Source organism: Hyperolius riggenbachi, chromosome 1, assembly GCF_040937935.1.
Source record: "Hyperolius riggenbachi isolate aHypRig1 chromosome 1, aHypRig1.pri, whole genome shotgun sequence".
Lineage (NCBI taxonomy): Eukaryota > Metazoa > Chordata > Amphibia > Anura > Hyperoliidae > Hyperolius > Hyperolius riggenbachi.
Genome location: NC_090646.1, coordinates 224,421,250 through 224,565,428, shown reverse-complemented (window position 1 = coordinate 224,565,428; position 144,179 = coordinate 224,421,250). Strand labels below are relative to the sequence as shown.

The 144,179-nt window shown below is 44.6% G+C and overlaps 2 protein-coding genes across 4 annotated transcripts in view; one reads left to right on the top strand and one right to left on the bottom strand.

The window, feature by feature from the left end:
* Positions 1-14,256, bottom strand: part of GAR1 (GAR1 ribonucleoprotein) — a 32,449-nt gene extending 18,193 nt beyond the window's left edge. Inside the window, exons 1-2 of one of the 2 annotated variants that reach the window (XM_068270465.1) lie at positions 14,020-14,256; positions 1,688-1,905 (exon numbers count right to left, since the gene is read on the bottom strand). In XM_068270465.1, coding sequence (XP_068126566.1) covers positions 1,688-1,904 — 217 coding nt within the window. In that variant the 5' untranslated portion in view covers position 1,905; positions 14,020-14,256. Of the gene's footprint in view, positions 1-1,687; positions 1,906-3,486; positions 3,578-14,019 lie in introns of those variants that run through there. The other variant, XM_068270457.1, reaches the window with a different exon arrangement.
* A 13,358-nt stretch (positions 14,257-27,614) lies between these two features.
* Positions 27,615-142,365, top strand: CFI (complement factor I). Of its 2 annotated transcripts, XM_068281427.1 has the most exons (16): positions 27,615-27,724; positions 72,825-72,938; positions 81,613-81,868; positions 84,075-84,237; positions 84,915-85,090; positions 86,774-86,884; positions 93,063-93,170; positions 98,396-98,503; positions 109,197-109,226; positions 115,389-115,418; positions 122,112-122,141; positions 123,154-123,263; positions 125,136-125,239; positions 133,666-133,949; positions 140,082-140,186; positions 142,013-142,365. In XM_068281427.1, exons 1-16 carry the CDS (start codon positions 27,665-27,667, stop codon positions 142,228-142,230), a joined length of 2,007 nt encoding a protein of 668 aa, XP_068137528.1. In that variant the 5' UTR covers positions 27,615-27,664; the 3' UTR covers positions 142,231-142,365. The 2 variants fall into 2 exon arrangements, 1 of the variants encoding a protein (XP_068137528.1); XR_011031438.1 differs by lacking the exons at positions 27,615-27,724; positions 72,825-72,938; positions 81,613-81,868; ... (9 more) ...; positions 140,082-140,186; positions 142,013-142,365 and adding an exon at positions 110,420-112,900.
* Positions 142,366-144,179: the final 1,814 nt, after the last annotated feature.

Here is a 144,179-nt window from a genome sequence, read left to right as displayed (position 1 = left end):
CAAGGAAAAAATACACTATATCTCCAATTTCGTCCCCTATAGTTTTAATATAAACACTGCTACTGTGCATAAAACCCACACATTTTATCTGCCTATTTGTTCTGGTTATCACAAGATTTTAATTTTGGCCCTTAGTACAAAGTATGGTGACAATATAGTATTTGGAATTAAAGGTGTTTTCTTTGATTTTTTTCCCCACTATTTTCACGTGCACGGGAATGCACCTGCACGCGTGAGAGCCCGCACAGTGGCAGCATCACTGTCTGACTTTTAAAAACGTCCTGAGGCCATTAAGAGGCTCTAGCAGGACATTTTTATATGTCTGCATGTCATTAAGTGGTTAAAGAACAACTGAAGTGAGAGGGATATGAAAGCTGTCATATTTATTACCTTTTAAACAATACCAGTTGCCTGGCAATCCTGCTAATGTATTTGGTTGCAGTAGTGTCTGAATAACACCAGAAACAAGCCTGCAGCTAATCTAGTCAGATCTGACTATAATGTCAGAATCACCTGATCTGCATGCATGTTCAAGGTCTATGGCTGAATGTATCAGAGGCAGAGGATCAGCAGGATAGCCAGGCAAATCATTTTGCTTAAAGAGAATCTGTATTGTTAAAATCGCACAAAAGTAAACATACCAGTGCGTTAGGGGACATCTCCTATTACCCTCTGTCACAATTTCGCCGCTCCCCGCCGCATTAAAAGTGGTTAAAAACAGTTTTCAAAAGTTTGTTTATAAACAAACAAAATGGCCACCAAAACAGGAAGTAGGTTGATGTACAGTATGTCCACACATACAAAATACATCCATACACAAGCAGGCTGTATACACCGTTCCTTTTGAATCTCAAGAGATTATTTGTGTGTTTCTTTCCCCCTCGAGTTCTCATGCACTGAAGTTTCAGGCTGCTCTTTTCTTCCTGCAAACAGCTTTGCCCTTGTCTGAATTTTCTCAGTATGTGAAAGCCCAGCCAGCTCAGAGGACGATTTATCCAGCTTATAAAAGATAAGAGAGCAGAGAGAAGCTGCACTAATCTAAATATCACACAGGCAGTGTGCAAAGAGGGGCCTGAAAGGGGGAATGCATAGCAGAACCACAACACTGAAGAACTCGGCAGCCTTCCAGACACAGGCCGACAAGTCTGACAGGGGAAAGATACATTGATTTATTACAGAGACTGTGATAGCAGAAAGTGCTGCAGTAAGCCAGAACACATTAGAATAGCTTTTGGAACTTGTAGGATGATAAAAAAACAGGATGCAATTTTTGTTACGGAGTCTCTTTAAAATGAAATAAATGTGGTAGCCTCCATATCCCTCTTGCTTCAGTTGTCCTTTAACAGGACTGGCCGCTGCTTTGCTGTTACTAATCCTGTGCAAAATTCCTTGTAACCTATAGATTTGAATAGAAGTTTTTTTTTTTTTTTAATCAACAAAAATGATACATCGCTTTGTGTATTTCCGCCATGTCCCCGAATTGCAATGGACAGGATGGGTTAGAAAGTCAGGATTACCAAATGAGGAGGCTTTCCTCACTCCATTACAATTGTCACAATTTCCTCCAGGAGGATCTAAGTTAGAAATAACCTTACAGAGCATCCTGAAACAAGTCTAGCTGGACTTTTACTGTAATACTTAAAACATGCAAAAATGTCAATAGTTGGAATTATCAGGAATAACTTACCAATAACACTCTCTGGTGGTCCTTGGTCATAACCCCCTCTGTTAAAGCCTCCACGTCCTCCACCTCTTCCAAAGCCGCCACCGCCTCCTCTTCCTCCAAAACCACCTCTTCCAAAGCCACCACCACCACCACGTCCTCCTCCTCTTCCGCCCCAACTGCCACCTCCTCCGCCACCCCAATTGCCACCTCCACCGCGGTTAAAGCCACCTCGGGACATCCTGAACAGAAAAAAAATGGTGGATTCAGCGAGAGGAAGGTATGCAAAAATTGAAAAGGGAATAATGTACATGATTTACAAGTTAAAATGAAGCCAGTTATAAACAAAACAAAAACAAAAAAAAAAACATTCCAGCACATACCAAATCCAAAGTGCTAAAAATCTGACCTTTTAAAGGCAACTGAGCAAGTTACTTTTGTAAATGAACCTTCCTAGGAGGTTCATAATGAAGTGTGTGCCTTTGAGGGGGTGGAAGTTGAGGTGAGCTTCACTACTTACCTGTGCCATCTTCTCCATCTGACCGGCCACATATGCTGAATTTGTCATAAATTGCATCCACAGACTACATCTCCTGGCATGCATTGCGGTGTGCACAAGACACTGCGGGGAACTACAAAATATGTCAGATGCAGCGGGTCAGATGGAGAAGATGGCACAGCCTATACGGGTCTGGGGCCAAAGGAGCAGCACTCCATTGGAAAATAGTCATGCCCCAGTCCCTTTCCTCCAACCGTACACTCCATTACAAACCTTTGTTATGGGGAAATTCATTTAAAAAAGATGTTTTTATTGGTGCTCAGTAACCTTTTATTGCTGTGTATCCAGTGTTCAAAAGTATTTACACAGTGTTTATTAATTTCATACAGTAGTACTTCATTCAGGTGAGTATCTTATTTTGATCCCAAGCTTCGACTCAGAATCACTTTAATAAATAGGATCTGTTCAGACTTGTCAGTCTGCAATGGATCAGTTGCGGAAAGCAGACTGCACCTTTGTGTGGTCTGCAATTTTTCCCAGAGAGAGGAGATGCATTTCCCAATTCCCATGTGGCCTATGGCAGAAACAGGCACCAAGCAAACCATCAGAGCGGACGCTATACTGTCCGCTTTTGCTGGCCCTTCAAGGTCAGGTGCAAGTGGGAACCTAGCCTAACAGCCTTAGTGCATTGACATTTCACAAACTGTTAGGTGTAACAGAAAAGGTTTGATTTTACCAAATGCGGTAAGGCTGTGTAGACTAAAGCCATAATCTTGAGTTGTTTTCATCCAGCTACCACCAACTGGGCCCAATTTTCAGAGGTTTTAGGCAGAGCTGAAAAGGGCTCTCCATTTCACACACTGTCTTATATTGCAAATGGCAGAAATTCAATCAGTTCAATCTAACCGAGTATTTCCGGATTGGAGGAAGAGGAGTGATCCACAAATATATTCAAACAGAGATTGCTGGGATTCTAAACAGTAATATTGTATGATGTGCTACACAACCTCCTTATATACGGATAAACTGCACCATACATACACAGCTAATTAGTACGAACTACATCAAAACGAAAATAAAGTCCAGCAAAAGACAACGACACAATACTAACGCATGTATGCACACGGAAAATAACAGTGCAAAGGATGAGATGGAGTTTGAACACTTTTGAAGACAGCGATGGCCGCATAAGTCTGCTAGACTTCATGTCAGTCTACTTTCTGAATTGAAAAACACAATTATCTGAACATTACTACATGATAACGACGGAACTGTAGCTGATCTACACGGAAGATGCTATTAATGAACAGCCGAATCAACATACCCGTCTAGCGTGCTGCTTCTTGCTCGATTTCCTTCGCTGCAGAGACACGTGGGGACTCTCGTCCGGCGACGGTCACACTCTGATTACGTCATCAAATCGCGCAACAACAAAACTTTATTGAAACAGTTTTACTACTAGTTGGTTGCTGTTTTCTTTGGAGTCGACTCCGTATAGTACTGTATTGATAAATCTTCATAAGCAACAACCAGTGCTGTCTATTGCTATTGTTGGAATGAGGTGGAATCCGCTCTAGTTTTTTGCTCTTCATATAATCACCTCATTTTTATTTGTTGCCACATAATTTAGTTTATGATCAGTGATCACGGTTTTTAATTTACGTTCCGTGGTTTTTTTTTTTTTTTTTTTAATGGAGAAAGGAATACATATTGGGTGGTTGGAGGTAATGGTGACATTTTTATTGAATATACCATGTATAGTGCCCCTGTTGTAATGTTCTCATTACAGTGACTCAGATGACCAATATTATCTTAACAGTAGTCTCAATTCACTAAGGACAGTTCAGTAAAATAATTTAGGTTGGTAAAATACTGCATCTGGTATTTTACACCTTTTTTTTCCAAATTCACTAACATTTTCTGCATAAGGTAGAAGATTGGTAATTTACAGAACAAATTTGATTTTTTTTTTAAACTAGTCATACTGAGGCTGGGTTCGCATTAGCAAAAAAAAAAAAAAAACACAAAGAAAACATTACGCTTATAGAAATGGGTAAGCAGAGATGCCAAGACATGCCAAGACAACAAAAAACGGTACTATTCTGTTAGCCGGGTGCAACCACCAAGTGGCGTTAATTACTATTCCCCCTCCAGGCCTCCATGGATAGTAGGGAAAGATGTAACTCTGGTGGAGTTTTATCGCCACGTAGTGGATGCGCCCGGCTAATGGAAAAGAACCCAAAAAACATTTATATCACACTTTTCTCCTGGTAGACTCAAAGCATCAGAGTTGCAGCCACAAGGGTGCGCTCTATAGGCAGTAGCAGTGTTAGGGAGTCTTGCCCAAGATCTCCTACTGAATAGGTTCTGGGTTACTGAACTGGAAGAGCCAAGATTTGAACCCTGGTCCCCTATATCAGAGGCAGAGCCCTTAATTGGTACACTATCCAGCCATGCAAACAGATACTATGCAGACCTGTTTGGAACAGATCCATGCTGACAAATTGACCGCAAGGAAGTGCAGTATATGATAATTGCAGATGTGGATTGCTGATGCCGATAGAATTAATGTAAGCTACGCAAGGTTCATCATTGCATATGTTTGCTAATTTTACTAACCTGCAACCTACTCAGTCAGTTCCACTGCCGCTTGGTCCACTGCAGGGGAGAAGTGGTGGTATACATATCAGAGCCCCAGCAGAAGCATGGGGCTCCTCATTGGATTTCAACCGACCAATGGGAATCCTCTCCCCCTAGGGTCGATTCTAACTAGTTCACTGAGTGGTTGAAGGGAGGAATCTCATTGGTCTGTTGCAATCCAATGAGGCTCACCATATGCTTCTGCCGGCGCTTCAATCTGTATACAGTAGATCCGAGTGGCAGTGTCAGCAGTAGAGGTGGAAGGTGACGGTGCCATTTGACCGGACCAAATGCAGAACAGAAGGTAAAGTGAACGACACGCGGAGATGCAATGAAACAGTGCAAGTGTTGTGTATCAGTGTGAACCCAGCTTAAAGGTGCCCACTAATTAAACAATCTTTTTTTGTACAACCTTACCAAATCTATGTAGTAGAAGGGTAAACTGAATTGAGCATGCTTTGAATGGATATTTTATGTAGTCCCTCATATTACATAGAAATGGTAAGCTTGGACAAACCAGATTGAGTCATTAGTGGGCACCTTTAGGTTGGTATTCTCAGCTGATCTACAAATGATTGATTACTCCAGGATTGGAAATTGATTGGGTTGTTGTGCTCCATGTAGTATCTTTTCCCACATGAACTAGCAAAAATCCAGCTGAGAAATTATCACATCGCTCTTCCCTCTATCGTACTATTGCTCCGTGTAGTACATAGCTTTGCATTCAACCCTCTCTAACCTTCCCCACCTGCTCAAGGAAAATACAGGTAGTCCCCAGTTAATGAATGATAGAGGGATTATAGGTTCACCAGTCCACTCGTGCAAGCTCCCTGCCACGTTCCCGCAGCTGGGAGCGTTCTACGCCTGCACAGTGGTACTGTGCAGGCACAGATCGCTCTCGGCAACGGGGACTCGTGCATGCGCAGTATGCCCCAAATGGTGAAGCTCCTACCCGACAATTTTACGGGGCTCCTATCCGACAATTCAGGAGGGGAAGGAGGACAGCGAGGGAGCGATCGGCGTGGAGGGGGCTGGAGGAAGCCCGAGGTACGTATAAAACTTTTATAACCTTTCATCTCAGCTTTACTTATAGGGCTGGTTCACACTACAAGTGCTTTTCTAAGTGATTGAGATTTTAAAAGCTCTTGCTTATGTAATTCTATATGTGTGTTTTAAATCACTAGCGCTTAAAGAGAACCCGAGGTGGGTTTGAAGAATATTATCTGCATACAGAGGCTGGATCTGCCTATACTGCCCAGCCTCTGTTGCTATCCCAAACCCCCCTAAGGTCCCCCTGCACTGTGCAATCCCTCATAAATCACAGCCACACTGCTGACAAACAGCTTGTCAGAGCTGGCTGTTTTTATCTCTATAGTGTCAGTCTGCTGCTCTCCCCGCCTCCTGCAGAACTCCAGTCCACGCCTGCATCCCTTCCCTCCCTGCTGATTGGAGGGAAGGGACGGGGGCAGGGACCGGAGCTATGCAGGAGGCGGGGGAGCAGCTGAGAATGACACTACAGATGTAAACACAGCCTCACAGCATGGCTGTGATTTATGAGGGATTGCAGAGTTCAGGGGGACCTTAGTGGGGTTTGGGATAGCAACAGAGGCTGGGCTGTATAGGCAGATCCAGCCTCTGTATGCAGATAACATTCTTCAAACACACCTCGGGTTCTCTTTAAAAAAAAAGCTCTTGCAGTGTGAACCAGCACAAAAGGGTTGCTTTAGGGCTAGTGACAAGACAATATACTCTGTACAGCGCTGCATAATATGTCGGCGCTATATAAAGACTTAAATAAATAAATAGTTCACAGTGCATCAGTTGCATTGCAGAATAATTCTGCATATCAACTCACTGCCCATAAAATTCTATGGGCCTGTTCGTTTGTCTGTGTTGTAATGGACCACATTATTCTAACTTGCTGCATTCAGGCTTTGAATTAACATCTACAGTATGTCCAGTCTCCATTGCAGTGAACTGCAAAAAAAAGTTGTATACTTACCTCAGTACAGTCCTGGATTCTCCGTCCTTACCGGCCTTCTTCCCTCTCTGCTGTCTCTGCGCTCAAAGTACGTAGCTCCCAACTGTCCCTCTTTCGGAAGGACAATCCCTCTTTAGGAACCACTGTACCTCTTTCTTCCTCATTGGTCCGTTTCAGGACTGTTGTTCTGATCTATGTAAATATATGTATTTTTCTACTGAAAAATGTGTTTAACTAAATTCCTGCCATCATTTAAATGTATATATTTCTCATTTTAAAATGTTAAAATAAAGGAAATCTACTGATGATAGAAAGGACCAGCATAGTCTGAATGATAAAAAAATCACCTTTTACTTCTGAATTCTTTGTGATATGCATGACAAGGGGTGTGACAGTGTCCCTCTTCCTTATCTCAAAAAGTTGGAGGTATGAAACTATGTGCAGAGCAACTCATTAATTAATCTATAATTTGTGCTTCCATTGGGATAAAGAACTGGACATGGTTGGGGAACAAGATGCTGTGGTGTGGCCGACAAATAAGCCGACTAGTTTCACTCTGCTCCTCTAAGCTTTCTCAGGGCTCATGTTTTTATTTAAAAGCAGAAAGTTTTAAATCTGGAATGATACCATCGTGATTCGACTTTCTGCTCTTAGGCCTGGTGCACACCAAAAACCGCTAGCAGATCCGCAAAATGCTAGCAGATTTTGAAACGCTTTTTCTTATTTTTCTGTAGCGTTTCAGCTAGCATTTTGCGGTTTTGTGAAGCGTTTTTGGTGTAGTAGATTTCATGTATTGTTACAGTAAAGCTGTTACTGAACAGCTACTGTAACAAAAACCGCCTGGCAAAACGCTCTGAAGTGCCGTTTTTCAGAGCGGTTTGCGTTTTTCCTATACTTAACATTGAGGCAGAAACGCATCTGCAATCCAAAATCTGCAGCAGCCCGGGAGTATGCGTTTCTGCAAAACGCCTCCCGCTCTGGTGTGCACCAGCCCATTGAAATACATTACCCTAGCGGATCCGCACCTGCAAGCGGATCGCAAACCGCAGCAGAACCGCTCTGGTGTGCACTAGGCCTTTGTGTAGGCTAACATGGTACAATACTCTACCGTTGCAATAGCAAAGGTATGGCCAGCAGATGGAGTCTGTGCTCTTGGTTTGTGAAGTATGGCAGGTGAAGTGAAAGCATACAGACAATGCTCTACTTACAAATTACTTGAGTTACAATGTTTCAGAGATACTGAGTTGTGTTCATGTACCAAATATTCAATACTGTTTTTTGACATATTTTAGTTGTTAAATGTATAAACTGTTATAAGTAGATTAAAACACTTAAAAGCACATTGAAAACAACCAAAAACATAGTTTATTGTACTATACTGTATGTCCAAATCCAGAGTTATCTGAAAGTAAATAATTTATCCACATTTCACCATGCTCAGCACAGGACTCAACTTACAAACAAATTCAGCTTACAATTTCCCAGGCTGGAAAGTAGGGGACCGCCTATACGGATAAAGAGAGACACAAATGGCAAAGTGGTAGGGAAGAGAGCAAAGTGGCAGGGGAAGGGAATACAAGGTGGCAGACAGAGAAACTTGCAGTGCGGGGTGGCAATAACTGTGCTACGCGGAGGAGAGAAAAAACTTGTGCAAAGCTGTGTCTGGATAGTGTAATGGTTAAGGGCTCTACCTCTGGCACAGGAGACCAAGGTTTGAATCTCAGCTCTTTCTGTTCAGTAAGCCAGCACCTATTCAGTAGGAGACCTTAGGCAAGTTTCTCTAACACTGCTGCTGCCTATAGAGTGTGTCCTAGTGGCTGCAGCTCTGGTGCTTTGAGTCTGCCAGGAGAAAAGCGTGATATAAATGTTATTTGTCTGGTGAGTAGTGAGAAAGCAAGAGCGCAAAGTGGCAGACAGAAAAAGAGAGAGTCGAGGCTGAGTTCACACTGGCAAAAAAATGTTCCTCTTCAGGGCAGATGGCTGCTGCATATGTTTTGCTAACTTTACTCTCCTGCCACCATCGCATTCAGTTCCAATGACACTGCTGGTCACTGCCGCTTGATCCACTGCAGAGGGGGAAGCGCTGGTATACAGATCAAAGGCCCAACTGAAGTATGGATTGCAACAGACAAGGGAGGATTGTGCTCCCAGGACTGTCCAGAAAAAAAACACTAGGATTTCTATAAGTGGTAACAAAGGCTAGGTTCACAGTGCTCAGTTGCATGGCAGAAAAATTCTGCATGGCAACTTACTGCCCATACAATTCTATGGGCCTGTTCACAGTAACCGATCGCGTTATTCTAACTTGCTGCATGCTGGCTTTGCATTAAAGGGATACTGTAGGGGGAAAATGAGTTAGAGTTACCCGGGGCTTCTAATGGTCCCCTGCAGACATCCTGTGCCCGTGCAGCCACTCCCCAATGCTCCGGCCCCGCCTCCGGTTCACTTCTGGAATTTCAGACTTTAAAGTCTGAAAACCACTGCGCCTGCGTTGCCATGTCCTCGCTCCCCCTGATGTCACCAGGAGCGCACAGCGCAGGCACAGACCATACTGGGCCTGCGCAGTACGCTCCTGTTGCCATCAGCGGGAGTGAGGACACGGCAACACAGGCGCAGTGGTTTTCAGACTTTTAAAGTCTGAAATACCAGAAGTGAACCAGAGGCAGGGCCGGAGCATCGGGGAGTGGCTGCGCAGGCACAGGATGTCTGCGGGGGACCATTAGAAGCCCCGGGTAACTTCAACTCATTTTTTCCTGACCCCCCTACAGTGTCCCTTTAAAGTCTATGGTCAGTCTCCATTGCAGTTCACACACATTTAACATGTGCGTTATGCAACTGACCACTGTGAATCCAGCCTAAAGGTTATTATGCTGTTGTTTATCTTTTAGAGCAGAGAGGAAGTTCTGAGTTCAGGACGACTTTAATAACTGCAATTAGCTGCTATTTCAGGTAATTTGAGTGCCTGCTATTTGTACTCTGGTGCTCTGTATTTTATTTATTGGCGTATATGGGTGGGCGTGAGTGGTGTGTGTGTGGAAAGTTTCCTTAGAGTTAGGCAGGGGGGAGGGGGGTTCCTTAGGGTTAGGCATTGCCGGGGAGGGAGGTCCTTAGGGTTAAGCTTTGGCAGGGGGATCAGTTAGGGTTAGGCATCAAGAGCTGGAAGGATGTTGTGAGAGTAATGTTGGGCCATGGGAAAAAAATCAATAAAGGTAACCAATAAATTATCGGAATTACTAATTCATAGTAGAATATCGGTAATTTACCAATATTCTACAGGTTAATATCTCCAGCGGCAAATTATAAATGTTTGCGCATGAAGTACAAGGCAGCCGCCAAAGACAGCGAGGTCCCCTCTGAAGTGAGGCCCCAAGCAGGGGCTTGCCTTGCTTGTACCCTGGTAGTGCCCCTGTAAGTAAGGCACTCTCAAAAAGTGGCCAATAAGATGTATAGCAGAGGTAACAGACAGAAAGAATCCAGTCAGGAGTAACAGCAGGAAATGATTTACAACATTTAACTGCCAGGGAGCAAAGCTTGCGCTCTAGAGTGATAAGGCGACATCCACCGCTCTCACATCAAAGCAAAATAGCATGCTGAGCTCACAATGCAATGTATATTCACTAGAAAAAGTTTAAACAGACAAATTACCCGAAGCACTGGAATGTACAGTGAAGCTCTGTGTGTACCAATGTTTCCAAGGACTGAGCCTTTCCAGAAATCCAGCCCTGTTTACAAAGGGGGTATTTTTAATGTGCGTGAATCTATACTGTATATTCACCTTGTCCACTGCTCTTCAGCTGGTGCCTGTTGCACTCACTTGTATCCTCATCAAGACTTGCTGCAATTTATTTGCCAAAGAAACAAGTTTATTACTATCAAACGAGATAAACAGAGAAACACCAAGAGCCCCAATAGTGTAGTATATATTGACAAAGGGGGTAATGACAAAGAGTAATAGTTGTTATACTCACAAACATGGGTCACCAATAGGCAACCACTGTAAAGGCAGGTGGGGAGATTATCCTGACCCCACTCAGGAATAAGAAGTCGCTCTCTGTAGATAGTAGAAAGGGTCGCAACCCTCCACCAAGGGTGGATACAATATTATATAAGAGAGAACAGAGGCGCCAAAAAGATAAAAGGGGTTTTAAAGGAGCTTAAAAGCCAAAACTTGGTAATTAGAGGAGGCAGTGGTGGACTTACCCCCTCCAAGCAGACACAACAGGACTGTACATTTAGTCTATTTATTAACGAACTCCAGATAAAACAAAGCAACGCGTTTCACGGGTCAGCGCCCGCTTCCTCAGGCAATAGAAAAAGGAGTTACAGCATCTAGCGAGGCGCTGAGTGTCGTTTGTTTTGCTAGATGCTGTAACTCCTTTTTCTATTGCCTGAGGAAGCGGGCACTGACCCGTGAAACGCGTTGCTTTGTTTTATCTGGAGTTCGTTAATAAATAGACTGAATGTACAGTCCTGTTGTGTCTGCTTGGAGGGGGTAAGTCCACCACTTACACATTTCCAGTTCTATACTTTCAGTATGCTTTCTTCTTCAGGAACACATCCATAAGTGATCTGTTATCCATTAATTTAAGGTTTAACATCTACAGTACCTGTCTGTTTTTTTCATAAACTGCAATAAATCTTATCTTCTTTACCATTAGTATTGTAGTGCTGCCATGGGACAGTTTTTCCTGGGATGCTGCTTGACACCAACTGCTTCCCAATACTATTAGGGCTGGTTCACACTTGGGCAATTTTGGTGATCGCTAGCGAATCAGCGATCAGCAAAACACTCGGACTAATGTAACCCTATGGAATAATTTGCACTGCAGCGTTTGTGATTTGCATCAATCATAAACTTGCTGCATGCAGCATTTTGCCAGGGATCGCAATGTGATTCTCGTTCTCTTGAACGGGAATTGTAAATCCCAGCTAAATCGTGAAATTTTGTGGTGCAATTGCAATCTCTGGGTATTTGCAATTTACGTTTTGTGAACTAGCCCTTAAAGAGACACTGAAGCAAAAAAAAAAATGATCTAATGATTTGTATGTGTAGTACAGCTAAGAAATAAAACATTACGAGCTGAGACATAAGTCTAATATTGTTTCCAGTACAGGAAAAGTTAAGAAACTTTAATTGTTATCTATGCAAAAGAGCCATTGAGCACCACGACTTTCAAAGTCGCAGAGAGCTCTGTCTTCTGAAACTTGTTATCTCAACTGTCTGTCAATGTATTTTCTTTTTCTCTACAGAAGACAGGTCAATAGTTCACTGGCCTGCACTGTAAAAACATTTAGGATGCTGAATAGTGTATTGATTTTATATATATATAAATAAGAGAATATTGTCTTTGTTACTAATCTTATAGTAATTGTCTGTACTACACAACCAATTCATTATATCATCATTGTTGTTCACTAACCCTTAAAGGGACTCGGAGCTCCCGAAAAAAAAAAGATTTATACATACCTGAGCCTTCCTCCAGCCTCATCAGCTTGGATCGCTCCCATGCTGCCATCCTCCGATGTCTGCAGCGCCGGTACCGGGTCCCCGCACTTCCGTCAGTACTTCTGTCAGTTGGAGCCAGTCTGACGTAAGGGAAGTGCGCCCTCTGTGTATGTCTCCAGCAGTACCAGCGCTGCAGATATTGGAGGATGGCGGCGTGGGAGCGATCCAAGCTGATGGGGCTGGAGGAAGCCCCAGCTATGTATACATTTTTTTTGTTGGGGGGGAGCTCCAGTATACTTTAAGATCTTAATTAAAGTCGGCAGAGGCAGCTGATAATGACTGCCTCAGCCAATAATTCGGTGTGTGTACAGTAGCCCCAGACCTGCAAGCGGTCCTCCAGGTGGAACAGCTTTGCCAAACGATGGATGATTCCTTCATGCTGCTGACTGTCCCACCCGCCACGTGACGTCTGTCCTCCCAGGAGCAAACCCAGGATTTTCAAGGGGGGGGTTCCTGAAAGATCTCTTTTGGCAAGCCGCGCACTACCGCACATGCGCTTGCCCACAAAATACACATGATGCACAGCATTTCCCCACAAAATACACACAATGGGCAGGGTTTCCCTTCAAAATACACATGCTGCAGTAGTGTTTCGCCAAAATATATATAATGTGGCGGTGATTAGGTAGCCAGATAACCCCCCCTTTATTACGGATAACGAAATTACCCTATAGTACAGGTGACCAGATGACCCCCCATTTATCGCACAGGTAGCCAGAGGAGGCCCCCATTTACAGTATAGGTAGCTAGATGACCCCCCCAAGTAAGGATAGGTAACCACATGATCCCCATTTATCGTATATAGCCAGATGACTCCCCGTTCAGTACATATATCCAAATTCCCCCTTGTATTTCGCCAAATCCCCCTTATATATAGCCAGTGTATATAGCCAGATACCCCTTGTATATAGCCAGGGTATATAGTCAGATCCCCCTTGTATATAACCAGGGTATATAGCCAGACCCCCCCTTGTATATAGTAAGGGTATATAGTCAGATTCCCTTGTATAGAGCCAGGGTATATAGTCAGATCCCCCTTGTATATAGCCAGATCCCCCTGGTATATAGCCAGACCCCCCCCCTGTATATAGCTAGATCCCCCCTGTATATAACCAGGGTATATAGCCAGACCCCCCCTTGTATATAGTAAGGGTATATAGTCAGATCCCCCTTGTATAGAGCCAGGGTATATAGTCAGATCCCCCTTGTATATAGCCAGATCCCCCTGGTATATAGTCAACCCCCCCCCCCCCCCCCCCACTGTATATAGCCAGATCCCCCCCTGGTATATAGCTACTGTACATAAGATACCCCCTGTATATAGCTACTGTACATAAGATACCCCCTGTATATAGCAAGTGTATATAGTTATATTCCCCCTATATATAGCCAAATCCTCCCTGTATATAGCCAGTGTATATAGCCAGATTTCCCACTGTACATAGCCAGACCCCCCTGCATAGAGCCAGTGTATATAGTCAGATCCCCCTGTGCATATATAGCCAGATCCCCCCAGTGCTATTGAGGTATTCAATATATCAGTGTGCAGCTCCAAATAGAAGACTATTGTTTAATCTACGCATGACAATGACAAATACAAAGTGCTGCTTCTGCAAAAAGTTAAATCAGCAAACACCAGCAGTGAAAGGGTTACAGGAGACAGTGAGATGCTGGCTGTGTGATAAGTGCTGGCCTGTTCAAAGCACAGGAGAAAAGAGGAGAGGTGTCACCTTACAAAGAAGTGTCTGTAGCTGATGTCTGCTGCAGTCAGTGTCCCGGCCTGTCCCTTCGGGTTTTAAATCCCAGGAGGCTGGTATTGAGGGAGAAACTTTCCTGCCGAGTGCAGACATCCGGCAGGACTGGAATCCTCTGGCTGCCTCTGCCCTTTCAAATGACGAGCTGGAAGCCCGGCTGCTCACTCCTCACTGGCTGGCTATCTCTGCAGGCAAGGGGCAGGACTTCTGTTACCTAGCAGCCAGTCACTCAGTTACAGCAGCAGCCGCGATAGGTACCAGGAGAGACAGACATCGACATGCCCCATGGCTGAATACACGGCAGCCCCACTTCCGGTCTCCGTGCAAGGGGGTGGTTCCAGACACCCGGAACACCCCCTTCCGTTCGCCAGTGAGTCCCCCTCAAAGCAACAGAATGCATCATCAGCTATACAGCTGACTTTGCGTCTGTACAGTGTAGGTCCAGCAATGTCACCCAAGGACTCAGATCCTGATCCCTGACGGGCAAAATCAATCAGGTGTGTACGGACCTTTACATTCCGGACTCACCCCCTTCTCTCCATGTTACCTTGGACCTGCCCTCTCCAGGGGGACAGAAGTGTCCAATATATATACTGTGGCTTGCAAAAGTATTCGGCCCCCTTAAAGTTTTCCACATTTTGTCACATTACTGCCACAAACATGAATCAATTTTATTGGAATTCCACGTGAAAGACCAATACAAAGTGGTGTACACGTGAGAAGTGGAACGAAAATCATACATTTTTCCAAACATTTTTTACAAATCAATAACTGCAAAGTGGGGTGTGCGTAATTATTCAGCCCCCCTGAGTCAATACTTTGTAGAACCACCTTTTGCTGCAATTACTGCTGCTAGTCTTTTAGGGTATGTCTCTACCAGCTTTGCACATCTAGAGACTGAAAACCTTGCCCATTATTCTTTGCAGAACAGCTCCAGCTCAGTCAGATTAGATGGACAGCGTTTGTAAACAGCAGTTTTCAGATCTTGCCAACTCTTGAAACTTCTTATGCTTTTCTGTTAACAATGGCTTTCTTCTTGTCACTCACTCTTCCATAAGAGCCAACTTTGTGCAGTGCACGACTAATAGTTGTCCTATGGACAGATTCTCCCATCTGAGCTGTAGATCTCTGTAGATCTCTACAGCTCGTACAGATTCTCCCATCTGAGCTGTAGATCTCTACAGCTCGTACAGAGTCACCATGGGCCTCTTGACTGCATTTCTGATTAGCGCTCTCCTTGTTCGGCCTGTGAGTTTAGGTGGACGGCCCTGTGTTGGTAGGTTTACAGTTGTGCCATACTCCTTCCATTTCTGAATGATCGCTTGAACAGTGCTCCGTGGGATGTTCAAGGCTGTGGAAATCTTTTTGTAGCCTAAGCCTGCTTTAAATTTCGCAATAACTTTATCCCTGACCTGTCTGGTGTGTTGTTTGGACTTCATGGTGTTGTTGCTCCCAATATTCTCTGAGACCATCACAGAGCATCTGTATTTGTACTGACATTAGATTACACACAGGTGCACTTTATTTAGTCATTAGCACTCATCAGGCAATGTCTATGGGCAACTGACTGCACTCAGACCAAAGGGGGCCGAATAATTACGCACACTCCACTTTGCAGTTATTGATTTGTAAAAAATGCTTGGAGTCATGTATGATTTTCGTTCCACTTCTCACGTGTACACCACTTTGTATTGGTCTTTCACGTGGAATTCCAATAAAATTGATTCATGTTTGTGGCAGTAATGTGACAAAATGTGGAAAACTTCAAGGGGGCCGAATACTTTTGCAAACCACTGTAGTTGCTAATATGCTGAATATCCGTGTTGAATTGTTGTCTATAAAGTTTACCTGTCCCTCTTATAAACCTGTAGGTATCTCAATAATCTAGAACCTCGCACATATTTATATATACAGGTTGTTTTTTTATGCAGAATGAATATTGAGAAGTGAATGGGCCTCCGTATAATTAACTATCGGTATGCACTTTTTTGATTTTGCAAACATAATGTTCGTGGAGAACCGCAGTAAAATGAAAGGCAAAACATAAGCTGAATAGACCTTTGGTGTTTATGCTTGTGCTTACACTACTACCTGCATCACCCAACTGATGTTGGTGGCATACATGTAGTGTTTTGACCATTAAAGTGGACCCAAACCAAACTTTTTTAATTCAAAATATTTAGTTGCACCACTCTGACACATACAAAGATAAATAAACACTCCTTCAAGCCTATGAGCATTTCAGTGCATACTTTTCACCCTTCTCTTTTCATAACTAGGTTTATACAGATGGCAGCCATTAGCAATTCCTCCTTTGCCGGACACCACCTAATCCACCAGTTTGCCGGATTCTGTCCTGGCAATGTGAAAGAAAGGGAGGGGTTCCTCCAATAAATGTAAAATATTTTATATTTGTCATCATGAAGCTGAAAAAGGCTGCTATTTATTATCATAATTTAGAAAATAGATTATATTTCTGAAATCTTGTATTTTTAATTTGGGTCCGGTTTAAGTTGCATAAATACATAATAATGACTAATTAAAAAGAATACGATTGTTAAAGGGAAATACCTAAGAGGGAAGCCTCCCCGGAACCCTTCTGCATACCGCGACCACACTCCTCTTCATTAGCGAGCATGGATGCAAGCGTGGAATCTGGCAAGCTTGTCTGATTCCTTTGGGGGGTCCACGCTCTGCAACAGTGAACCAGAGGACAGTGTGGGGAGCCTCTACAGGATATTGCACACCTTTATTGTTGCTGTTTGTTGCTTTTTGCAAGTGCGTTGTTGTTGTTTGTTGCCAATGTGTGCCTGTTCTGTTTTGCCAATGCCATGTGTACAGCAACCAATTCGGGTACGACAACCATTGTACTCGGCAAACTGATTCCTCCTAATTCCTAATCCATAGGCCTTCCTCTCCTTAGGTAAGAATTTAACTTTTGACCCAAGGTTCACCTCTGTCAATGCAAAGTAAAAAAACAGAATCTAATGACTTTCAGTTTATCTAAACTGTGTATCTGTTTAAAAAAGGCCAAAGTAAACGTGGCAAATTTGATACTGACAAATAGTATTGTTTTTTTTAAATAAAAATAAAGTATAGTCTCATTCAGTCAGCAGCTCATGTAAAAAAATTGGGCCTAGGACATGTAAAAAGGAAACCTGAAGTGAGAGGGATATGGAGGCTGAGATGTTTATGTCAGCCTCCATACCATTTCTCCGCTACTTATAAAAAAGCTAAAACTGACACTTACCTGGGGCTTCTATCTGCCCCCTGCAGCTGTAATGTCCCGCGCCGTCCTCCTCCCATGCTCCATTCCCCGCCGCCGGTAATCTGCTAATTATTCGGCTAACTAGACAAATAGAACTGTGGCTGCCGTGAGCGTGCTTGCTCCTGTGCGCCTCAGCGGGAGCTTACTGCGCAGGCACAGTACGAAGTTTTCTTGTACTGCGCCTGCGCAGTAAGCTCCCAATGACGGCACAAGGCATTACAGCTGCAGGGGGGCAATAGAAGCCTCAGGTAAGTGTCAGTTTTCGATTTTTTTTAAGTTCCCGGAGAAAACCTTTAAGCAACACCAGTTGCCTGGTTGTTTTCCTGATCCTCTGTCTTTAATACTTTTAGCCATAGACCCTGAACAGGCATGCAGATCAGGTGCTCTGACTGAAATCTGATGAGATCAGCCACATGCTTATTTCAAGTGTGTATCCAGCCACTACTGCAGCCAATAAGATCCGGAGGACTGCCAGGCAACTAGTATTGTTTAAAAGGAAATAAATACTGTATGGTGATCTCCATGTCCTTCTCAGCTCAGGTGTCCTTTAACCACTGCTTGGCAACACTTTTTTTTTATTTTTTTATAATCATTGTAAATGTTTGCAAACTGAAGAGACCAAAAACTAATAGTTTAGAATATAAAATGTGGCCTCATTCTTATCTAATACAAGATTTCAGCCCAGAGAGCCCAATGGTCACAGCCACCTATTAACAGCTTTCAGCCTTGTCCCTTGCATAGAAAGCTGTCAGTAGAGTCTCTGAATGCTCTATTGATTCTGTACTCTAGATGCTTTTGTTTCCTTATATTGAGTACTTGTATGTTTATTATTATTATTGTTGTTAATATCCTTTGTACAACATTGAAGTGATTTGTTGTGATGTGTTACCATGGTTACCTGATATCGCACTTGTGTTTGGACCAGGCAGGGAGCCAACTTGGCAGTTTTTAGATGTTTCCTCTTGGCAATTTTTCAATGCTTAGCTCATACCTTCTTTGAGTACCATATATCTTGCATGAATAAGTACTGTAGAGGACTTGCCAAGTCCCTCTGTTTTTGCAGCTTTATGCCTTGCTATTCCAGTATTGTGGAACAGATTGTCAAAGGCACAGCAATGAAGTTGGAGCAAAACCAACAAAATAGTAGAGCAGATGTCTGAAGCAGATTGTGATTGGTCATTCTGAGCAACTGCTCCACTTTTGCATTAGTTTCGCTTCTATTTTCCCAGCACCACATTCATTAAATCTTGCGCTTGCACAGAACATTCCCGGCCATGGAAGTGTGATCAGTGCATGCACAGTAGGCGACAACCCAGCTGGATCAGAGCAGCACAGTAAATGGACCGGGGAGGTCATTGAGGAGGCTGACAGACTACACGAGACAGGTTGAAGCCCAAAGCAAGTAAAAATCCTTTTGTCCCATTCATCTCAGCAGTGACTGTAAAAGTACGTACACACGTCTGATATTTCTGAACGACTTGTCGTTCAAACCGGTCATGTGAACGACAGTTTGGCGTGTGTAAAAATGATCGTTAGACTGATAGCACCAGTTTTGACTGATCCGCTTGGCAGATCCGTGGACTAACTGTCGTTCAAACGTCTTTATATAAAAGGGGACTGAATTATGAAGACAAGTGCTATTAAGCTGGAGAGAATAAAAGCAGGGAAGTAGGTTCCAGTTTTCTTTGCACCTCGATTGATGATCAGAATCATTTTATTTGGCCAAATAAGTTTGCATTTAAAGGAATTTGACTTAGCATTTGCTTAACCAATTAACCTTCCTGGACGTAAAAGTTACATCCAGGAGGCCAATGGCCATGTGCGCTCCCGCGGCTGATCGTGCACGAGCGCTCCCAGCCTGCGGTTCGTTAGCCAGGGAATCAGTGAATCGGGCCATGGTGCCCGATCACGGATTCCTCTCCCCCGCAGAAAAAGGGACAGCTTCTCTCAGAAGCTTAGCTTTTTCTGCTTCCTACGTCCCTCTAAGCGTACATGTTACGCTTAGTGACGTCACGTAAACAAACTCATGTTTGTCATCATTTTGGCTGCCATCTAGTGGACAAAAAGTAAAACTACACCTAAATGTAAAAAAAATATAAAAATACACATAAATTTACATTTAAAAATTACAATTTACATCCCACCCTCCCAAAAATACCCACATAAAATGTTTAATAAAAAACACAAAAAACATTAAATAAAAAAAATAAAAAACACGTAAATATTTACCTAAGGGTCTAAACTTTTTAAATATCAATGTAAAGATGAAATATTTCTATTTTTTTTTTAGTTATAAGCTTGTAAATAGTGATGGATGCAAAACGGAAAAAATGCACTTTTATTTCCAAATAAAATATTGTCGCCATACATTGTGATAGGGACATAATTTAAACGGTGAAATAACCGGGACAAATGGGCAAATACAATACATCGGTTTTAATTATGGAGGCATGTATTATTTTAAAACTATAATGGCCGAAAACGGAGAAATAATGAATTTTTTCCATTTTTTTCTTATTCTTCCTGTTAAAATGCATTTACAGTATAGTGGCTCTTAGCAAAATGTACCCCCCCAAAGAAAGCCTAATTGGTGGTGGAAAAAACAAGAAATAGATCAGTTCATTGTGATAAGTAGTGATAAAGTTATAGGCTTAGGAATGGGAGGTGAACATTGCTCGGGTGCATAAAGTGAAAATGACTGAATGCGAAGTGGTTAAGGACACACGAGGTAAAGTAAAAAAAAATAATTTTACTTACCTGGGGCTTCTTCCAGCTCCTACATGTCACGTCTGTCCCTCACCACAGCTCCAGTCTTCTCCCGTCTCCCACTCGCGGTCTCTGAAGATCGCTGACCCTGATCGCGGGGCCCACACTGCATACACTCTCGCCCACGTCACCAGGAGTGTACTGCACCTGCGTAGTATGTTCCCGATGACACAGGCGTGTTTGAGCCCAAGCCATGTGCCAAAGATGCTGACCTATTTGGGGGTCGGCGATCTTCAGAGGCTGCCGACAGGAGATGGAGAAGACTGGAGCTGCGGCGAGGGACAGATGTGACTTGAAGGGGCTGGAAGAAGCCCCAGGTAAGTAAAAATAGGGGGTTTTTTTACTCATCTTGTGAGTCCTTTAAAGCAAATCTGTTAAAAGAAAAAGAGCCCCTGGGGGTTACTTACCTCAGGAGGGGGAAGCCTCTGGATCCTAATGAGGTTTCCCTCAACCTCTTCACCCTCTAGGATCCAGCGCTGGCAGCTCCTGAACAGCGCCAATGTAAATATTTAACCTTCCACGCTCCTGCGCAGGTGCAGTAGCGGCTTTCCGATGGGCTCCAATGGAAATACTGGGCAGGGGACTCGTGCCTGAGCAGTAAAGTGGACCCAATTGGGTTTGGCTATTTCCACCGGAGCCCATCGGAAAGCCGCTACAGCTTCTTAAGGGGCCCATACACTGGTCGGTTTCAGCCATTAATCGATCAATTGATTCTATAGAATCATTCGATCAGAAATCGATACTTTCAAATCGATTTTTGGCCGATTTCAATCCATTTCGATGGATTTGATCTATCTGACAGGATGGAAGATCTAGGTCGATCTGCTGCTGATAGCAGATCCATGGCCCATAAGGTGGCCATACACTTGTTAGATTAGCAGCAGATAGATCATCAGGTAGATTTCTGATCTATCTGATGTGTTTAGGAACATTTTTTTAGTAGGAACAGATTTCCAATAGATTTCAGTATGAAATCTATTGAAAATCGATCTGATGGCATATTTTTTCCATCAGATTTACATTAGGTCCAATGCAAAATGATAAGCAATCTCAACAGATCGACCTAGATTTTCTAGCATGTCAGATTGATTGAAATCGATCGAAATCGGCCGCAAATTGATCTATTGCGATTGATCAATCGGCCGCTAATCGACTCAGTTTATGGGACCCTATAGAGTTGCATTGGATCTAATGGTCCAATAATGCATTTAGATCGATTTCCAATAGATTTCATTCTGAAATCAGATTTGACTAGACAGGCATCTGACAGAAATCTATCTAATGGTCGAATCTGCTGCAAATCTGTGTATGGCCACCTTTAAAGTGGAAGTACTTTTAGCATTTACTGCCATTGCTTGCCTATTGATATTTTTAAGTATGGGTATATTTGAGTTCTTTTTAATATGTTTTGAATAATAAGGCATCTTTTACTTTATTTATGAATGTAGCCACTCCCCCTGTGATTGCTGAGGCAAGGCACCAGTGCTAGTCATGCTTGGGAGCTGATAAGACTCTTTCTTCCTCTCTGTAGGAGCTCGCTGAATAGAAAGGAAAGACGGGGAGGTTCCAGGGCTAGACACACATGTCTCCTGTAGCAGTGCACTGGACAGCTCACATTGGAATTCACATACAACCCTAGAGCCCCATTCTACACTGTAATTAAAGGTGGCCATACACATTTTGGGCTCACTAAACCCTGATAACTCATTGCACGGCCATGCTAGCGGTTTTGCATGCTTTTTTGCAAGCAATTGCGGATTTATGAAAATTCACGAAAACGCTAGCTCAGCCGTGCTATGAGTTATCACAATTTAGTGAATCAAGCCCTTAAATTGCAATCCAATGCAAACAGATCAATCCTCTGGTCTGAATCTGATCAGAGGGGGATAAATTGCCCCCCATACACTGCACACAGATTTTAAATAGCGTTCACCATGAAATCTACTAAAAATCTATCAAAATTAAACATTGCACTTTAATACATGCAACAATATTGCCTGCCGATCCACCACCGCTCCCCCGCCATGTCTGATTGATTGAAATTTACTGTCCGATCATAATTTCAATCAATTTTTTGCCACAAATCAATTGAAATTTCGATTAATGCGGCTTGTTGCATCATGTATAAAGCGATGGGTGCATGGCTAGCTTAACAGATAAAGCACAAGTAGTCTGTGAAAAACAAGCTGCTCGTTTGTATATCCACCAATAAAACACATTATTGGGCTCCATGCACCTTTTAGGTGGCCATACACTGGTCGATTTGCCATCAGATCGACCAACAGATAGATCCCTTTCTGTTCGAATCTGATCAGAGAGGGATCGTATGGCTGCCTTTACTGCAAACAGATTGTATATCGATTTCAGCATGAAACCGATCACAATCTGTGGAGCTGCCGCCGCCAGCTATACATTACCTGCTCCGGACGGCGCGAGTCCCCCTCTGTCCCCGCTGCTCCTTCTCCTGCTGGGCTCCGGGTTTCTTTCTGTCCGGGGAAGTTTAAACAGTAGAGGGCGCTCCACTGTTTAAACTTCCTGTCGGGACAGGAAGTAAGTGAAGCCTGCCGGTCCGGAACCCAGCAGGAGAAGGAGCAGCGGGGACTAAGGGGGACTCGCGCCGGCCGGAGCAGGTAATGTATTGCCGCTAGCGTCGGTCGTCGGGCATTCAAACGCTGCTATCGATGCACTCCCGACCCCCTGGTGATCAAGCAAAATCTTCCGCACAGACCGATTGACGGGAAAGATTGATTTTGGACGGAAATCGATCGTTCTGTCAGCATTTGCGCAACGATTTCACAGCAGATTCGATCACAGTGAGGCCCCTTTAGATTTCTACCCAATTTGTCAGGTGAATCTTTCTCTGAACTAAATCTGATCAGAGAGGGATCGAATTCCCCCATACACTGCACATTGATTTTCAGTAGATTTCACCATGGAGTCTATTAAATCCCTATCGAACTTCAGCGTTGCATTATCCGAAACAGTGCAACGCTATGGGCCATCAATCTACCACTCCTCCCCTGTTGCGTCAGATTAAAATTTACCAGTCTGAAATTTTGATTGATTCTTGTCATTTTATCAGTGTAGAAAGCATGCTGCTATGCAGGGATGTACAGTGGTGTGAAAAACTATTTTCCCCCTTCCTGATTTCTTATTCTTTTGCATGTTTGTCACACTTAAATGTTTCTGCTCATCAAAAACCGTTAACTATTAGTCCAAGATAACATAATTGAACACAAAATGCAGTTTTAAATGATGGTTTTTATTATTTAGTGAGAAAAAAAGCTCCAAATCTACATGGCCCTGTGTGAAAAAGTGATTGCCCCCCCCCCCCCCCCTTGTTAAAAAATAATTTAACTGTGGTTTATCACACCTGAGTTCAATTTCTGTAGTCACCCCCAGGCCTGATTACTGCCACACCTGTTTCAATCAAGAAATCGCTTAAATAGGAGCTATCTGACACAGAGAAGTAGACCAAAAGATCCTCAAAAGCTAGATATCATGCCAAGATCCAAAGAAATTCAGGAACAAATGAGAACAAAATTACTGTAATTGAGATCTATCAGTCTGGTAAAGGTTATAAACCCATTTCTAAAGCTTTTGGACTCCAGCGAACCACAGTGAGAGCCATTATCCACAAATGGCAAAAGCATGGAGCAGTGATGAACCTTACCAGGAGTGGCCGGCCGACCAAAATTACCCCGAGAGCGCGGAGAAAACTCATCCGAGAGGCCACAAAAGACCCCAGGACAACATCTAAAGAACTGCAGGCCTCACTTGCCTCAATTAAGGTCAGTGTTCACGACTCCACCATAAGAAAGAGACTGGGCAAAAACGGCCTGCATGGCAGATATCCAAGGCGCAAACCACTTTTAAGCAAAAAGAACATTAAAGTGACTCTGTAACAAAAATTACAACGTTTTTTCTACCATCCTACAAGATCCTAAACCTATTCTAATCTGTTCTGGCACTTTGTACTATCACGGTCTCTGTAATAAATCAATGTATCTTTCCCCTGTCAGACTTGTCGGCCTGTGTCTGGAAGGCTGCCAACTCTTCTGTGCTGGTCTGTTCCTCTATGCACACTCCAGTGTGTGTTTTATTTACATAAGCCAGCAGCTTCTCTGCTATTTTATCAGTGATAGAAGAGAGCTGGATAAAAATCCTCCTCTGTTAGGCTGTAAAAGTAGCTGGCTGACACATACTGAGGAATTACAAACACAGGCACAGGCAGAGCTGTCTGCAGGAAGCCTGTAATGTTCAGTGCATGAGAGAAGAAGTGGACAGAAGGTAAACACACAAATGATCTTTTGAGATTTAAAAGGAAAGCTGTATACAGCCTGCTTGTGTATGGATGTATTTTCTATGTGTGGACATATTGTACATCAATCTACTTCCTGTTTTGGTGGCCATTTTGTTTGTTTATAAACAAACTGTTTAAAACTGTTTTTGACTACTTTTAATGCGGTGGGGAGTGGCGAAATTGTGACAGAGGGTAATAGGAGATGTTCCCTAACACACTGGTATGTTTACTTTTGTGCGATTTTAACAATACAGATTCTCTTTAAGGCTTGTCTCAATTTTGCTAAAAAACATCTCAATGATTGCCAAGACTTTTGGGAAAATACCTTGTGGACCGATGAGACAAAAGTTGAACTTTTTGGAAGGTGCGTGTCCCGTTACATCTGGCATAGAAGTAACACAGCATTTCAGCAAAAGAACATCATACCAATAGTAAAATATGGTGGTGGTAGTGTGATGGTCTGGGGTTGTTTTGCTGCTTCAGGACCTGGAAGGCTCGCTGTGATAGATGGAACCATGAATTCTACTGTCTACCAAAAAATCCTGAAGGAGAATGTCCGGCCATCTGTTCGTCAACTCAAGCTGAAGCGATCTTGGGTGCTGCAGCAGGACAATGACCCAAAACACACCAGCAAATCCACCTCTGAATGGCTGAAGAAAAACAAAATGAAGACTTTGGAGTGGCCTAGTCAAAGTCCTGACCTGAATCCTATTGAGATGTTGTGGCATGACCTTAAAAAGGTGGTTCATGCTAGAAAACCCTCAAATAAAGCTGAATTACAACAATTCAGCAAAGATGAGTGGGCCAAAATTCCTCCAGAGCGCTGTAAAAGACTCGTTGCAAGTTATCGCAAACGCTTGATTGCAGTTATTGCTGCTAAGGGTGGCCCAACCAGTTATTAGGTTCAGGGGGCAATTTCTTTTTCACACAGGGTCATGTAGGTTTTGAGGTTTTTTTCTCACTAAATATTAAAAAACATCACTTAAAACTGCATTTTGTGTTCAATTATGTTATCATGGACTAATAGTTAACGGTTTTTGATGAGCAGGAACATTTAAGTGTGACAAACATGCAAAAGAATAAGAAATCAGGAAGGGGGCAAATAGTTTTTCACACCACTGTAACTAATACCTGGTACACACCATGCAATTTCCTTTCAAATAGATGGGTCGATTGATAATTTCTGACAGATTTTTTTTCTGTACCTGTCTCAACTGAACAAAAACTCTCTGAGGCCTCATTCACACCTAAAATTGAAAATGCAAGCGTTTTGTGTTTTTATGCGCTTTTTCCCCCTCCCAGTGCTCCATTGCGCACTGTGTTTCTGGTAAAAACGCTTTTCTAAACGCTTTTCCAGTACGGTTTTGTAATTCACTCCCTGACGCAAGTCAGGAAGTGAACTCTGACCCAGAAAATAATAAATACAATGTATTTTTTCTTAAAAATGCTCACGTAATCGCTGCAAAAAGCGATTTTGTGAGCGTTTGCGTTTTTCCTATACCTTCCGTTGAGGCAAAATCGCCTCAAAAATGGTACAGGCACCATTTCGCTGAGCGGATCGGAAACAAACCTCTCAGATGTGAACTCTCTCATAGCTAATCATTGCACAAGCGTTTTTAGGGCAATTTTGAAAATCGCCTGCGCTTGAAAAAATGGCAAAAACACTTTTAGGCCTGGTGCACACAAGAGGAGTTTTTCTGAGCGTTTTGAGTTTTTAAATCTGCTGCTAATGTTATCCTATGTGTCTGTGCACACTGGAGCAATGAGGTTTTGTAAAAAAAAACCATAGCATTACATTGGGAGGAGCTTTTGAAACCTCTAAAAGCTCTTCCCAATGTAATGCTATGGGTTTTTTTTACAAAATCTCATTGCTCCAGTGTGCACAGACACATAGGATAACATTAGCAGCAGATTTATAAACTCAAAACGCTCAGAAAAACTCCTCTGGTGTGCACCAGGCCATAGTGTGAACGAGCCCTGAAACCTCTAAAGAACTGGACCAGTGTGGAGTTTTGTTAAAAGAACCAAACTAAACAGAACTGTGCCTAAACCATCTGGACTTTGAATATAGACTTGCAGTATATACTTTTAACACATTTTATCTTACTGTTGCTTATGTTTTCTTATAACCTTTTCTGTAAATATTTATTAAAAGAGAAAAAAAGTCGTAGATATATTTTCTCTAATTAATCTCCAAAGTCACACATCATCACTCAGATAAATGTGTTTAGGCACTCTGTGCTTGTGCTTTTATGCACAAATGGCCACAAGAATGCATACATGTAAAAAAGGTGCCTGGATAAAAAGGGCTCAGGATTGCCGCTTGTAGAATCTCGCTAAAATGAACTATATTCTACTACTGAATTCTGAAAGTAACATATTGGTAATATTTACCAATATTTTACTATGGCTAAACCTACAGTCACACAGAACCCTCCCTCTACTGATTCCTAATCCTAAACCCCCCCCCCTGGTGGTGCCTAACCCTAAGACCCACCCCCCAGTGTTGCCTAACATTAAGACCCTCCCTGGGGACGCCCAACACTAAAACCCATCCTGGTGCTGCCTAACCCTAAACCCCCCTAAAGCTTTCCTTCCCCCTCTACCGCAAAGCCGCGATTTGCGGCAATCAAGGTAAATTTTGGCACCTGGTGGAACCCGATAAGTAGTAGTGATTTGAAATATTCCTGGGCGCCGGGAATTGCAGAAATGCAAATAGCGCAATTGCATTGAATTGCGGCATTGCATTGTGGAAATACAATGCGACTTTTGCAGTTGCAGTTTTTTCCGAAAGGCTTCTGCGCTCTTTTTTTAACATGTACTCCTTTTGCCCGATTACTGCAACAACAACTGCTTTTAAGGTGGAGGATAACTTCTTGTAACAGTGAGAGTGGTAACATTATTCTTCAGACAGTTATTTGGCATACACACTGAATCACTGATTGTTTGATTTGCTTTAATAACTGGATGGTGCAATGCTGAAAAGTCCTTCCTTTATGTATATCCTTCTAAGAAATAGCTGTTTGCAACACATGGCTTTACTGTTAAATGCTTTGGCCTGTACCGGCTCTCTGTTTACAAGATTAGCAGCAAATCCCTGTTTCATTCACTCTTGCCAGCTATAAGGTTCAGATTCCAGGCTGCAAACTCTGATCACTTCTGCAAACATACATTGCTAAACCTGTTGAATCAGTGGTTAAAAATTAAGTTTTTGATTGGTAGACAGTCCTGCCTAATTTCTCCAGAAGCTGTAGCTGTGGGGTACAACAGGAAGAATCATCACAATGAGGACCTCAAGGACAGTGTGGCTTCTTGTAAGCCTAGCCTGTGTCTGCACAAAAACGGTAAGCACAAATGTATCTGAATGCCATTTTTATAGCAGGAACTTCTTACATGACTTTATTTATGGGACCCAAGAACGTCCAAAGGTGGCCATGTACCATACAATTTTTTTCTTTAGGTCTTTTAAAGGCAAATCAGTTTTCTTGATTAATTGTATTGTTTTAAAAAAAATCAAACAAATCCACCATAAGCTATTCAATTTTTCTAAAAATGTATCTGTGTTTTCCACCACATTCAGCAGATGGAAGTTTGTTTGATTTTTCTCAATTGAAAAAAAATGATATTTCTATCCAATCAATCTTTTTATTGAAAAGAAAACCATGAAAATGTAACATTTTGGTTGAATCTTGTTTGGCCACCTTAGGCTTGTTGCTATACTGTATGTATTTTATTGTGAAAATGTTTGTGAAATTTAGGAATATAATAACTGTAAACTTTTGTGATGAGATTTCTTAAGGTTCTTCAGGACTGGAGATCATAAGAGATCCTGCAATCCCGTCCTGACTTTAGTAATATGCTATTAGGTAGCAAGAGTTTGTGCCCCTCACCCACAGAAGATCACATCAGAGCATAGTGATTGTTCCTAAAAGATGAATGGAAAATTGCTGTGCATCTGCAGTAGCATGGATGTAGTATGTCCATGTAAAGTATGGGTTTTTTCCTCAATATAAATCCAAGTGTGAATCTGCATACAACTCCAAAGCAGCTACAGAATACATTATTAGACATAAGAGTTATTACATAAATAGAAGCTAATAAATCGATGACTGATGTTTAATCATTTTATAGATTGTGAAAGGCTGTAATTTTTTCAGATTGCCGTGGTGGGTGTTTGGGCAGGAACATGGAGGGGCTGAGGAGGCCATGAAGGGCAGGAACCACACAAAGTTTAATTTTCCTTATGCTCCGTACTGTACTGATGGGGCTCTCCTGAAACTTCCACACAGCGAAGTCTAGCTGAATTTGAGGAGGTCACTTGGTTGTAGAAGAGCCTTGTGACTGACAGCAGACAAGTTTTTGCAGTGGAGAGACCATATACTACACAGTTTTACGACCTGTTTACAGTGATTACCAAATTTTTCAGACTATAAGACGCTCCGGACCATAAGGCGTACCGAGGTTTAGAGGACGAAAACCAAGGGCTGTCTATGGTTCAGGTGCATCTTGTAGACCTTCTCCCCCCAAGCTGTCCACCCATGGAGTTCTAGCACCAAAGAGAAACTCCAGAGATGCTGCAGGCTCAGTGTGAGAAATGCCCCCTGCAGTGACACTACTTCAGTTACACAATGTTACAATATAAGGATACTGTATATGATAACCAAAGTTTAAGTCAGAGTTACCATAAATGCCACACATGCCTACCAGCTGAGACACGTCAGCAAGTTTGTCAGTCACTGATTGACTGTCTCCAACTGTCTCTCACTGTCCCCTCTCCACCAGAAGATAAGTAAAAAAAACTGTGTCTCTCACCACCCAATCCAGCCTCTCACCACCCAATCAGCAGCAGTGCGCATCTCCTCCTCAATCTCCAGACATGCTCTCTTTCCCCTCCACCGACTCAGTTCTTCTTTCAGTACAGGCACTTGTTGTATCACTTGCTGTTACTGACTTCCGGCGGTGTGTCGCGCTTTCCTCCCCCCATCTGCATTTCCTGGTTTACTGGCATCCTTACTGCGTGACCTGTTCCGCACATTGTAAAGGAAGCACTATTCACAGCCATGGAAAAGTACAGATGGGGGAAGGCGAGCGTCACCGCCGGTACTCAGTAGCAGCAAGTGATACAACAAGTGCCTGAACTGGCAGTAGAACTGAGCAGGCAGAGGGGAATAAGAGCATGACACACTGCCAGGACTTACAATGAGAGCTGCCTGATCTGCCAGGAGAACTGAGGGAGGCAGTGTGATTGCGTCTGGAGATTGATGAGGAGGAGCGCAGTGCTGTTGACAGGGTGGTGGGAGGTATTCTGTACTTTGCTTGTGGCCACACATTCGGACTATAAGACGCACTAACATTTTCACATAAAGAATAGGGAAGCCTTTGACAGGCCCTGGCCAATTGAAGCGCTGGCCCTGATAAGCACCCTCACTTCTAGTATGCCAACCTCATGCAAATTGTAATAGTAACAATATTGTTCTTGCAGCTGTAAATCAACAAAAAAAAAATTCTAGTTATCTCCTAACTTATATAAATACATGAGTCCACAAGCTGGCTAGAATTCTGCAGCTGGTACTATTTAAGCATAAAATATTATTTAAAACTAGCGGAAGACCTGACATTGCCAGGGTATGTATTTGGCTGTTGTTGGCTCCGTCCTTTTTTTTTTTTTAACCTTAACACACAAACACTCAATGGCCAAGTTTGTGAGCTTTTGGGTTCCTCAGCATCAATAGTTTAAATTTTCCCATAGAACTGAAACAAATCTGTTTGGCTGATTGTGGCCCTGCCCTCTTTTCTGAGTTTGAATCCCAGTCACCCAATGACCGACTGTAACAGGTTTGAGGCCTCTGCTATTAACAGTGTAAGAATGGCAACAATTTAAATATTCCCCTAGAAGATCAATATGTGAATTTTGATTGGTTGTTTTAGGCTCCACCCTCTTTCCTGAATAATAATCCCAGTCACCCAATGACCAAAGAAGTTTAAAAACCCTGCCTTTAAAAGTGTAAGAATGGCTGCAGTTTACATTTTCCCAGTGAAATATTTTTGCTCCGCCCACTTTTTTAAACGTATTATTATTTATTTATATAGCGCCAACATATTCTGCAGTGCTTTTCCAAATAACAGTAAGACAACACAGGGAACATAGGTACAACCAAAAAGTGTACAGCAGAGTCTCAAGCAGCACAAATATTGCAACAAAACAGTAAATATTAGGAGGATGACCCTGCCCTTTGCGAGCTTACACACAGTCACTTAATGACCAAGATTGTGGGCTTTCAGGTTCCTAGCATCAAAGATGTGGGAATGGAAGCAGTTAATCCAGCAAATAAAGGTGATTTGCTGTTTGTGGCTCCGCCCCTTTATTCACCCAATGATCAACTGTACCAGGTTTGTGGGCTTTGGCATTAGCAGTGTAAGAATGGCAGCAGTTTAAATATTCCCCTTGAAAATCAATAGCTGAATTTTGTTCATTTTGTTCTAGGCTCCACCTACTTTCCTGAATATTTATCTCAGTCACCCAGTGACCAAGTGTGCCATGTTTGAAAACTCTGCGATTAACAGCCTAAGAATGGCTGCAGTTTACATTCTCCTACTGAAAACGAATTGCTGAAATTTAGACATATAATTTTATATACTGTATATATAGGTCTCAATTCACTAAGCAGTTTAGACTAGTCTACTGATGGTTTTTAGTCTACTGATGGTTTGGTGTAATGTTTTAGACCTGTTTTTAGACCTGGTCTAAGACAATCGGTAATTAGCTTGGTAAAGCAGTGGAAATGATCAAAAGATGCAATTTACAAAGGCAAACAAGGAGTAACCACGCCCACTTTTTTGGACAGAGATTAGACCAGCTGATTTCTGTCGGTAAAGTATTTTTTTTTAGGTATTTTAGATGTGACGGTGGAACCTTTTGCATTAATTATGCAGGAGTTTAATTGTATGCAGAGTAGAGCTCATCAGAGGAGATGGATGTCAGTCATAGCTACTCGTTTGTGAATTGCATCTTCTGATCATTTCCCCTGCTTTACCGACCTAAAAACAGGTCTAAAACATTTGGTAGTTATTAGTGAATTCCCTTTCGATCCAACTGATTTACACCAAACCACCAGTAGACTAAAAACAGTAGACTAGTCTAAACTGCTTAGTGAATTGAGGTCATAGATGTATAGTATAAATGACAAACATTCATTCCAATTACACAATGGCCTCAATTCACTAAGCAGTTTAGACTAGTCTACTGATGGTTTTTAGTCTACTGATGGTTTAGTCAGTTGCATCAAAGGGGAATTCACTATTACCAATTGCTTTAGACCTGTTTTTACGTGGTCTAAAATATTTGGTAATTAGGTGGTTAAAGCAGGAGAAATTATCAAAAGATGCAATTCACAAACGGGTAGCTATGACTGACATCCTTCTCCTTTGGTGAGCTCTTCTCTGGATACAATTAAACTCCTGCATAATTGATTCAAAAGGTTCCATCCTCACATCTAAAATATTGTACCTCACAGAATTACTTTACCTACAGAAATCAGCTGGTCTAATCTCTGTCATAAATAGTGGGCGTGGTTACTCTTTGTTTGCCTTTGTGAATTGTGTAATTACTGAATGTTAGACCATGTCTAAAAACAGGTCTAAAACATTACACCAAACCATCAGTGGACTAAAAACCATCTGTAGACTAACTGCTTAGTGAATTGAGGCCTTTGTGGGATATTCCTTTAAGTTGGAGAATGTTGAAATGCTATTGAGAAACATATTCAGAAATTGTGAAATAACTTTAGGGAATGATAGACGGGAAGAGGTATTTGTGGTTGCTAGTAAGCCAACTCTCCTTGTGCAATAAGCTTATGTACTGATTTGTGCAGTCACAGTGCACAGTATTGTTTTTACTAGACGACTTGGTGATAATCTGCTTGCTTAGATCTTGAATATTTAAAGCACACCTGAAGTTAGAGGAATATGGAGGCTGCCATATGTATTTCCTTTTAAATAATAACAGTTGCCTGACAATTCTGCTGATCTTTGTGCATGAGCACAGCTGTGCTGCACCTGTGCAAGCATGGAATCGCCTGCGCAGTAGAATGGAGCCCTTCCTGTCCAAGCTGCTCTGCCTTACTGCTTACCAACGCAGGCGAGCTCATGCTTGAAGTGGACTGTGGTCACAAGCATGGAATCCAATAAGAGCTTGCCTGATTTCTTTGGGGGGTCTGCGCTTGGCAACGGTGGACCAGAGGAAAGCACGGGAAGCCTCTACAGGATCCAGAGGCTTCCCTTTTCTTAAGTAAGTATTTGACTTTTGACCTGTGGTTCGCCTTGGGTACACTTTAAAGAAAACCTTAACCAAAATCTCCTTCACTTCATGTAATACTGTATCTGCCATGAGCTACATGCCTAAATAACATTATTTTACTTCCACGTCACCATGTAACCTAGCTGTTCAGGGCTGCGGGATCTGTTGTCTCTTTTTCATGGAGGCTGCCATCTTGTTTCTGCAAATACAGAAAATGACATTACCTGGAAAACCTATAACCTTACAATGAAACCTAACATTTGACACTTGCTTTCAGACTCTTCAGGTTTTCTTCTGGCCCAAACTAAGCTCCCTTGAAGATAGAGTGTTTATTCTACATGATAATAGAAAATTACAGTTTAAAACCTGGATTTATGGTGAAACCCTACCTTCATTTATTCTGAAATTAATGTGTGTGTCCTGACAGACTTTAAACACACAACCTTGCTGGCTGTTGTTTTTTTTCACACATCCCAATGGCTACCTGAGGAAGAGGGGAGACTACCTTGGCAACCTATACTGACTGAAAGGGGGGGCTACTGAGGGGAGGGGGGCCCTTGCCTACCTATACTGAGGAGAGGGTGGCTACCTTGGCTAACTATACTGAGTGAAAGGGGGGCTACCTATACTGAGTGGATGGGGGCTAGCTTGGCTACCTATACTGAGTGAAGCAGTAAAGTGTTGTACCGTGTTAGCCATGAGTAAAAGCAAGAAGTTTTGAATCAGGATGATACCATTTATTGGCTAACTTAGAGATGGATAAACAGTGAGCTTTCGACTTATAAAAAGCCTTCGTCGGACTGGTTCCTGACCAGAACTGAAAAACACAGCTTATATACACTGACATACAGAGGAGAAACATTCTTTAGCAAACATAAATGTAATTAGATGCCTTAACTGTTACTGAGGAGACTTTCCCAGGCATCCTATCTAAATTGATAAGATCAATAGAATCCTCAACATGACATAAAGCAGACTCTGGTGATGAAGAGACATCGTAAATTCCAAATTCAAATGGTAACTGGCCTGGTTACATGCACCATTAATTCTAAGCTTAAGAGAATTGTGGCATTTAAAGCCAGCACCTGAAAGCAAATAAAATGAATAGTGACAGTGAATTCCATCTTACACAGCATATGGCACAAAAATGAATGAAAAGATAGAAAAATTAAAATTAAAAGAACTGTGGCATTTAAAACCCATCGTACCAGCACAAGAAGTTGGAGTCCTTGTTTAAACCATCTTGTACAGTTTTGAACCAATGTATAAACTTAGTTTCTTGTGTTAGTCTCATGTTTCCCGATTTGAAGCCACCCTTTAATACAGTGACGCGAAAATCGCTTAAACTGTGTCCAGGTAAACAAAAGTGTGTTGGTATTGGGAGATCAGTATAATTTGTAATATCCTTTTTCCTGCTGTTAATAGTGGATCTGTGGTGTGTCATGCGATCCCGCAGTGGTTGACTTGTTTGTCCCACATAAATTCCTTTGGGGCATTTTGCACACATGATCAGGTATACCACATTAGAAGAGTCGCAGGAAAAGGTGCCTTGTACTTTGTATTCCTGTTGTGTTCCTGGTATTAGTATCCTGTCAGTGGAATGGATGTATTCACAGGTCCCACATGTTTTCCCTCGGCAGGGGAATGTTCCATTCTGTTCTTGCCTATTTAAGGCACTCCTCACTATCATCTGCTTAAGATTGGGTGGCTGTCGGAACGCAAGGAGGGGAGGTTCAGGGAATATCTTTTTCAGTCTCTGATCCTTGTGTAGAACAGGATGAAGTTCTTTTGCAATCTTTCTTAAGATTTCCAAGCGTGGGTTGTAGGTTACTACCAGTGGGACACGGCTCTCTTCCTGCCTCTGCTTGTACTCCAGGAGCTGAGTCCTAGGGATGTTGTTAGCTTTCCTGATTTGGGTCTCAGCCATTAGAGGATTGTATCCCTGTTTTATGAAATTCTTCTTCAGGTAACCCAGGTGTTTGTCTTTGTCATCCTTGTCAGAACAGATCCGATTGCATCTTATTGCCTGGCTGTAAATTATGGAATTCTTTATATGTTTGGGGTGGAAACTGTCATACCTGAGGTATGTGGGACGATCCGTCGGTTTGCGGTACATGGATGTTTGTAAGCTGTTCTCTCTGATGTATATGGTGGTGTCAAGAAAGTTAATCTCCTTGTGAGAGTAGCTCAATTTCAGTTTGATTGTGGGATGGAAAGCATTGAAGTTCCTGTGAAATTGGACAAGATCCTCCTCACTTGCAGACCAGATGATCAAGATGTCGTCGATAAAACGGAAGTAGGCAATGGGTTTTATATGACAAGTATTCAGGTATTCTTCTTCAATCTTTGCCATGAAGAGATTTGCGTACTGCAACAGAGTCTCTGTACACCAACATTCCCCACAATGATGGAATTGCGGCCTGTCGCAAATATCTTCAAGGTTTGGGCACACCTATAAACTCAATTGCTGGACTAATGAGATTCGTTCTCACACACAATTATTTCACTTTTGGGGAGGACCTCTATTTGCAGCAAATGGGAGTGGCAATGGGCTCACGGTTTGCACCGCAGTACGCAAATCTCTTCATGGCAAAGATTGAAGAAGAATACCTGAATACTTGTCATATAAAACCCATTGCCTACTTCCGTTTTATCGACGACATCTTGATCATCTGGTCTGCAAGTGAGGAGGATCTTGTCCAATTTCACAGGAACTTCAATGCTTTCCATCCCACAATCAAACTGAAATTGAGCTACTCTCACAAGGAGATTAACTTTCTTGACACCACCATATACATCAGAGAGAACAGCTTACAAACGTCCATGTACCGCAAACCGACGGATCGTCTCACATACCTCAGGTATGACAGTTTCCACCCCAAACATATAAAGAATTCCATAATTTACAGCCAGGCAATAAGATGCAATCGGATCTGTTCTGACAAGGATGACAAAGACAAACACCTGGGTTACCTGAAGAATAATTTCATAAAACAGGGATACAATCCTCTAATGGCTGAGACCCAAATCAGGAAAGCTAACAACATCCCTAGGACTCAGCTCCTGGAGTACAAGCAGAGGCAGGAAGAGAGCCGTGTCCCACTGGTAGTAACCTACAACCCACGCTTGGAAATCTTAAGAAAGATTGCAAAAGAACTTCATCCTTTTCTACACAAGGATCAGAGACTGAAAAAGATATTCCCTGAACCTCCCCTCCTTGCGTTCCGACAGCCACCCAATCTTAAGCAGATGATAGTGAGGAGTGCCTTAAATAGGCAAGAACAGAATGGAACATTCCCCTGCCGAGGGAAAACATGTGGGACCTGTGAATACATCCATTCCACTGACAGGATACTAATACCGGGTACACAACAGGAATACAAAGTACAAGGCACCTTTTCCTGCGACTCTTCTAATGTGGTATACCTGATCATGTGTGCAAAATGCCCCAAAGGAATTTATGTGGGACAAACAAGTCAACCACTGCGGGATCGCATGACACACCACAGATCCACTATTAACAGCAGGAAAAAGGATATTACAAATTATACTGATCTCCCAATACCAACACACTTTTGTTTACCTGGACACAGTTTAAGCGATTTTCGCGTCACTGTATTAATGGGTGGCTTCAAATCGGGAAACATGAGACTAACACAAGAAACTAAGTTTATACATTGGTTCAAAACTGTACAAGATGGTTTAAACAAGGACTCCAACTTCTTGTGCTGGTACGATGGGTTTTAAATGCCACAGTTCTTTTAATTTTAATTTTTCTATCTTTTCATTCATTTTTGTGCCATATGCTGTGTAAGATGGAATTCACTGTCACTATTCATTTTATTTGCTTTCAGGTGCTGGCTTTAAATGCCACAATTCTCTTAAGCTTAGAATTAATGGTGCATGTAACCAGGCCAGTTACCATTTGAATTTGGAATTTACGATGTCTCTTCATCACCAGAGTCTGCTTTATGTCATGTTGAGGATTCTATTGATCTTATCAATTTAGATAGGATGCCTGGGAAAGTCTCCTCAGTAACAGTTAAGGCATCTAATTACATTTATGTTTGCTAAAGAATGTTTCTCCTCTGTATGTCAGTGTATATAAACTGTGTTTTTCAGTTCTGGTCAGGAACCAGTCCGACGAAGGCTTTTTATAAGTCGAAAGCTCACTGTTTATCCATCTCTAAGTTAGCCAATAAATGGTATCATCCTGATTCAAAACTTCTTGCTTATACTGAGTGAAGGGGGGCTACCTATACTGAGGGGTGGGGGGGCTACCTATACTGAGTGGAGTTAGGCTACTTTGGATACCTATAACGAGTGGAGGGGGGTCCCTTGCCTACCTATACTGAGGGAAGGGGGCTACCTTGGCTACCTATACTAAGTGAAGGGGGGACAGCCTTGGCTACCTACACTGAGTGGAGGGGGGCTACCTTAGCTACCTATATTGAGTGAAGGGGGGCTTCCTTGGCTACCTATAATGACGGGGAGGGGAGCTACCTTGGATACCAATAATGAGTGGAGGGGGGCTACCTTGGATACCAATAATGAGTGAAGGAGGGCTACCTATCCTTGGGGCTACCTTGGCTACCTATACTGAGGTAGAGGGGGCTAACTATCCTGGGGGCTATTTTGGGTTTCCTTTACTGTGAGAGAGGGTGCTACATTGGCTATCTATACTGAAGGGGAGGTGGGCTACTTTGAGAGGGAGGGGGATACCTATCCTGGGGGCTACTTATATTGAAGGGAGGAAGCTACCAATACTGGGGGGGAGCTATCTATACTCGGGTAGGGGGGTGGACCTTTGGCTACTACCCCCATGGCAGAGACAGAGGGAAATCCAAATAAACAGACTGCTTTTGAACTCCCCCAATCCACCATATCACCCCCCCCCCCCCCTTTGGAACTAAGACACCCATACTTCTGACTGCTCCATGTAATAAGGACTACACATGGGTTTTATAAACACACAGGGTGTGAGTGTGAGAAGAGATAAATGTATCATGACATACTGAGCAGATAAAAAATGCAGAGCTGTAGTGGGTAAAGCAATGTTGGATTAAGATGAAATGGGGCCCTAGACAAGGTAGTATCTTTGGCCCATGGTAATGCTAATGGTCCTTTTGGCAACCTGAAGTGGTAGACAAAGCAGAGAAAATTGCGGTTGGGCCTGCCTTGTGGATAATCCTACTCTGAGGCAGAGTAGGTTAGGTTGTCCTAGATTAGGTGATCCGATTTGTGCCAGTCAATACTACCAACTTTCACAGTTAATAGCAAAGCCTCCATAAAAGCAATCTTAAGATTTTCTAGGTATCTTCAGGAGAATGGTGGGAACAAGTGAAAAAAAATTCCAAAAAGATTTTGTAGTTTTTGAGAAAATCGGTTTTGAAGACTTCAAAATAAATATTTTTTTAAACTGGGTAAAATAACATTTTAGTGCATATACTTTAATATATATTAGTTCCAAGCGCTGTATACACATTTTAAGAAAATAGACAGCATGGGGTCCTCCCCCCTCAAGCCTCGTTAGCCCCTTGTCACCCAAGCAGGTTGGTATAGCCAGAATGAGGAGCTGCGTGAGACTCCAAAGCCTAAGCTATGGCAACCCGCATGGTCCCTGGTGGGGTGGAGGGGGGGGGGCTCAGGAGGAGAGGGGCTGTAAAGCCTTTCTGCTCTTCCCAAGAGCCCTTGCCCAATCCATGGACAAGGGGCTCATCCGGTGCCCAGGAGGAGAGTGGGGGTAACTATACCCATTCCTGTGAGTGTAGGCCCTAAGGGGATTCTTGGTGGCATCTAGAGGTCCCTTTTAACAAGGGGAGCTCCAGATGCTCACCACCTCCCCATTTCCACAAAGAGTTAAAATGAAATAAAAATATAACAATGAGAAAAGTACCGGTACTTTAATTATTTATTAACCATACCTACCTTTGAATAATCCCACGCCAGTATACTCGGAAATGCCCTTTTATCCTTGGATCTCCGATGAACAATGAAGACCCAGCGCACACGTCGATCCCTGTACTGGCACTTGCTATACTAAGTATAGGAAGACCTGGCAAAGCATCTTCTAAACTTTCTCCAGGGCTCTCCATTTTTCCTCTAAAAGACCAATAGGAATCCTCCCTGAGAAGTCGGATTCTCATCTGTCTGGGAGTCCGGGAAGAGCTTTTAAAGATGCTCTTCCAGGGCTTGCTATACTTAGTATAGCAAGCCCTGACACTGCTGCTGGCACCCGCCGCTGCTCCGTGCAAGCCCGACAAAGAAACCCCCACCCAGCTCAAGCCTCACCCCCGCTGTACCACACACTTAGTGCCTGCCCACCCCAGGCACAAAGGACAGGGGATCTGTAAATAGTGTAAATGCGGAATTTGGAGAAGATTGCATTTATGGGGGCTTTGCAATTAAACATGGAAGTTGGCTGTATTTTATATTCCGCTGAATTTTACTCAACATATTGCAATCCGAATTCTGATTCGGAAATCAGTTTATCGTGGAATTCGGAAACTCCTCCCTACACTAGACCACCAGGAAATACTATATAGATAAGTGGGTAATCACTAGAGCAAGAGGGAAAACTATAAGGGGTAAGGGGCACAGCATAGGGATCACTATTAGCCTGGGCTGCAAAAGGATTTAAGGGGGTACTCTGCCTAATCATGTTTGTTTTTTGAGGGGAGGGGACGAGTCTTACAACTTATGTCTGATAATTTAGGGTGTGGGAAATCCCTGCCTATTAATGTGAAATGCTGCCTAAATATGTTATGCAAACATCCTTCCTAATTATGTATGGGGGATTCCCTGCCTATTTATGTGAAATTCTGGCTGAATAGGTTTGGGGAACATGCTGAATAGTTATGCCTGGGGAACGTATTTTCTAATTATGTTTCTTTTATCGAGAAACTGTGACTTTTTTGACATTTTTATTCCTGCAGATTGGGGTGTGGGGTCAGAGGGGAGTGAGGGTAGGTTGACCCACAAATTTCTGATGGAGGCTGGATTACCACGTGAATGTGTAACAGAGGTATGGCAAAACTATCTTGTTAGATAGAGGAGCTAAATATTTGCTTAGCTATACACACAACCACTTGTACTATTTCCCTGAAACCTAAGATAAACAGAGGTGGCTGTTTCTGGCAAATTACTGTAATCTAATTAATTTATGTCAGAAACAAACTGCAGTAAGATAAAGAATATGGAATGTCATCACTGCTGCATAGATCAAACTGCCATACAGTATTAACATATATGATTGAAGCCAAACAAAGCGAAATGGAAAATGGAGGCTATGAGTGGGGATTAACATCTTGAAGAGAGCAGATGCTGCTTAAAGAGGAGCTGTCAGCCATACTATCGCAAAAAAACACATACAGTATATAAGTAGATAAATACTTGCTTTACTTACATAACATATGTATTGCACTGTCCATGTTTTGATTTTAGTGATTTTTCTACATTAAAAAAGAGAAAAACCTTCCTAGCATTTCCCATTTTAAGTGTTGCTATTTTGAAGCCAATCCTGATGTAATTTCCTCCCTTACTCTCCTCTGCCTGATTTGCCCGCCCTTCACTAAAGAATGTGCATTGTCTCAGCATGAGAAATATTGGCCAATCAGAGAGGAACAGAGGTGTGGGAGTGGAAAACAGGAGGGAAAGAGGCTTCAGACAATCAGGTTGCATTAGTTACCGTATTTTTCGCCATATAAGACGCACTTTTTCTTCCCAAAAAATGGGGAGAAAAAGTCCCTGCGTCTTATACGGCAAAGGCAGGGAATCCCCAACTGATAATCGCCCGCCGATGCAAACCGCTGACCCGCCGCAACATTGGGGATTCCCTGCGTAGTCCCAGCCGCATGTGTGTGTCTCTGCTCTGTCCATCCCCCTTGTCCGTGTCTCTGCTCCCCTGCGATGTGTCCCCCTCCTGGCCACTGAGTGTTTGCTGTGTCCCGCCCGCTGGTCTGTGTCTCCGCTCCCGTGAATGTTGTGGCAGCCAGCGTCTTACCGAATCCATGCTGCCCGGGATCGCCAATGTCCTGGCTTCCCTCTCTAGTGACCCGCACTTGTGTAGATGGCCGCTCGGTCCCGCCCGCTTGTCCGGATCTCCGTTCCCCTGTCTGTTGAATGTTGTGTCAGCCAGCGCGTACCGAATCCATGCCGCCTGGGATCGCCGATGTCCTGATTTCCCCCTCTAGTTACCGGCGCTTGTGTGACGTCACACAAGTGCCGGTCACTAGAGCGGGAAGCCAGGACATCGGCGATCCCAGGCGGCATGGATTCGGTACGCGCTGGCTGCCACAACATTCAACAGACAGGGGAACGGAGATCCGGACAAGCGGGCGGGACCGAGCGGCCATCTACACAAGTGCGGGTCACTAGAGATGGAAGCCAGGACATCGGCGATGCCAGGCGGCATGGATTCGGTACGCACTGGCTGACACGTCATTTAACATTCAGAGGAACGGAGATCAGGACAAGCGAGCGGGACCGAGCGGCCATCTACACAAGTGCGGGTCACTAGAGAGGGAAGCCAGGACATCGGCGATCCCGGGCAGCATGGATTCGGTAAGACGCTGGCTGCCACAACATTCATGGGAGCGGAGACACAGACCAGCGGGTGGGACACAGCCTGCTTTTATCGGTGTGTCTTATTTTCAGTGTGACTTTCTGTGAAAACCCAGGACATAGAAAATGCTGTGGTGTGAACACTTGTTTGGAGGCATCACTATGGAAACACATGTAGGAATATAACTGTTAATTCAGGTACTGGATAAATGGTGGAACAGATACTGGGAACAGTTTGATTCAGCATGGAAGCGTTAGGCACTGGCATTTGGCCTCAATGGGACACAGCAGACACTCAGTGGTCAGGGGAGGGGGGACACTTAATGCAGGGGACCGGAGACATAGACAAGGGGGTGAGACAGAGCGGCCACACAGGGGTCACAAGGGAAGGGGGAAACTTAATGGACGGAGCAGAGACACAGGCTAGGGGGCTGGACAGAGCAGCCAGACAGGGGTTAGAAGGGGACACACACCTAATACACAGGAAAAGGAGACACAAGCTACGGGGCTGGGCAGAGCGGCCACACAGAGGACAGAACAGGGAAACCTGGCAACAGAAGAAAACACCTGGGGATAAACGGGACAGGAGGAGACATCTGGGGACACACAAGAGACAAAAAGAGGACACCAGTTAGGGGAGAACATTATAAGACGCTCTTGGAACATGGGCACACCAGGTTTAGTATATACTTTTTTCCCCCCCGATTTTTACCCTCTAAACCCAGGTGCGTCTTATATTCCGGAGCGTCTTATACGGCGGCAAATACGGTAAGTCTGAGGGGAAGGAGAGAAGCAAAAATGGACAACCCAGCATGCCCTGCAACTTCCTTTTTGTGTACCAAATAAGAGTCAGGTAAACTGGAGAATGATTATTTATCAACAGGGCTGTTAGTAGGCTAAAATGCACCCAGGCGAGGGTGTAAAAATTGTGCCCCCCCCTTCCCCGCGGAGCCAGGTAAAGGTGCCTGCAGTATAGGTTAGCCAGGTGTAGTTGCACTCAATATAGGTAGCGAGCTATAGGTCCCCCCAGTAGAAGTATCTAGGCATAGGTACCCCAGTGTAGGTAGCCAGCTATAAGTCCCCCAGTATAGGTAGCTAGGCATAGGTGCCCCGGTATAGTTGCCCCCAGTATAGGTTAGCCAGCTAGGTGCCTCCAATATAGGTAGCCAGTATAGTTGCCCCAGTATAGGTTAGATAGGTAGGTGCCCCCAGTACAGGTTAGCAAGGTGGGTTCCTCTAATATAGGTAGCCAGAATAGTTGCCCCCAGCATATGTTAGATAGGTAGGTGCCCCAGTATAGGTTAGTTAGGTAGGTGCCTCCAATATAGGTAGCCAGTATAGTTGCCACCAGTATAAGCTGGCTAGGTAGGTAGGTGCCCCCAATACAGGTTAGATAAGTAGGTGCCCCCAGTATAGGTTAGATAGGTAGGTGCCCCAAGTATAGATTAGATAGGTAGCTGCCCCTCAGTATAGGTTAGATAGGTAGCTGCCCCCCAGTATAGGTTAGATTGGTAGCTGCCTTCCAGTATAGGTTAGATTGGTAGCAGCCCCCAGTATAGGTTAGATTAGGTAGCTGTCCCCCAGTATAGGTTAGATAGGTAGCTGCCCCCCAGTATAGGTTAGATTAGGTAGGTGCTCCCCAGTATAGGTTAGATAGGTAGCTGCCCCCAGTATAGGTTAGATAGGTAGGTGCCCCCAGTATAGGGTAGGTAGGTAGATAGGTTCCCCCCCTCCCCTCTAATGGAGGGGGAAGTCAGCCGCGGGGAGGTCAGCCCGACCTCTCCCTCCCTTCCTCTCCCCGGGCCGCCCTCCGTGCTCCCCTCTCCGACTGCAGAGTGAGCGCAGGGAAGTGTTGTATAGAGTAGCAACTCACCTCCCTGCGTTCCATTCGCTGATCACTTGCTGCTGGTCTCTTGCTCTGCATAGCCGCTAAAACACACTTTACTTCCTGCTAAAACAGGAAGCAGCGTGTGTATCAGCGGCTATGCAGAGCAGGAGACCAGCGGCAAGTGATCAGCGATTGGAACGCAGGGAGGTGAGTTGCTACCAGAGCCGGCGCTACCATAGAGGCAAATGGGGCGATTGCCCCAGGGCCTCCAACCTCTGCTGGGCCCCCCAGGTGGTCTTTTTGACTGCTCCCATATGCCTGCATGTTCAGCTCAGCTGTAGTGGCAGGCAGGCCCACACTGGCCAGGGGGGGAAGGGGGGCAATCTCCCCCCAGGCTGCCTTTCATTCAGTGATTTAGGGCTGGTCCAGTGCCTGGTGTATTCAGGTTTGTTGTTGTAAGGCAATGTGAAACACTAGGCTAGCTGATAAAAGTGCAATTATAGGGCAGGCAAGCTGCTAAACATACACAGCATGATGCAGAGCTTGCCTGGAGGGTCTGTGGGCAAACGTCTGTCTGGTCTCTCCCCATTGTTATAATGACTGCATGTGTGGATAAAGTGTTATACAAGTTGAAAAGTTTTTGACAGTCCCTAGACTCCAGGAGGGCTGCTTTCTGACTTGTGTAAGAGACCAGCAGGGACAGGAGTCCTATTACAGGCAAGTAGCCTCTGTGTGATGTGGGACTGCAATACAGATAAGCTCTCTGATCCATCTCAGGCTATTCTCAATTTCTCTACACTCTGCCTCTCTCTGGGCTAGTACACGCCAAAATCACAATAGCAATCGCTAGCAATTTGTGAGTGAGATTTTGTGAAACGATTTTCCGAGCGATTTTTTAATGAATAGCTCCAAAAAATTCTACATGCAGTGTGTTTGTGATTTTGAAAAAATCACAACGCTGCTGTGAGAACACACTCATAGGGTAACATTAGCCAAGCGCTTTCCAAATCACTGATGCTCAGAAGCCCTTTTGGTGTGCACCAGCCCTTCTTCGTTCACCTTTGTTTCCCTCTTCCCCTAGTGCTGGGTGTCTTCTTGTCATACAGGAAAGCTAAATAAAAGTGCAATCCTGGTGATTTTTTTTAAATGTCTGAATGGTTGACTGAATAGCTAGTTGGAACATGGCATACGCAGCTTTGTGAGACATTCTTGGGCGACACTCTTAATTTCTGTACTGACTGATTCTGCTGGTATGTCTCTGTTCTGGTCCAAGGGGGGTGTCCGCCAACAAATCTCTGCAGAGGGGCCTGATGTAGTTACACCCCTACCCAGCTGCCTTGTAATAACTCACCTGTCCCTGCAGCAGCTCCATCCCATGCTCTCTCTTCAGCCACGCTGCCTGCCTCTATGACCCTGTGCATGTTATTTACTTGTAACATGTGCCGGATGGAGGAGACACGGGCAGCAGGGCTGAAGGCAAAGCACAGGATGGAGCAGCTGATACAGGTGAGTTATTACAAGGCAGCTGAGCTACACAATGTGCGGGGGCCATGGGAGAAGTCTATGCGAGACCACGAGTGGCAGCAGTCGGTTCGGGGGCTGACTTCGCTTGGGGGGGATGTAGGGGGGCCCCAAGTTACTTTTGCACCAGGGCCCCTGTGTGGCTTAAACCGGCACTGGTTGCTACTCTATACAACGCTTCCCTGCGCTCACTCTGCAGTCTGCAGTCGGAGGGGGAGCACAGAGGGCGGCGCGGGGAGAGGACGGGAAGGAGAGGTAGGGCTGCCCTCCCCGCGGCTGACTTCCCCCTCCATTACAGCGCCCCCCCCTCAGCGCTCAGGGCGGCCGCAGGGCCCTAGAAACGGGCCTGTTTATCAACAAGAAAAGTAATAGTGATTTTAACTTTTGGATTGCCTGGTTAGCAACCTTATTACTTGTTTACCAGATAAAAATAAAGAATTTTTGATTTTATGCCCGACAATTACACTTTAAAGGACCACTATCAGGAAAAATGGTAAAATTTCAAGTACATGTAAACACATGCAAATAAGTATTTTTTTCCAGAGTAAAGTGAGCTATACTGTACATTACTTTTCTCCTACGCTGCTGTCAATTTCAGCAGTTAGTAGAAATTAGACAGAACTGACAGGTTTTTGACTAGTTCATCACTTCATGGGGGATTGCCAATATTTTATTTATTCTTTACAAAAGCACTCCCTGGATCTATACAAGGCTGACCCCCCCCCTTCCCCCTACACACACACACACACACACACACACACTTTCTGGTAATTGCGTGATCAATTGCTTTCAATATGGGCTGCTATAAACCCATGCAGGGGTCGAGTCGGCCATGAACGCGGGTGGATGACGTCCACCTGCTTTTTTCTTTTTTTAAAGATTCTTTTATTTAGAATTGTTTTTCAACATATAAACAGAGAATAAACAGTCAAATACAAAGAGTAATATCAAAGCACGAAAATGTCATAGCATGCATGGTAACACTGGGATACCCAATAGCAGTTAACATTTAACGGTGAGAATAGGTACAATAACATCCTTATGAGAAAAATAGCATGGTCCAGCCGCTGGCCTGCGCGGCTATGAGCGATCTTGTTAAGTACCTAAGATAAAATATAGGCAACGATAGGTTATAGCATGTATCTAAAGTCTGGTGGGAACATCCATTATCCTCCGAGCTGTAAGAGGCAGGTAGCCCTGAGCCCAATGGGAACACACATCAGGAGCTACCTGGGAGCTTCATCATAGAGGAAGGGAGTGGACATAACCCCTATTATATAACCAGAACTTGGTGTTGCCAAGCTAAGCTTAGGTGTGAGATGTTGATATAGAAAGGACAGATAGTCCCTATGGAGGGTAGGTATCTAGGTATCCCCTTAGGCTTTTAGGATATAAGAGGTATCCATGACCGTAAGAAAGTATCTAAGAAGAAGGAAGAGAGAAATAGCAAGATAGGGAAAGAAGGAATAGAAGTTAGAGAGCATGTCAGGAGATCCCCCCAAGAACCAGCCCACTCCCCCCGAACGCCAATGGGGTAGGGACATGAGTACCGGATGGGAACTACCATGAAAGAGGGTAGATTGGTTTCCTGTGTTCCCAGTTTGCAGGCAAGTAAGGTCTCCCCGCATGTTTTATGTAGCGCCCTGGGAGTGCACAAGGGAACGGTAGTGTTCAGACTCTTTGAACTCAAACCAGCCAAACCAAGTCTTCCAAAATTGTTCGTGTTTGTCGTGTATGGTTGCCGTGAGTTCTTCCATATATCTAGTTTGGTCCACTTCTCGTATCCACTCTATAATTGTAGGTGGATCCGGGGACTTCCACTTTTTGGCTATCAGTGCCCGGGCAGAATTCACTAGGTGTCGCGTGAGTGTTTTCTTGTATCTGCGGATTGACCAGTGATTGTGATGAAGCAGGAAGAAGGCTGGTGAGTCAGGTGGGTGAAAGTCTGTTATTTCCTGCATCATATCCCTTATGCCCTCCCAGAACCGAGTAATCTTACTGCAGGACCAGAAAATGTGCAATAATGATCCAATATCTTGCCCACATCTCCAACATAAAGGGGATGACCCCGGGAACATTCGATGTAGTCTAGTGGGTGTGAGGTACCACCTTGTAAGGATTTTATACCCTGATTCTTGAGTCTTGGATGAGATTGAGGATTTGTGGGAAAAGATAAGAATTTTCCCCCATTGTTTATCTGAGAATGTCAGACCCAGATCAAGTTCCCATTGCTCTTTGTATGTTGCTGTAGGTAAATCCTGATCATTTAGGAGAGAGTACATGAAAGAAATCATGCCTCGCATTGGGCCCTCCCCTTGACACGTTTGCTCAAATGGCGTCATAGGCCTGCTCAAGGCGGCTTTGGGGCCTTGGGACTGGATATAATGTCTAAACTGCAGCCAGGACCAGTGGTCCAGCGTTGGAGAGTTAAGAGCCTGTCTTAAGTTTTGTAGAGTGATCCAGTCACCATCTTTTAATAAGCTTTGGGCGCGTAGATTGGGGCAATTACGCCATAGAGGGTAACTTTTAGGGGACAGGCCAGGGGGAAAACAAGGGTTGTCCAGGACAGGGAGCAGAGGAGAGGGCCAAGGCGATATGAGAGAACCCTGTCTAAATTTTGCAAGGGTCTTAAGTGTTTGAGAAATTAGAGATGCTGCCGGGTCTGACACCTTAAGCAGTGGGGCTGACCATGGGGAGAGCGCCAGATGTCCCTTCATTATTTCCTCCTCCATGCCCACCCATCGCTTGAGATGTGAGTGCCTGTGCCAATCTATGATTCTAATGAGAGTGGCAGCTGCATGATAGAGACGGGGATTTGGAACCGCCATGCCACCTAACTCTTTGGGAGCTGTTTGAAGGGAATATTTAATTCTTGGTTTCCGGCCACTCCAAATAAACCATGAGAAAGTTTGTGTAATTGCTTTGAAGTAATGGGAGGGAATGGCAATTGGTAAGGTTTGAAATAGATATAGTAGTCGGGGCATGATGGTCATTTTAATAATATTAGATCTCCCAAACCACGAAAAGTGCGGCTTATCCCATTGGCGTAGGTCTTGTTTAATACGTTCATGGGTAGGTATAAAGTTAGCTGTGAAAAGGTCTTTTGGGTTTGGGGTGATCTGCACTCCTAGATATTTCAGTGCCGTTTTGGGCCACTTAAAAGGGAAATTGGACTGGAGCGTAGCTTGTAAGTCTCTCGGGAGGAGAACTCCGAGTGCCTCGCTTTTGTCATAGTTAATGGACATATTGGATAAAGCGCCGTATCTTTTAAATTCTATTAAAAGGTTGGGAAGAGAGACATGAGGGTTGGTGAGATAGAATAACATGTCGTCTGCGTATGCAGCTACTTTATGTGGTGAGGATGATAAGGAAATACCGGTAACATCTGGATTGTTACGGATTGTGCACAGGAAGGGCTCCAGGGAGAGGGCAAAGATTAGGGGGGAGAGTGGGCACCCCTGTCTGGTCCCGTTCCGGATAGAGAACGTTTCGGACAGCACGCCATTGGCTCTTACTTTAGCATGTGGACCCGAATACAGTGCAAGTATCCTTTTCCGCATTTTGTCTCCCACACCCACATGTCTGAGGGTTTGGTCAATGAAGTCTAGAGTTGGGCCGAACCTCCGATTTTAGGTTCGCGAACCGGGTTCGCGAACTTTCGCGGAACGTTCGGTTCGCGTTAAAGTTCGCGAACCGCAATAGACTTCAATGGGGATGCGAACTTTGAAAAAAAAAAATAATTATGCTGGCCACAAAAGTGATGGAAAAGATGTTTCAAGGGGTCTAACACCTGGAGGGGGGCATGGCGGAGTGGGATACACGCCAAAAGTCCCCGGGAAAAATCTGGATTTGACGCAAAGCAGCGTTTTAAGGGCAGAAATCACATTGAATGCTAAATGACAGGCCTAAAGTGCTTTAAAACATCTTGCATGTGTATACATCAATCAGGTAGTGTAATTAAGGTACTGCTTCACACTGACACACCAAACTCACCGTGTAACGCACCGCAAACAGCTGTTTGTACTAGTGACGGCCGTGCTGGACTGGTGCGCACCATGGCGAGAGTGCAGGTTTTTGTGGCTTTACAGCCCATATGGTCGGCCTGGCTGATGTAGCTGAATGACAGAACAGTGACTGTCCAGCTGATCAAATTTGGTCTGACCACAATGAAGCAACGACCTTATTATCTTTTGTGTGCCCCCCGAGACACTCATCTAGGCGCCGGTCATTGCTTCATTGTGATACGCAAGCCCCTTCACCACGGCAAGGTAATGATCACGAAGGGGAATGGGCGCATGTACATGCCTTTTCTTTTGTTGTTGCAGCTGCCCTCAGTGCAGCCAGAAAAATTAGGCAGTCATGTACACGCACCATAAAAATTATTACAGCGGCCGCTGCTAGCAGCGGCCTAAAAAATTCAGCAATCCGCCTGGAGTCCCGGACCCTGTTGGTGGTGGCGGAGAAGGTAGTGAAGCGGCCTGCAGGCAGACATGCTGTGTGGAGGGACTGGGAGCGACTTAGTCTTTTTGGGGCAGGCCAGGCAGCCAGTCACACGGCGTGCAGGCAGAGATGCTGTGTGTGCGGGGACTGACTTAGTCTTGGGGCGGGCAGCAGCCCTCCGGGATCCATGCCTCATTCATTTTGATAAAGGTGAGGTACTTAACACTTTTGTGACTTAGGCGACTTCTCTTCTCTGTGACAATGCCTCCAGCTGCGCTGAAGGTCCTCTCTGACAGGACGCTTGCGGCAGGGCAGGAGAGAAGTTGGATGGCAAATTGGGACAGCTCTGGCCACAGGTCAAGCCTGCGCACCCAGTAGTTCAAGGGTTCCTCATCGCTGTTCACAGCAGTGTCTACATCCACACTTAAGGCCAGGTAGTCGGCTACCTGCCGGTCGAGGCGTTGGTGGAGGGTGGATCCGGAAGGGCTACGGCGAGGCGTTGGACTAAAGAACGTCCGCATGTCCGACATCACCATGAGATCGCTGGAGCGTCCTGTCTTTGACTGCGTGGACACGGGAGGAGGATTAGTGGCAGTGGTACCTTGCTGGCGTTGTGCCGTCACATCACCCTTAAAGGCATTGTAAAGCATAGTTGACAGCTGGTTCTGCATATGCTGCATCCTTTCCACCTTCCGGTGAGTTGGTAACAGGTCCGCCACTTTGTGCCTGTACCGAGGGTCTAGTAGTGTGGCCACCCAGTACAGCTCATTCCCCTTGAGGTTTTTTATACGGGGGTCCCTCAACAGGCAGGACAGCATAAAAGACGACATCTGCACAAAGTCGGATCCAGTACCCTCCATCTCCTCTTGCTCTTCCTCAGTGACGTCAGGTAAGTCAACCTCCTCCCCCCAGCCGCGAACAATACCACGGGAAGGTTGAGCAGCACAAGCCCCCTGCGACGCCTGCTGCGGTTGTTGTCCTGCCGCTGTCCCCTCCTCCTCCTCCTCCTCCTCCCCCAAAGAAACACCTTGCTCATCATCCTCTGAGTCTGACTCGTCTTCTGCACACGACCTCTCTTCTTCCTCCTCCTCCCCCCTCTGTGCTGCCGCAGGTGTTGAGGAAACAGCTGGGTCTGATGAAAATTGGTCCCATGCCTGTTCCTGCCGTAACGGTTCCTGGTCACGCTCATTCGCAGCTTCATCCGCCACTCTACGCACAGCACGCTCCAAGAAGTACGCGTAGGGAATTAAGTCGCTGATGGTGCCCTCACTGCGGCTCACCAGGTTGGTCACCTCCTCAAACGGCCGCATGAGCCTGCATGCATTTTTCATCAGTGTCCAGTTGTCGGGCCAGAACATCCCCATCTTCCCAGACTGTTTCGTTCTACTCCAGTTGTAGAGGTACTGGGTGACGGCTTTCTTCTGTTCTAGCAGGCGGGAGAACATGAGCAGGGTCGAGTTCCATCGAGTGGGGCTATCGCAAATGAGGCGTCTCACCGGCATGTTGTTTTTACGCTGAATTTCTGCAAATCGTGCCATGGCTGTGTAAGAGCGCCTCAAATGCCCACAGAACTTCCTGGCCTGCTTCAGGACATCCGCTAAGCCAGGGTACTTTGCCACAAATCTTTGAACCACTAGATTCATGACATGTGCCATGCAGGGTATGTGTGTCAGCTTCCCCATATGCAAAGCGGCAAGCAGATTGCTGCCGTTGTCGCACACCACGTTGCCTATCTCCAGGTGGTGCGGGGTCAGCCACTCATCCACCTGTTTCTTAAGAGCAGCCAGGAGAGCTGCTCCAGTGTGACTCTCCGCTTTGAGACAAGCCATGTCTAAGATGGCGTGACACCGTCGTACCTGGCATGCAGCATAGGCCCTGCGGAGCTGGGGCTGTGTAGCTGGAGAGGAGAACTGCCACTCAGCCAAGGAGGAGGAGGAGGACAGCGAAGAGCATGTAGCAGGAGGAGAGGAGGTGGCAGGAGGCCTGCCTGCAAGCCGTGGAGGTGTCACAATTTGGTCCGCCGCTTTCTGCTTGCCATCGTTCACCACCAGGTTCACCCAATGGGCTGTGTAGGTAATGTAGCGGCCCTGCCCGTGCTTGGCAGACCAGCCATCCGTGGTCAGGTGTACCCTTGACCCAACGCTCTTCGCAAGAGATGACACCACTTGCCTCTCAACTTCACGGTGCAGTTGGGGTATGGCCTTTCTCGAAAAATAAGTGCGGCCTGGCATCTTCCACTGCGGTGTTCCGATGGCCACAAATTTACGGAAGGCCTCAGAGTCCACCAGCCGGTATGGTAACAGCTGGCGAGCTAACAGTTCCGCCACGCCAGCTGTCAGACGCCGGGCAAGGGGGTGACTGGCCAAAAGTGGCTTCTTCCGCTCAAACATTTCCTTCACGGACACCTGACTGCTGCTGTGGGCAGAGGAGCAGGAACCGCTCAAGGGCAGAGGCGGAGTGGAGGAGGGTGCCTGTGAAGGTGCAAAGGAGAAAGCGGCAGAAGCAGATGATGCACCTGAAGGAGGAAGAGGAGAAGGAGGGTGACTTTTCTTTTGTGTGCTGCTGCTGCTTTTGCTCAGGTGGCCATCCCATTGCTGTTTGTGCCTTTTCTCCAGGTGCCTTCGTAAGGCACTTGTCCCTACGTGAGTGTTGGCCTTTCCACGGCTCAATTTTTGTTGGCAGAGCGAACAGATGGCTTTGGTCCGATCTGAGGCACACACATTAAAAAATTTCCACACCGCTGAGCCACCCTGGGATGTGGGCACTATGGGGACCTCAGCAGCTGATGCTGAAGGGCAAGTTGGCTGGCTGTACATAGGTGGCGATACATGGTGCCGGACTCTGCCACCAGCTGTTTCTGACGAAGAGCTGCCCCAGCTTCTTTCAGCAACTTCTCTCCTCCTACTACTCTCTGACTCCCCCTCTGAACTGTCCCCCTCTTCATCTCCTCTATTGGGAACATACAGAGGATCCCTATTACCGTCATCATCGTAGTCATCCTGCCCAGCTTCGCTTGCCTCAGACAAATCCAAACTTGCACCATCAGTAGGTCCTTCATCCTCCTGACACGTTACATCCATAGTGTTGCCGCGTAACTCAGACATATTAGCTGGTGAAAATTCATCTGGCTGTAACAACAATGGCTGTGCATCAGTGATTTCAACACTAAATAATTCTTGCGAAGTGTCAAATGCAGCGGAAGTGGTGCTAGTAGTAGCGCTGGTGGCTGAGCAAGATGAGGTGTTCTGTGTCGCTAAATACTCAACCACGTCCTGACAATCTTGGGAGGTGATGGGACGTGCCTTCTTCCGAGCACTGTACTGTGGGCCAGATCCACACGAAATTACATTTACACGACCTCGCGCAGACCTGCCGGGTGGCCTTCCTCTGCCTCTGCCACTACCTCTTCCTCTTCCTCTACCTGTTTTGTCCATATTGGGTATGCACGGAGTGGTATATCACACTGCGTGCACTCACGTAGGTAGGTGGGTTCACTTAACTGCACAGGTATGCGCACTGATGCGGTGGGTTCACTGAACAGAACAGGTATACAGTGGCGGGTTCACAGAACAGGTATACAGTGGCGGGTCCACTGAACAGAACAGGTATACAGTGGCGGGTTCACAGAACAGGTATGCAGTGGCAGGATCACTGAACACAATAGGTATGCAGTGGCGTGTTCACTAAACAGGTATACAGTGGCGGGTCCACTGAACAGAACAGGTATACAGTGGCGGGTCCACTGAACAGAACAGGTATACAGTGGCGGGTCCACTGAACAGAACAGGTATACAGTGGCGGGTTCACAGAACAGGTATGCAGTGGCAGGATCACTGAACACAATAGGTATGCAGTGGCGTGTTCACTAAACAGGTATACAGTGGCGGGTCCACTGAACAGAACAGGTATACAGTGGCGGGTCCACTGAACAGAACAGGTATACAGTGGCGGGTCCACTGAACAGAACAGGTATACAGTGGCGGGTTCACAGAACAGGTATACAGTGGCGGGTCCACTGAACAGAACAGGTATACAGTGGCGGGTTCACAGAACAGGTATGCAGTGGCAGGATCACTGAACACAATAGGTATGCAGTGGCGTGTTCACTAAACAGGTATACAGTGGCGGGTCCACTGAACAGAACAGGTATACAGTGGCGGGTCCACTGAACAGAACAGGTATACAGTGGCGGGTTCACAGAACAGGTATACAGTGGCGGGTCCACTGAACAGAACAGGTATACAGTGGCGGGTTCACAGAACAGGTATGCAGTGGCAGGATCACTGAACACAATAGGTATGCAGTGGCGTGTTCACTAAACAGGTATACAGTGGCGGGTCCACTGAACAGAACAGGTATACAGTGGCGGGTCCACTGAACAGAACAGGTATACAGTGGCGGGTCCACTGAACAGAACAGGTATACAGTGGCGGGTTCACAGAACAGGTATACAGTGGCGGGTCCACTGAACAGAACAGGTATACAGTGGCGGGTTCACAGAACAGGTATGCAGTGGCAGGATCACTGAACACAATAGGTATGCAGTGGCGTGTTCACTAAACAGGTATACAGTGGCGGGTCCACTGAACAGAACAGGTATACAGTGGCGGGTCCACTGAACAGAACAGGTATACAGTGGCGGGTCCACTGAACAGAACAGGTATACAGTGGCGGGTTCACAGAACAGGTATACAGTGGCGGGTCCACTGAACAGAACAGGTATACAGTGGCGGGTTCACAGAACAGGTATGCAGTGGCAGGATCACTGAACACAATAGGTATGCAGTGGCGTGTTCACTAAACAGGTATACAGTGGCGGGTCCACTGAACAGAACAGGTATACAGTGGCGGGTTCACTGAACAGGTATACAGTGGCGGGTCCACTGAACAGAACAGGTATACAGTGGAGGGTTCACTAAACAGGTATGCAGTGGCAGGTTCACTGAACACAACAGGTATGCAGTGGCAGGTTCACTGAACACAACAGGTATGCAGTGGCGGGTTCACTGAACAGGTATACAGTGGCGGGTCCACTGAACAGAACAGGTATACAGTGGCGGGTCCACTGAACAGAACAGGTATACAGTGGCGGGTCCACTGAACAGAACAGGTATACAGTGGCGGGTTCACAGAACAGGTATACAGTGGCGGGTCCACTGAACAGAACAGGTATACAGTGGCGGGTCCACAGAACAGGTATGCAGTGGCAGGATCACTGAACAGGTATGCAGTGGCAGGATCACTGAACAGGTATGGAGTGGCAGGATCACAGTACAGGTATGCAGTGGGCTGAGGGCTCACTGAACAGAACAGGTATGCAGTGGCAGGATCACTGAACAGGTATGGAGTGGCAGGATCACAGTACAGGTATGCAGTGGGCTGAGGGCTCACTGAACAGAACAGGTATGCAGTGGCAGGATCACTGAACAGGTATGCAGTGGCAGGATCACTGAACAGGTATGCAGTGGCAGGATCACAGTACAGGTATGCAGTGGGCTGAGGGCTCACTGAACAGAACAGGTATGCAGTGGCAGGATCACTGAACAGGTATGGAGTGGCAGGATCACAGTACAGGTATGCAGTGGGCTGAGGGCTCACTGAACAGAATAGGTATGCAGTGGCAGGATCACTGAACAGGTATGCAGTGGCAGGATCACTGAACAGGTATGCAGTGGCAGGATCACAGTACAGGTATGCAGTGGCAGGATCACAGTACAGGTATGCAGTGGGCTGAGGGCTCACTGAACAGAACAGGTATGCAGCCAGGAAGAAGTTAAGCCTAACTAATCTTTCCCTATATGAGAGACTGCAGCAGCTCGCCCTACTCTCACTAATGCAGGCACACGAGTGGCCGTAATGGCCGCCGCTGCCTGCCTTATATAAGGGGGGGTGGGGCTCCAGGGGCTAGTGTAGCCTAATTGGCTACACTGGGCCTGCTGACTGTGATGTAGAGGGTCAAAGTTGACCCTCAGTGCATTATGGGGCGAACCGAACTTCTTCCGCAAAAGGTTCGCGTGCGGTACCCGCACGCGAACCACCTACGTTCGCGCGAACCACGTTCGCCGGCGAACCGTTCGGCCCAACTCTAATGAAGTCCCAGTCCACTCTATCAAATGCTTTTTCAGCGTCTGTGGATAATAGTAGGGTAGGAGTGGACCGGGACCTCACCCAGTGAAGGATATTTAACGTTCGAATTGTATTGTCCCTTGCCTCCCTTCCCGGTATGAAGCCCACCTGGTCTGGATGTACCAATTCTGGTAGGAATGGGGCCAATCGATTAGCTATCATTTTTGCATAGAGCTTGAGGTCAACATTGAGGAGAGATATTGGTCTGTAGCTTTGGCATTGGGAAGGGTCTTTTCCTGGTTTAGGTAGGACTGATATGTGAGATTCCAACATCTGGGCTGGAAACCGACCCTGGTCAGGGGGCAGCTCGGAGATGGCATTAAATGCTTTCAACATGAAAGGCATTAGAACACATTGAAATTTTTTATAATATTCAGGGGAGTATCCATCCGGGCCAGGGGCTTTACCTGATGGGATATGTGACATAGCAGTGCTCAGCTCATCTTCCGTAAAGGGGTCTTCAAGGTCTTTAGATTGGGGATGTGTTAGGGTGGGCATACCTGAGTTCCGGATGTATTCGGCCGTTTCCGATCTACTGTTTGTACGTATGGGTCTACCCGTAGGGGGAGGGAGGTTATACAGACTGGAGTAATATTCTCGGAAGGCCCTAGATATATCCTCATACTTATGTAGCATTTTAGAGTGTTTGTTTTTGATTCCCGCAATATAGTTAGAAGTTTGTTGTGTTTTGAGGGCCCTAGCCAAAATAGAACTACACTTATTCCCGAACTCGTAAAACGTGCGTCGGCATCTTTCTGCTGCATATTTGGCTTTGTGAAATAGGAGGTTTTTGAGGATCTCCCTTTGTTTGGAGAGGTCCGATAGGGTTGCAGAGGTCAGATTTTGTTTATGTTGTAGTTCAAGATTTTTAATGGAGGATAGAGTGTCTTGTATCTCTTTCTCCCTTGCCCGTTTCCTCCTTGCTCCTTCTCTAATCAGCAGGCCTCGTGCAAAGCATTTATGAGTTTCCCATAATATGAGTGGCGATGTATCTTCCCTGTTGTTTATTTGGAAGAATTCTTCCAATTCACTTTTAAATTTTTGAAAAAATGCTTTGTCTTGGAGTAAAGTGTTGTTGAGGCGCCATGTGCTGGGGCCTTTTCTGCAGTTTCCTAAGGCGAGATCCACCGACACCGGTGCATGGTCTGATAGGGAGATGTTGCCAATTTCGGGTGAGGCAGAGACAGATAACAGATTGTGGGAGATAAATATATAGTCAATTCTAGAGTAGGAGTTATGGGGGAATGAGAAGAATGTATAATCTTTTTGGGAAGGGTTGTGTAGTCGCCAAACATCTATTAGTTGCATATCATGGAGAAGCGTTTTGCACTTATGTAGAAGCCGTCGAGAGATCGGAGACTTTTGAGAAGAGGAGTCCAGGGTAGGGTCAAGAGTTAGGTTAAGATCGCCCCCTATGACAATACTACCTTCCGCGAATGTGGATAATTTGGATAAAAAAGTCTGAAGGAAAGTGACCTGTAGGGAGTTGGGGGCGTAGTAGGAGCCAATTGTAATCTTTTGATTAAACACCGTCCCTTTGATTAGATTAAATCGACCCTTGGGGTCATTGTATTCTGCGGAGAGGAAAAAGGGGGTGTCTTTAGATATCAAGATGGCTGTCCCTTTTGTTTTAGTATCCTGCGGAGTGCTGTAATATGCATATTTGTAATATTTGTTTAGCAATTTAGGTGGTTTGGGGCCTTTAAAATGAGTTTCTTGTAAACAGATGAAATTGGCTTTCTCTTTATGGCATAGGCTGAGGATAGAGGATCTCTTTTCGGGTACATTTAGCCCCTTGGCGTTCAGGGATAGCAGTTTAAGTGACTGCTGGAATGTGAACCAGTCCAGGACGGACCCCCTGACATATGGGAAGGGTAGAGGCTGGGGTAAGAGAAAGGGTAGTTAGAGGGAAGAGAGAAAGAATCAGAAATGAAAGTAGAGCAATGCGTGTAAGAAACCACGCCAAAGGCAAAGGTAATGTACAGACAGTACACAAATTACCTGTGGCCCACATAGTGGGCTATCTGTTGGGGTGTATTAACACTTCTTTACAGGAAATACCAAGCTTCCTGTATATGTGGCGATTGCCGTGGGGTAAGAGAGACCACACCCATGAAGGATGCGTGCCACCGAACCCCCGAATCACCCGTGCACCCTTTACTATAATTGAGTCTATCAGTAACAATCATAAACGTCAACCCTCTTATTCTCCCATAGTAAGGAAGTAGTGGAGTACTGGGATATCTCCACATAAAAGTGCAAGAGATTTGTTCTCCCCTCCCTCCCCAAGGTCCAGCATTCCTCGTTGATCTTTCTCCCTCAGCCCTGAGTTGGCACCTTATATCTTCCGAGTGCCCCTTGTACGTTCGTGATATATTGGATAAACTGCATTAGAAATATGAGATAATCAGCTACTCCCCCTTGCATCAAAGTTCTAGGGGTATTGCTAGTTTATCTATCCGAGACAGATGAGCCCCCTGAGGGATTCTGATGCCTGGCATTCCCCCTCCCCATCCCCCCATGCTAGGTACCCTGCTCCACGCCCCCCAGGCCGGTCAAAGCATCCCCCTCCCGGGAGGGGGACGCGGAAGTCCGTCATTGCATCCAAGGGGGGACCGGGAGGGCGGCAGCCGCACCCCGCCCCAGACCCCCCGGGGAGACAAGCAATAGATCCCCTGTAACAAGTATATGCATGCCAAGCAGAGGCCCGGCACATGTCGCCCCCAGGCCCCATGTCCCCGACCACCAGGGGGATGCTCCACCGCTGGAGTCACATCATAGGTAGCAGGAGAAGGGGGGGCCCAGCGACGGCCCGAGAGCACACGGCCACCACACCGCCGCCGCCACAGGGGATCCTAGATCCCGAGATAGGTTAATCCTCAAGAGGTAGTGAGTTTACGAGGTGATTTGAGGAAGTGGCGTGCAGCGGCCGGCAGCCCCGCGCCCCCCAGCCCCCGCCGGGCCCCCCGCAAGAACATGGGCCTCGCATTGTTAACCCAAAATGGCGCCAAGTGGGCAACATAGTTGTCACAGGGCAGGAAGGGTGGGTCCCATCACTAACCGTCTATCATGTTCAGCATAACAGTTATATAGCATCAATCATTTTACCCTTCTAATCATATTATAAGCACAATATACATAACCTCATATAACTCATTTATATTAGAACTCAAGTACTCAGAAGACTGAAGATGGAAGGATCCAAAATGAGTGTAAAATGGCATTACAAGTCTAAAGGCCCGGGGGATCTGCAGGGGGGTCGAAAACTAAGTCCAGCAGGGTCACCCGAGGGGGCCAGAACACGGCTCCAAAGGAGGTCGGGAAGTTCCTTGGTGAAAATAGCTGGTTTCTGGGTAAGGGGAGTAGTATGCAGCAAGTAAATGCCTTAATGTGTAAACCACATTCATGTGCGTAGCTGCTACGGGGGGAAACACACGAAAGCCAGGTGTAGCTGGGGGTAGAAAAATCACATAATATGATCAAATGTCAGATTGCGAGGTTAGCTGGAAGCCGGGTAATGTGAGGAGGGAAGAGTGTCAACAAAGCAGGAGACAGTCGTACTCACTCAGCCTTAACGGCGTGGCCCGCGTTTCTTCTGCGGGCGTGTAACCTCCAGTGAGTCCGGATCCCATTCGGGGAGTTCCACCGTGTCCATAGAGAAGGCTTTAAATAGATCAGGTAACTCGCCGGGGTGGCGCAGGCTGAAGGATTTGGATCCGTGCTTCATGACTAGCTGGAAAGGAAATCCCCAGAAGTATGTTGCTCCCATGTTTTGTAGAGCTTGAATCAAAGGCTTCAAGGCCCTGCGCTGTATCAGGGTGGATGGCGCCAAGTCTTGAAAGAGGGTGATCTCGGTTCCCCGCCAGGTAATGGGGCCTGCGTTTCGGGCGGCTTTCATGATGCTGTCTTTATCAGAGAAGTTATGTAGCCTGCAGATGATGTCTCTCGGAGGCTCGTTATCAGCAGGCATGGCCCTTAGCGCCCTGTGCGCTCGGTCAAATTTTAGCCGCTGGTCTGCTGGTAAGTTCAGTAGGTCATTAAAGATGGCGCGTATTGTGGGTATGATATCCTCCGCAGTTACAGTTTCAGGAACGCCACGTATCCTAATGTTGTTGCGGCGGTTCCTGTTCTGTAGATCCTCCATTTGGGAGCGCAGGACGCGATTATGTGTGAGCTGCTTTTCTTTTGCTTCTTTCAGCTGCTTTACTTCTGCCTGTAATGTCGCAAGGCTGCTTTCCACTGAAGTAACTCTGTCGGACAGGCCTGTGATATCGGAGTGGATGGCGGCTATCTCTGCCTTCGTGGATGTGACTATCCGCTCCGTTTGCTCATCCAGGTCCTGTTTGGTAGGGAGACTACGGAGGTACCTCCAGATGTCTTCAAGATTACACAGCGCTGCAGGGCCTGCTTTCATAGATGAAGAGGTTTGTGAGGAAGAAGGCGCAACATCCGCCATATTTGAGGCCTCTGTAGCCGGTCCGAGAGCCTGGAAATATCGGGTCACCGGTCTCTGGGTCGGGGTTGGAGGACACCGATCAGTAGCAGAGGTCTTCTTGTCACCCTTCATACCACTCCGGGGACGTATAGAGTCGGTTTTTGTAGCTGAAATAGCTTCTAACGGTGCACGGGGTCGGGAGCTCAGCACACGCACGTCTTTACTCCTCCATAGTTGGCTCCGCTCTCCCACCTGCTTTTTTCGAAGGGTGGACGTCGTCCACCCTAGCATGTGTGGAAGAAGAGAGCACAGTGAAGGGGGAGCGTTGGGCACAGCGGCAGAGAATGGTGGACGTCTCCCCCTCCCCCCCCCCCCCCTTCCCTCACCTTGGGGCTCCCCCTTCCTCACTCTCCCCTCCAGAACTAAAATTTGCGCGGCTGGCAGCGGGTATTACCTCTTCCTCGTTCCAAGTGCAGAGGAAGTTCTGTGTGCCGCTGCTCTGGTCTAGACTAGACCAGACTAGCGGCAGTGGAGTGCCCCCTCTCACGCCGGAAGGAGGAAGTGGTAAGTCCCACCCGCTGCCAGCCGCCGCAAATTTTAGTCCTGGAGGGGAGAGTGAAGAAGGGGGAGCCCCAAGGTGAGGGAGGGGGGGGGACGTCCCCCCCCCCTGCACTGCCTCCACTCCTGCTGGGGGACACATAAACTCCTGGCTACCTATTCTGGGGATATCTATAGACCTGGCTACCTATGGGATACCTATAGACCTGGCTACCTATGGAACATATACACCTGGCCACCTATTTTGTGGACATCTACACACCTGGCTGCCTATGGGACATATATACACCTGGCCACCTTTTCTGGGGACATCTATACACCTGGCTACCTATTCTGGGGACAACTATTCTCATGGCTACTTATACTGGGGACACCTATAGACCTGGCTACCTATGCTGGGGGTACCTATTTTGAGGGAACTGCTGTAAGATTATCTGCATTTTTGGGGAACCGCTGTTAATAGATTATGCGTATTTTGGGGAACAGCTGCCACATTATGTGTATGTTTGTGGGACCACTGCTGTCGGATTACATGTATTTTGGGTGTCACGTGTATTTTGGGTGATCCGCTGCCAGGTTTTGCGTATTTTGGGGAACTGTTTCCAGATTATGTGTATGTTGGGGGAACTGCTGCTGCCACATTGTCTATTTTGGGGGAACCACTGCCATATTATCTGTATTTTGGAGGAACTTCTGCCAAATTACATGTCTTTTTGGTGAAATGCTGTCAGATTACATCTATTTTGGGGGGATACACTACGGCAGAGCTCAAACTTCCCCGGCAGACCTTTTACATCACTGCTAAGGTCATGTATATTTGGCCCCACCCATGACCATGCCTATATTATGCTTGACCACGCCCATTTTTTGCACGCCGCGCTATGCACGGCGCAGGGGTTTTTAGGGTGAGTACCCTCACCTCTTTTCCCAGGAGTAGACCCCTGAACCCATAGGTAGTTTCACTGTATGCTGTTGAAATAGAAGTACCTCCTACCAAATCACTTGGATTTAGTCATTATTTTTGTTGACCAGAACAGATGTAGCAGACTGATGCTCCTTAGTTTCAGTACAACACTGAGGAAAATGCTTGGCGTCGGTATTGCACCTTTTTCTCAGGGTTAATTTTTTTTACTGAAATAGCAAACTTTTTGCCTGTTCTTTGGTCCCCCCTGCATCTGTTTCTTTGTTCCTTCTGACTGCATGTTCCATCCTGTATCTGTATTTGTATCTGTATCAGTCCCCTGTATGTGCCAAGCCCAATTCCGGGCACGACCCAGTCGTGCTTGGTGAGAATAAAGATTCTGATTCTGATATACTGAAATAGAAATAGGTTGTCATTGAAAAAGCCAATGACAAGCCTTCTGCTACTACAAATACATTTTACCTTTCATCGGTTAAGTCCAGTTATGCTCCTTTCACACTACATCTGTAACGTTGCAGAATAACTCTGCATGTCAATCAGCTGCCAAAACAATTCTTTGAGTCTGTTTACACTTATGCAATGTAACGGATCACGTTATTCTAACTCACTATATGCAGGCTTCAAATAACGTGTATGGGATAATGGTCTTTTGCAATTCACACACATTATAACGCATGCATTATGCAACACACATAGAGCTCCATTCACAAAAGTTTGATAACTGCTATACTGCTATCAAAACAGTTATCACGCGAGCTGCCGCGCGTTAGTTTGCGTGCTGTTCACGTGAAGCACACACGTGATCACGTGATAACCTTCGCTTATCACGTGAAGTAACACTGTTCTGTTCGCATGCATAGCTTTGTGCGCGGCAGCTCACGTGATAACTGCTGTGATAGCAGTTATCACGCTTTTGTGAATCGACCTCATAGTGTGAATGCAGCCTCAGTGTTGCTAGACGATTCTTGATTTTGTTGTAGATACTAGACCTTACACAACAGCATTATGAAGAATATTGGTGTATTTGCTGAGTGGTTTGCATGGCGTAACATTCACACACACAGACTTACTAATAGTTAAACATAAACAGTATAATGCATTTATAAAGTGGCTTCACACCCCTCATAGCAATTATAAGAATGTTTTGTATGTGGGTTCAATGAGTCTGGGTTGGTGAGGTGTATCGAGTCTGGTAATAATATGTTAAACCTATTTTAAGAAATAACATAGTTTCTGTCAGTGGTGCTCAGCAGAGCTCGAATATTCGAGTAGCTCGAATATTCGAGCTCTTTTTCAGCTATTCGAGCTCGGTATTCGAGCTCCGAATAGCTGCAGGTATTCGAATGGGCTATTCGAGTAAACTTGAATAGCTCATTCACTATTCGCACTATTCGAGCAAACAGCGCTATTCAAGCTCGAATACCGAACTCGAATAGCGTCATAGCCCAGATTGATGTCCTTAGAGCCAATCAGAGGGCTCCCAGGCCCTCTGACGGCAGCCAATCACTGAGGGGGACCCTGGCCAGCCCCTACCCTATAAATAGCGGCCGCCATGTTCGGTTTTTCCGTCCTTGCCTGACTTTGTACAGAGAGAGATCTGCTCCTTTGTGCTTTGGCTTAGCAAGAGCTTTATTGTGGTCTATCACCTAGCGTTTTTGCTCACATACACCTCCTATATACACCTATATTGTTGTTAGTTAGATAGACATTGTATTTTAGTTAGTAGCTTTTGTGTTACATAGAGAGAGACAGCTGCTGCAGGCTTACAGCTTTAGGCCTCAGGGCCTGCCTGTGTGGGCAGCTGTTCTCTCCTGTCCTCTGTTTATTTCTCATCTATACCAGTATTTCTGCTGTCCTTTACTACTGATTGATTGTATTTTGTATTGTAGTTATATACTGTAACTGTACTAGGACACTCACTGTCACTGTTCATAGGCTAGCTCCTGCGTGTGCGTGCACTCACTGTCTGTGTACACACACTCTATTTCCTTCTGATTACTACTTATTATTGTAACTGCTAGTTGTACTTCCTGACTGTTACTACTTACTTACTGTACTAGGGACACTCACTCAGTCACTGTTCATAGGCTAGCTCCTGCGCGTGTTTGCGCGTGCGTGCACTCACTGTACACACACTCTATTTCCTTCTGATTACTACTTATTATTGTAACTGCTAGTTGTACTTCCTGACTGTTACTACTTACTTACTGTACTAGGGACACTCACTCAGTCACTGTTCATAGGCTAGCTCCTGCGCGTGTTTGCGCGTGCGTGCACTCACTGTCTGTAGTGTACACACACTCTATTTCCTTGTGATTACTACTGATTATTGTAACTGCTAGTTGTACTTCCTGACTGTTACTACTTACTTACTGTACTAGGGACACTCACTCAGTCACTGTTCATAGGCTAGCTCCTGCGCGTGTTTGCGCGTGCGTGCACTCACTGTCTGTAGTGTACACACACTCTATTTCCTTGTGATTACTACTTATTATTGTAACTTCTAGTTGTACTTCCTGACTGTTACTACTTACTTACTGTACTGGGGACACTCACTCAGTCTCTGTTCATAGGCTAGCTCCTGCGCGTGTTTGCGCGTGCGTGCACTCACTGTCTGTAGTGTACACACACTCTATTTCCTTGTGATTACTACTGATTATTGTAACTGCTAGTTGTACTTCCTGACTGTTACTACTTACTTACTGTACTAGGGACACTCACTCAGTCACTGTTCATAGGCTAGCTCCTGCGCGTGTTTGCGCGTGCGTGCACTCACTGTCTGTAGTGTACACACACTCTATTTCCTTGTGATTACTACTTATTATTGTAACTTCTAGTTGTACTTCCTGACTGTTACTACTTACTTACTGTACTAGGGACACTCACTCAGTCTCTGTTCATAGGCTAGCTCCTGCGCGTGTTTGCGCGTGCGTGCACTCACTGTCTGTAGTGTACACACACTCTATTTCCTTGTGATTACTACTGATTATTGTAACTGCTAGTTGTACTTCCTGACTGTTACTACTTACTTACTGTACTAGGGACACTCACTCAGTCACTGTTCATAGGCTAGCTCCTGCGCGTGTTTGCGCGTGCGTGCACTCACTGTCTGTAGTGTACACACACTCTATTTCCTTGTGATTACTACTTATTATTGTAACTTCTAGTTGTACTTCCTGACTGTTACTACTTACTTACTGTACTAGGGACACTCACTCAGTCACTGTTCATAGGCTAGCTCCTGCGCGTGTTTGCGCGTGCGTGCACTCACTGTCTGTAGTGTACACACACTCTATTTCCTTGTGATTACTACTGATTATTGTAACTGCTAGTTGTACTTCCTGACTGTTACTACTTACTTACTGTACTAGGGACACTCACTCAGTCACTGTTCATAGGCTAGCTCCTGCGCGTGTTTGCGCGTGCGTGCACTCACTGTCTGTAGTGTACACACACTCTATTTTCTTGTGATTACTACTTATTATTGTAACTTCTAGTTGTACTTCCTGACTGTTACTACTTACTTACTGTACTAGGGACACTCACTCAGTCTCTGTTCATAGGCTAGCTCCTGCGCGTGTTTGCGCGTGCGTGCACTCACTGTCTGTAGTGTACACACACTCTATTTCCTTGTGATTACTACTTATTATTGTAACTTCTAGTTGTACTTCCTGACTGTTACTACTTACTTACTGTACTAGGGACACTCACTCAGTCTCTGTTCATAGGCTAGCTCCTGCGCGTGTTTGCGCGTGCGTGCACTCACTGTCTGTAGTGTACACACACTCTATTTCCTTGTGATTACTACTGATTATTGTAACTGCTAGTTGTACTTCCTGACTGTTACTACTTACTTACTGTACTAGGGACACTCACTCAGTCACTGTTCATAGGCTAGCTCCTGCGCGTGTTTGCACGTGCGTGCACTCACTGTCTGTAGTGTACACACACTCTATTTCCTTGTGATTACTACTTATTATGGTAACTTCTAGTTGTACTTCCTGACTGTTACTACTTACTTACTGTACTAGGGACACTCACTCAGTCTCTGTTCATAGGCTAGCTCCTGCGCGTGTTTGCGCGTGCGTGCACTCACTGTCTGTAGTGTACACACACTCTATTTCCTTGTGATTACTACTGATTATTGTAACTGCTAGTTGTACTTCCTGACTGTTACTACTTACTTACTTACTGTACTAGACAGTCACTCAGTCACCTCGCCCACCAACCCACTCCATTAAAGTACCCCACTTTTCACCCGCCCTTTTAAAAAACCTTTGTGTTTACGCCCAAAACATCGAAGATGTCTGGAAGTGGCAGCCAGCGCGGTTTGGGCAAGGGGAAGGGCAGCAAGGGAATCAGGAGGAGAGGGAGCAGCATTGCGGCAAGCCGCGGGCGCGGCCGCGCCACCATGCACAGTTCCGCAGCAGCAGCGTCAGTGGCTAACATTCCTCCTATAGCCACTGGCCGTGGACGCCTTGGGCGCCGCCCAGCAGGAGCATCTGCAACTCACGCTGCAGAGACACAGCAGCAGCAGCGTGTAGCACCTGCTCCGATTTTCCTCCAGCCGGGTCGGAAACGTCCCATTGAGGAAAAGGATGCAGACACTGTGGTGCAACTGATGACGGAGGATGAGCAGCCCGCCATCAGCTCTGCATCCGAGGCCTCCACCCTCACCACCACCACCACCACCCCTGTTCGCAGCAGCCGCCCAGCAGGGCCTGGGGAGGAGGCCAGTTCACCGTCAGTCGCCGACCTGTCACTCAGCAGTCTTTTTACCCCAGGCACCATCAGGGTATTGTCTGCTGTTGTTGGCGATTTTGAGGAGGAGATGCTGATGGGCACTTTGGGGGAGGAGGGATTGGACAGCAAGACTGTGGCGACAGTCAAGCAGCCCATCCATGCATCAGGAGAGGAGTTTGGGGGGTCATCATCCCAGCAGGACATGTTTCAGGAGGGGGAGGATGATGATGACACGGTGACAGACAGAGACTGGGTGCCACCAGCTCCAGGGGATGTCGTCATCAGCAGCTCTGAGGAGGAGGAGGAGGATGCGCTTGTGGGCCTTGCAAGGAGGTTCCCAATCTTTGCCTCTGAGGAAGCTTTTTTAGCGAAACAGCTGTCAGGCATCCCCTCACCCCCACTGTACCCCGCGTGTCAGCACACCGTGGATTAAAAGGTATTTCTATTTTTTCAACTGTGCCTCCATTTTTCTCTTCATTGTCAATTGCTTAAGTGTATGCTCTGGAGAGCACGTTGATTATGGAGTACGCAATCCGGTGAACCCAGTGCCACCCACCCACATCTGGTGCCAGTCTGTCTCTCCCTTATACAAGGCAAGGAGGCGCATCATTGCAAGCATTGGCAGCAGTAGGCAGGTCCCACAGCCTGCTGGTGTCTCAGGCTCAGCAGCAGTAGCAGCAGCATCTGCCAGTACCACCACCAGCCGCACCCAAGCCCCCCCCCCCAACCACCACAGGGAGACAGGCAGCAGCAGTTCTATGCCGTAGGGGGTTGTTTTTGTCACCAATCTGGCGATTTTTCACCATGCCCACAGTGTACAGCAAGTACGCCACTTGCAACCACTGTCAGCGGAAGTTGAGCAGAGGTGCAGACCCCTTAAAGTTCAGCACCAGCTCGCTCATCAACCACCTTGCTGCGAAACATTTCCACCAGCATGAGGAGTTCCAGAGGCTGAAGGCATCTGGTGCTGGCAGTGGCACCACACCCATCACTGCACAGCCTTCAGCAGCAGCAGCAGCAGCAGCAGCAACAGCAGCCACCCGCCCTCCTGCTCCTCCAGCAGCACCAGCAGGAGTGCGGAAACGCACTGCTCCTCCCCCCTCTGCAACTCCTGCCGCCGACACTGAGGCCTGTTCTGGCAGCCAGTCCTCAGTGGCCTCCTCTGCTGTGTCCGCTGATTCCCGTGCCAGCAAAAGGCCACGCCAGAGCCTTTTGAGCGAGTCCTTCCAGGGGTGGTTAGGGCTCTGCCTCCCAGCAGCCGTCGCGTGCGGCAGCTGAACGGCTTGCTGGCACGGGCCATGTGCTCCCAACTCCTGCCGTACACGCTCGTGCAGGAGGGGAGCGACATGCGTGCGCTGCTTGCTTGTGCAGCCCCAGACTGGCAGCTCCCCAGCAGACACTTCTTCGCCCGCAAGGCCATTCCTGCACTGCACCGCTTCGTGATGGCCAATGTGGAGCGAGGGCTGGAGCACGCGGTTGGTGAAAGGGTCCACGTCACCATGGACTCCTGGAGCAGCCGCTTCGGGACAGGCCGCTACCTGTCCTTCACTGTCCACTGGGTCAGCTTGGTGGAAGGGGGTGAGGATGGGAGAGCAGCAGCGGGCACAGCAGCAGCAGCAACACAGTGGGTGGTGCCACCCCGCAGGGTCAGGGGAACTGCAGCAGGTTCCTCCGATCCTCTGCCATCCTCCGGCACACCTGGCCAAACCCCCCGCCTCAGCAGCAGCGTGAAGGCCCGTCACTGCCAAGCGCTGCTGCACTTGGTCAGCCTTGGGAAGACCAAGCTGACGGCAACCCATGTGTTGGCCAAACTCCAGGAGCAGGAGAGGATTTGGCTGACCCCCAGAGGCCTCAGAGTCGGAGAGGTGGTGGCCGACAATGGGGCCAATCTGGTTGCCGCAATAGACAGGGGAAACCTGACCCACATCCCCTGTCTTGCCCACGTGCTGAACCTGGTGGTGCAGAAGTTCTTGCGCACCTACCAGGGGATGGGCGAACTGCTGGAAACGGCAAGGAACGTTGTGCGTCACTTCCGGCGCTCGGCTGCAGCCTGTGCGAGCCTGGAAGACGTGCAAAAGGAGCTGGAGCTGCCACGCCATCGGCTGATCCTTAACGTTCTGACTCGCTGGAACTCCACCCTGGCGATGTTGGAGCGTCTGGTTGAACAGGAGCACGCTGTCAACCAGTACCTTGCCCTGGCCACTGTTTCCGCCGCTCAGAGAAGGGACAAGACCAGCAACATCCCGTCCATCGTCCCCGATGATGACTGGAGGCACATGCAGCAGGTGTGCTTAGTGCTGGCTCCCTTTCTGCAGGCCACTAACATGGTGAGCAGGGACCATGCTATGGTCTGCGAGTGGGTGCCCCTGGTTTGTCTGCTGAACAGGGCCCTCGATGCTTTGCTGGAACAGGGAGCGGCAGCCTTGGACCAGCAGGAGCGGCAAGCAGCTGCACAGTCCACCTCTGAGGGGGAGGAGGAGGAGGACTTGGTGGAGGTCCCTGACCTTGCTGCTGATGAGGGGGATCAGCACAGCGCAGCTGAGTTGGTGCGGGGGTGGAGAGAGGATGAGGCGGCAGAGGAGGAGGATGAGGACAGCAGCACTGCCATCGATGTGCCAGCACACGTGGCCCGCCTCTTCCCAATGGCAGCGCACATGCTGGCGTGCCTGCGCAGGGACCCCAGAGTGATCCAGATGAAGCAGAGGGAGGAGATCTGGATCAGCATGATGTTGGACCCACGCCTCAAGGGGAAGTTGAGCCAGTTCCTGCCGCCTGCAGGAGGAGACCCAGCGCAACAAATAAGGAGCTTGCAGCAGGCCCTTGTTGAGCGCTTGGAGGAAGCCTTCCCCCAGCCTTCCACCCCCACTGTCCAGCCAGCACAGAGGCAGCAGCAGGTGCCTGCATCCAGCAGCAAGCGCCCCACAGACCTGCTGTCTCTCAGCCACCAGCTCTACAGGACTGTAGAGGCTCCGGCAGCAGTGACTAGAGAGGAGGTGCATGCAGCAGCATCCTCCTCCGGTCACAGCCAGCGCCTGACCCGAATGGTGGCTGACTACATGGGGTCCTACAGCGGGCTTGACAGCGATGCCCCTTTTGATCCCATGGAGTATTGGGTCAAGCGCCTGGAGATCTGGAGCGAGCTGGCGCAGTACGCCCTGGAAGTGCTGTCCTGTCCCCCTTCCAGCGTGCTGTCCGAGCGCTGCTTCAGTGCAGCTGGTGGCGTGGTCCCTGAGAAACGCTCACGTCTGTCTCACAAGTCTGTGGACAGACTGACGTTTCTCAAGATGAACCAGGCGTGGGTGGAAGGCGAGTTCCTGGCCCCTGTTGTCGGCGAGAGGGGGACATGAACTGAAGAACCATCGTTAATGTGCCTTACCACCCTTTACCACCTCCTGGCTCCTGCTCACTAAGCCAGCCTGGTTCACTTTGACTATTACGTCGCCTGCAGCCACACATTTTACACCTACAGTGGGCTGCTGTGTACTGCGCTTCTGCTGTCTGTCTGTGTTTCCCACTGTCAGGGTACACAGATTTACCTTCTGCTGCCACTCTGCCACCAGCTATTACGTCAAACAATAGCTATATATCTGTGTAATTTGTTTTACAAACAAAACCAAAAAACCATTAAAAAAAAAGGTTTAATTTTTCTGAGGTGCCCGGGTTGAAAACTGTGTTGTCCCAGTTGTGTATTGGACACAAAATGTGGGCTGCACGACCGCTGTCTGGGACCTCCTGTTGTGTTTATTTACGCCCTGGTATCACCGCTAGGTACCAGGGCTATTATGTCACGCTGCCTGCCTGCTGCCACACTCACAATACTCCTCCATTCCTCCTGCTGCTGCTGCTGTCTGTCTGTGTTTCCCACTGCCAGGGTACACAGAATTACCTTCTGCTGCCACTCTGCCACCAGCTATTACGTCAAACAATAGCTGCTCACATAATTACTCCTCCATTCCTCCTGCTGCTGCTGCTGTCTGTCTGTGTTTCCCACTGCCAGGGTACACAGATTTACCTTCTGCTGCCACTATGCCACCAGCTATTACGTCAAACAATAGCTATATATCTGTGTAATTTGTTTTACAAACAAAACCAAAAAACCATACAAAAAAAAGGTTTAATTTTTCTGAGGTGCCCGGGTTGAAAACTGTGTTGTCCCAGTTGTGTATTGGACACAATGTGGGCTGCACGACCGCTGTCTGGGACCTCCTGTTGTGTTTATTTACGCCCTGGTATCACCGCTAGGTACCAGGGCTATTATGTCACGCTGCCTGCCTCATTGACTGCCTGCTGCCACACACTCATCCTCCTCCTCCTGCTGCTGAATTTACCTCCTGCTGTCTGTGTGTTTCCACTGCCAGGGAGCACATACAATGGCGCTTCCAACATGCGTGCACCACCAGCTATTTGTTACGCTCAAAAATAGCTGCATTTCTTTAAAAAAACAAAAAAATTATATATACTTTTTATTAATACTGTGTGATATTATTTTTAGAGGTGTCCGGGTTGAAAACTGTGTTGTCCCAGTTGTGTATTGGACATGAAGTGGGCTTCACGACCGCTGTCTGGAACCTCATGCTGTGTATTTACGGCCTGGTACCACCGCTAGGTACCACACAGCCTATTATGTCTCGCTGCCTGCCTCATTGACTGCCTGCTGCCACACAATCATCCGCCTCCTCCTGCTGCTGCTGAATTTACCTCCTGCTGTCTGTGTGTTTCCACTGCCAGGTAGCACATACAATGGTGCTTCCAACATGCGTGCGCCACCAGCTATTTATTACGCTCAAAAATAGCTGCATTTCTTTAAAAAAAATATATAAAAGAGAAATAAGTGAAGAAGAAGAAGACGATATAGAAAAAGAAGGAGAAGAAGAAGAAGAAGAAGAAGAAGAAGAAGAAGAAGGAGAAGAAGATGAAGAAGAAGAAGATGAAGAAGATGAAGAAGAAGAAGAAGATGAAGAAGATGAAGAAGATGAAGAAGAAGAAGATGAAGAAGATGAAGAAGATGTAGAAGAAGAAGATGAAGAAGATGAAGAAGAAGAAGATGAAGAAGAAGAAGATGAAGAAGATGAAGAAGAAGAAAAAGAAGATGAAGAAGAAGAAGAAGAAGAAGAAGAAGAAGATGAAGAAGATGAAGAAGAAGATGAAGAAGAAGATGAAGAAGATGAAGAAGATGAAGAAGAAGAAGATGAAGAAGATGAAGAAGATGTAGAAGAAGAAGATGAAGAAGAAGATGAAGAAGATGAAGAAGATGAAGAAGAAGAAGATGAAGAAGAAGAAGATGAAGAAGATGAAGAAGAAGAAAAAGAAGATGAAGAAGAAGAAGAAGAAGATGAAGAAGATGAAGAAGAAGATGAAGAAGAAGATGATGATGAAGAAGAAGAAGATGATGATGAAGAAGAAGAAGAAGAAGACAATATAGAAGAAGAAGAAGAAGATATAGAAGAAGATATAGAAGAAGAAGATATAGAAGAAGAAGATATAGAAGAAGAAGAAGAAGATATAGAAGATAAAAGAAGAAGAAGTATATACAGTACTAAACAAAATTCTGGACACAACTTCTCTTTCCACCTTTTTTTTTTAAAGGAACATCCCCACATAATCACTTGCTGTTGTTACTTGGAAAAAAAGATGTTTCTTGCATCATTCACCCTCAAAACAAGTGTTGGAAGCTATTTAAGGCCAATTCGAATAGTCAGCTCGAATAATGAGCTCGAATACCGACTCGAATAGTGAGCTCGAAGTCCGAGGTCGAATCGAATAGTAAAAAATATTCGACTCGAATATTCGACTGAATTCGAATAATTTACTATTCGAATTCGACCAAACTCGAATAATAAAAAGGGGTATCCGAGCATCACTAGTTTCTGTATATAATTTACCAATTTGTTAATGGTAACAACAAAACGAATTAATTTTGATTGGGAAATGGAGGGTGAAACAAAAGAATCCTCACCTGGGGTACCACAATGGGCAGAAACCCCGCCTGAAAGAAATGTTTTTAAATTTTGTAACAACTCCAAACACAAAGGAGACAAGGGACCTCTAAAATCTAAAAGTCATTAAGTGAGTGATTAAATAAACGAACTCCAAATACTTCCTTTTAATTAAAGATCATACAGTGACCACCCTGAGATAAGCTTGTGCATTTAGGTACACGGAGAAAAGCCACCTCCTCCCCACCGTGTCGCCTAAACCTTACCCATAAGTCCCCCCGCCCGGAAAGCATTTGTTCAGAAATTCTGGCACTCGGAATTGTACGATAAAATAACAGTTGCCAAGGCTTACCACAGCTTTACATAGTGGGCATTCCACGCATATGGCGGTGCCCTTTTTACCAGCTTCATCTCCAGCTATCACCCTTCACATCCAAATTTGAATTACATGTCTATGTGGATTTAGCTGATTACCTCTCTTTAAACTCCCAGTTCAATCAACTCCACCGTTCCTTCCACTTCAACTTTTTTAGACATGCATTCTGTCTAAATTAGGCTATTCCCTTCAGCCTGTGACCAAGCTCTGCTCCTTACAGAATATGAATTAAAAAACTTGTCGCCTCTATAAAGCTAATGCTTTATATAAAGCTTATGCATTTCTTTACCTCATTTCCTCTCTATGCCCTTGCACTGTAAGCTTTCAAGGACACGTCTTTTCTCAAAATTTGCTATGCGTTTTGTTAGATACAATTGTATTGGTCTCTGTGACTTTTTTGTTGTCTATCAACTCTATATTATGTAACCGTGTCTGTATTATGTATATGTTTGTTTTTTACCTTGTACGGAAATAGATGGCAATATATAAATGAGGCCTCATGGAGACCCACAGGGGGCCACTTGTAACTAACCTCTCCACACTCCAGTGACACACCAGGTGCTTAGAATTGAATCCCTACAATATTATGTATTTATATAGCTTTGGACTCTTCGTTGGCAATTCAGAATACATATTTATGTTACTGAGTATACACAGAAATTCTTACAATCTAATCCCTACCATATAATCTATTTTTATAGGCAGAAGCCTCCAGCCCTCCTGAGCCAGCTGACCGCGGACCTCAAGCCAGTGAGCCACAAGCTTCCAGCCATTCACTTCAGTCTGCAGAGAGTCAGTCCAAAGCCAAGAAAGAGGTGAGAAGTTACACAATGCAGTCCCTTCCATCATATCAATGACTGTCCTCAAAGGAGCTTACAATTTATTTAAGCTCTACAATACTATCTATTTACGGTATTTATCACTCACATCTTCTAAAGCACTATATAGAGTACACAGTCATGTCTGTTGTTGCAGAACACTGTTGTTGTGTCATTTTCTAAATTTTGATGGGTAACTTAGGTGGGTTCCAAACTATGCATTGGGTAGATCCTAATTTGTATCTTCACTGGTGGGCTCCAGTGTCCCAGTCAGTAACATCTCAATAAATTATAATATCGTCAAAAAGTTTATTTATTTCAGCAATTTTATTCAAAAAGTACAGATCTCCCCCAAATTTTTGAATAGGCTGTGTGGCACAAGTCTATCAAAATATGTGGAGAAACACCGCTCTACCCTCCATACCGCAACCATAGGTGTTGAACACCAAACTGCAGTTGAAATTGTTTCAAACGAAATCTACACACTCCAGGATAGAAGGTCCAAAAAGCTTTATTTAACAATAGCTGGGGCTATGATTAAGGACACTCAGTCCAAAACATGTAAGCCATTTTAATTGCTGTACCTGCTATTGTTAAACAAAAGCTTTTTGGATCTTCTATAAAGGAGTGTGTGGACTTTATTTGGAACACAATCTTATTGAGGCTGTTTTTATCCCTATTCTTTGTGCAAATTAATGCCACATTGTTTCCTTCCACTAAATTTTAATCAATATTTCCATCTCCATGTTGGGCTCTAGCAATATGGCGGTGCATCTGCGCGCAGGTTTTTCGCTTATGGGCACTCGGCTAAAATATGCCTCTCCATCTGTCCTACAATTTCCTTCTTCTGCACTGCTTTGTGTCTCCACATGACTCACACATCTTTGTCATGCAAAACAATTGTGACAAATTTGTTTTTATGCGTGTTTGAATGTGAATTTTTTACATCTGATTTTCAATTTCCAGAGAAACATGACATCATTGTTACTACACAGGAAATGGCAAGAACCATGTCATGAACAGATTTCAATAATGCATTCAATGGAAACTACTCAATTGAATTTGCATTGGTGTCAATGGAAATGTGAATTTTAGCAATGCAAATTCACATCAGTGGAAATAAGCCTATAGTAGGGCTCTTTTACACTACATGCAATTCAGATTTTCAGGCAATTGTACATGTGATTCCGATTCATATTTTTGATATGATTAAAAAAAGTCCTGCATGCTGCATTTTTTTTGTCAGTGTTTTTCTTCATGTGTTGCTAACATCCAGTGAATCACAAATTGGATCTGGAAATCGGCATTGCTATTGCAGTGTAAGGGCTCATTTCCATATGCACACTTTTAGCCAAGCTTATGGAAACGGGATCACAGAGACATAGACTGCACTCTCTGGTGTTTCCATACATGTGCTGTGATTCACCACTGAATGTTAGCGCATGGTTGCACGCAATTTGGTGCGATTGTGCCCTATAATGAATGGGATCGCAAGTGACACCTCGGGGAATCACGTGATGCAAAGCAGAGCCGCGCTGACACATGATCACCTGCGTTGAAAGTGGAAACAAGTCTTAAAAGAAGCCATAGCCACTTTTGTTTTCTGCACAAAATTTGGATGTGAAACTTTGCACGTGAAATGCAATTCCATTGACTTGCATTAGGTGTGTGGCAAATTCGCAAAAAAAAAGTAATTGCACACAAATTCTGTAAGAGGCCTAAGCCAAGCTTATACTGTACTAGGTCACACAAGAGGCAGGGGGAGACATAAGATGCAGTACTCACCAACTAGATGCCATGTACCATATACTGTTTTTCAGTAGCAATACCACAGAAACTGCAGAAATGGAAAGTTTTCCCTTGTGATAACATTAAAAATGACATAAAAGAACCCTAAAGCTGGCTACTAACGATCCAATTTTTAGTGAAAAATCGTTCGAGTGAACAGAAATTCTGATCGGATTGGTTGTAAATAATCTCAGTTGATGGGCACAATTGATAATGAACGATTATTTAAAAAAAATCGTCCGATTGAATTTTCGTCAAACCAAAATTTGGATTTTCTTGTTGGTCGTGATAGGAAGCAATGATTGGTTAGTTGATGGTGTAGTGAACGATTTTTCGTCCGATCAGAATGTCTGATCGCTCAAACGATTTTTCACTAGAAATTGGACCGTTAGTGCAGTGGCGTACCTAGGGCATTTGACACCCGGTGCTGGGTATTATAAGACACACCCCCCCCCCCCCCAAAAAAAAAGTAAAGGGGCAGAAAAATGGGCGTGGCCATGACCGGATGAGGGCGGAGCTAACTGTAATTTGACGTGAACCCGGGTGAGAGTGATATGGAGGCTGCCATATTTATTTCCTTTTAAACAATACTAGTTGCCCTGCTAATCTATTTGGCTGCAGTAGTGAACTGAATCACACCAGAAACAAGCATGCTTGTTCAGGGTCTGTGGTTGAAAGAATTAGAGGCAGAGGACCAGCACGGCAGCCAGGCAACTGGTATTGCTTAAAAGGAGATAAATATGGCAGCCTCAATATTATTCTCACCTCGGGTTCCCTTTAAAAGTGCAATGCAAAGACAGTGGGCCCAAGTTTTGGTGACCCTTTCCCCAGAAAATTCACATAATTGTGCAGGTTTTCTCAAGAAAATACACGTAATGTGTGCAGATTTGCCCAGAGAATACGTTCAATCATGTCGGCAGATTTGCCCAGAAAATACATGCAATCATGTCTGCAGATTTGCCCAGAGAATACGTTCAATCATGTCTGCAGATTTGCCCAGAAAATACATGCAATCATGTCTGCAGATTTGCCCAGAGAATACGTTCAATCATGTCTGCAGATTTGCCCAGAGAATACGTTCAATCATGTCTGCAGATTTGCCCAGAAAATACATGCAATCATGTCTGCAGATTTGCCCAGAGAATACGTTCAATCATGTCGGCAGATTTGCCCAGAAAATACATGCAATCATGTCTGCAGATTTGCCCAGAGAATACGTTCAATCATGTCGGCAGATTTGCCCAGAAAATACATGCAATCATGTCGGCAGATTTGCCCAGAAAATACATGCAATCATGTCGGCAGATTTGCCCAGAAAATACATGCAATCATGTCGGCAGATTTGCCCAGAAATTACATGCAATCATGTCTGCAGATTTGCCCAGAGAATACGCTCAATCATGTCGGCAGATTTGCCCAGAAAATACATGCAATCATATCGGCAGATTTGCCCAGAGAATACGTTCAATCATGTCGGCAAATTTGCCCAGAAAATACATGCAATCATGTCTGCAGATTTGCCCAGAGAATACGTTCAATCATGTCGGCAGATTTGCCCAGAAAATACATGCAATCATGTCGGCAGATTTGCCCAGAAAATACATGCAATCATGTCGGCAGATTTGCCCAGAAAATACATGCAATCATGTCGGCAGATTTGCCCAGAAAATACATGCAATCATGTCGTCAGATTTGCCCAGAAAATACATGCAATCACGTCGGCAGATTTGCCCAGAAAATACATGCAATCATGTCGGCAGATTTGCCCAGAAAATACATGCAATCACGTCGGCAGATTTGCCCAGAAAATACATGCAATCATGTCGGCAGATTTGCCCAGAAAATACATGCAATCATGTAGCAGATTTGACCAGAAAATACATGCAATCGTGTGGCAGACCTGTCCACAAAACACTTCAATCGTCAATAGTTGCCCCCAGTATAGCTAGTATAGTTGCCCCCTGTATAGCTAGTATATTTGCCCCCTGTATAGCTAGTATATTTGCCCCCTGTATAGCTGCCCCCAGTATAGCTAGTATAGCTGCCCCCAGTATAGCTAGTATAGCTGCCCCCAGTATAGCTAGTATAGCTGCCCCCAGTATAGCTAGTATAGTTGCCCCCAGTATAGCTGCCCCCAGTATAGCTGCCCCCAGTATAGCTAGTATAGCTGCCCCCCAGTATAGCTGCCCCCAGTATAGCGAGTATAGCTGCCCCCAGTATAGCTAGTATAGCTGCCCCCAGTATAGCTAGTATAGCTGCCCCCAGTATAGCTAGTATAGCTGCCCCCAGTATAGCTAGTATAGCTGCCCCCAGTATAGCTAGTATAGCTGCCCCCAGTATAGCTGTCCCCAGTATAGCTAGTATAGCTGCCCCCAGTATAGATAGTATAGCTGCCCCCAGTATAGCTAGTTTAGTTGCCCCCAGTATAGCTGGCCCCCAGTATAGCTGCCCCCAGTATAGCTAGTTTAGTTGCCCCCAGTATAGCTAGTTTAGTTGCCCCCAGTATAGCTGCCCCCAGTATAGCTAGTTTAGTTGCCCCCAGTATAGCTAGTATAGCTGCCCCAAGTATAGCTGCCCCCAGTATAGCTAGTTTAGTTGCCCCCAGTATAGCTAGTTTAGTTGCCCCCAGTATAGCCAGTACAGTTGCCCCCAGAATAGCTAGTATAATTGCCCCCAGAATAGCTAGTATAATTGCCCCCAGAATAGCTAGTATAATTGCCCCCAGTATAGCTAGTTTAGTTGCCCCCAGTGTGAGGAAAGCCTGGAAGGAGGGGTGGCGGGGAGGGGGGCCAGACCCCCCACCTCCCTCACCTGGGTCCCCCTCCTTCTGGCGCTTCCCCCTCCTAATTAGCAGCAGCGGGCAGGAGCGGCGAAGAAGACTCACTCACCTGCTCCTGGCGATACCGGCGGCGCATAACGTCATCCTCACGCGACGCTGGTCTCCGACTTCTCTGTTGCTCACTGTGCTTCCGCCAATCAGGAAGCACAGTGAGCGGTGGAGAAGGCGGAGACCAGCGTCACGTGACGCTATTTGCCATCGCCTGGAACGCAGGAAGGAGGTGAGTAAGTCCTCTTGCCCGCTGCTGCCCGCTGCTGCTAATTAGGAGGGGGAAGCGCCAGAAGGAGGGGACCCAGGTGAGGGAGGTGGGGGGTCCGGCCCCCCTCCCCGCCGCTTTCCCCGCCACCCCTCCTTTCCGTGCTGCTTCCCCCTCCTGTCCTGCACAGGCCTCTAGTGGCAACCTTTAGTAGTTAAGTCCAAATATAAAATGTTTTACAACAAAGCTATAAAAATGTGCTGCCTTCACCTAGGCCAAATCAGATCATAATCATGGTTAAAGGTTTGTAATTTAGTGGTTATATGCAGTGGCGTAGTTAAGGAGCTGTGGGCCCCGATGCAAGTTTTACAATAGGGCCCCCCAAGCACTCTATACATAACAATTGCTACTGCGCACCAAAACCTGCCAATGGCAACTACAGTGTCAGAGGTGCAAGAAGGGGATGGGGAACAGTTTGTTTATGATTATCACTATTAACCACTTGCCGACCGCACGCTTATACCGTGCGTCGGCAAAGTGGCAGCTGCAGGACCAGCGACGCAGTACTGCGTCGCCAGCTGCAGGCTGATTAATTAGGAAGCAGCCGCTCGCGCGAGCGGCTGCTTCCTGTCAAATCACGGTGGGGGGCTCCGTGAATAGCCTGCGGGCCGCCGATGGCGGCTCGCAGGCTAAATGTAAACACAAGCGGAAATAATCCGCTTTGTTTACATTGTACGGCGCTGCTGCACAGCAGCGCCGTAAGGCAGATCGGCGATCCCCGGCCAATCAGCGGCCGGGGATCGCCGCCATGTGACAGGGGACGTCCCGTCACTGGCTGCACAGAACGGATAGCGTCCTGTGCAGCCTCGATCGCCGGGGGGGGGCAGGTAGGAGAGGGAGGGGGAGGATTTCGCCGCGGAGGGGGGCTTTGAGGTGCCCCCCCCCCCCGCAACACCCAGGCAGGCAGGAGAGATCAGACCCCCCCTGCACATCATCCCCATAGGGGGGAAAAAAGGGGGGCAATCTGATCTCTCTGCCTGCACGCTGATCTGTGCTGGGGGCTGCACAGCCCACCCAGCACAGATCACTCAAAACAGCGCTGGTCCTTAAGGGGGGGTAAAGGGTGGGTCATCAAGTGTTTAAAAGTATCTATAGAAGTGATTATTATGAGCACAGGACCAATAGGAAGCTAATACTGTGGTTGAGGAAGGGCCCTTTCGGGGCCCCTCTGGCCCAAGGGCCCCGATGCGGTCGCTACCTCTGCACCTCCTATTGTTACGCCCTTGGTTATATGATTACAATGGCTTGCACTTTTTTCCAGGAGAGCCTGATTTTATTCTCACTGTGAGCTCTGCAGGCACCCAAATACTCATTTAGGCCTTGTTCACAATATAAATCGACAGCGCAAGCGCTAAGCGCTTTTGTAAGCGCTTTTCAAATCGCTTTTTAGAGCACTTAGCGATTTTCCTATACCTTGCATTAAAGCGCAAACGTTCAGGAAAAGGTGCAGGCCCCGCGTTTGCACTGGGAAAGAAAGCTAATCGCTCATGTGAGAACACTCACATAGAGCAACATTACACAAGCGCTTTTAAAGTGCTTTTAAAAATCGCCAGCGCTTAAAATACAAAAAAGAAATCGCTCATAGTGTGAACAAGCCCTAATTGAGCTTCAGACAATTTTTAAACTCCAATCCGGGTTTCTTCTTGGACCACTTATGACCTTCCCTCTAAAGATGCTCATATCTTCAGATTCCTCTGGGCACTGTAATTGCCCCTCATATACTAAAAAATACCAGAACCTTAATTGGCCTCCTCCGAAACTGACTCTACGCTGTTCATGGGACCTAAGAATATGGGGCAAAATAAAAGTGTCAGTCTCATAAAAGGACTCAATTTTTTAGTTCTCTCATTTTTAAATCCTCACCACCACTTTTATAAGACTGACTATGTTTTTTTTCCCCCTGGCAATTCTGAAACATGAGTGCAGGGCTGGTCCTAGACTTTCTGCTGCCTGAAGCAATTGTTAGGATGCAACAACCCCCGTCCCCCCCTAGGAGAAACACCTATCTATCTATCTATTCTGTAGGTAGCCCCCATTGTGAGAAGCGGGTGGCTCACTGGCTACCCAAAGTGCTCCTTTCTATCTTTGTACCTCCTTCCATTTATAGTGGTAGCGGCTCCCTCCCTCTGCAGTGGCGAGCAGCACCGAAGAGAGGATGATCACTCGCCAGCTCCATGCATTCCAGCGCTGACGTCACTCTTCATCAGCACCCCCACCGTCCTCTCCATGGTTACAGTGCTTCACCCTTCATGTGAGCGCTGTAACCAGGATGTTGGGGGCAGTGTTGAAAAGTGACGTCAGCGCTGGAATGCATGGAGCTAGTGAGTGATCATCCTCTCATAGGTGCTGCTTGCCACTGCAGAGAGAAGGAGCCACCTCTGCTGTTAATGGAGGGAGGGAGAGTTAGAGAGAGTGAGAGAGTGGGGCACTTTGGGTGCAATGGGTGCACTTCCTTGTTTGTCACGACACTGCTCCCTATTGGCTGCTGCCCTGGGGTAGGGCCATCACCTTGCCTCATCTAAAAACCGGATCTGCATGAGTGGGGAGCTGCAGCACTGTACATCCCTAAAGTGGCAAACAAAAGTTCCATCCAGTTACATTGGAAAGTGGCAAATTGTTTTCCATTTGTGACTTGTTAGATCCTCCTGTGTATCATTACTGGCAAAGAGAGAGGAAGGTCATGAGGGACATGAAAGAATGCATGAACTGTCACAGAAATATGCATACTGGATAATACATTCAGATCATTCATTCATGTGTCAGGTACAGATCACCAGTGCTGTTAGCAGTTGTATTGCTCAAAGCCAGAGGGGCTTCCTTTTTGATGGTAAAATGTGTATTGTGTGCAGACTGCTGGTAAAGGAGTGGTGTTTGCAAACAATACTGTATTCAGCTAGTGAGTCCTCAGATATCACTATGGCAATAAAATCAGTAATGCGTTATAATGGAATTATTAATAAGATGCCAAGGAATTGACTTAACATATTTATAAAGATGCAATGGGTTGAATCGATAATTTCTGGCATGTCCAATCTGCTCCCAATTAAGAACGGGATCGATTTTCATATCAGTACCGCACAAAATCGATCCCGTACTCAGATTGGACATGCTGGAAATTATCGATTTGACCCATCGATCTGATGGGAAATTGCATTGTGTGTACCAGTCTTTAGTTTGCTTCCTCCATTTAAGGCAGTGGTCCTCAAACTAAGGCCCGCAGGCCGAATGCGGCCCCCTGAGGCTTTTTTTTACCAGCCCCACACACACAAAATATATTACTTATAGGTGTGGTCAGCTACGTCTTTAAATATTGGTGGTCCACATGTAGAATAGCAATGCTGGCACCACCCATCCACATGGAAGCCAGAAAGCAGTCATTCGCTGGTTTCCAATCAAATTCCAAATCAGGTGACACTGCTGTCCAATTGGACTTCAGGTTCTCACCTGGGTATGCTTCACTGTCTGGCCCGCAAAGATATCATTTTATGTATATTCCGGCCCCCCAGCAGTCTGAAGTATGTTGACTCGGCCCTCGACCCAAAACGTTTGGGGACCCCTGATTTAAGGTGTTCAAGCCATCACAGTAACAGACTATTGACAACAGACAAAAAAGTGTCATTTATACTGCATTTTATTACAGCTATGTGTGGGTTACAAATATGCATTCAAAGGGGTATCAAGAATGCTTGCACCTTTAATAATGGCAAAAAGCAGAGCAAATATCCAACAAATACATAAATAAAAATGTACAAATATCCCCATTTGATGTGCTTTTTGATTTGTTACAGGATAAAAGGAAACAGGATGCATGCTGGGAAAAGAAATACACATCATTCTCATGCCAAAAAGTGTTCTGTGAACCGTGGCAGAGGTGTGTGGAGGGGAAATGTGTCTGTAAGATGCCCTACCAGTGTCCAAAAAATACAACATTCAATGCTTGCTCAGAGACGAAGAAGCCCTTAAATAGCTATTGTCTGGCAAAAAGTGCTGAATGTAACTTTGGCAAACCAGAATACAAATTTGCTTCTGATTCTCCATGTAAAGGTTTGTATAGTATTAATGCTTTGTATAGCCTTTTTTTTAAATATTTTCAATCTGAACCTAAAGGGAAATTGCACTTTTGATGAGAATAACAGTGTAATCAGGCCAGTGGTATCCACCACAGGGTTTAATAGTAATTTTTTTTCAAATTGCTTACTTTATTTATATGCATAGAAAATGTCGTGGCATTTCAGCCAGGTTTTCCAATTGTGGCCCTGACACACTAAACGTTTCTCATGATTTATCAAATGTGATCTCATTCCTCCAGTATTTAATACATTCTGAGCACGTTGCAAGTAAAAGAAAAATCTGTTAATAAGATGTCCCTGATTGATAAACATTTTATATGCAGTTTTTTCACATCTTTATAGATTTTTTTCACATACAAGGTAATGGAAAGATTTTACAAGAAAAGCACAGGGGCCATATTTCCATAAAAACTTACCCTCCTCCCCCCCCTTCAAAAAAGGTAGTTAAAAAAAAGTTGATAATAAAAGTTGGGGTCAAGAAGTAGAATTTTATTAGAAAGGTGGCAAGGTGCAAGATCTTGGAAAAACTTTTACGAGATAAAACCTAGTGTTTCTAGCCAAAGCTGGCAGATAGTGCCAAAGGGGTATGTGCACAAAATAACTGTAAACTTAACATGTGCAGACAGCACACCAGGTTTACACAACGGGCTTGATTCCCAAAGCCGTACTAACTCATAGCACAGTCGCGCTAGCGGTTTGCGCGTTAACGTTTTTTGCGCACAATTGTGAATTTTCACACGAAAACATAAGCGTTATAACACATGCAAAACGATAGCATGACCGTGCTATGAGTTAGCATGGCTTTGTGAATCAAGCCCATTTTATGTAGCAAGTTATGCAAATTGCCTTGCTTGCTTAATACATGCAATACCTAGGCTGTGTTCCCACTTGAGCTGAGAATGGAAATTTTTTGTCCGTTCTCCAGTCATTGCTAAACTAACAGTGAACGGCTCCTATCTTATAAATAGGGGCTCTTCACACTTGTCACACTGCAACTGGTCCAATGGATCCTTTGCGGTAAGCGAGACGCACTTCTGTGCTGTCCGCGATAATCCCAGGCCGGGGGATGTGTTCTCCCATATAGCCTATCGGGTAATGCATCTGCCCCGGGCTCCAACCGTGTGCATGTGGTCTGGCTCAAGGGGGAACCGAGCCTTACAGTACATTGCTTGTATAACAAGGAATGCAAGTGTTGCATGTATTAATACTCCAGTGTCTCAAAGTCTGAGTGAGTAGATGGGCATATCAATCACCAAGCATTACTTTGTCAGGGCATGGTAAGCATCACTTTGTCAGCTCATGAGCAGTAAGTTGTCTTGCAGCATAGAAGAGTATGAATGTCTTAGGAAGTGTAAGAGTACCATTGAAGGATTGGTCCTGTGGCTGAATAAGTGTCCTGGAGTGGTCCTCTGGAGCACAAGCCCAGTGATGATTGCAAACTTTATACCATTGCACCATAAAAAAAGAAAGAAACCCAAAAAAAATATCACCACTCAGGGGTAGTATGAAAAAGTACATGAACAAATCATTTTTATAACAATTTCTATAAATATACCGCTATTACACTTTATGATGATTCAATATTAAAAACATATCTATGCACACACAATGTAATATGATAATAGTACTGAACACAATAGATAGCTGTATGGCCCACTAGAGGTTCAGTTGTGAGCCTCCAGGGGATAGAATCCGGGTTCAGTATACAATAAAGGGATGCAAATGAACAACAGTGACCTCATTCACAGTTGTCGACCAACGTGCAAATTATGCATGAAACATATCAAAATATTAACAGCTGGAATATAACCCACACATCTATAACAAAAATAATAGTGAAAAACAAAGTGCTGTGCTAATTGAAGTCCTGACTGCAATATAAAAGCTAGTGTGAGTGATTGGAGCAGCCCATAGAAAGTGCAAAAGAGAGTATACTTAGCCCAGAAAAGTGGTCAGGCATGCAGGCATCGGTGTGGAGGCAGAGAGAGACGGAGGGTCCCCTAAAACGGACCCACTAGTTCCGCGGGCGTTACCCCGCTTTATCAAGGAGAGAGGGGAACAACCACAGACACGCTCACAGTATATCTAACCTTTACACCACCATAAACATGTTCAGGCCTTAGTCTTTTAACTTGTTATATATACGAAACTTCAATTGGTTTTTTTTTTCTACAATTTAGGTAAAATTAAATTATCTGTAAAAAATGAAAATGAGACAAAAGTGAATAAAAAAGGTTTTGTGGAAATACAACTGCCTGGCCAACTAAATAAATTCATTGTATGTCCTGAAAGATGGACCGTCCAAGAAGCCAATGTTGTCTGTAGGCAACTTGGAAATCCCAAGTAAGTTGACTTTTTTTTAAAATATATATTTTTTGTATTAGGAAACTGTACATAATTTATGTATCCTTTATTATAATAAAGGAGGGAAATAGAAAATAATCTTTTACACAGGAAGGGAAAAAGAAAGCTCAAAGATAAGTGAATGCAGTTAGTAGGCCCCTCACCTGTTTCCCCTAAAGTGGGGTGAAGAGTTTCCATTTTGTTTTTCCATAGCCTGACAGGGCTTTCCATAGAACAGCACCCAATGTCGCCAACCTAGGAAGCCATGGACAGCTTGTGTGGTCTGTTGCTCCGGCAACTGTACTGCGCATGGTCCAGGCAAACTGTACTGCGCATGTGAGAGAAAGTCAGCAGTATTGAGCAGCCACAAGCATATAGCACAAGAGGCGCATTGTCCATAAACATGAGCTGCACATGAGCTTTGCGCATCACACTATTTCCTATCCTTGGTGGCCCGGATCTTTCCAGATCCTTGAAACGCCCCTGTCACTATATACATTAATAAGGATAATAATTTGCACAATTATGTTTTAGGTTTGTAATATGAATACAAATTTGACTTTTAGAAAATCAATATCTATTTCTTGAGCAGTTATTGAGAGTCAGTCACTGGCAAAAGTGACACTATACAACTAAAAAATATCTTGTTAATGTGCTTCCTTTTGTTTTCTTTGCAGAGGTGCATTCACAGATTTTCTTCAGTATAATGCCACAGAAAACTATGAGCAGACTGAATGTCTACATGTGACCTGCAGAGGCATGGAGAGCAGCTTGGCTGAATGTACATTAAGGAAAGGCACACTCAGCGGACACAACTTGGGAGCAGTTTACTGTTATGAAGACAAAAATGAAGGTTTGTATATCCTTACCTACCAAATTATCATTCTGAAATCATCAGCTACATAAAAGTACACCAGGAGCTAAATAAGAGCGCTTCATAGTGAACCTGAAACTCATCCTTAAATGATGAGTAAGGACAAATAACAAATGATAGATTGCGGTAAAGAGACTGAGTAAGTACCTACCAACAAGCTGCTATCAGAAAACCATGCATACAAGCAAGGGAAGCTATCCTCATCATTATGTGACCAGGATTTTAAGGGGAAAGAAGGTACTGAGGGGAGTGATCAATTTACAAACACACAATCATTAACCCTCTGCACTCAGAACACTCACAGTAAGCTGATCGCTGTTACTTACAATAGGTAGTTAAATTCTGACAGATTTGTCAGGTTTGGACTAATCCATTGTCTCACGGGGGAATTTCAGTTATTTCTTTATTTACAAAAGCACTTACCACACATGATGCCTTTGTCTGCTCCTATCGCACGGTGTCTGTGGCTCATCCGCTTCTGTATTGGCAACACTTATACGCTGCTGGACCAGTGGGGCTGGGCGCGCTGCACTTGCCGCCAACATGGAAACCACCTGTTAAAACACATTGCAGGCAGACACTTTTCAAACAAGTAATAGGAACTCCCAGCCTGAGTGAGCCTCCATGCCCACAGCTCCACCCACGGGCGTAGCAACAGCCATAGCAACTGTGATGGGGCCCTGGAGCAGAGTGGGCCCAGGTTTTACTTGATGTGTTCACTATTAACTTTCCTTTCTTTCTCCACCATCTGACTTTGTCTTTTAGCCCAAGGACTATACACAGTGTACATTGCAGGGGAACATAAATTGCCCAATCAACTCATATCTAATGGGGTAGGGGCATAATTTCTAGCTACGCCATTGGCTCCACAGGTGATGCCCTCTCACTCCAACCGGCAGCAGTATGTATTTGTGAGGGGACAACTAGCACACTATATTCAGACCATAAGACACACTAACTTTCCTCCCTTAAGCGTAGTTCACATTATAAATTGCCAGCACTATCACAAGCGCTGAGCGATTTAAAGGGCTATTTTTAAAGCACTTTTTCAAGTGCTTTCTGAATGATTTTCGCATAGAAAAGCACTTTTTTAAGCGCTTTTGTGGAGCAATGATTTTTTCACCTCCTGACGTCAGTCAGGAAGTGAACTCTTTGACTCAAAAATGAGTAAATACAATGTATTTATTCATTTAAGCGATCGGGAAATGGCTTTTCAAGCGCTTTGCGATTTCCTTATACTTTCTGTTGAATCGCAAATGCTCAGAAAATGGTGCAGGAGCCACGTTTACGATTGGATTGAAAGCTCATCGCTTATGTGAAAACTCTCATATAACTGAACATTGCACAAGCGTTTTTGAGGCGATTTTTAAAATCTCTAGCGCTAAAAAAAGCGAAATAGGTCTTGATGTGAACAAGCCCTTACACACACTTTTGGGGGAGAAAAAGTGCATCTTATGATCTGAAAAAGACAGTCATTTCCAATAAATTACTTACTTTCTCCAGTAAATCCTCAGACGGGTGAACCTTAGTAAATTAAGCCCTATGGTGGAGAAACAGATCTGAATAATGTGGGGTGATGTAAAGGTTGAGCTGGTAGGAGATTATAGTTATGAATGTATTTGGAAAGTAATATTAAAAGTTATACTTTGTATTGTATTTTAGGTTGTACAAGTCATGAGTTCACCTGTGTTAATGGTAAATGCATTCCTGAGAATAACATTTGTAATGGGGCTGATGACTGTGGAGATCTCAGTGATGAATTATGCTGCTCTGGTAAGTATAAAATGTAATGGAAGATAAAATATACACAGTCAGTGCAATTTCACATTCATTTTGGTTCAGTCGGTGAACATTACTAAAAGTTCATATCAAAATCAGATCAGATAAGCAATCCTACTCTGGCTAATGTGTACAGTGGTTTCCTGAAACCGCTTACACATTCGACCTAAAGCTTAGTACCCACAGCCAAATGGATTGGGGGATCTTTGCCGCTGAAAGATTGTTCCCCAATCCATCTGGCCTAATCATCAAGCATCATTTGTGGCCGCAAAAACAATCACACCAATTAATTACCACAGGAATCTATAGGAATCTGAATAATCCTTGTTCAGTGATTGGACATAATGGTCGCAATCAACGCACATCACTAAACATTTTTGTGAAATGATGTTACACGATATCACAAAAAAAAAACAAACAGTAGTTTGTAGGAAAAAAAAGTCGTCCACTGTGAAACTCGGCAGAAAAATTGCATAGTGGGTAGGGACCTTCAGGGCCCTTTAACACTGCATTTCTACCACTGCCCACCTCTAGGGCAAAGTTAGTCTATGGGGCCTTTCACACGTTACCCTGCCGCAAACTGTGGTGGACCGGAAGACTATGGCGATTTTTTTATTTTTTAAATGTTGCATTTGTGGAACTATATTTGAGCAACTGTATTTTTAGCTTCCGCGCATGTGATCGATTTGGCCACAGGAAGTGAGCATCACCACCTGCTTGGCCAGCTGCCAGGCAGGGATTACCGCGTACTAACTTGTTTTGGCGGTGCGGTGTGGCCCCCCCTGGCTACTGCCAATTCGCAGTGTGAAACCGGCCTTAGTGTGTAAAAGTGGAGTCAATGTTTGTTATAATATTTTATTATCGGTCTTTAAGCGTCTTCTCTGAAACCACCTCCTCGATATGCTTTTGTTGTTTACAGTCTGGCTTCTGTCTTGTTGTTTTCATGAACTTTCTCTCTCTCTGTTGTTTGATTGCAATCTGGCAACAGTCTATTGGATTTCAGGCTTCTATGTTGATTGAAGTGCTTCCAGGGAGGGTTTATCCTCTACAAACATTCAAGCTCTTCCCCTCAACTAGTATCCTGCCACCACATTTGTTGCTGTTTATGGTTTTGGCAAGCGCACATGGAAAAAAAGATTCCTTAGAATTTGGGCAACAGATATTGCTAGAAAATCGGTAGCCGATATTTTACTATCACCTTCCTTAACCTAGCTCTCACATCAACTCCCCCTACCTACGCCTAACACATCCTACCCCTTACCTATCCCTAACACTAAGGACTCCCCTGCCTACAGCTGACACTAATTTGTGACCCTCCCCCTTCCCCTGGCGCTCAGCTATACTATAGCCTAGGACCCTTCTAATTATGCGCATGCTATAATCGAATACTGGCATTAACCCAGACACTAAGCTATACTATAGCCTAGGACCCTTCTAATTATGCGCATGCTATAATCGAATACTGGCATTAACCCAGACACTCAGCTATACTATAGCCTAGGACCCTTCTAATTATGCGCATGCTATAATCGAATACTGGCATTAACCCAGACACTCAGCTATACTATAGCCAAACAACCATTCACTTTCAGAGAACCGATAAAGCCAGAAAGGGCTTGGCTATACTGTATCGGAGTTCCCAGTAGAGGTTAAAGCTGCTAACCAGAGTTTGGCTATACTATTGCTGCACTTTTGGGTCGAAATTGATTGCATATATCGGTTGGGCATGCTGCCAGATATAGGGCCGACTTGCTCAATAGGGCGACGAACGCAATGAAACCCCCAGCGTTGTCCCCCCTAATGTAAGAAATGAATCACCCCACAAAACTTCAGTTCCCAAAGCACGGTGCTTGGGGGTAATATTCAACTCATCTCTCTCTTTTATTCCTCATGTTAACTCCATAACCAGCTCCTGTCATCTCCAACTCAAAAACATATCTCGCATCCATCCTTTTCTCACTCAAGACACAATGAAAATTTTAATACATGCTATTATAATTTCTCATCTGGACTACTGCAACATACTACTTTGTGGACTAACTTCTAACAGTCTGGCCCCGCTCCAGTCAGTACTGAACTCAGCTGCTCGTCTCATTCATCTTTCTTCTCGATCTTCCTCTGCTGACCCTCTCTGTCAAGCTCTTCACTGGCTGCCAATCAACCAGAGGATCCAGTTCAAACTCCTAACCCTAACCTACAAAGCTCTCCACAATCTCTCTCCCCGGTACATATCCTCACTAATTTCCAGATACAAACCCAATCGCAAACTCAGATCTGCACATGATCTTCTGTTGTCCTCCTCTAGAATCGCCTCCTCACATTCACGTTTACAAGATTTTGCACGCGCTTCACCCCTCCTCTGGAATGCCCTCCCACAACCAGTGGCAGCGCCAGGAGGGTGCTTTGGGTGCTGAAGCTCCCCCTAAAATTCTCCAAGCACCCCCCAGCATGAACTGACTTTCGGCATCTAATAGATGCCATGTCAGTTCACTGCAGCAGCAGCAGCCTACAGCTCCGGCAGTGGCAGAGCAGGGCTACAGTAAAATGGCGTCCGAAGCCCTGCTCTGGAGACTGAGTCTGCAGTACAGGGCTTTGACCGCCATTTTCCCGTAGCCCTGCTCTCAGTGCCGGAGTTTCAGTTGCTGGCTGCAGAGGATCGTGTGAGTTGCACGCCGGACGGAGGTCAGGACAGGAGCTCTGCTTCAGGTGAGTAATGAAGTGTTTTCTGGCCAGGTCTGCCACATGATTGCACGTATTTTCTGGTCAAATCTTCCACATGATTGCATGTATTTTCTGGTCAAATCTTCCACATGATTGCATGTATTTTCTGGTCAAATCTTCCACATGATTGCATGTATTTTCTGTTCAAATCTTCCACATGATTGCATTTATTTTCTGGTCAAATCTGCTACATGATTGCATGTATTTTCTGGTCAAATCTTCCACATGATTGCATGTATTTTCTGTTCAAATCTTCCACATGATTGCATTTATTTTCTGGTCAAATCTGCTACATGATTGCATGTATTTTCTGGTCAAATCTTCCACATGATTGCATGTATTTTCTGGTCAAATCTTCCACATGATTGCATGTATTTTCTGGTCAAATCTTCCACATGATTGCATGTATTTTCTGGTCAAATCTTCCACATGATTGCATGTATTTTCTGGTCTAATCTTCCACATGATTGCATGTATTTTCTGGGCAAATCTGCCGACATGATTCAACGTATTTTCTGGTCAAATCTGCTGACGTGATTGAACTATTTTCTGGTCAAATCTGCCACATGATTGCACGTATTTTCTAGTCAAATCTGCCGACATGATTGAACGTGTTTTTTGGGTAAATCTGCCGACATGATTGCATGTATTTTCTGGGCAAATCTGCCGACATGATTGCATGTATTATCTGGGCAAATCTGCTGACATGATTGCATGTATTATCTGGGAAAATCTGCCGACATGATTCCACGTATTTTCTGGTCAAAACTGCTGACATGATTGAACTATATTCTGGTCAAATCAGCCGACATGATTGCACGTATTTTCTGGTCAAATCTGCCGACATGATTGAACGTGTTTTTTGGTCAAATCTGCCGACATGATCGAACATATTTTCTGGGCAAATCTGCTCACATTGCATGTATTTTCTTGAGAAAACCTGCACAATTATGTGAATTTTCTGGGGAAAGGGTCACCAAAACTTTGGCCCACTGTCTTTGCGTTGCACTTTTAAAGGGAACCTGAGGTGAGAATAATATTAAAGCTGCCATATTTATCTCCTTTTAAGCAATACCAGTTGCCTGGCTGCCGTGCTGGTCCTCTGCCTCTAATTCTTTCAACCATAGACCCTGAACAAGCATGCAGCAGGTCGCGGGTTTCTGACAATATTCTCAGAACTGACAAGATTAGCTGCATGCTTGTTTCTGGTGTAATTCAGTTCACTACTGCAGCCAAATAGATCAGCAGGGCTGTGTCACGCTTGGTGGTATATTCTCGACAGTCAGCACGACATGCATAACCTGACGTGAAGGAGGTACACACACTAGCACAAGGAGCCAGGATATCCCCAGTTTAGTGGAGGAGAGAACTGACTCCAACAGGAGATGTGGCGCACAGAGCAGGCGTAGATCCGAACAGCCACAAACAATCCTCCCACTATAGTGGCTCAGCGCAAGGTAGCGCTGAGCGCATAAACCAGAACTCAGAAGATCAGGACAGGTAACAGAATGAACGCTTGCTTAACTAGTCACTGCTTAAGTGACAGCAAGCGTCCATAACAAGACAGACTGGAATGAGGCAGCCAATGCGATTGCAGCGGTGGTGTGCCTCACAAGGACAGGACAGAATAGTCGGGAAATAGAGTCAAAGAAGGCAGACGTAATACACACAAATATACAATAGGTATGCTTTCCTAGCGTATTACGGTTACAGCTATCAATGAGATACAAACGACTAACTGACATATGTATATATCTGCGATAAACCGATATATATCATAAGCAAGGAACACTAACTAAGAACTGGAGCAGGACTACGAAGGATTCGCTACTTCTACGCAGAAGCGAGCGCAATCCACGCAAGGCAACAGGAACCCGACTGACTAGTTCAGCACGGGTGATCACGATACGCGCAACCTACCAAAACGTGCTGGAAGCTGACTGACTGAACACAGGATATAAACAGTTCGTGTACGTATATATCAGCGACACTGATGTATTAACGTAACACGAATACAAGGAAAATAACAAACGTGCTAGCATGCATATATATCGGCGATGAACCAATATATGATGCAAGACCAGCAAAGTAACATTAGAACTAGAAACACGATCTGGGGCCAAAGCAGCAGCAGCAAGACAGGCTTATGCTGAAGCTATGATAGCCCGTGGAGCCCTGCAGGAAGCAGATCTTTATACTGAGGTCATCCAATGTTAGAAGACATGTAGATTCCCACACAGGTGAATGGTAATTATTCAATCCTGAGCTGGCAAGCACTGCAGAGCCACTGCAGATGGAATCAACAACTAGTTTGACCAACTATGCAAGAAAATGCATGTAATGACATCAAAAACTGCTTGTCTTCAGTAAAACTGCAGACTGCAGTACATGCTGCAGACATGATCATAACAGGCTGCCAGGCAACTAGTATTGTTTAAAAGGAAATAAATATGGCAGCCTCCATATCACTCTCACCCCGGGTTCACTTTAAATTACAGTTAGCTCCACCCTCACCCGGTCATGGCCATGCCCATATACCCACACCCATTTTTTGCCACATCAGCTACCCCAGAAATTGGTCCAGCACCTGCATAGCACACCCCCCCCCAGAAAAAAAATCCTGGAGCCGCCACTGCCCACAACACATCCGTCACTCGCCAACCTTTGTGACCTTAAAACGCTCTCTAAAAACGAATTTGTTCTGACAAGCTTATGCGCTACCTTAGGCCACTTCCGTTTGTCCTAAGACCAAATTGCACTCCTACTAGGTATCCTAAAACACACTGCCTCTATATATTTTATCATATACTACCCCTCCTCTTGTTTCCCCCCATTCCCTTTAGATTGTAAGCTCGCAAGGGCAGGGCTCTCTCTCCTTTTGTGTCTTGGAAATCATTATACATTTTATTCATCATGTTACTTTTATCACTGTCATTACTAATTCTATATTTTGTATTCTGTATTTTGTATCATTTTTTGTATTTTGTCACTAATTATGTATCTTGTATATTGGCGTATACCATTGTCTGTAGTATTATGTACCCCATGTTTGTTTCTTACTTTGTACAGCACCACGGAATATGTTGGAGCTTTATAAATCAATAATAATAATAATAATATATTTGGATGATGTGATAAAGTACAAAAGACACTAATGTACTAGTTGATTTTGCATTGTATTACGTTATATAACAATTGCACAGTTGAATTTCTGTATTTTCTTAATGTTTTATTCAAAACCAATAAAATCTATTATGGAAAAAAATAAACAATTAGATAAAACAGATGTTATGTGCACTGAAATTGTTTTGTCCATAAGGGCCTAGGTTACTTGCATTGCATATCCTGCTAGATTCTCTTCCAAGTGATGACTTTGGTTACCTATGGCTTTCTCGAATACTTAGTCCACACCAGCTTTATATCTTCTGTAATGTCATTTATGTAATTTCAGACTGTACAAATGGTTTCCACTGCAAGTCAGATGTATGCATTTCTCCACATCAGCACTGCAATGGTGAACGGGACTGTATCGCAGGAGACGATGAGGTTCACTGTAAAGGTATGGTAAATCAGCTGTAATAGTAATGAATTATATGTTTGTTTGCTAAGTTCAGACATATTCAGCAGTTTACAGAGAGTTTGCAAATGAGCTTTTATTGTCCTGCTACAGAACAATGTATTCACTTGCTGACAATCACATTATTAGTAGAGCGCGGATCAGGTCATTTGAGCCCTGGGATCGGCAGGCGTCTAATAGATGCCAATGGTATTTATGGGTAATTGGGCGACCAGGCAGTGAGTTGAGTGGCCAATGCAATACTAGTGGCCGATCTGCTACTAGGAAAAGAACAATTAGAGGAGCTGATTCTTTGTTTTGTAGACAATTAAATAGCGGTTGTTTGGGTGCCAGGGGTTAGTGTTAGGCACTAGGAGAGGGAGGTTAGTGTTAGGCACTTGGAGGGGGAAGTCAGTGTTAGGCACTATGTGGGGAGGTTAGTGTTAGGCACCAGGAGGGGGAGGTTAGTGTTAGGCACTAAGAGAGGGAGGTTAGTGTTAGGCACTAGGAGGGGGGGTTAGTGTTAGGCTCTAGGAGAGGGAGGTTAGTGTTAGCAACTAAAAGAGGGAGGTTAGTGCTAGGCACTAAGAGAGGGAGGTTAGTGTTAGGCACTAGGAGGGGGGGTTAGTGTTAGGCTCTAGGAGAGGGAGGTTAGTGTTAGCAACTAAAAGAGGGAGGTTAGTGCTAGGCACTAGGAGGGGGAGGTTAGTGTTAGGCTCTAGGAGAGGAAGGTTAGTGTTAGGAACTAAGAGAGGAAGGTTAGTGTTAGGCACTAGGAGGGGGAGGTTAGTGTTAGGCACTAGTAGGGGGAGGTTAGTGTTGGGCTCTAGGAGAGGGATGTTAGTGTTAGGAACTAAGAGAGGAAGGTTAGTGTTAGGCACTAGGAGGGGGAGGTTAGTTTTAGGCACTAGGAGGGGGAGGTTAGTGTAAAGCACTAGGAGGGAGAGGTTAGTGTTAGGCTCTAGGAGAGGGAGGTTAGTGGTAGACACTAGGAGAGGGAGGTTAGTGGTAGACACTAGGAGAGGGAGGTTAGTGTTAGGCACTAAGAGAGAGAGGTTAGTGTTAGGCACTAGGAGGGGGAGGTTAGTGTTAGGCACTAGGAGGGGGAGGTTAGTGTTGGGCTCTAGGAGAGGGATGTTAGTGTTAGGAACTAAGAGAGGAAGGTTAGTGTTAGGCACTAGGAGGAGGAGGTTAGTGTTAGGCTCTAGGAGAGGAAGGTTAGTTTTAGACACTAGGAGAGGGAGGTTAGTGTTAGGGACTAAGAGAGAGAGGTTAGTGTTAGGCACTAGGAGAAGGAGGTTAGTGTTAGGCACTAGGAGGGGGGGGGGTTAGTGTTAGGCACTAGGAGGGGGAGGTTAGTGTTAGGCACTAGGAGGAGGAGGTTAGTGTTAGGCACTAGGAGGGGGAGGTTAGTGTTAGGCACTAGGAGGGGAAGGTTAGTGTTGGGCTCTAGGAGAGGGATGTAAGTGTTAGGAACGAAGAGAGTAAGGTTAGTGTTAGGCACTAGGAGGGGGAGGTTAGTGTAAAGCACTAGGAGGGAGAGGTTAGTGTTAGGCTCTAGGAGAGGGAGGTTAGTGTTAGGCACTAGGAGAGGGAGGTTAGTGTTAGGCACTAAGAGAGAGAGGTTAGTGTTAGGCACTAGGAGGGGGGTTAGTGTTAGGCTCTAGGAGAGGGAGGTTAGTGTTAGACACTAGGAAAGGGAGGTTAGTGTTAGGCACTAAGAGAGAGAGGTTAGTGTTAGGCACTAGGAGAGGGAGGTTAGTGTTAGGCACTAAGAGAGGGAGGTTAGTATTAGGCACTAGGAGGAAGAGGTTAGTGTTAGGCATGAGGAGGAAGAGGTTAGTGTTATAGTGTTAGGCATTAGGTGGGGGATAACACATACAAGTGGTGGTGGACTCCTCCAAAGCTGGGCACTGCTCATGAAAGACTGACTTTTATTGAGATGTTAGCAAAGTAATTGAAGAGGATTTGTACTGAAATTAACGTAATGAATGAAATGGCATTTTTTTTTACAATACTTATTTATATTTATTTATAAATTATTTAGTCAGTGTTTGCCCATTGTAAAATCTTTTCTTGCCCTGATTTTACATTCTGAAATTTATCACAGGTGGTGACATCTTTACTGCTGGCAGGTGCATAACCGTGAATTTTTTGTTTACTGTGTGTTCCAAAGTGGGTGAGGGGAATCCCCTCCCCCCCGCCACCTTACTTCCACCCTTTCCCAAAATATGCTAAGTGAAGCAGGACTTGTGATATAGACATTCATTTAGATGGTGGGGGACTACTCATAGATAGGCTTACTGGCAAGTGAGAATTGTAAAATATATCACTTAGAAATAATAGAAATGTACTGCTTATTATCTAATACAGTAGTCTGGGTATAATTATCAGGGGTGTAAATAGAAACCACTGCCCCCCCAGCAACTTTTTGGAGACACCTTCCGAAAAGTAGAGAAGTGTGTGTGTTGGGGGGGGGGGGGTTTGGGGGTAAGGAAATCAGAATAGGGAAAGATAGTCAGCGTGGAGAGGGTCAGGCGGGGTAGATCTGTCAGCCAGAGGGGGAGGGAGGAGGTGAAGATAGGAAGGAGCGATCAAAATTTGGGGGGGTAGATAGGGTGGAAAAGTCAGGCAGGGTTGGGACAGGGAGGAAGGCATTGAGAAAGGAGGGAATAATCCAGCCATAGAGCTGCCCCCTCTCAGATGATAGGGTGAGACCCCTTGCCCACTCACTGCAGGTCGCAAAGGTATTCAAAACAAAGACACCAAATGCTGAAGTGTTTATAATTTAAAACAAAAACACTTCAACACACATAAATTTAAGAAAGAAAAAAGAAACAGAAATATGAACCTAACAGTCTTTCTGAAAAATGCAGTTGTACAGTGTCTGTAATTTAAAACAAAAACACTTCAACACACATAAATTTAAAGAGAACCCGGGGTGGGCAGATGCGGGGGGGCAGATGGGACACAGAGGCAGGTTCCCTGCCTCATAGCATGCCTCTGTGTTCTCACACCACCGCTCTTTTTTTTTTAATTAAAGGACAACTGTAGCAAGAGGCCTATAGAGGTTGCCATATTTATTTCCTTTTAAACAATACCAGTTACCTGGCAGCACTGCTTATCTATTTGGCTGCAGTAGTGTCTGAATCAGAGCAGAAACAAGCATGCATATAATCTTGTCAGATCTGACAACAATGTCAGAAACACCTAATCTGTTTAGGGTCTATGGCTAATCGTATTATTAGAGGCAGAGGAACAGCAGGATAGCCAGGCAACTGCTTAAAGCAGGAGGATTAGCCATACTATGCCAGGGTAAGAAAAAACATACATATAAGTAGATAAATACTTGTTCTACATACATAACAGATGTATCTTACTGCCCACGTTTTGATTTCAGTGAATTTTATATAGTAAAGGAAGAGAATTCTGTTCTTGGTGGGGGCCATGTCTTTTGCCCACAGTTTGAGGTTAAATCCTGATGTAATTTCTTCCCTTAACTTTTTTTCTTTTCTCCTCCCATCGCTGAGCCACCTCAGCCTTGCTTGTAAACACAAGTGAGCAGAGGATCATGTTTCAGCTAGGCAGCTTAAACACTGCAGTCTGCTCAGCCAATCAGTGAGAAGCAGGAAGGTGGAAGGGTCATTGGCAATGGCACAGAAAAGAGCCTGGGGACTGAGAAAATATAATAACAGCAGAGAGATTCCTGAATGCAGGGAGAGATTTCTAGCAGCATTTTAAACACACTGCAGTGTTTAAATAGAATTTTATTTTGTGGCTGACAATCTCGCTTTAAAAGGAAAGAAATATGGCAGCCTCCATAGCCCTCTTGCTACAACTGGGAAAGTGAAGATAAGATTCAATTCTCTCATTTTAGGCATAGACAAGACATACTTTATATTGCGCATTTCTTCTGGTGGACTCAAAGCGATTGGCTTGAGCTGCCACCACTAGGGTGCACTCAGTAGGCAGTAGCAGTGTTAGGGAGTCTAGCCCAAGGACTCCTCACTGAATAAGTCCTGGCTTACTGAGCAGGAAGAGCCAAGATTTGAACCCAGGTCTCCTGTGTCAGAGGCAGAGCCCTTAATCAGCACACTACAGAACACATTAGAGCCCTTAATCAGCACACCTTACACTATCCAGCCACTACTAGAGGGGAGGGGGGGGCACCACAGAGCTATTTTTAACACTGTGTTCTATGGAATTCTTACACACACACTCCAATACCAGCAAGAAAGGTATAAATGATCATTGTAACACCCATAATAGGCACTGCTAGTTACCATAACAAAGGAAACCAGTGCAGCATAACAATGATTTGGCAGGTGGTATTAATGTGTTAATTAAGCTGTAATTTTCACCTGTTGAGACCTGGGCTGTACCTAAACAGCACTTGTTATGCGGGTGCAGTTTGCTTTGTCCAGTGAGGTGTACCTGGCCTGATAACAATTTTTGTCTCCTTTGTAGACTTATGCTGGGAATACACGTTTCGTTTTTGCCTTCGTTTTAGCCTTCGTTTCGATTGTGCCTTTTGTGCTTTTCGCTCCCGAAATAATCGAACGTACGGTTAATATCACCACCCACGGTTTCGTTTTTTTTTTTTCGATCTTGATGGTTTCGTTTTTCCAATAATCGAAGGCTGCAAAGAAACGAAACGAAAATCCCTTTTTACAGGGACGGACTAACATAAACGAACATATAATCGATCTGAACAGCCATCAAGCCTACCAATGGCTCGATTAGATGGATAAAGAGAGATAATATCAAACATGTTCGATCACTAGTCGTTCGTTTTTGGGGTCTATTAATCGAAACTATAATGAGATTATGACTATTTTCACATACGTTTTCAACACTCGATTCGTTTACTGAACGAATCGAAGGCTAAAACGAAGGCAAAAACGAAACGTGTATTCCCAGCATTAGTTTGAAAAACATATTTTCAGTATATAACAGTTTGTTACTGGTGCTGATTAAACCAATGAACGTAGGCTATGATTCTGCCATTCATAAGATTTGGTGGGGAAGGGGCAAAAGTTACCTTGCCTAAGGCACCAAAATAGTCAGAAACAGCCCCATTCCAGTAGCTAGCTACAATCTGAAATAATTTAAGGCCACATGCTATATCTAGCCTGATTGGATTATTATCTGAATGACTCATTTGTTTACCTGAAATCCCTTTATTTACAGCATCTGCCAATAATCCATGTCCCATACTGTCATTTCAGAGTGCCAAAATAGTTTTCGCTGTAATTCAGGTGAATGCATTCCACTGCATTCTGTCTGCAATGGGGGGCACGACTGTCCTAGCGGAGAGGATGAAGTTAACTGCAAAGGTATAGTACTAATCAAAGGAGCAGTTATGCCAAATAATGGTATTGCTTTTCATTTGTTCTGTGCAGAGACTTTCAGAGAGCTTTTAATTTTCCTGCTACTAATTGATTTGCTGGCAATGACCTTATCTGCAGCACATTGATTTCAGTGGTCTTATTTAACAAGGAATATGTCAGTATTTCTTATTTTCCTTGGGTTGGTGAACTAAAGTTCATCAAGGTTGCTGAAACCATAAATTCCAGCTTTGATTCAGTCATTTTACATGAATACTACCGGTATCACACTATCGCACAGTGGAAAAACTCTGCAACTCGGCATGCCAAAAATGTAATATTCAGTCTTCAAAGGACCTCTGTGACCAATTTGCCCATTTTTTCTCAGACAGAGTCTCTGATATATTGTCCACCATCCAACTTACAGCATCTGAGCCCAATGTAGCCCCAAAGACCATTAGCAGAGACAACGTAACACCTTGGTCAAACTTCCAGGAGATTGATGAAAAAGTAGCAAAAACATGTAAAGAACAGCTGACTCTTGGGTGCATGCTAGAATACTTTTAATGTGAAAAATAGCTGTACAAAAATTACTTTACAAAAACACACATATACATGTACATATTCTAGGGACATATACCACATAAAATTGTTAAAACAGGGACAATGGAGCCCTGAAGGAAGCCAAATACCCAACACCCCAGAGCTTGATCTCTTAGAGGCTGCAGTCCTCCAAGAGAATATACTACAGAGTACATCCGGAGCTACTCGTATATGGAACTTAGTTCTGTCAGCTTCACAAGTTTGAAAAAAGAGCACTTCAGGTTAAACGCCACTTTTGGATTGTAGATGTGTTAGCTGAGATAATTATATATCCAGGAGATACATGTATTCAGTTCCTCATGTCTCAAATGGATTCCAGAACTATCCAGACCATGTCTGTGGTTATGGGTAGCAAAGATTATTTTTCAATTGGACTCAATCGCAGTCGTGTGAGAAAGTCTGTGCCTATTGACTCTGTAGGAAGTATGGACTCAATCGCAGTCCCCAATGACACATAGACAAGTCTCCAAGTGATACTTCATAAAAGGCATCAAAATCAAAGTGGGTGATATGGAGTGATAAATCAATTCAATCAAACATGGCAAAGCATAGATATAAACTGCGCAAGTATGATGGAGACTGGCAGCAAGTGTCCTCAGCGAAGCAATCATGAGTGGCGACCAATACTGTTAGTACGAAGCTCATGCACAGTAATCAACTGATATCCACATGCAAACTGATTGATTGTGGTTAGTAGCGGGATGCAGCGTTCACAGTTCATAGTTACCATACCGCTGGTGTACAGAGTAGAATTGGAGGTATGTTCCGGATGATCCAATTGGATGGTTAGGGGGTGTGGGATGAGGCATCAGACGCTATTATATCACGCTATTAAGTCACATTAAAGATTAAAGTGTCCAGATGGTGAGAACTGCCATACAAAAAATCTCTCCAAATGCCCATTCGATGGCCTTTTGCATAGACAACCTCCTGGCTGTACAATCCCTCAGTACAGATCATTAACCACTTCCCGACCGCCTAACACACAGAGTCGGCCGGGAAGTGGACCCCGCAAGGACCAGCTCATGCCCAAAGGCGGCGGTCCTTGTAGGGGCATGGGCGGAGCGATCGCGTCATCCGTGACGCGATCCTCCGCCGGCGCCTGTCACCACTCGCCCGCCGCAACATCCTGCCGGCTATACGGAAGCGCCGGCGGGATGTTAACCCCGCGATCGCCGCATACAAAGTGTATAATACACTTTGTAATGTTTACAAAGTGTATTATACAGGCTGCCTCCTGCCCTGGTGGTCCCAGTGTCCGAGGGACCACCAGGGCAGGCTGCAGCCACCCTAGTCTGCACCAAGCACACTGATTTCCACCCCCCCTGCCCCAGATCGCCCACAGCACCCCTCAGACCCCCCCCCCTGCTCACCCCCCAGACCCCTGTTTGCACCCAATCACCCCCCCTAATCACCCATCAATCACTCCCTGTCACTATCTGTCAACGGCAATTTTTTTTAATCTCCCCCCCTTCCCACTGCCCCCTCCTGATCACCCCCCCCCCACCCCTCAGATTCTCCCCAGACCCCCCCCCCCAGACCCTCCCCCCCTGTGTACTGTATGCATCTATCCCCCCTGATCACCTGTCAATCACCCATCAATCACCCCCTGTCACTGCCACCCATCAATCAGCCCCTAACCTGCCCCTTGCGGGCAATCTGATCACCCACCCACGCCAATAGATCGCCCGCAGATCCGACATCAGATCACCACCCAAACGCAGTGTTTACATCTATTCTCTCCTCTAAACACCCACTAATTACCCATCAATCACCCCCTATCACCACCTGTCACTGTTACCCATCAGATCAGACCCTAATCTGCCCCTTGCGGGCACCCAATCACCCGCCTACACGCTCAGATTGCCCTCAGACCCCCCCTCAATTCGCCAGTGCAATATTTACATCTGTTCTTCCCTGTAATAACCCACTGATCACCTGTCAATCACCCATCAATCACCCCCTGTCACTGCCACCCATCAATCAGCCCCTAACCTGCCCCTTGCGGGCAATCTGATCACCCACCCACACCAATAGATCGCCCGCAGATCCGACATCAGATCGCCACCCAAACGCAGTGTTTACATCTATTCTCTCCTCTAAACACCCACTAATTACCCATCAATCACCCCCTATCACCACCTGTCACTGTTACCCATCAGATCAGACCCTAATCTGCCCCTTGCAGGCACCCAATCACCCGCCTATATGCTCAGATTGCCCTCAGACCCCCCCTTATCAATTCGCCAGGGCATTATTTACATCTGTCCTTCCCTGTAATAACCCACTGATCACTTGTCAATCACCCATCAATCACCCCCTGTCACTGCCACCCATCAATCACCCCCTGTCACTGCCACCCATCAATCAGCCCCTAACCTGCCCCTTGCGGGCAATCTGATCACCCACCCACACCAATAGATCGCCCGCAGATCCGACATCAGATCATAACCCAAGCGCAGAGTTTACATCTATTGTCTCCTCTAAACACCCACTAATTACCCACTAATTACCCATCAATCACCCCCTATCACCACCTGTCACTGTTACCCATCAGATCAGACCCTAATCTGCCCCTTGCGGGCACCCAATCACCCGCCTACACGCTCAGATTGCCCTCAGACCCCCCCTTATCAATTCGCCAGTGCATTAGTTACATCTGTTCTTCCCTGTAATAACCCACTGATCACCTGTCAATCACCCATCAATCACCCCCTGTCACTGCCACCCATCAATCACCCCCTGGCACTGCCACCCATCAATCACCCCCTGTCACTGCCACTCATCAATCAGCCCCTAACCTGCCCCTTGTGGGCAATCTGATCACCCACCCACACCAATAGTTCGCCCGCAGATCCCCTCCCAAGGGCAGTGTTTATATCTGTTCTCTACCCTAAACACCAACTAATTACCCATCAATCACCCCCTGTCACTGCTACCTATCAGATTAGACCCCTATCTGCCCCTAGGGCACTCAATCACCCGCCCACACCCTCAGAATGCCCTTAGGCCACAGCCCTGATCACCTCGGCAGTGCATTGCTTGCATCTATTCCCCCCTCTAATCACACCTTGAGACACCCATCAATCACCTCCTGTCACCCCCTAGCACACCTACCCATCAGATCAGGCCCTAATTTGCCCCGTGTGGGCTCCTAATCACTCGGCCAAACCCTCAGATCCCCCTCAGACCCCCTTCCGATCACCTCCCCAGTGCATTGATTGCATCTATTTTCCCCTCTAACCACCCCCTGAGACACCCATCAATCACCTCCTGTCACCCCCCTAGCACTCCTATCCATCAGATCAGGCCCAATACAACCTGTCATCTAAAAGGCCACCCTGCATATGACCGGTTCCACAAAATTCGCCCCCTCATAGACCACCTGTCATCAAAATTTGCAAATGCTTATACCCCTGAACAGTCATTTTGAGACATTTGGTTTCCAGACTACTCACGGTTTTGGGCCCGTAAAATGCCAGGGCGGTATAGGAACCCCAGAAACTGACCCCATTTTAGAAAAAAAAGACACCCCAATGTATTCTGTTAGGTGTATGATGAGTTTATAGAAGATTTTATTTTTTGTCAAAAGTTAGCGGAAATTGATTTTCTTTTTTTTCACAAAGTGTCATTTTTCACTAACTTGTGACAAAAAATAAAATCTTCTATGAACTCGCCATACACCTAACGGAATACCTTGGGGTGTCTTCTTTCTAAAATGGGGTCACTTGTGGGGTTCCTATACTGCCCTGGCATTTTAGGGGCCCTAAACCGTGAGGAGTAGTCTAGAAAACAAATGCCTCAAAATGACCTGTGATTAGGACGTTGGGCCCCTTAGCGCACCTAGGCTGCAAAAAAGTGTCACACATGTGGTATCGCCGTACTCAGGAGAAGTAGTATAATGTGTTTTGGGGTGTATTTTTACACATACCCATGCTGGGTGGGAGAAATCTCTCTGTAAATGGACAATTGTGTGTAAAAAAAATCAAACAATTGTCATTTACAGAGGTATTTCTCCCACCCAGCATGGGAATGTGTAAAAATACACCCCAAAACACATTATACTACTTCTCCCGAGTACGGCGATACCACATGATTGGCACTTTTTTGCAGCCTAACTGCGCTAAGGGGCCCAAAGTCCAATGAGTACCTTTAGGATTTCACAGGTCATTTTTGTTTCAAGACTACTCCTCACGGTTTAGGGCCCCTAAAATGCCAGGGCAGTATAGGAACCCCACAAATGACCCCATTCTAGAAAGAAGACACCCAAACGTATTCCGTTAGGAGTATGGTGAGTTCATAGAAGATTTTATTTTTTGTCACAAGTTAGCGGAAAATGACACTTTGTGAAAAAAAAACAATTAAAATCAATTTCCGCTAACTTGTGACAAAAAAATAAAAACTTCTATGAACTCACCATACTCCTAACGGAATACCTTGGGGTGTCTTCTTTCTAAAATGGGGTCATTAGTGGGGTTCCTATACTGCCCTGGCATTTTAGGGGCCCTAAACCGTGAGGAGTAGTCTTGAAACAAAAATGACCTGTGAAATCCTAAAGGTACTTATTGGACTTTGGGCCCCTTAGCGCAGTTAGGCTGCAAAAAAGTGCCAATTATGTGGTATCGCCGTACTCGTGAGAAGTAGTATAATGTGTTTTGGGGTGTATTTTTACACATACCCATGCTGGGTGGGAGAAATACCTCTGTAAATGACAATCTTTTGATTTTTTTACACACAATTGTCCATTTACAGAGTTATTTCTCCCACCCAGCATGGGTATGTGTAAAAATACACCCCAAAACACATTGTACTACTTCTCCCGAGTACGGTGATACCACATGTGTGGCACTTTTTTGCACCCTAACTGCGCTGAGGAACCCAAAGTCCAATGAGTACCTTTAGGATTTCACAGGTCATTTTGAGAAATTTTGTTTCAAGACTACTCCTCACGGTTTAGGGCCCCTAAAATGCCAGGACAGTATAGGAACCCCACAAATGACTCCATTTTAGAAAGAAGACACCCCAGGGTATTCTGTTAGTAGTACGGTGAGTTCATAGAAGATTTTATTTTTTGTCACAAGTTAGCGGAAATTGATTTTTATTGTTTTTTTTCACAAAGTGTCATTTTCCGCTAACTTGTGACAAAAAATAAAATCTTCTATGAACTCACCGTACTACTAACGGAATACCTTGGGGTGTCTTCTTTCTAAAATGGGGTCATTTGTGGGGTTCCTATACTGTCCTGGCATTTTAGGGGCCCTAAACCGTGAGGAGTAGTCTTGAAACGAAATTTCTCAAAATGACCTGTGAAATCCTAAAGGTACTCATTGGACTTTGGGCCCCTTAGCGCAGTTAGGGTGCAAAAAAGTGCCACATATGTGGTATTGCCGTACTCAGGAGAAGTAGTATAATGTGTTTTGGGGTGTATTTTTACACATACCCATGCTGAGTGGGAGAAAGATCTCTGTAAATGGACAATTGTGTGTAAAAAAAATAAAAAAATTGTCATTTACAGAGACATTTCTCCCACCCAGCATGGGTATGTGTAAAAATACACCCCAAAACACATTATACTACTTCTCCTGAGTACGGTGATACCACATGTGTGGCACTTTTTTGCACCCTAACTGCGCTAAGGGGCCCAAAGTCCAATGAGCACCTTTAGGCTTTACATGGGTGCTTACAAATTAGCACCCCCCAAAATGCGAGGACAGTAAACACACCCCACAAATGACCCCATTTTGGAAAGTAGACACTTCAAGGTATTCAGAGAGGGGCATGGTGAGTCCGTGGCAGATTTCATTTTTTTTTGTCGCAAGTTAGAAGAAATGGAAACTTTTTTTTTATGTCACAAACTGTCATTTTCTGCTTACTTGTGACAAAAAGTAATATCTTCTATGAACTCACTATGCCTCTCAGTGAATACTTTGGGATGTCTTCTTTCCAAAATGGGGTCATTTGGGGGGTATTTATACTATCCTGGAATTCTAGCCCCTCATGAAACATGTCAGGTGGTCAGAAAAGTCATAGATGCTTGAAAATGGGAAAATTCACTTTTTGCACCATAGTTTGTAAACGCTATAACTTTTACCCAAACCAATAAATATACACTGAATGGGTTTTTTTTTTATCAAAAACATGTTTGTCCACATTTTTCGCGCTGCATGTATACAGAAATTTTACTTTATTTGAAAAATATCAGCACAGAAAGTTAAAAAAATCATTTTTTTGCCAAAATTCATGTCTTTTTTGATGAATATAATAAAAAGTAAAAATCGCAGGAGCAATCAAATAGCACCAAAAGAAAGCTTTATTAGTGACAAGAAAAGGAGCCAAAATTCATTTAGGTGGTAGGTTGTATGAGCAAGCAATAAACCGTGAAAGCTGCAGTGGTCTGAATGGAAAAAAAGTGGCCGGTCCTTAAGGGGGGTAAAGCCCTAGGTCCTCAAGTGGTTAACCTCCTTGCCGGTTATCCCGAGCTCAGCTCGGGGTAACCTGCGCAGGAGGATTTCTCAGGCCCCGCTGGGCCGATTTGTATAATTTTTTTTTATTGCATGCAGCTAGCACTTTGCTAGCTGCGTGCATATTTCGATCGCCGCCGATTCGCCGCTACCCGCCGCGCCGCCCCCCCCCCTCCAGACCCCTTGCGCAGCCTGGCCAATCAGTGCCAGGCAGCGCTGAGGGGTGGATCGGGATTCCCTCTGACGTCGGTGACGTCATCCCACCCTGTCGCCATGGCGACGGGGGAAGCCCAGCAGGAAATCCCGTTCTGAACGGGATTTCCTGCTCGCAAAGATCGCCGGCGGTGATCGAAGTAGGTAGGGGGATGCCGCTTGTCAGCGGCTATCATGTAGCGAGCCCTGGGCTCGCTACATGATTTAAAAAAAAGAATTTAAAAAAAAGTGCTGCGCCGCCCCCTTGCCGTCAGAATTGGAACGGCAAGGGGGTTAAAGCACATTTTCACTGCATCTTATGCTTTGAACACACAATGCAATTTCCTGTCCGATCGATGGGTGATCGGACAGAAAGTTGTACCATGTGTGCATGTCCAAACTGCACCCAATCCATAAAGGAATAGATTTTCCGATGATAACTTCACAAAATCAATTCCTTTCTCGATCGGAAACAGATTGGACATGTCGCAAAAAATCGCCCGATTCCTATCAACCGGACGGGAAATTGCACTGTGTGTTCTCAGCATAAGCAAGTCATTGCGTCAACACTGGCTAAAAGAACAGCTGAAACAAAAGGTCTGGCGGAGTGTGCTCTATGCATGTCATACAAAATCATAGAGCTATTCAATAAAATACGGCAGCCATTTATCCAAGGATATTACACAAGACTTGGGAAGAGATAGAAATTTTAAATTATGTAATAGCTGAAAGATAAGCTGGAGTGAAAATATTTAAACTAAACTGCTATAAAATGGGTAATTTTAGAGCAAATATCAGCAGTATAAACCCTCTGAATCCTCAAGCGTGGCTGGTGTTTCCCCTCGGTCAATCTAGTTTTCATGTTCTCCTCACTTTTCCTTTTCTTCTCCGCTTTCAACCTTTTATTCCTCTTCTTTCGAACACTTTAATTCCAGCGCAGGAGACTTGGGCGCAGCAGTGAGTAACTTCAGCGCCGTCAGAAAAAGGAGCTGAAGTTACTTATAAAACACTATAATTCAGCCTCCAGCAATTGCTGCAAACCGAATTATTTCATTCCCCACCATCCATGGCAGCCTGGAGGGGGAATAGTATTTAACGTGGATGGGAATTGGTGCAGGAGCAGGATCAGCCTTACCGGCTGTATCCTGCTCCCAAGTCTCCTGCGCCAATTCCTCTCGTATGCCTCTTCTTTGCCCTAGTTAGCAACATCTCCTTTTCTTCTCTTTATTCTCTCTTAATAATGCTCTCATTCACAGTAATATCGTAAGATCCATTGGCCTCAATTCACTAAGATCATGCTGGAGATAATAAGGCAAGAGAAAACTTACCTCCACACAGTAAGAGAGTTATCTTATCTCTTCATTCCTTAAGTTACCTCCTCTTTACTTAATTTACCTCCTCTGTAGTTATTTTCACACGTAGTTAATAAACAGCCTGTCTTTAACTGTGGAGTTATTTTAAGGATTGAAGAATTAACTTAAAGACAGAAAGGTGAACTTTAGGTTTGCCTGAGGTAAAATGTTTCCTGAATACGACATGCCTCATCACCATGGTGACCACTCTAGAAATGTTATTAAAGACAGGAGATAAGCTTAGTGAATTGAGGCCTGTGTCTATAGATAGGTCCAGGCATCAAACAGTTGCATAAGAGGAACAGATACAGCAATCAAGGTTGGCCAGAACTCAGTGACTCAAAGGGCCGTGCAGCCAAGTATTCTGGAAACAAATTTGATTCCAGATAGGGAGGAGCAGTACATATTATCCCATCACCCGGTCATTCGGCTCACCCTGCTGACGCTGAAATACCAGGTGGCGTTCAATACTATTCACCCGTCTGAGTCACAGCAATTCGGAGGGAGAAGTAATTTGGGGTCTGGCAACCGTCGGCACCCGAATTACATTTGAAATCCTTCTGCACGCTATAGATGTGAAAACATAAGGTCTATGGCGGCATCCAGGTCAGTCGCAGTGCACTGAATTTGCCTGCTTTGAGATAGGAGCCCTATATAGGTAGTCTATTTTAATGGTTGCTTTATTAATGCCCAGGTGAATGGGGAACACTTATAGGTAGAGGTATGCAAGTTCATACTGATCCAAACTCTACATACCACCTGCAGATAAAATAGTGAATTACAAGTGAGCATATTGGCTCATATGCAAATCACTTTTTCTCCAAAGTTTTCTCCTAGGTGATAGTTTCACTCCTTATCAATAAAATGCCTTTGAAGCCACCAGCAAGCAAGAAAATACTCAAAATAGTTTTGACAGTAACTTTTCACTACATTTCCAATTGCAGAGTGCTGAAATGTTATTTTAAATAGAAGATGAACAGTTAACTCCCAGGAGAAAACTCAGGGCCCATATGCAATTAACTTTTTGTCCTGAGTTTTCAACTAGGAGATACGGTAATTTTCCACCTTCTATTTAAAATAACATTTCAGCACTTTGCAACGGAAAATGTTCCAAAAAGTAGGTGAAAAAAGTGCTATCAAAATTATTTTGAGTATATTCTTTCTTGCTGGTGGTTTAACTGCTTGCCGACCGCGTAACGCTGATGGGCGTGGCCGCGGCAGCAGCCCCAGGACCGCCTAACACCGATCGGCTTAAAGTCCTGGGGCAGTAGTTTGCAGGAGATCGCGTGCAAGCTGCGTGTGCATCTCCTGCTCGGGGGCGGAGCTCCGCCCCGCCTTCAGTCTCCAAGCGGCGCTTGCCGCTCGGGAGACTGTTAGACGGCGAAACTGCCTTCTATTTACATGTACAGCGCTGCGATCTGCAGCAGCGCTGTACTGGGGACAGCCGTGTGACACGGCTGTGCCCCTGGGGTACAAGTGAGCGATCGGCTCTCATAGCCGATCGCTTGTATGCTGTGTTGTACGGCCCTGCAGCTTGGCCTTAAAGCTGCAGTCGCCTATTTTGTGAATTGGCCTGGTCTTTAGGGGGGTTTAACACTGCACTCCTCAAGAGGTTAAAAGGCATTTTATTGATGAGTTTGAAAGGAGAAAACTCAGGAGAAAAAGTTAATTGCATATGAGCCCTTGGCCCTTATGCTATTCACATTTAGAACCCCAGTAAGCAAAAAAAAATACACAAAATAATTTTGATAGTACTTTTTTTTTTACTTCTTTTGGTAATTTTTTAATTGTGAAATGCTGAAAAGTTATTTTATAGTGAAGATGAAAAAATATCACCTAGGAGAAAACTTGAATTATGTCTGCTGAAGGCAACCTGCTGGTGGACAGGAGAAATACACTACAGTTCAAATGCACACTGCCACCAGCAGGAGATGCAGGACACTGCTTCATTCCTGACAGAGTTGCAGGACTCCTATTTGAGTGAGTAACATGTATATGAGAGGCAAACCTATTTTTATATTGTATTTACAAGTAAACAGTTTTAGCCAAAAAAAATGAATAACCTAAGCTAAGTTTCGCTTTGTTTATTTACAGATCAAGCCAAAACACAAAACCAAGACAATGGTAATCACTTTACTAATTCCACTGTATTCTTTTCTACATGTTTATAAAGTGTGAATACCCTGAACATTTATATTTCATCATCTATCACTGATACACCTACCTAGTAAAACCTAAATATCTCTGCCTCCCATGTCAGTGCGTGTCCCTGCGTTTGGGCTACTGCGCATGTGCGGCAGGGATAGCTGTTGTTGGGACAGGAGCAGGACAGCCAGGGGGCCAGCAGGGTGTGTGCATGCGCGCAGGCGTGTGCGCGCTCGGTGTATATACAGTGGTGTGAAAAACTATTTGTCCCCTTCCTGATTTCTTATTCTTTTGCATGTTTGTCACACTTAAATGTTTCTGCTCATCAAAAACCGTTAACTATTAGTCAAAGATAACATAATTGTACACAAAATGCAGTTTTAAATGATGGTTTTTATTATTTAGTGAGAAAAAAACTCAAAACCTACATGGCCCCGTGTGAAAAAGAAATTGCCCCCTGAACCTAATAACTGGTTGGGCCACCCTTAGCAGCAATAACTGCAATCAAGCGTTTGCGATAACTTGCAACAAGTCTTTTACAGCGCTCTGGAGGAATTTTGGCCCACTCATCTTTGCAGAATTGTTGTAATTCAGCTTTATTTGAGGGTTTTCTACATGAACCGCCTTTTTAAGGTCATGCCACAACATCTCAATAGGATTCAGGTCAGGACTTTGACTAGGCCACTCCAAAGTCTTCATTTTGTTTTTCTTCAGCCATTCAGAGGTGGATTTGCTGGTGTGTTTTGGGTCATTGTCCTGCTGCAGCACCCAAGATCGCTTCAGCTTGAGTTGACGAACAGATGGCCGGACATTCTCCTTCAGGATTTTTTGGTAGACAGTTTGGTAGACAGTTCCATCTATCATGGTTCCATCTATCACAGCAAGCCTTCCAGGTCCTGAAGCAGCAAAACAACCCCAGACCATCACACTACAACCACCATATTTTACTGTTGGTATGATGTTCTTTTGCTGAAATGCTGTGTTACTTCTACGCCAGATGTAACGGGACAAGCACCTTCCAAAAAGTTCAACTTTTGTCTCGTCGGTCCACAAGGTATATTCCCAAAAGTCTTGGCAATCATTGAGATGTTTTTTAGCAAAATTGAGACAAGCCTTAATGTTGTTTTTGCTTAAAAGTGGTTTGCGCCTTGGATATCCTGCCGACTAATATTTCTTAAAAAGAACTTGATTGGTGTCTGGAGGATTTCTTTACAGTTAAAGCATTATAGAGGTGTTACATTTGGCGTACAGTCGGCAGGATATTACCTAAGTGCCTTAAAACTGGAAGATGGAGTCTCAGCCTACACTATCCACCAGAAATGATGCTTCAGCTACTCAGGCTGCAGGAGAATGGTCAGCAAGCTACACATCAGTGTTGACCATGACTGCTATTGGGATGTTAGCTGCATACCTACCAAGGTTCAATGGTTATAATATGGCCCTGAGAGAGTGGAGTGAAAGAATAGAGAGTGCTGTGCAGGCTTATAAAGTGCCCATAGAGCTGCATATGGAAATAGCAGTTATAACTTTGGAGGGAGATGCTCAACGAACAGTAATTAATGCTAAATTGCCCACACCAGTATCGCTGAAACAAATTATCGAGGTATTGGAAGACATATATGGAGATCCTACAGACCTGCATTTGTGGAGAAAGAGATTTGTTGACAGAATTCAGAAGGATAACGAAAATATTCCTCAGTTCGCCAATGCCTTACAAGAAATAATGAGTGGACTACAGATAAAAGAGGAAAAGGAAAGAGGACAAACTACCACAGATTCTGCTGTGTGGCTGAGAGATCAGTTTATATGGGGATTAAGGAACAACTTTATTAAAAGATCCTTAAAACAGAAAGTAGAATATTCTCCAAGTTTGAATTTCCGGACACTTCAAAGCTTAGCTATCAAGCTCAGTCAGGAGGAAGAAACCAATCAGCTGGGAACACTGCAACAAAACACCACTATGATTACTCATACAAATTCAGCAGTTGAATTCATAACCAATAATACTCAGGGGAAATTGAGAGAAATAAAAACAACACTCAAAGAACTAAGTGAAGAGTTAGCCAAAATGAAACAAAACATGGAGAAAACTGAACTCAGAACAGAACATTCAAGGTGGAGATATAGAAACACGGAGGAATCAGGATGTTGGATCTGTCACCATAGTGATCACACTGCAAGAGACTGTGGAAGAGGTTTTCAGAGAAAATCAAGGAATTCTGCAGTGGTGGTCCGCATGGCAGGACAAAAGATGAAGGCTTCAGAGAAATGGAAGGAAGATAAGCTAAAGAGAAAAAATAAGGTCATCGCAACCAAAGTTCTAGGCATTGTCAAATGGTTTCATGTGCGAAATGGATACGGATTTTTAAATCGGAATGACACCAAAGAAGATGTGTTTGTGCACTGGTCTGCCATGAAGAAGAACAACCCCAGGCATTATCTTTGCAGTCTAAGAGATGGAGATTTGGTTGAATTTGACGTTGTGGAAGGACGGAAAGGTACAGAAGCCGCTAATTTAACTGGCCCTGGTGGAACTCCAGTTCAAGGTAGCAAGGATGCAAGACGTTGGAGACCATATAAGCCTCAGGGACACTATGGTGATTATCACTTGAAGAGCTTCTTGTACAGCCAGAAACAAGGAGGAGCAAAATACCCTGTACAACCTACTTTATATGAAGAATTTAGACAGAGGTGTGATCCAGATTCATCTGTTCCTCAACCAGGAAGAACAACAAGTGATACTGAAAGTTTTCTGGAAGCTGGAACTAATGAAGGAAACAAAAGTAAGAATCCAGATGAACCTATTATTCATGCTCAGGGTAGAGCACCAGAAGATTTAGGCCATCAGAAGGCTGAAGACTGTGAAAGTAGTCGGATAAATAGAGAAATACCAGGACCTAGTCAGCAAGTAATGATTAACGACTTCTTAGTAGGAGATGAAGTATTACAACATAGAACAGATACTTCTCGAAGAAAGGAAGTGGAATTGTATTGGCAACCGATGCTACAACCTCAACGGCTCAAGCGTTCTAAACGGACACAGTGTTCATCGGAAACCATTCAGCTTACAAACGTCAAGGTAGCTCAAGGCAAAGAGTTTGAGAAGTCAGAGAAGGGAGAGCAAAGGTGCTCTACACAAACAGAACTAGACCACGAGTCAAAATGGAAAAATACTCAACATTCCCCACTTCCTGAACAGTTCGGATTATATGTAGACACTGTGACTTGGTTAAAAGAAAAATTGTAGGGACTACAATTTGAAAAAAAGGGGGTGAATGTAACCCTGTGTGTGTGTCATTGCAACAGACACACACACCAAGGGTTACAGATGCATTTACTTTTTGTGAAAGTGCTGCTGTAAAGGGAACCTGCAGGTGCTGTCAGGTGGAGCCCATGAGCAGGAAAGAAGAGAGAGAAGCTGGGCATGTGCAGGGAGGAAGTAACAGTTGAGTTTTACAGTTGAAGGCTAGTGAGGGGGAGGAGTCAAGTAGCCATGGAGACTGAGGTGATGAGGCAGCAAGAAATAAAGTTTGTCACGATACTATACTGTACTGCAGCAAGAAATACGCTTGATTTGTGAGGAAATAGAGTAGAGACACGGGAAGAGACCAGCCATTGGTGAGACGGTCTGAGCAAGGCAGAGGCACAGACAAGTAAGCACTTACCGGAAACTGAACTAAGGAAGAGAAAAAGAGCTGCAGACATTACATGAGAGGAGAGAGACCACTCACAGCTACAGGCCAGTAAAGAGCAGCAATACTGGAGAGATAAGCCAGAAGAGAAACAGTAAGCAATAAGAAAGAAAGACAAGGATATTAAAATGTACCTGTAACAGAGAGAGATAACAGAAAACAGCAGAGACATTACAGTGACACAGAGACAACAGGACAGCAATGCATACAAGAGAGAGAGATAACAGAAAACAGCAGAGACATTACAGTGACACAGAGACAACAGGACAGCAATGCATACAAGAGAGAGAGATAACAGAAAACAGCAGAGACATTACAGTGACACAGAGACAACAGGACAGCAATGCATACAAGAGAGAGAGATAACAGAAAACAGCAGAGACATTACAGTGACACAGAGACAACAGGACAGCAATGCATACAAGAGTGACACAGAGCAACAAGTGACAGGATTACAGAAAAGGAGTGAAGACTGCAGTGCAGTGTCTGAAGAGATTGTGTGACAACAGCTGGCAGACAAAATACAGAGAATACAGTGGTGCTTCTTATACATTAAGTGATCATTCACAATTATCAATTCAACATATTTGTCTCATCCTGGATGTTGCTAGGTAACCACCAGACATTTCTCTACTTTCCCTTCTGTCCTATGCAAGAATTCAGATCCACTTTAAAAAGACAGCAGTGAAGAAGTGACAAATAGCAGAGTGCTGTGTATGGAAAATTCTGGCAAGTAAATGCTAATAAACTGAATTACTTATATGGTTCCTGAACTAGCCCTGATCCTAACAGGCTGAAGATAAGAAGTTTATGAATGTTTTGTCACTAAACTATTTTTTTATCCATATCATTTAATACAAATATTTCTTAAAAAGAACTTGATTGGTGTCTGGAGGATTTCTTTACAGTTAAAGCATTATAGAGGTGTTACACATGCATGCCGTTTTTGCCCAGTCTCTTTCTTATGGTGGAGTCGTGAACACTGACCTTAATTGAGGCAAGTGAGGCCTGCAGTTCTTTAGATGTTGTCCTGGGGTCTTTTGTGGCCTCTCGGATGAGTTTTCTCTGCGCTTTTGGGGTAATTTTGGTCGGCCGGCCACTCCTGGGAATGTTCATCACTGTTCCATGTTTTTGCCATTTGTGGATAATGGCTCTCACTGTGGTTCGCTGGAGTCCTAAAGCTTTAGAAATGGCTTTATAACCTTTACCAGACTGATAGATCTCAATTACAGTACTTCTGTTCTCATTTGTTCCTGAATTTCTTTGGATGTTGGCATGTCTAGCTTTTGAGGTGCTTTTGGTCTACTTCTCTGTGTCAGATAGCTCCTATTTAAGTGATTTCTTGATTGAAACAGGTGTGGCAGTAATCAGGCCTGGAGGTGACTACAGAAATTGAACTCAGGTGTGATAAACCACAGTTAAGTTATTTTTTAACAAGGGCGCCCCCCCCCTTGTTAAAAAATCACTTTTTCACACAGGGCCATGTAGGTTTTGAGGGTTTTTTTTTCTCACTAAATAATAAAAACCATCATTTAAAACTGCATTTTGTGTTTAATTATGTTATCTTTGACTAATAGTTAACGGTTTTTGATGAGCAGAAACATTTAAGTGTGACAAACATGCAAAAGAATAAAAAATCATGAAGGGGGCACATAGTTTTTCACACCACTGTATATATATATATCAATCCAACTTAACTCTGTTACCAGCAAACAGCCAAGTTTACCCCTAAGGCCTCGTTCACATCTAGCTAGCGCAGATGGCCGTGCAATCCGAACGCAACGCGTACGATCGCACGTCATCTGTGCCGCTGCCCGTTGCGCTGCTGATCCCATCCATTCACAGTGATGGGATCAGCTCTGCGCTTGCGGCCAAAATGCAAGCAGCAGTACACAAGCGCTTTATAGCGCATTGTACTGCTGCTCAGCGCAGTAGATGTGATCGGTAGAAGGGCTGTCTATGCCCTTCTGCCGTTCTTGCATTTCAGCACATCATACGCACTTCCAAATGCGCATGGAATGGTGTATGATGTGAAAGAGGCCTAAGACCTCTTTCACAGTGCGATGTTAAAGTCGCACGTCACAAAATGTTTCAATGCAGACTTACTTACGCACAGTAATACTAAGTCTGCAACATTCACAGTGCACATGGTGCGTTTGTGTGTAACGTGTAGCGTTATTAGAAAGTGCTGCATGCTGTGCGTTATACACGTTATTAGCTGCGTTGGACTGTTTGCACATGCTCAGTAATGACTTGGAGGCATACTTTTCATTGCCTGTATGCTCTACTGTATGCGATGATAACGGAACATTAATTTGCGGTGTGACTTTTTTGGGGTGTGGCGTTGTAATTTGCGTTGCGACTTTAACGTCGCATCAAAACGCAACATCCCACTGTGAAAGAGGCCTAAATGTATGACTCATGCTAAGTTTCACTTTGTTTATTACAGATCAAGACCATGTTGAAGAACAAGGAAATGGTAATCACATTCCAGAGCTTTCTTTCTATAAAGAGAATACCCTGAACATGTAAAATTCAGCATAAACCATTATTCACCAACGGCTTTGAAAATGATGTTATTAGGACTTGCATTTCCCTTTAGTCTTCAGCCAGCAGTAAAGTATACTTCTATATCAGAGATTCTCAAATTATTACAGTATATACAGTAGCACTTAATGAAAGGCAGTATTTGACATGTGCCCCCATGTGGGCTTCATTACCTCAAGTACCCTGAGACATATACAGTATTTAGGAGCAATACTCCTTAAAGCGAATCCGAGATGAAAAACTAAATATAACAAGTGACTTGTCTATATATCTTATCTAAAGTTTAGATAGTTTACACAGCAAATCTATCTTCAAACAGCTTCAACAGTATATTAATATTTTTTCCTGTGATACAATGGGAGCAGACATGTTTTCTGCTTGTCACTATTACACAATTACACACACAGGCAAGCTTATCTGTATCTAGGCATGCTAATCTGCATATTCTGTGAAAACTCCACTCTTATCTCCTCCATTACACAGGCAACTGATCTGTATCTGCACTGCAGCTCTCAGATTGTGAAAACTCTGCCTCTGAAATCTATAGCTAGTAACCTTTTTCACCTGCCCAGACTGAAATCCCACAATCCCTTGCCAGCGCCAAGGCACTCTGGAGAAGCTGTGGGTGTGGCTTGGTTAGTTTATAGGAAATTAGGGTATTAAAACAAAACAAAACAAAAGTATTTGGCTTGAGGAATGCCCTATAAACTATATGTAAGGAACACAATTATGCAAGGAGTAAAAGTTCATCTCGGATCCACTTTAACTGTGTATAAAGGCTTCTCAAGCATTCAATGATATATTTAATGAACTTAAATGTTTATTAAGATTTATTCACATACATACAAATCAAACAAAAACATTAATTGCTAAAAATGGATGTACATAAGTATGAGCTATTGAATCATGGCTTGTGCTTAGATTCTCACACATGGATTCTCCAGTTTGGCTTAATTTTTGTTAATGACACTGTGGAATCTGTTTGGTGCTTTTTTTTTACACCTGATGGTAGATTTAAATAATGTTATAACCTGTTAAGATGCAGATTATTTGTTACTATAGCCTCAAAAAATACATAACCCCTTAAAACTGAAAGGTGTACATTCTTTTTCTCAAGACTGCAAAAAAAATAATAATCATAAAATGAAAACATCTGTAAACTTTTAAAACAGCTGTCAGTTCTTTTAAAACTGAAGAGCCCACATTTAACAGTTAGGGATCAAATTGTAATATCCTTGTCAATGAGGGGAATTCATGAAGGGCCACAAAAGATCCTCATTTGGCATACATTCAAAAGTGGTTTTGACTTCCTCTGCTGACTTAAAGAGAACCAGAGATGAAGCACCCTCATGTATTTTACTACATTTATCAGTGAGGACATGACAGTAAACACCTACCCTGCTTTTAGTTTCATCCTTCTCTGCTCAATCTGCCTGTTATCAGCTGTGATAAGAATCCCCGACTGAGCATTCAGCCTAGGTTTGACCTGGAATCATTATAGCTGAATCAGTCTTTTGTGAAGTCTTTTCAAGGCCAAGCCCGCGCCCTCCTGGCTCAGCTTTCCTGCTTTGCATACTCAGAGCTGATGACATGGGAGGGCTGCTCCTGCAGAAAGAAGCTCTGAAACAGACATGTATGGCTGTGTGATCTGTGTGCACTGTGCAGTTTCATTCCTATGAGATACACTTCCTACAGGCAGCCACACAGCATACCAGAATAATAAAGTTGAAAGCACACAGATGAAAGGCAGCAGCAACAGCCCTGCTTGTCTATAGTTTCATGGAGCCTAGACAGCACATCCAGAACAACTCATAAGCAGAAGGGATATGAGCCGGTGGCCATATTGGATTTTTCCTGGAGCAATAATGGATAAAAAACACTCAAAAAGGCACACCGGAGCGGCAAAATTATCAGGTAGAGCATTTATTCTTTACAAGCTATCGACTGATATGTTTATTTTGTGTGAAGCGTTCATCTCTGGTTCCCTTTAAAGTGAGTCTGAAGCATTTTTAAAAATAAAAAACAGATTCTTACCTAAGGAGAGGGAAGGCCCTGGGTCCAAAAGAGCCTTTCCGTTTTCTTGCCAGTCTCCTTGTTCCTCCCTGCAGACTCCTCTATTTGAATCTCCAGCCGCGGAAGACTTCGGCAGTCTTAGGAAGCGTTTGGGCTCCCGAAGACCAGCGTCTCTGTACTGCGCACACACGAGTGCTTGAGAGAGGGCGCTCGCGCGTGCGCAGTATGGAGTGGCCCGTCTTCAGAAGCCCGAGTGCTTCCAAAGACTGCGAAGCCAGCCCAACCCGGAAGAGAGCAGCCCACAACACAATGGTTGTGGACTGCTAATGGGGGAGCCTGTGGTAGAACAAGGAGAACGGGAAGGCTCTATAGGACCCAGAGCCTTCCCTCTACCTTCCCTCTACTTAGGTGAGTATCTGTTTTTTATTTTATTTTTAAAATTGCTTCAGACTCCCTATAAGTCCATTTTCTTCTGCAAAAATGCATTTTTGGTAAAACTAATAATTTTGTTCATTGCTACAGATAATAACAATAACAATAATATTTATATAGCGCTTTTCTCCCTGGGGACTCAAAGCGCTGTGACCCTGCATTATGCAGTCTCAAAGGCTAGGGAAAAGAGGTGAGTTTTTAGCCTTTTTTTAAAGCTGTCCAGAGAGGGAGCCTCTCGTACTGATTGTGGAAGTGAGTTCCATAGAGTAGGGGCTGCGTAGGAAAAGGCCCGAGCACCAAATGTTAAGTGTACCCTGGGAATAACCAGCTTCATCTTGTTGGCAGAGCGGAGGGTGCGTGGAGGGGCATAAAGTTCCAATAGATCTGCTATGTATTTGGGTCCCATGTGGTGTAGAGCCTTGAATGTCAGCAGGCAGATCTTAAAATTAATTCTCCATTTTACTGGTAACCAGTGAAGAGTTTGCAGTACTGAGGTGATGTGTGAGCTGCGAGGGGCATTGGCTAGGAGTCTGGCTGCAGCATTCTGTACTAGCTGTAAGGGGCGCAGAACCTTTTCTGTAGATCCGATGAACAGGGCGTTGCAGTAGTCTAGGCGGGAGGATACAAATGCATGAACCAGGGCAGGTAGGTCTTCAGCTGGGATAAGGTGTTTGATTTTCGATATATTTCTTAGATGGAAGAAGGAAGACTTGACGACAGCTGATATCTGCTGTTTGAGTTTTAGATTTCCATCCAGGATCACCCCAAGGTTTCGCACAGAGTCTCTATACTGTACAGTATCTCCCCCAATTGCTAGTTTGAGGTGGTGAGCGTTTTGAACTTTATCCATCATGTGTGGACCACCTACCACCAACACCTCTGTTTTGTCAGAGTTCAATCTCAGCCAGCTGGTGTTCATCCAATTTTGTAAATCCACTAGACACGCATTTATGGATGCTGATGGGTCTTGGGTGCCAGGCTTGAAGGACAGATACAGTTGTGTGTCATCTGCATAACAATGGTATCCTAGGCCATAGTTCTGGATTATTTTGCCCAGTGGGAGCATGTAGACTGCAAAGAGTAATGGTGATAGTACAGAACCCTGTGGAACTCCATAGGGAAGTGGCACTGGATTTGAGTAGTGTGTGCCCAGACATACTTGCTGTGTTCTGCCAGATAGGAAGGACTGAAACCAGCTAAGAACAGTACCCCTTAGGCCACAGTAATTCTTCAGTCGCTGGATTAGTATTTCATGATCCACAGTATCAAATGCTGCAGACAAGTCAAGAAGAATCAAAATTGAGCAATCACCCTTGTCCCTTGCAGTAAGTAGATCGTTCATTACTCGGACTAATGCCGTTTCAGTGCTGTGCCTTTTCCTGAATCCTGACTGAAAAGTATCAAAGATGTTGTTATCTGTAAGCCTGGCTTCCAGCTGGTTGGCGACTACTTTCTCGATAACTTTTGATAGGAATGGTAAGTTCGCCACCGGTCTGTAGTTGGTTACAGAATCAGGATCTAGTGATGGTTTCTTCAAGAGGGGTTTTATGATCGCTTTCTTTAGTTCTTCTGGGAAAAGTCCACTTTGCAAGGAGCACTGAGTGATTTTGTGAAGTGCTGGCCTGATCAGCTCTGGGCACTGCATTAAGGATCCAGTTGGGCCAGGATCCAGGTCGCAGGTAGTGGGGCGGAGACTTTGAATGAGAATTCCAAAATCTTCACTCAGATTTTCAAAGACTTGCCATGGTGGTACGGTAGTAGGCAGATGCAAAGTCCAGTGGTCAATTGATGTTGTTGGTGTAATGCTAGCACGGATGGTAGACACCTTGTTTGTGAAGAAGGCAGAGAATTCTTCACACCTTTCCCTGGAGAATGTGGTTGGGGCTTTTAGGCAGGAAGGATTGCAGAGTGATTCCACTGTGTGGAAGAGTTGAGCAGCTCTGTTGTTGGCTGTAGATATTTTTTGCGAGATAAAGTCTGATTTTTTCTTGGTTATTGCTTGTTGGTATTGTCTGAGGTGTTGCATTAGGCTAGATTTGTGCTCCTCAGACCCCGATTTACGCCACTGTCTTTCAAGTCTGCGCCCTTTCTTTTTTTAGATCCATGATAGTTTTGTCAAACCAATTAGCTTTCTGCTTTTTGGTTGCCGATTTGGTGCGCCATGGGGCAATACTGTCCAGTGTTTCATATATCGTGTTGTTGTACTGGGTTACTAGAGTGTTTGGGCCCATTTGACTGTGGAGCAGATTTGTAAAATCCAGGTTGGCAGTTATCCTCTCCGGTGTTAATTTATTCAGGGGACGGATTTTGATTGTTTCTTTAGGGAGCTGCTTGATAGGGTGATGTTCAATAGTAAACTGTATTATGTGATGGTCTGACCACACCACTGGGGTTACTGTTATGTTACTAATGTCCATTCCAAGGTGGAACAGTAAGTCTAGCATATGCCCTCCTCTGTGGGTAGCAGATTTTACAACTTGTGTGAAGCCTAGTCCACCCATGAGATTTATTAGTTCATTTGCATTTTGTGTTATCAGCCCAGACGTTGAAGTCACCAAGGATGATCCATCTCGGATAAGACAGAGTTAGCATTGCCAGGAGTTCTGAGAATTCCTGTAGGAATGGGTCAGCATCTTTGGGGGGACGATAAACCACTAAAATTCTGAAGCCTTTACCAGCTGAGATCTGGGCACCTATACATTCAAAAGACTTTGTTGAGCCAACATTCAGGGCTCTGAGCTGCAGAGTTGTTTTGCCACAAATTGCTACACCCCCTCCTCTGCGGTCTCGTCTTCCCTCACTTAGGACTGAGTAATTGTATGGGATGGTTGCTTCCAATGTGGGGCCCGCATTGGCATCAATCCAGGTTTCAGTGATGCATGAAAAATCGCATGTCTGAATAAGGTCCGCAATAATGGCTGTCTTATTGTTTATAGAGCGGGCATTGCAGAGCGGTGACTGCATGGGGCTTAGCATTGGCGACTGGGTTCACTGCCGGGGTGTTACTGCATTTCTGACTAGGGTCATGGTAACTTCTGCTACTTTCAGCCTCTGATTTACAGTACACATCACTGGAGATCGCTGGAAAGTTCTTTCCCTTGAATGGGCCTGGGTCCCTGAAGTTGGACTGAGTCTGAGTGTGGCATTTTTTATGGGCCTGGCCACCTTTTTTTCCTCTGTGCGTTTTATTTAAAATCCCTAGAGATTGCAGCAAATGAGCTTGTTTTTTCCCAATGTGAGATGCAGCTCTTGATGTCCTGAGAGCTAGTAAGAAGCTGGCTGTATAGATTAACATTTCTCTTTGGGAAGGAATGGGTTAAGTAAGCGCTTCCTTTGATTGTTGTTGTTTATCAGTGGGGGGTAGACAAAAGCAAACTGCTGGCCTTGTGAATCTGCTAGGAGGTGTGAAAATTCCATTGATATGCAGAAACATGGAGCCTACTAAGGTTCACTTAGAAAGGCAATGGAGTCAATATAATTTCAGCCTCTGAATGCATTTAAGTATTTGTACAGTCTGCAAAAAACGGATTGCCAGCTGGGAGATATTACTGGTGTTTGGGGAAGGAGGATGAATTCCCTTACCTTGGGAAGAGGACTTGGGAAGGTAGGAGGTCTGCTTGCTGTGTTGCCTGGACATGCTTTTTTGATGTGTTGGTTTGTTTGAAGCTGTGGACCTCATGAGTATCCTGGTGGAGAAATCCTATTCCATTGTGTGTCCTTGTAGGAGTAGAGAAGGCTTTTGTTTGTTTGTGTGGATTATCAGCTTCCCAATCCCATGCAGGACTCCAAAACCAAGGTCAGCTACACAGGACTTTGATGGTGAGTACAATCCAGCTTGTAACTTAGCCATCCATAATCTTCCACGTTTCCCAGAAGGTTCCAGTTGTAGCCAGAGATGTCATGGTGCAGAAACTCTAAGTATTTTTGTTCCTTCTGTGCATCTACGAGATTAATTCTTCCCAGACCCGAGACAAGGTGTGGAGCAGGTAAAAAGAGAGGCTGCCATCTTGAGCGCGCTCAGTAAGTACGTACAGGTTATTATTTTTTAAGGTATTCAGACAATAATAGCAGCATTTCTGGCAAAACACCAGTAATGCCAGATTATAATCAGAAGCCTGCATTTAATATTCCTAATACCTTTAAAGTGTGCTAACTAGCTCTTCTTTCTTTGCACCTCCAGAGAATGCAGTCACCTACGATATTGAATCAGGTAAGCAAATGCATACTTTGCTCATTTTATGTTTGTGAAAGCCATAGCACAACCCTGTTTGTACAGGGTAAAGAAAAGAGGTGGCCAGGGAGATGTAAATAATCTCGGGTTGATGCAGGATTCAAATTGGAAATTTGAATGCAAATGTATGCTGCTTGAAAATGGCACAACTGAATTCCACCTGGGAGGGATTTGATTTCTTCATGTTCAAGCTGCATGAATTTCCACACAAAATTTTCTTGCTTTCTGGTGGCTTAACAGGCATTTTATTGACAAGTTTAAAAATATCACCTAGGAGAAAACACAGGAGAAAAAGTGAATTGCATATGGCCCTTATGTCTGTATATATTTTTGGGTAAGGAGGATGCCCAGAAATCACTTGGGCCCATATGCAATTACCTTATTCTCCTAGGTTACATTTTTAAACTTGCCAATGAAATGCCTTGTAAGCCACCAGAAAGTAAGCAAATATTCAAAATAATTTTGTCAGTACTTTTTCACCAACTTTTTGTTACTTACAAGTTGAAAAGTGCTGGAAAGTTATTTTAAATAGAAGATGAAAATGTATCTCCTAGAAGAAAACTCGGGAGAAAAAGTTAATTGCATATGGCCCATGGTGCTAAACTCAACCTATAAGGAGGGTGTCCCACCAACTTCTATCTGTGCTGCCAAAGCACCAGCATCAACACTGGGCCAGGCACTGGCTGCACGTAAGTGAGTGTTCAGAAGGTACATAGTATTTACCATTGGCTGTCTATTGATGGGACCATAAATGTCTTTATCCATCAAGGAGTTCATGCAGACTTTTTTGGGTGATGGTGAATAGGTATGTTTCTCCTGGCTGTTACATCGATTCTCCATGATTCATCTCGTCACAGTTGAGGTAAACAAAACACCCTTGAGGTCTTACTTTCTCAGTTTCAGATTTAGGTGGCCTTTAAAATAAATACTGGCATATTACCGTTGCCTTTCAAAAACACAAATTTCAATTTTTCTGTTTGTTTTTATACAGAGAGAACATATATAAAGAAGTTTCTCCCTACAGTAAGTTGTGGGGTACCTTTGAAAAAGGCTGAAACTAAGAGAGTCAAAAGAATTATTGGTGGAGAAAAGGCAACAAAGGTAAAACAGTAAAAAAAGAGATTTTCACACATCTTTGCCTGAAAGTGAATCCCTGTGCTTGTAAATTGTTATATGTATTTTGAAATCATTTGTCTATGCAGTTATTAGCAGCAACTTTTGAGTTCTCTTAAGTTTTTTATGTTTTTAAGTTATATTTATTTGCTTTCTTTGCCTGTATCTGAGTTGTAGTATGCAGATCTGCTTAGCCGCTTAGGCCCATAAGGTCTTTGGAAGCAGCAAAAAGTCAATACCAGCAGCATTAAAAGTGATTTTGCCAACAATAGTGTCACTCCTAAAAAGAGACTGTGAAGTCTCATAAAATTCAGGTTTTTATTTTAAAAAGCTCTTTAATCATTGCCCTAACTAAAACGCTGCAGCCCTGCGGCTGAACACTAACTAAATCCCCCCAAACTCCACAGCAAAAATCCACGACTTTCTTGGTCGTGGGTTTTGCTGCTCACGGAGGCAGAGCTTTCAGCTGCAGCTCTGCCTCCATGCACATCAATCCGCGCGTATCTTCGCCTCTTCCCCGCCCCTCTCAGTGAAAGAAGGCTGAGAGGGGCGGGCGGAGGCGGCGATCCGCGCTGATTGACGCTTGTAGAGGCAGAGCTGCAGCCAAAAGCTCTGGCTCTTCACGGAAGCGCTCCCCGCAATGTGCCCCGGTGAGTTTGGGGGGATTTAGTTAGTGTGCAGCCGCGGGGAAGCGCGTTTTAGTTAGGGAAATGATGAAAAAGAGACTTTTAAAATACCTAAATTTTATGAGACTTCAGAGTCTTTTTAAAAACCCTTACAACCTTAAGTCACTGGCTTACTAAGGTTAGCAAGTAAAGTTTAGCAGCAGTTGCCCCTACATGCAAGTCTATTGCTTGTGGTGAGTTTCTAAGATTAGCCGCAGCTTCCTGCAACAAATTATAGTTCCTAGTTGCTGCAACAAAGTCATCCACGGCTTCTAGAATTGAACTGCTCTCTAGTCTGCGATAGGAAGTATAGGGATCTAGGGAAAGGCCTTCCAGCACTATACAAATATGTTAGGCATCTGTATGGGGTAGCTGTATAACAAACCCCTCCAATTACACAGGCATGATCTGCAGCAGCCAGTACCGATGGCATCATTGATGGGTCTGCAACGTAAGCTCAGAAAAACCCATGTTATATTTTGGCAATTGTCTGCAGAAAAGTGTGAAGATATGACAGTACTTGAAGCTTTCATCAACTTGATCTCACTTGTGCTGAATTGTACAACTCTAAATAGCTTTAATTTATGTCTCACCTTGGTGGCCAGAGCTGAAAAATACGCTCCTCTATTTCATGGGCATTCATTTTGCAAATTCTGGAAATGACCTTATCTATTTAACATCAATTGACATTTGCTCCAGACACTTAAGGGTTATGTCTGTTTGTAAGTTCCCTGGTGAGGAGCATGTTTACATTTAGGAATAATAACCAGAGATGGCCAATGAGATTCAAATATTTCAGTTGTACGAGCAAATTGTATGCAACTTGGAATTGGACCATTACATGAAATTCCTGTGGATTCTGATTGGCCTAGTTCCAACCCTCATACAATTTACTGTTTGATTGAGTAGATTGGCGTTGCCATGCTGAAGGGTTTTACAATTCCTAAAAATTTTTAGCTGAATAGATTTGCCTAAATTTTGGCAGGGAAAAAAAGTATTTCAAGTGTTCATTTTGCCTGGACGTTGGAACCCAACTGTAAGTAGCCAAATGAGGCAGGAAGTGTGTTACATCTAACTGCTAGATTATTCTGTATGAATAATCTGAGCATTCACAGCTCATCTATTTGCCAAGCATGCTAAACTGTTCTAAATCTTATTTACAGTGCTTAATCTTATTTACAATTCCTCATTTTAGAATCAGTTTCCCTGGCAAGTAGCAATCAAAGAAGGCTCCAAAGTGAACTGTGGTGGGATTTACATTGGAGGCTGCTGGGTGTTGACAGCCGCTCACTGTGTCAGGTACAAACATTTACTCAAAAATACTTCACAGACAGTATGACCTTGTAGAAGTTGCAAAAACAGGCAACATGTAATTTTGAAAATTTTTAGCAAAAACAAATTAAAATATAAATAAATGTTACAGATAGGTTTGTTGGTCAACCCCACAAATTGGACTAAGACTACAATAGGGACAAAAGAGTCGACAATAAATGACCATGGTAATTGACTATGGTAGGCAATAGATTGTGAGCTCCTCTGAGGGAAGTAAAAGTGCAGAGGAAGATGTCAGCGTTCTATAAATACACAATAATAATGATAATAATAATATGTTACTATGAATAAAGAGAGTAGCATTGTTATTAACCCCTTAATAATCCAGCAGGATGGGTCACCAAGAGGCAAGAGTCGTTGAACGTGGGGTTCCACCCTCTGACCAATACTAATTCACATAGCTTTCAACATTACATGTGTAGTGTAGTTCTTGCTTAATATGAACATTTATATTTTTATATTTCACTCAAATATTTTTTCACTTGAATTTGTTTTACTCTCCAAAGTTATCCCTTTTACCTATTTACCCTGGTGGGGTGTATATTTGAATACCCCCATTAAGCGGTTGACCAGACCGTATTAAAAGTATCTCCCGTTCAGTTACCTTCACATCCTTTTTGTGGGACAAAGAACTGGGGAAGAGCTCCTTGTTCTTCAACATTAGTCAAGGGCGCTTTGCAATTCAGGGAGGTTTTGACAACCCCCTTTGAAAAGTACCCAGTGATGTAACTATGGGAGGAGCACCTCCCATTTCTGCTCCTACACCAGGTTATTATGCAAATTATATTTTTCCTTAGATTTTCCTAATTAGTTGATGCAAGTGGCAGTCAGCATCATTTTTGAGTACCGGTAATCAACTATTAGAGCATAATTTGAATGTTTTTGAATAAATCTCCTAATGATAACGGTATGTTTAAAAAAAAAATAACACATTTAAAACACACTGTTCAAATTATTATGCACCATAGCGTTTCAACACATTTTATGCGTTGTAGTGAACTAAAAATGGTAATTTTATTAACTTGCAGCATTAGGAGGTCATATTTACTGAAATCAAAAGCTATTTCAATCAAAATGTAGCAACAGTTCAAGTTACATTTGATAGCAGCTTCACAATTCTTGCATCCATTAGTAAGTTTTTGGAGAGTTCATTCTTGAATTTCCTTGCAGGATGTCAGAATAGCCTCCCAGAGCTGGTGTGTGGATGTAAACTGCCTCCCACCTTTATAGATATTTTGCTTAAGGTTGCTCCAAAGGTTCTCAATAGGATTTAGGTCAGGGGAGGATGGGGACCACACCGTGAGTTTCTCTCCTTTTATGCCAATAGCAGCCAATGACGCAAAGGTGATCCTTGCAGCATGAGATGGCAGATTGTCATGCATGAATATGATTTTATCACGGAAAATATGGTTCTTCTTTTTGTATCATGGAAGAAAGTGGTCAGTCAGAAACTCTAAATACTTTTCAGAGGTCATTTTCACACCTTCAGAGACCCTAAAGGGGCCGAATAGCTCTCCTCCTATTATTCCAGCCCTAAACATTACTCCGCCACCTCCTTTCTGACATTGAAGCCTTGTTGGGATGTAGTGGCTGTTAACCAACCATCCACCACTCCATCCATCTGGACCATGAAGAGTTGCACTTATCAGTAAACAAGACTGAAAATTAGTCGTCTTGTAGTTCTGAGCCCAATGCAGCTGTTTCTGCTAGTGAGCTTAGGATAGGGGTGGTTAAATAGAAGGTTTATGCACTGAAATCCTTTGGAGAATCCTGCACTTCGATGTTCGCAGTACTCTGGAGGCAGCAGTAGCTTCAGATATGTGTTTGTAAAGGCATTTTAGCAGCCGTTCTCTTAATCAGATGTATTTGTTTGGCAGAACCTTTCCTCATTGTGCTTTTTTCTGCATAAAACAGTGTGTGCTCTGAGTCAGCCAGAGTACAATGACCGTGCTTAAGTTTTAATGAAATATAAAGGTTTTCATATGTTGTCCAAGGCCTTCAACAATTTCACACTTTTCAACAGCACAGAGATCATATTTCTTTCTCATATTGCTTGAAATGGTGGTCTGCTTAATAAAGTGGAACACACTAGGCAGAATCACATATGTGTTTTCCATAGCACATAGTGGAAAATGCATATACGATTCTGCCTAGTGTGTTCTTACCCCTTTAGTAGTTTTTCCTTTAATTGGGCTCACCTGGTAAACTAGTTATCAGAGGTGTCCAAGAATGATTTCAGTGATCAAAAGAGCAATACCATCCATGAGTTTAATTGCAAAACAAAATATTTAATCTTTATGACACTTAAATACAATTTGCATAATAATTTGGAACGCAGAGTATGCATGAGTATAGCTCAATTTTTTAGAAATTAAATGGACTGCCTATAACAAAAACAGTGAGATTCCCAGTAGTTAATTGTTTTCACAAGCATGCAAAACTTTGTACTCATTATTTATAGTTACATAGTTATTTTGGCTGAAAAAAGACATACGTCCATCGAGTTCAACCAGTATAAAGTACAACTCCAGCCCGTCCCCCACATACCCCTGTTATCCAGAGGAAGGCGAAAAAAAACCCCACCAGGCATGGTCCAATTAGCCCCAAATGGGAAAAATTCCTTCCTGACTCCAGATGGCAATCAGATAAAATCCCTGGATCAACATCATTAGGCATAACCATAGTTACAATCCAGTGGGGTTGATCCTAGCTCTTGAGATGTAGAGAGGCTTGGGAGACTGCAGTTCTCTGCATACTGTGACTGTATAGGTGCGTACACACGCACTACATGCGCCAACGATGGGTCCATCAGACCCTCCCGCTAGGCGGACTTTCAGGCGACACTAGCGCGTGTGTACGCACTGTCGGCAGACTGATAAGGCTGTTTCTGAGCAATCCGCTGATTGGATCATTTAGAAACAGCCTTATCAGTCCGCCGACAGTGCGTACACACGCGCTACTGTCGCCTGAAAGTCTGCCCAGCGGGAGGGTCTGACGGACCCGTCGTTGGCGTATGTAGTGCGTGTGTACGCACCTTATGTTTTGGCAGGATGCAATCAAATTCAATCATGGCCACAACAGCATACTAAGCTAAGGGATTTACATTTGCAACCATTTGGTTATTTATTTACAAGAAATTAGTGTTAACAGGTAAAGTAGTAAAGCTAGTTTGCAGAAAAAACATCATCACAGGTAAAGTATTACTATCACAAAAAATTGTAAAATTTAAAATTCATTTGTGTGTCCCTGCCATTTATGCTGGGAACACACGGTGCGTTTTTGCGGCTCGATTCTGCCGCCCGGTCAATTCTGCGGGCTATTCTCTTATCTACCGCTCGTTTTTCTTATTTTTTTTCCATTGTCCCCCATGCAAGCGTGGAATCGATCGGGCGGGTAATTGGACATGTCGGAACTTATCAATCGAGCCATCTAAATCACTCAATCAAGCGGCAAAAACGTACTGTGTATTCCCAGCATTACAGTATTTTGTACAAATCTGACAGGTTTTGGCTAGTCTATCCTCATGGGGGGTTTTCAGCATTTTCTTTATTTTCAAAAGCATTCACTAACTGGCAGTTGCTCAGCCCAACTGCCAAAATAGTGTGCAAATGAGCAGACAGGCTGTCCAGTATCTTTGCATAGATGATTGTCAGGAATTGCTTTTGTAAAGAATAAAGAAGATACTGAGAATCTCCTATGAGGAGATGGACTAGTCCAAAACCTATCAGATCTGTAATCAGAGATTTTTCCGGTTTACTGTAAGCGACAGAAACATAGGAGAAAAATAATTTATAGTGCATTTCAATCATGGAGAAATTTACTCCTTAAGTATGTATTTTACATTTTTTTGCGATAGTGGTCCTTGAAACCTTCTCTTAATTAAAGAACCTTCTTTATAGTTATTAGTGCTTCACACACTTTTCATACATACTTTTTTTTTTTTACACATTCCGTTGAAATACCAATGCTTCTTGTAAGAACCCAGAATATGTTGTTGGTTTGTTGGACATATCCAACTCCATAGACTTACTTACTAAGATTCAGGTAAGGTAACGCTAGGTGGCCATACATCAGGCGATTTGGGGGCCGATCGACCATCCGATTTAATTATTATAATCGAATCGGATGAAAATCTTTGCACCAAGTGCATGCCCAATCGACAATGCGACCAATTTCAGGCCAAAATTGGTCACATTAATCGGTCAGATATGCTGCAAGTTGTCGGGCCGTCATGGTCGGTTGAGTGCGCAGTGGTAACAGCAGGCAAAATCGGGATGAGCGATGAACATGACGGAATCCCCGACGCTGTCCCACCTAATGTTTCATATTCCCCCACCGGTGCCCAGTGCACTATACATCACTTCTCCGCGTCTGCGGCTGGCTCCGACACTGTACTCCATCCATACACTAACCCCACGTTGTTGCCACTGTACACGTGGGCACATGTGACATCACACACATCCACATTACCCCGGAAACCAAGTGGGGGCATTTATGGACGGAGGAGCCCGGAGGCAGCAGCGGACGCAGACAGGTAATGTATAGTGCACTGGGAACCGGGGGGGACATTAGGGGGGACACCATCAGTCCCGGGAGGTTGCGGATGTGGCGTCACAACAGGGCCGATTCCAGATCAATTGCAGCATGAAATTGATCGAGAAATGGCCTGTGGTATATGGGCAGGCAACAGATCTCCCTCAGATTTGATCAGAGAGAGATCTGTCTCTTGGTTGATCTGCCCATACATAATCTGATGTATGGGAACCTTAACTGGGCAGAACATTAGGACTGTTTACTTCATCACTATTTACAAGCTTATAATTTAAAAAATGTTCGTAGTGTACCCCCTTCAAATGCCTATTCCAAAAGTCAGATCCTTAGGTAACTATGTATGTTTTGGTTTTTTTGTTTTTTAATTGTAATTTATTTTCTTTTTCTTTAAAAATTTTATTTGGGTAATATTTTGGTGTGGGAAATAAACAGTTAATTTTTAATGTTATCATATGTGTAAATTGTAATGTAAAAATGTGTACATGTAGTTTTACTATTTGGCCACAAGATGGCCACCTCGAGTACAAGGGGGATGCAGAAATTTTTACCTGCAGAAAGACTGAAGCCTTTTGTAAGAGCGCTTCGGTTTTTCTGCTGGGGACACGGATCGGTGATCGGGAACCATGTTCCCGTTCACTGATCCCAGGGCTACTGGGGGACACCCCGGGGGCGCGGCCACGATCGCGCACGGGAGCGCGCCGAAGTGCGGCATCGCAGCAGAGCAGCCGCCCGGACGTGAGCTTCACTTCCGGGCGGCAGAAATGGTTAACCTCCTGAGCGGTATGGACGAGCTCAGCTCGTCCATCACCGCCGGAGGCTGCCACTCAGGCCCTGCTGGGCCGATTTTTATCAAATAAAGTGCAGCACACGCAGCCGGCACTTTGCCAGCCGCGTGTGCTGCCTGATCGCCGCCGCTCTGCGGCGATTCGCCGCGAGCAGCGGCGAAAGAGGGCCCCCCTAGCCGCCTGAGCCCTGCGCAGCCGGAACAAAAAGTTCCGGCCAGCGCTAAGGGCTGGATCGGAGGCGGCTGACGTCAGGACGTCGGCTGACGTCCATGACGTCACTCCGCTCGTCGCCATGGCGACGATCTAAGCAAAACAAGGAAGGCCGCTCATTGCGGCCTTCCTTGTTTATTATGGGCGCCGGAGGCGATCGGAAGAACGCCTCCGGAGCGCCCTCTAGTGGGCTTTCATGCAGCCAACTTTCAGTTGGCTGCATGAAATAGTTTTTTTTTAATTAAAAAAAAACCCTCCCGCAGCCTCCCTGGCGATCTCAATAGAACGCCGAGGAGGTTAATATGCATGTCAGGAGGGTATATTACTGTTACTTTATAAATTATGGGCTTGTAATTAGGGATGGATGCAAAACTGAAAAAAATGCACCTTTATTTCCGAATAAAATATTGGTTGCAATAAACAGGACAAATAGGCAAATAAAATGTGTGGGTTTTATTTACGGTAGCATGTATTATTTTAAAACTATAATGGCTGAAAACTGAAAAATAATTAATGTTTTCCATTTTTTTTCTTCTTTTTCCTGTTAAAACACATAGAATAAAGTAATTCTTAGCAAAAAGTACCCTCTAAAGAAAGCCTAATTGGTTTTGTTTTGAAAAGTAGTAATAAAGTTATAGGCGAATGAATGGAAGGAGCGGTGACAGGTGAAAATTGCTCTGGTTTTTTAAGGGTAAAAAAACCCTTGGAGGTGAAGTGGTTAAACTGCAACCTGTCAGAGACTTAATGTCACACACTATGCAATCTGACTGTATATTTTTTATACAATCTTGCCAACATCCATGTGGTATAACAGCAATAGATTTAGTGTGACTTGGATATATTTTTCAGTTAGTCTCTTAGAGTAGGTTCACACTTGTTTTAAAAACGTATCTGTAGCTCAGTTTTTTGGCCCGGATCAAAAACGGAGCCACAATTATCGATGTTAAAAATAGCAGCCTTCTTCACTAAAAATAAACCCGGATCCATCTGCGTTCTGGGGGATCCATTTTGAAAACCTGAACGGACAGTCCGGATTTGCAGGATTTTCACAGACTGCACATGGAGCCGGATGCACAGAGGGGTAGTGAAAATGAATAGGGAAACGGATCCCCCTCTACACATGCAGCTTTGGACACAGAAACAAATCTATTTCTGTGTCCCACCATGTGGGTGGGGAGGGGGCCGCCATGCTGCAGGGGGGAGCAGCCAGGACGGGGGTGACAGAGGGCAGCGGAAGGGGGGTCGCCCCCCCTACCTCACCTGGGTCCCCCGCTCTCAGTCCCCCTTCAGCTATTTGCACAAAAGTTAGTAAAATGTAATGTAAGCAGCGAGCGAGGAAGCTTACCTCCCTTACTTCCTCCGCTCGCCGCGTCACTTCCTGCAATGCCGCCCCCGAAGTATAGAGGGCGGCATTGCAGGAAGTCAAGCGGCGAGCGGTGGAACACAAAGAAGGAAGGCTTCCCCGCTCGCTGCCTACATTAAATTTTAACAACTTTTGCGCAAGTAGCTGGAGGGGGAGCGGGATGGGGGACCAAGGTGAGGCGGGGAGACCTCCCTCCCCACCGACCGCTGATGCCCCGTCCTGCCTGCTTTTCCCTTCAGCATGGTGGCCCCCTCCTCACCCACGCAGACTGGAAACGTATGCCGCAACCACATTGAAAAACAGGAAAAACGGAGGAAAGAATTTACCAAATCAGATCTGTTTGAAATGGATCCGATCTGCTTTGGACAAGAGTGGACCTAGCCTTATACTACCTGAAAGTGGTAAAATTGGTGATTGATTGTACAGTCAGAAAATAACCACATGATGTAGCTGCAAATTAATATTACATACTAACCTCACCGTCAGTTCCCCTCAGAAGCTCACCATTTTCTTCTTACAGTGATCCCTTCCAGTTCTGACAATATTTTGTCAGAACTGAAATATACCAGTTGCTGTCAGTTATATTTCAGCTGCTGTCAGTTACAACTGAATGTGCAAGGTAATGTCCATGTTTCCCTATGGCTCTAGTGGGCGATATTACAGTTTAACAGTGTGCTGACCAGGAAGCTGTTAGGGGGTAATGGCCATTTTTAAAATGGAGAACGGAGAAATCCATTGATCACAGTGGACAAACAGGATGCAGGAAAGGAGAAAAATATTGAGGAGTAGACTACACAGGAGGTAAGTATGACCTGTGTATGGTGATTTTTACTTTTTATTTTCAGTTCAGGTTCTCTTTAAGGTGGCCATCCACCATACAATTTTTAAAAATGTTTAAACATCTGTTCAATTCAAGAATAGCAATCAATTTTTCTGACTGATTGTAACAGTTCTGACCAATGTACCACACACCCAATTTTTTTTGCATTCATGAATAAAATAATTGAAAGCTGAGAAAAAAATTGATTGGAACTGCACATCAAATAATTGACAATCCATCACACACCATACAATTGTTGATAAAGTTGGTCTGAAATTTCCAACATGTCCAATCTCCAAAAATCAATTGAAAACAAAGAAAAGCTCTCAATTTTTCGGGACAACTGATCGAAATTATCAAACTGGTGAAAAATTGGATCTTTAAATTGTATGGCGTGTGGCCACCTTTACAATTTAATCATGTGCATATATGTCACTTCCTCTTGCTGTTTTACCCCATGATTTTGTCTACTGGAGAAAATGTGCAGGAAAAAAGTATCATTAGTAATCACACCAGTCTTGTTTCCTTTTACTACACTGACCAATAAATGATGTATTCTCCATTATTGGGCTACTGCTTTTTGAATATTCCTCTTAGCCTTCCTAGTTAATCCTGAATGAAATCACATTATATCAATATTCATATTGTATACTCCAATTTTCAGGCCAGACCAGCCAAATAAATATCACGTAATTGTAGAACTCTTGGATCGTCTGTCTACAACTGAGATTGTCGATACTTTCCCCGTGAAGTCTGTGAAAGTGCATGACCTCTACAATTCAGCCACTTATGAAAATGACATAGCGCTGTTGGAGGTTGTCAACATATATAATGAGCCAGCATGTATGCAAGTGGAGAATGATCTTGTGCCTGCTTGTATTCCATGGTCACCACATCTGTTTAAGGCTGGAGAAAAATGTGTTGTTTCAGGATGGGGGAGAGAAGAAGGTACGTGCATTGCCCATATTTTATAAATTACAGTATGTACATTTCATTTTCTTGACAGATAATGTACTGTTGATGGTAGAACCTTGCAGCAGTGAGAGAACATTTATGACTCTAATGATTATCATGAAACTTGGGAAGCAAATACTGATAGAGGCTATGCCCACCTAGTTTTACCTCCCTGTTTCAGAGCCTTGCTCCTCAACTGATGGGCATGGGATTCATTTAGATGGAGGAGCAATGCGTTTTTTGTTTTTTCCATTTATTCAGTTTTGAGCTCTGGGAAAACTATTTCACATACCAAAAGCACAAACATGTGTTATCAATGATTGCCAGCTATGTAGGAAGTGAAAGACAGCAAGGCATGGTTTCCTACAAGCCATTAAATCCAGCTGGGCAGACAGAATGGTAAAGAACAGTGGGGTTGACAGAGCCTGACAGCTGTTTCGCAAGTCTAATCTTGCTTCCTCAGAGGAGAAAACATGTACAAGACAAATACAAACGGCTTCCCTTAAATTTCAGGGTTGATATGAGGACACCTGTGGCCCCGACTTTTTCAAATTTGTTCCTGACTGAAATCATCCTGACTGAGCAAAATCCTTTCAGACCACAGATTGGTCACTGGTATCTATATGTGGACAATGGCTTCAATTCATCAAGCATTACTGCATTTGGTAATGCTGAAAACAGCTGACACGGAGCACTTTCGAAAATGTTAATTCATCAAAGCTGTTACCGAATGAGAAGCTAAAATGACAGAGCAATGAGATAAGTTACTGACATGTGCTCAACACATGTCAGCAAATGTCAGTAAATGTTAATTCATCAAGGTTACCACATTTGCTAACACATTCGGTGATTATCTCCAGCTCTTCCCTGTCGTTACAGGCTTTGAAAGCCTTCTGTGTGAATGTTTTCATGATTAGCAGGAGCAGGCAGCCAATAGAAACAGCCCCTGTTCTCCTGCAAGTGCCGCTGATAGGTGCTAATAGGTCACACAGGCTTCTCCACACAAGCTTTCAGACCCCCCAGGCAGTGAGCAGACAGAACGGGACAAAAGATATCCCCAGATACCCTTCGGTGGTGTAACCCTTTGAGTCCCTGTTTGAATATGCAAAGATGCAAGTGGTGAAATCACCAAGCATGGCATTTGTAATGTCTCCAGGAAGTTTATCTACGTTGTGCTAAATAAGTAAAATGTTAAGAAACACTGATGGACAGATTCAGAGCAGCAGAGGCAGTATAAGTAACAGTAAATATAACACATTTACATGTAAAGGGATGTCTGGATGCCTTCTATTGTAGCAGCTTGTAACAACACAGAGACATTCCAAGCTGCTCTGCACCACTCTGCTGTTATCGAACAGCCTTTGATGAACTGAAGCTGTAGTACTTCGGTAACTTAAGGAACCTCTACCACACATGGGAAAATATTGATGAATTAGCACAGTGAAGTGTAAAATACCGAATGCGGTATTTTAAGGACTGGGATTTTGTTATCGAACACCCTTTGATGAATTGAAGCCTATGTCCTCCTCACATACACTAATGCAGAGTTCAGTGACTTTAGCTGTCTTTCTCTTCCTTCATATGATCTACATGAGAGCACGCTCCTTCTTACCTGCTCCAGCTGGTCCTGCATACTGGTGCCAGTTTGCATCTCTTCTTTACACATTGCCAGCTATATGCTGGCCACAGAGCTGAGTGCTAGCTGCAGAGCTGGGGAGCAAGTCTGGGAGAAGATTTCCATGCCTTCTGAAAACTGTAATGGTGCATTTGCTGACAGGGTGCAGGGAGTTCAGCTATATATTGCGTTTTCCTGCTGAGTAGGTGAGTAAATTATATTTTTGGTTTAGAATTATTATATTTTAAATAAGTTAGTACCATAGGCTTTATGGTTGAGTGAGCACAGGTGCTCTTTAAGTCCAATTGATGAACGGGTATTTAATAAATATATGCACCTATATTCTCTCTGATGTTGCAAAATTTTTAGATCCATTCCTTTCTGTAAAATAACTTATTCCATCACCCTGCAGTATTTGCAATAAGAATCCATTTTTCCCTGTGCATATGTGTAATTTTTTTTTATAAATACAGGTAGTCCCCAGTTAATGAACAAGATAGGGACTGTAGGCTCGTTCTTAACCTGAAACACAGTGCCATCTACTGTATGTCCCCTGTACCTCTTCTATGCCCCCTGTGCCTCTAGTGCCCCCCTCTGTTCTCCAATGCCTTCAGTGTCCCACTCTGTGCAACATCCACCACCCCACTGTGTCACCTCTGTCCCCTGGCTGTGCCTTTAATGTACCACAGCAAAATGCCATTTTACATTTTTTGTCTTGTTTCCACAAAATCAAATTTTACATTCTTGGGCCGATCGTATCAATAGGTCGTTCATAACCTGGGTATTTGTAAGTCGGGTTCTACCTGTATACTGGGGAAATCGTGGAATTGCTTTACTACACACAGGAATCCATGAGTAGAATCTTCAGAGCTGTAGTTATAGAAGAACAGCTAGCGGTGGCATCTTTGGTCGTGACCAAGTGCTTTTCTGCTACTGAGCAGAAAAGAGTTTGGCATTGTTTCCTGTTGATTCATTGTCGTATTGCGTTTTGTGCCGCTAGGAGGAATACGTAACCACAAACGCTGCCAAGGCTAGAAGCTACATGCATAGTCTCGGAAAATTTGATTGTCCGCAATGCTTACACAATCTGTGGCAATCAATGGTAATTGAGATGAATGTTCTAATTTGTCTCAATACAGCTACATGGTAGATCTTGGCAGTAAATGAAAGGGACAACTGCCGACAGCTGTCCTTCTGAACCGGCCCTCATGCTAACTACAAACAGTTCATTTTTCAGGAGCAGCAGGGAAGACATGGGTGGGATCAGGTGACTAGTTCTTTGTCTGCAATGAAAGATTACCTGGTGCCCCCTCCCAGCTCCACCCTGACCTCTGCAACACTGAAATAATTCTGCCAGGATAGATACTATATTTTAAAATGAGTGTCTGGTCAATAAGGTGCAACATATCCAAGCACAGAGAAGTACCGTATTTTTCGGACCATAAGACGCACTTTTTCTCCCTGTGAGGTGGGAAAAGTACCTGCGTCTTATGGTCCAAATTTAACAAATTAGACCAGCACCAGGAGCCCACATATACCCAGCAGCTGACCCCTGCATCCACCGCAACTTGCTCTTCCTCCATACATCAAATGATCCCTATCAGATGCCTGCTGGCCAATCCACCTGGGGACGCTGTCAATCACAGCCGCTGCAGTGGCCAGACACGCTAACTCCCGCCGTCCACCGCATCATTTTACTGTTTTCGTTGGCCTCGATCTTCATATATTGCTATCAGATGCCCCGGTCCGTCGTCTAATAATGCGGGGACGCTGTCAATCATGGCCGCTGCACCGGCCAAACACACTGACCCCCGCTGTCCATCGCACCAGCACTCGCCGTTCTTTTTTTATGTTCCATTCAGTCTCCCGCTGGCCAATCAGGCGGGGGCCGATGGTCTTGAGGGCAGGACAAGGCGCTGCCATATTAGCCAATCACTGCACTCGCTGATCTCAGAGTGACTGCAGTGATTGGCTAGTACGGCAGAGCCTTGTCCCGCCCTCAAGACCATCGGCCCCTGCCTGATTGGCCAGCGGGAGTTTAAATGGGAACATACAGGAAGAACGGCGAGTGCTGGTGCGATGGACGGCGGGGGTCAGTGTGTTTGGCCAGTGCAGCGGCCATGATTGACAGCGTCCCCGCATTATTAGATGGCGGGCAGGGGCATCTGATAGCAAAATATGAAGATCGAGGCCAACGAAAACAGTAAAATGATGCGGTGGACGGCGGGAGTTAGCGTGTCTGGCCACTGCAGCGGCTGTGATTGACAGCGTCCCCAGGTGGATTGGCCAGCAGGCATCTGTATGAAACATATGAAGGCAGAGGCCAGGCAGAAAAGTGATGCGGTGGACAGCAGGGGAAAGCGTGTCTGGCTGCTGTAGCGGCCATGATTGACAGCGCCATCACGTGATTGGCCAGCAGGCATCTGAAAGGGACATATGGAAGAAGAGTAAGTGATGCGCTGGACGGTGACCTGGACAGAGAGAGGGGGACACAGGAGTAACAAAGAAAGGACATAGGGGACACAGAATGGACATAGCTAGACACAGAATGGACTGAGGAGGACACAGAGGGACATAAAAAGTACAAGGGGACCCAGACGGTACAAAGGAGACATAAAAATTTAGGGGAATTAGAGGAAAAAGTTCATAAGACGCCCCTGTGCCATGGACGCACCAGGATAAGTATGTATATTTTTTTTCCTGATTTTTGTCCTCTAAACCTAGGTGCGTCTTATGGTCCAGAGCGTCTTATGGTCCGAAAAATACGGTAATTACCATTTGCCTCCATTAGGAACGATCAGTGTGAGCACCTTTTCTCATACTTCAAATTAATTTTAAAGTGAACCTGAACCGAGTGAAATTATTTAAAATGAACACATGATGTAACTACAAATTAATATGACATACCTACCTCACAGTCAGTTCTTCTCAGAAGCTCACCATTTTCTTCTTACAATGACTTCTTTCAGTTCTGACAAGATTTTGTCAGAACTGAACTACCGTATATCTGTTGCTGTCAAATATTTATCAGTTGCTGTCAGTTATAACTGAAAGGACAACTGATGAGTAAGGTAATGTCCATATTTCCTATGGCTCAAGTGGGTGATATTAAGGTTTAACAGTGTGCTGAGCAGAAATCTGTTATGGGGTAATGGCCATTTTCAAAATGGAGGGCAGAGAATTCCATCGATCACAGTGGACAAACAGGACACGGGAGAATTGTCGACAGCTGCGCGACCAATCTTTGTCAGTGTGTTCACCGTACTTCCTGCGTATGCTAACGGGAGCAGATTAGACGGGATTGGCACGCTCTGTCACCTTTTCTTTCTTACCTCTGACGATCCAGCAACCGGTCTTCGTTGTCCGTCTGCGCCCGTACTTCCTGCGTACGCTAACGGGAGCAGATCTCGAAGGGATCGCGGGGCTGGATTGGAGAGGAGAAAGTAATTGATGAGTAGACTACATGGGAGGGAAGTATGACCTGTGTATGTTTATTTTGACTTTTAATTTTCAGTTCAGGTTTGCTTTAATTTACACACCTAGCCAGTTTTCTAGCAAGTTATTCTGATATACACAAGATAATATTTAACCACTTGAGGACCGCAGTGTTAAACCCCCCCTAAAGACCAGGCAATTTTTCATGAAATAGGCCACTGCAGCTTTTAGGCCTCGTTGCAGGGCCGTTCATGTCAGCACACAAGTGATTCCCCCCTTTCTTCCCACCAACAGAGCTTTCTGTTGGTGGGGTCTGATAACTCCCCCAATGTTTATTTATTTTTGGTCAATATTTATTTTATTTTTTTTATTCAATTTGTGTATTTTTTTTTCCCCTCTCCCTCCCTCCCTCCTCCCGTCAGCCAATTACATAGATCGGCTGTGATAGGCTTCAGCCTATCACAGCGGATCGCTTCTGTGTGCTCCCCAGTACAGCGCTGCCATAGATCGCAGTGCTGTACTAAGTAAATAGATGGCAAAACAGCCTCTAAAGGTCTCCTACCGGCAATCGCTGATGCATGCGCGATCTCCAGCAAAATAAGCCCGCAGGACCTTACGCCAATCTGCGTCAGGCGGGCCTGGGGCTGCCGCCACGGCCACGCCCATCGGCGTGACGTGGACGGCTAGTGGTTAATCCTAATGAAGGAATGATCTAAACAAAATGATTGAGTTTTAATAAGGAGTGAAATGTTCTGCACATGAATTGGGAATATCTGACAAATCATTGGTTTTAGTATCAGTCGAACTACAAACTGTGTACTGCTTGATGCAGTGCAATGCTATGGGCCATCGATCCCCCACTGCTGTTGCTCCACCCCTTTTGCCTAAAAAATTTCCAACATGTCGAATCAGACTTTTGATTGATTAATTGCAGAAAATCGATTAAGAATCAATAGATCGGATATGTCAGAGCAAATTTGTATGACCAGATATAAATCCAAATGGTAATAATATTGATGATGTTGAAATATTTCACTTTGGTGATCACAGTGTTTGACTGCTCTTTTTCTCTGTAGGTTTTACAAAAGTTTTCCATTTGAAGTGGGGCTTTATTTCATTGATGGATAACTGTTCTGCAGTCTATAATCAACGTTTCTTTCCAGATAAGATGGAGTGTGCAGGTACACTTTCCAGCAATTTCAGCTATTCATCTACATATAAATACTTTATTTTATATACTGGCTGTAGAGCAAAGCTAGTCATACATGGACAGATTTCTTGCAATTGCTTTATATGTTCAATTTCAAAATACAGGTAGTCCCCAGTTAACGAATGAGATAGGGACTGTAGGTTCGTTCTGAACCTGTATCCATTTTTAAGTCCCATCTCTATCCCCTGTGCCACCATTGTACCCCTGTGTCATTTCTGTCCCCCTCTGTGGGCTCGATTCACAAAGCGGTGATAACCCAGTTATCACGCCTAAAAGACTTTAGGCGTGATAACCTTTGCACTAGCAAAGTTATCACCGCTTTGTGCTCTAACTCGCGCGAAGCTACCGCGCGTATGCGCGTATGTGCGCGCGCAAAGTCCCATAGGGCTTAATGGGAGCTTCGCGCGAAGCGCCAGGTGCTGCGCGCGCATGCGCGCTTGCACGCGGAAAATTCGCGCGAGTTTCTTCTTATCATGCCTAAACTGAGTTTAGGCGTGATAAAGGGGTTTTCACTCGCGTGCAAACACTTTGCACCGCTTTGTGAATCAGGCCCTGTGTCTCCTTGGTCTCCCTTGTGCCTCCTTATGTCTCCCTTGAGCCTCCTCAGGTCTTCCTTGTACCACCTTAGGTCTCCCTTGTGCCTCTCTTGTGTCTCCATTATGCCCCCTTGTCTCCATTGTGCCACCCTCTGTCTCCCTTGTGCCTCCTGGTGTATTCATTGTGCCTCCTTGTGCGCTTTGTGTCTGCCTTGTGCCTTTTTGTGCCATCTTGTGTCTCCCTTGTGCCACCTTATATCCCCCTAGTGCAGTGTTGCCAACTCATCCCTTTAATCACTGAGACATCTAAGTTATACAGGTTCTGGGGCTATTTGCACATAATCAGTGCCTTAACTGCATCTACCTAGCCACAAAACCTGTATAATTTATATGTGTCAGTAATTAAAGGGATGAGTTGGCAACACTGCCCTAGTGCCTCCTTTGCTCCTCTTGTGCCTCCTTTGTCCAGATGTGTCTTGTGTCCCACTATGCCTCCCTGCTTTGCCTCTTGTGCCCCTGTTCCTCCTGCACTCTTCCAGTCCTGTACCTTGAGCAGAGCAGGCACAGCGGAAGCCACAACATATCTCCCTTGGTCCATAGGCACTTGCGTCAATCAGTGACGTCCTCTCTCCCTTCACTGTTCCCCCTAATGGTGGCTCCTCATTATATGCAAGAGAAGCTAGCATTGGGTAAACAGTGAAGGGCAAGAGGATGTCGATGATTGATGTGGGCCGTCATGGACCAGGTGAGACATATTGTGGCTTCCGCTGCACCCACCTACTCTGCTAAAGGAACAGACAACAGAAGAGGCAGTCCCTGACTTCATGACATTATTGTGGCAGATTGGCAGGTGTCCGTATCGGCGTGTTGTTTGTATGTCGGGTGTTCGTAAGTCGGGGACCACTTGTAATTGAAAAGGGCAGCAACAGAATCTAAAGCATTTACTCTAACCAATTTCCTGCAGAATAACTTCAAAGTAATCAAATCTTTGAATCTTTCCAGTTGGGAGGACCAATTAAAATATATATAATCAATATATATATTTATTATTATAGCCTAATTTTGCATAGATGCAGACACTTTAACAAATCCTTTTGTCTTAGAAGCTTACAGTAACTTAATGTATGTGGTCAGCATAACATTCTGATCTAAAAAGCAAAATCTCTGTGTAAGCCCTTTTTTCACTTTGTACAGACTTGTACAGTTGTGCTGCTCGTTTATTTGTATGGATGGTTGTGAACGACTTTTAATGTCTTTCCAGGAACCTATGATGGATCCATAGATGCCTGTAAAGGTGACTCTGGAGGGCCCTTAGTTTGCTTCGATGCTAATAACGTGGTTTACATTTGGGGAATAGTAAGCTGGGGAGAGAACTGTGGTGTGGCTGGCTACCCTGGAGTCTATACAAAGGTGGCAAACTACTATGAATGGATAGGCCGACAAGTGGGAAGACAACTCATCTCTAAATATAATGTGTGACATAGCCAGATCTCACTGTGTGTAAAAGACTTATATCCAATGCATATTAGCATTTATATGTCTGATTAGTTGCTTTATACTGTAGTTCCCAACTCTGTCATAAACTGCAATAAATGAGTCTTCTTGCCTAAAAAATTCTTCAGTGTTTTTATGTAACATAACAGAGGTCAGATTCAAATGGACTCGACTATCTTATGATGGCCAAATGATGATGTGTACCATGGACAGACTGGGTGCTTCTGGTGTACGTGTATTCATACATTTCCCTTGCTCTCTGCTCTTCAACTGCAGAACACACTTTTATCATCATTACCACTTGCTGCAAATCATAGGTACAATCCAATGTAAAACACTGATGGTGCCTACAAACAGCTGCAACTTCCATTATTATTTACTGAGGCACTTTTTCTCTATGGCTACAAAATGGGTTAATGGTGACCTGAAGTGAGAGGAATACAGAGACTGCCATCTTTATTCCCCTATATGCCATGCTGAGTGTATGGGTGCGTACAGACATGCGACTATAGTCGTTTGAAACGATCGTTACCGACGGCATTGCCCGACGATCGTTTGTAAAAAGTGCACAAACGATCATTAAAACGACCGACCAACGAGATATGTCGTTGGTAAAGAACGATCCATTCTGCCAGATCTTTTTCAACGACCATCGTTCAAAAAGTAATGTCTGTACAACGATCGGTCGTTGATCGTTTGTTCTCAAAGCTTTGCACATGCTCAAACAGTTCTTTTTGACACTTGTGTTTGAAATCAGTTTATACATCATGTTGCGCACGCAACGCTCGTTCCAAGATCGTTCGTACACGAACGATGTTCAAAGTAGCCTTTCTTCAAACGATCATCGTCCGATACCTCCTTTAACATCGTTCATCGTTCAGAACGAACGATCGTTATCGTATGTCTGTACGTACCCTTAGACTTTAGTTGATATTGAATCAAAGCATCTGATTTGCATGCTCTTTCTGGTGTAGTTGGTTTACAAAACTAATCTCATGAATTAGCTCCCGTTTGTTTATATCATGATTTATCTCTCCTATAGAATGTAAATCAGGGAGAGGAAAGATTTTACAATGGGCAAACACTGACTAAATCTTTTATACATAATTATTGTATAAATGAAGTACTTTTTTGATTACATTATTTTCAATGGAATTCCTCTTTAAGTGACGCTGCCTATTTATGTGATACTAGTAGACCCAAGCCCATTTAAAAAGGGGCTCTAGGTTTTTCTTTACCATCGCCGCCAGTCACTGCGCATTTGTATTTAGGAGAGGGGGGCTTCACCCAACATTTTGCTGAGCAGGCTTTCTTAGACTGCAGTTAAGTTCATGTAAATTTGGCTCCACACATGACCACACCCACATTTTGGTGCATGGCCACACCCATTTTCCGGCTGGAGTGCCCAAAAGTACCCTGGATCTCTGAGGATCCTAGCAACGCCCCTGATATGCCTAGTTTCTTCCAGGCAGAGGTACCACTTCCAGATGTCTTAACGTCTTGATCTCATGCTGCTGTACTCATAGAATACTTAGCTGAAAGCTGCAGAATATGGTTATGTAGTAAGCTATCATTGTCACAGATGACAGTCACTACTCTAATTTCAGGCACTGGTTCTTTCACTTTTCAACCCAAGACAAAGGTAACAAAGCAGTGGGTCACCTAGTCATAGGCACTTCATGGAGCTCAGTCAGGAGGAATGTGTGCTCTCCAGGGTGCTGAAAGTGTTCTTTCCTTTTTTTTTATAAAAAATAATAATATTTTTTTTTTTTCTTAAATTTAAAACTGATGAAATTCAGCATTGGTGCACCAGTTACACTGTGTGATATCCACATGCCAAGGGGACAGTCAGTCAGCATGCATTGCACTTAGCATGATGCCAGCTTGTATGATGCTAAAAATCATTTTGGGTTTCAGAAGTGGCAGTCAGAAGT

Coding starts and splice junctions, on each gene's coding strand:
- CFI (XM_068281427.1), top strand. CDS start 27,665: ATGAGGACCTCAAGGACAGTGTGGCTTCTTGTAAGCCTAGCCTGTGTC. Junction 115,419..122,111: donor TGTTGAAGAACAAGGAAATG/GTAATCACATTC, acceptor TTGCACCTCCAG/AGAATGCAGTCACCTACGAT. Junction 122,142..123,153: donor CACCTACGATATTGAATCAG/GTAAGCAAATGC, acceptor GTTTTTATACAG/AGAGAACATATATAAAGAAG.